Source organism: Tamandua tetradactyla, chromosome 26 (assembly GCF_023851605.1).
Source record: "Tamandua tetradactyla isolate mTamTet1 chromosome 26, mTamTet1.pri, whole genome shotgun sequence".
Classification (NCBI taxonomy): domain Eukaryota; kingdom Metazoa; phylum Chordata; class Mammalia; order Pilosa; family Myrmecophagidae; genus Tamandua; species Tamandua tetradactyla.
Genome location: NC_135352.1, coordinates 29,345,293 through 29,489,471, shown reverse-complemented (window position 1 = coordinate 29,489,471; position 144,179 = coordinate 29,345,293). Strand labels below are relative to the sequence as shown.

At 38.3% G+C, this 144,179-nt stretch overlaps 3 protein-coding genes and 2 pseudogenes across 5 annotated transcripts; 3 read left to right on the top strand and 2 right to left on the bottom strand.

The window, feature by feature from the left end:
• Positions 1-22,601: 22,601 nt before the first annotated feature.
• On the top strand, positions 22,602-23,276 carry LOC143669806 (RWD domain-containing protein 4 pseudogene; annotated as a pseudogene).
• Positions 23,277-26,905: 3,629 nt separating this feature from the next.
• CDKN2AIP (CDKN2A interacting protein) lies at positions 26,906-30,174 on the top strand. 2 transcript variants are annotated; one of them, XM_077144499.1, is made up of 3 exons: positions 26,906-27,350; positions 27,796-27,895; positions 28,353-28,465. In XM_077144499.1, exons 1-3 carry the CDS (start codon positions 27,079-27,081, stop codon positions 28,359-28,361), a joined length of 381 nt encoding a protein of 126 aa, XP_077000614.1. In that variant the 5' UTR covers positions 26,906-27,078; the 3' UTR covers positions 28,362-28,465. The 2 variants fall into 2 exon arrangements, with proteins under 2 accessions (XP_077000614.1, XP_077000613.1); XM_077144498.1 differs by having other exon boundaries at positions 26,912-27,350; positions 27,796-27,926; positions 28,353-30,174.
• A 29,962-nt stretch (positions 30,175-60,136) lies between these two features.
• Positions 60,137-129,745, bottom strand: LOC143669889 (uncharacterized). The gene is made up of 3 exons (XM_077144487.1): positions 129,249-129,745; positions 128,693-129,039; positions 60,137-60,238 (listed from the first exon to the last, which is right to left on the bottom strand). The coding sequence occupies exons 1-2, from the start codon at positions 129,443-129,445 to the stop codon at positions 128,907-128,909; spliced, it is 330 nt and encodes a 109-aa protein (XP_077000602.1). The 5' UTR covers positions 129,446-129,745; the 3' UTR covers positions 60,137-60,238; positions 128,693-128,906.
• On the bottom strand, positions 115,596-118,169 carry LOC143669715 (RING finger protein 145 pseudogene; annotated as a pseudogene).
• ING2 (inhibitor of growth family member 2) lies at positions 129,182-137,331 on the top strand. 2 transcript variants are annotated; one of them, XM_077144486.1, is made up of 2 exons: positions 129,182-129,960; positions 135,376-137,331. In XM_077144486.1, the coding sequence occupies exons 1-2, from the start codon at positions 129,792-129,794 to the stop codon at positions 136,044-136,046; spliced, it is 840 nt and encodes a 279-aa protein (XP_077000601.1). In that variant the 5' UTR covers positions 129,182-129,791; the 3' UTR covers positions 136,047-137,331. The 2 variants fall into 2 exon arrangements, 1 of the variants encoding a protein (XP_077000601.1); XR_013169108.1 differs by lacking the exon at positions 129,182-129,960 and adding an exon at positions 130,804-131,645 and having other exon boundaries at positions 135,376-135,487.
• Positions 137,332-144,179: the final 6,848 nt, after the last annotated feature.

Sequence of the window (144,179 nt, the reverse complement as noted above, 5' to 3'; positions counted from 1 at the left end):
CTGACCCCCTCCTTATACCTATCTGAGGATGGGCTGGGGAAGAAAAAGTTAGAATGAAAATGAAGATTTAATCTAAATAAAAAGACATACCATTTTTCTGAATATGAAGACAATAATGTGAAATGTCAGTTCTTCCTAAATTAATTTCTAAGTTTTGTGAAGTTTTCTCAACACCCCCAGTGAGATGGAGTTGGGAGTGCAGTAGATTATATCATATCCCCACAAAGACATGCTCAAATGATATCTGATCCTATGTGTGTGAGCACTTTGTAAATAGGAGCTTCAAAGGTCCTATTTGAATGAGGCCAAATTGAATCAGGGTGGGCCTTCAATCAACATGGAAAGTCCTTATAAGCAGAAAAAATTTAGATGTAGTCAGTTAGGAGAAGCCAGAGAAGAGGAGAGACATCTCCATGTAACAGAGGCAAAATGCTTCTACAAGCCAAGAGACCCCAAGGATTGTTGGGAAGCCAGCTCCAGAATGCTACAAACGCTAGAAGAATGCATGGCCTGAACTTGATTTTGGACTTCAAGCCTCCAAAATTGTGAGATAGATAAGAATGATGCTTATCTGGTTGAACTAAGGTAAATCAGAACACAGGGCAAAATGTTTCTTGAAGATGATTGTGTAATGACACAGCTTTTGCAATGTGACTTGTGATTGTGAAAACCTTGTGTCTGTTGCTCCTTTTATCTACCTTATCAACAGACAAGTAAAACATATGGATTAAAAATCAATAACTAATAGGGGGAACAAATGTTAAGATAAATTTAGTAGATGGAATGCTGGTGATTGGTGAGGGGGAGGAGATATGTATGAATTTTTTTCTTTTTTCTTTTTATTTCTTTTTCTGGATTGAATCAAATGTTCTGAGAGGTGATCATGGTGATGAATATATGTGACGCTATTGCGAGATATTGTTTATATACCAAGAATGGAATGATTATATGGTAAGAATATTCGTGTTTGTATGCTGTTATGTTTTAAAAAAATTTTTAATTAAAAAAAAAGAATATAGATCAAAAGATGATATTGTCTGTATTTAGAACTTCACCTACTGTATGAGACCAAAGGAAGAGACGTTTATTTTGTCCAAAATCCAAATTTTCTGTAGCACACAATCTAACCTGTCTGGATAGCTCATTTAAACAAACCAAACACATGGAGCCCAGAATGGAAACGAGGGCTTTTAATCCTATATAGCTAAATGTAATACCAGATACAACCCAGAGTATGATGGGTAGATAATTAAAGAGTATTGGCAAAATTTATTGAGGACTGGAGTTAAAAATGAAACTATTAAACTTTCCCACCTGGGAAATCCCTGATAACTCTCTCAAATATTAGGGACTTCTAATTTTATCAGAAATCTTTAATGTTAAACTTTCCCATCTGGGAAATCCCTGATTCCCAAATATTAGGGACTCTCTCTCTCTCAGCCCAACTACGCAAGGAAAATCATTATCCTCCCCACGACAAGGGCCATGATGTCCAGAGGTAAAAGTCCATGCCTCCCGGCAACATGAGAAATAACTTCCAGGGATGAGTCTGGGCCTGGCACCATGGGACCAACAATACCTACCTGACCAAAAGTGGGAAAAGACATGTAAGAAAATAAGGTATCAGTGGCTAAAAGAGTTCAAATAGAGCCCAGAGACTACTCTTACACAAACTTCAGCTAGCCATTGCTATTTACTATGGTTTGCCAAACCCCAACCAACATCTTTCCTGTTAACCCTAAAGAATACTTAAGGCTCTGACTGGAATTCTATAAAAGTTTCATGCACTAAATTTACTTTCCAGAAACCTATAACCTCTAGATGGTTCTTACGCTAGATAAGTTCTGAAACCCAGCGAGGCCAGCCTCTCCAAGAACATCAATCAGTTCCATCCCCCACCCCTTTTTCAACATGAAAAAGTTAGAATGGGCACAGCCTAAATATCTCTTAAGATCGGGAGAAGAATCAAAGGAGAAGGAGGAGTTATAATAGAGAATATAGGATTCAACAAATGAGTATCGTTATACTGATATTTCTTTTAGTTTCCAGTGTCTTGGAGCAGCTAGAAGGAAAAATCTGGAACTGTGGAACTTAACTCATACCAAACTTTGAAATTTGTTCTATAACTATGTGTTAAAAAGTGCTTGGGAAAAAAAATGAGATGACAGATTCCTGTTGTTTAGGCCAATCATTGTGTAGTATTTGTCATAGCAGCCCTGGTCAACCAGGATATGCACTGGGAGAGAAATGATGCTCAAACAGAGAATTCTAAAGTTCACATGGAAGTCATTTTTGAAAAGAGTAGTGAGATGGGACTTACATTACCATATATTAAAAAATATTTTTAAAAACTACAATAGTAGTCATGCATTTTTTGAGCAATAGCAATTACTATTATGAGGTGTAATGCATCTTATTTAATGACAATAATAGTTAATAAAACAGTAGTACTGTTGCAATATCAAGCACACAGACCAATGAAGCAAAATTCATTCATTCAACAAAGATTTATTGAGTACCTGGTATGTGCCAGGCACTGGGTTAGGCACTAAGGAAATGATATACAAGGTTCCAACCCTCGGTGGAGAAGGCTGACATTAAATGATGATGCAAATATATAACTAAATATCTTGGTGATGGGTTGAAAGCTGAAAAACTCAGGACAAACCTTTATTAGTAAGAATTTAACCTGTGATAAAGATGGCCATCCCAATGAGAGAAGAAAGAAGTCATTTGTTTACTCTTCAGGGGAAAGATGGGTCGATTATGAATTTACCATATTCAGGAATAAATTCAAAATGGATTAAAGAGTAAAATAAAAGTAAACCATTAAAATTAGGAAATAATTTCACAAGCATAAGCACAAAACAAGAAAGATTCAAAGATTTTCTTAGAATTTTAAGGGCCAATAAATCAGCCTTGTGTAATTCAGGTCCTCCAAGAGATAGATGTAAGACGGGTTTAAATGTACATGGATTTATTAGGAGAAATGTGTGTGAAAGAAAACAGGAGGTATCTGGGGGAGACTGTGAGAACCATCAGATGTGATGCAAGTCCACTGAAAGAGAGAGGAAGGAAAGTTGAGTCTAGGAAGTATCCTAGATTGCGATGCAATCTAAGAAATATTTGGCAAGACCAGCTGGAAGTCCTTGAGCCAAAGTCCCCCATCTGCTGAGTCCAACGTCTTCCAGGAACAAGAAAGCTTTAGCATCCCTGCCATGCTCAGTCTTTGGCTGGGAGCTGACCACGGAAAGTGTGGTCTCAGTGCAAACACAGCCAAAGATTTCAGAGTTGAGTCGTTGTTCAGGTACGCTCTTCTACTTTCCTTCCCACCAGCTTCTTTACCAAATTAGAAAAATGAAAGTCAGGTAGATAGACTGCAAAATGTCAGCTTTATTACTAGTAGAACTGCTGGAAACCACTGGGCTTCCATACTGCAGCCCCCCTTTAGAAAGTCTTACCTAGCCTGTCATAGGCAGCTGGGAAATGGCAAGCCTCAGCCCCAGCACAGTCTTCACCAACAAGCTTGACTGGTGGAGCGAGCAGACCTGAGCACAGGCTCTCCCAAGGCCTGTGGATTCAGGAACCCAGGTCCTTGTCCTGGCCTCAGTTGGTCACACTCCCCTATGGACAGGATTAAATGAAGGGTCAGAGAAGCCAGGAGTGTTACTCGTTCCATAAGGAAGGAAGCAGTGGAGAGGGGAAGAGTTCATCCGCTAGTGAGTTTGACTACATGAAAATGTTAAACTTCCATGCATCAAAATTCGCCATAAATAAAATATAAAAGCAAACAGGGGTGGGCCACGGTGGCGCAACAGGCAGAGTTCTCGCCTGCCATGCTGGAGACCCGGGATCGATTTCCTGTGCCTGCTCACGTTAAAAATAAAAAATAAAAAAGGCTTAAAAAAAGCAAACGAAAGCTGCGAAAATCATTTGCAGCATATATGATAGATAAGATTAATAATGGGACACACACATTCACGGAAGAGGTGGCCAATTAATATATGGAAAGTAATTCAGCTTCAGCAGGGATCAGAGGCATTCACATTAAAAAATAAATTTAACAAATTCGACCCAGTAAAAGTATTATGAAGTGGGTACGCTTGTTCACTGATGAGAGTAATATGAACCTTTCTGGAAGGATTCTTTATAACATAGGAGAGTCTATTTTAATGTTTTATCCACTGATCCCACATTTAGGAATTGCTCCTAAAATTTTTTTGGGAATGTTTAAATGGCTATTTCTAATTTTGTGACACCAGAATAACTAGAAATAATTCGAATGTCCAGAAGTAGGGATTGGTGAAGTAAATTATGGTGATTACATAAAACGGAACACACAGAAATCTTCGCAGGCCATCAGTTTACAGATAAATAATACAAGGAAACACTCTAGACTTAATATGTGGAAAAAAACAGGAAGCAGAATCTTTATACATTGTTAAATCCAAGCTAATGAAAGAACAAAGGCTGAAGGAATGATACAACATGCTGTACTGGTTATCTATGGATAACAAAACTATTTTTCATTCTCTTAAGTTTCACATTTTCTGTGTGAAATTGATTATTTTATACTCAGTAAAGTTAACTTTTCTTTAAAGTGAGACCACTAATTAGGGACTTGAGTGACACAGAGTTACGTGTCTTGCTATGACACTGCCTTCTCCTTCATAACAAAGGAGAGATGATGGGGGGTGGTCCCCGAGAGCCCCGCTCCAGGTGTGTGCAGATGCCCAGAGGAGCAGCTGGCGGACCCCACCCTGTTCCCGGGTGGCAGTGGACCCGAGGCCGCCGGAGCTGCTGCGGGTGAGAGCCACGGAAAATGATGGCCGGTTCCACCAGAAGGTGCCTGCCCCTGCCCGTTAGAGCCGCCTACAAGGACCTACGCTCCGGGTTGTCCGGCGAGAGCGGCTGCGAGGCCACTTCCCCTCCCCCGCCCTGGGTGCCAGCCTCGCCCCTAGAAGAAATCAGTTCTATTAATAAAAAATGGAACTAGCTAAAAACCCTTGGGCTTGTATTCTGCGTAGACAAAATTTGGAAGCATACATTTTTATAAATGTTTTCCTTGCATAAAACACCCAGAGACGTTCCTGTTGGTGGCTGGGGGGTGGGGGCGAGGGGGTGGCTGGGGGCCAAGCCCCCAAACAGAAGGCACAGCTTTCTGACTCTCCTTAGAGCAGCGCTTCTCAAAGGGTGATAAACTTATCATCTTTAAGGTGTGTTTAAGATGCAGAATCCAGAACCCATCCCCAGATTTACTGAATCAGAACCTGCAGGAGAGAGGCCCAAGATTGTGCATATGGAGAAATTTCCCCATTTTTTGTTCACGTTTAAGTTTGAGAACCATCCTGCATAAGCATACTCATAACATCCCTTCTCAGCTTCGAAACACTTGACCTAGATTATATTCCTCTTACTTCTGACTATCGACTGAGCTTGTGATTCCCCAGGCAGAAAATAGAGAAAATTTTTATCTGCTACTAAGTATTTGTCTAACATTCTTGGAAATCCTCGGATCAGAGTCCAGATAAAGACAGCACTATTATTTATAAACACTTCACTTGCAAAAGGCACCAGCCAGCATTGTCTTTGCAATGTACTAAAGGAGGAAGGACCTGGGCGCCGTGGAGAGTGCCTTTTCCCGCTCACTCCCTGCTTTGGCTTGCTAAAGTTACCAAAATGCAATATACCAGAAATGGACTGGCTTTGAACAATGGGGATTTATTAGCTTACAAGTTTACAGTTCTAAGGCCAAGAAAATGTCCAAATTAAGGCATCAAGAGTACGATACCTTCTCGGAGGACCAGCTGTCTACGGCCCTCAGCTCCCCTTGTCACATGGCCAGGCACATGGCGACATCTGCTAGTTGCTTCCGGGTTTCATTGCTTCCAGCTTCTGGCTTCAGTGGCTTCCTCTCTGTTTTCTGTGTCCTCTCTTTTGGCCTCTGTCTCTTCGCTTCCCTGGGGCCTTTTTCTGTGTCTTCTCTCTCTTTGTTATCCTCTTATAAAGGACTGTAGCAAAAGGATTAAGACCCACCCTGGATGAGCTGTATCACATCTCCATGGAAATAACCTAACCAAAATGTCCTAACCGCCTGTGGAGAAGGGGTATGGTTTGTATGAGTTTTCTTTTTTCTTTCTTTTTCTGCAGTGATGCAAATGTTCTAAAAAATGATCATGGTGATGAATACACAACTATGTGATGATGTTGTGAGCCATTGATTGTACACCATGAATGGAATGTTTGTATGCTAGACTGTTTGTATGTTTATATGTTAAGATTCATCAATAAAAATAAAAATAAAAATAAAAAATTTCCTGCCTACAACAGGTCCACATGCCCAGGAATGGATTAGCTTTACGTACACACTTTTTCTGGGATACATACAGCTTCAAACCATCACACTTCCTATCTGCAGGCAGGTAAAAGTGAAAGTTTTAAGGGGCTTCAGATGCCCCTATTCCCCTTTTCACACTAGTTCAAATCAAAATCTGAAGACCGCCCCGTACCGCCCAGAGTAGCTTGACCATTCAAACCTCCAAAGGTTTCCTGCACCCTCTGGAGCCGGTCAGTTCAGTCAATAGGGAAGGCAGGCCACCCCCGCAGCTGCACAGGGGCCCACAGCTCAAGCCCATCAGCTCTCTTCAGCATAATTTGAGTGCCTGCTCATTAAATTCCTAATAACCTTGTGAGTTGGGCTTCAGTGTTTTTATTTTAGAAATAAGAACAGTGAGATTCAAAGAGATTACATAACTGGCCGAAGGTTGCCCGATGGGTGAGTGGCATTGCTGTGCTTGGACGGCTGGGCTGTAGAATCTTTCCTCTGGTCTCCGAGCCACATTCTGACCCTCGACATTGAGTAACCATGATGCGGAGCCCTACCCCGTGCTCCAGCCACATCACTGAGCTGCTGCTTCACACACAAAGTTGGGTCTTGACCTCAGGTCCGCAATGAGGACTAGCTTGGTTCCGCCTTGTTCCCTTAGACTTGGGGAAGGTGCTTTCCCAACATTTGGTGACTGAATGACACCCCTACCTAGGAGTGGCTGCCCTACCTGAACTTGGGCACAGTCCTCTCCTACAGGCTGCCTGACCCTTGGCTGGACCCCGACACCTTCTGCCCTGGTGGGCTGCTGTGTGCCACACGAGGTGATGGGTGCCATATGTATTGGATTCCCCCTCTTTTTGGCCACCAACTCTTGCCTACTGTGCCAGCTGTTTTCCAGGCATGTTGGCCTCAGGTATGCAGGATGCATTCGGCCTGCCGGACTGAATTTCCTCATGGCCCTGGCAACTTTTCCAGAGTCTGACCTGCCCCAGTATGAAGACTTTGGCGAAGGCTAGATCTGTCCCTCTCTACCCCATGAGACTATGGCCAGCCGCTCTATGCCCAGTTATACTCAGACACAATGACAAGATGTTGGATTATTGATATTTATTCGGGGTCTTACTGCCTAGCTATGAAGCTTTGGAGAATCCCATTAAAATTATTACAAGGAGGGTGCATGGGTGGTTCAGTGGAGAATGCTCACCTTCCATGCTGGAAATCTGGGTTTAATTCCCAGACATGCACCCCCCCAAAAAAATTATTACAAGGATTAAAAAAAAGCGACGAAGTTATAGAAGGTGGAAAGGGTATGAAGCAATGTGGAGAACCCTGCCATCCAGGAGAGACATTTCATGGAGCCACTGACCTGCCTGGAAGAAATCCAGGGAGCTGATGTGCAGCCCACAGGGACAGCAGAGTCAAAGATGAGAAGAGAGTTTGGAGCAATCTTTCTTTTCACAGAACAGTGGGTAGACTGTACTTACACCCTTGATAAAAATAAAGATAGGGCGGGCCGCGGTGGCTCAGCGGGCAAAGTGCTTGCCTGCTATGCCGGAGGACCTCGGTTCGATTCCCGGCCCCAGCCCATGTAACAAAAACGGAGAAACAGAATACAATAAAACAAGAAAATGTTTAAAAGATGTTTCCCTTTCTTCCTTCCTTCCTTCCTTCTATCCTTCCTTCCTTCTCTCTGTCTTTCCTTTAAAAAAAAAAAAAAAAAAAATAAATAAAGATAAAAAAAAAACAGAGGACTCTTCCCTAATGAAACTAACTGAAAAGAGACTGCTGGCACCTCTGTATCAAACTGGCATCTGGTGGGGGGGTCCCCAGATAACAACCAGCCCCTTCCTGTTCAGTGCAGACTTTCCAATGAACATCCCTGTTCTTGTAGGCAGGGCCACCAGTCAGCTTTCTAAGAAAATAGATGCCAACCATTCCTCCCTGGAGACAGTGAGAAAACTTTCATATCAGAAATGGGGCAGCAGGTACTAGCTCTACAACTTGGACCCTGCCTGCTTCCTGCCTGCTCTGGAACCACCTTCCAAACAGGAGCAAAGTTTTGCTCAATTTTTATTAGAGGCAGTGGGTGAAACTTGAATGAGGTCTGTAGGTTGTAGAACACTAACATAATGATGTGAATCTACTGATTTTGCTAATTGGATTGTGGTTATGTAAGAGGATGGCCTTGTTTTTAGGAAACATAAATGGAAATATTTAAAGATAAAAGGGTATTGTGTCTTTAACTTACACTCAAATGGCCTATAAAAATAATTAATAATGCCTGATTTATACAGAACTCAGACTACTAGCAGTATTAGCCATCTGGAAAAGAGTCCTAAGGAATTGAAACAACAGTCTCAAAGTTCTGTTCTTTATCATTCTCTCTCTCTCTCTCTCTCTCACTCTCTATCACACGCACACAGATATAGATGATAAACATATATTTTTACAAGAACAATACATGTACACTGTAAGGATTCAATTAATACAGAACCACCTAAATGAAAAAAAAGTCTTTCTTCTCATCCTTTAAAAGTTGGGATGCATCTCCTTTAGGTAATTGCTGTTAGCCTTTTAAAAAATTGTGGTGTACCCAGAAAAGCCATGTCCTTTAATCCTCATTCAGTATTGTTGTGTGGAGCTTTTTGATTGTTCCCATGGAGATGTTACCCACTCAATTGTGGGTAGTAAATTTCGATTAGGTAGTTTCCATGGAGATGTGTCTCCACCTGTTCAAGGTGTGGTGTTTGCTGGAGTTCTCTAAGAGGGACCATTTTGGAAAAATTTTTAGAGCCCATGACGCCAGAGACCTTTGGAGATGAAGAAGGAAAATGCCCCTGGGGGAGCTTCATGAAGCAAGAAGCCTAGAGAGAAAGCTAGCAGATCTCGCCATGTTCACCATGAGCCTTACCAGTTGAGAGAGAAACCTGAACATCATTGGCCTTCTTGAAACAAAGTATCTTTACCTGGATACCTTAGATTGGACATTTCTATAGCTTTGATTTTATTTGGACATTTTTGCATCCTTCAAACTATAAACTTGCAACTTTTTTAATTCTCCATTTTAAAAGCTGTTTCATTTCTGGTATATCGCACTCTGGCAGCTTGCAAGTTAGAACACTGTCTTGCACAAAAGGGGGGTTCATTAGTTCATTAACCATACTATCTAAATATATATTACATTTTCCACTACACTTTTATTTTGGTTCCTTTCCCTTAATAGAACTTACCACTAATAGATATTATCTATATATCTGTCGGTATATCTATCCATCCATCCATACATACATACATACATACATACATACATACATACATCTTAATGCTTCCCTCACCAGAGTGTCACAAGAATGAGGACTCATTCACTGCTGAGTCCAGAACCTGGTACAGAGCAGGCACTGAGGACCTGCTCTCACTTTCAATATCTGGATTAGATAGCTGCTGGCAACTTCAGGATTACATTCCATTCTCTGCATCCTATGCATCCAATGGATAGCCATGCCCTTTTCCTAGTTGCTCCAGCAAAAGTTTCTCAGTTGGCTCTTGGTCTTTAACCTAGGTCATGTGTCCCCTGGACATGGGGTTTAGGGCCAACCATGTGGACTGTAAGAGGGGAAGGAATAGAATCCCAGGGACTGCTAGCAGTTCTCTGACATTATACAACCATTATATCTGGAGGTAGAAGAGCTTTATAGAGGAAGACACACTGAGAACTCTAAGAATTGACATCTGGCAAGCAGTATGGTGAAACAAATAGGGAAAAAAGCATAATCACTTGAGGCCATATATTTCATCAAGGATTCTTCCCTGCAAGTGTTCTATGTGTTTGCTTCCTTTCTCTCTTAAATTATTCTCTCCTACTTTAGCTCTTGTTAACTAACTCCCACACACAATCTTTAATGCAAAAAAATTATTTATTATTGTGGCCTCTCTCTCAAGCCAACTCCAAAAGGTGAACTCACTGCCCTCCCCTCTACATGGGCCATTACTCCAAGGGGGCAAATCTCCCTGGAAACGAGGGACATGACTCCCAGGAAAGAGCCTGGCCCTGGCATCATGGGATTGAGAAAGACTTCTTGACCAAAAGGTGGAAGAGAAATGAAACAAAATAAAGTTTCAGTGGCTGAGAGTTTTCAAATAGAGTTGAGAGGTCACTCTGAAGGTTATTCTTATGCCCTGTATAGATATCCCTTTTAGGTTTTGGTGTTTTGAAGTAGCTAGAGGGAAACACCTGCAACTGTTGAACTGTAATCCAGTAGCCTTGAAGATTCTTGAAGATGATTGAATAACTATAGAGCTTTCAAGGTGTGACCATGTTTTTGTGAAAATGTTGTGACTGACACTCCCTTTATCCAGCATATGGACAGATAAGTAAGAAAATAAAGACAAAAAAGAAATAAATAATAGGGGGGATGAAGGGGATGAGATGTTTGGGTGTTCTTTTTTACTCTTATTTTTGGAGTAATGAAAATGTTCAAAAATCTATTTTGATGATGAATGTAGAGGTATATGATACTGTGAACCATTGTATACTTTGGATAATTATATGGTATGTGAATATATACCTCAATAAAATTGCATTAAAAAAACAAAAAAAAAGATCTATTATTACTATTAGTTATTATGAAGATTTATGTGGGTTGTCTCATAATAACCTTACATGGCAGTCACTACTATTATATCTTTTTTACAGATGAGGCAAGTAAGGCTCATAAAATCTAAGTAACCGCCCAAGGTCATACAGCTAGAAATGTGGAAGATCCAGTCGTTGCTCCTTTCATATCCCTAGTTACTCCTCTCTCTGGGCCTCTGCTCACTGTGCTACCCAGGCCCTGATCCAAGTTCAACTTTCCTTTGAGATCCAGGTGAAGACTCTGTCTCTAAGATACCCCTATAGTTTCTCTCATCTCTGAACTCCTAAAGCACTTGGAGCGTTCACATGATATCTATGACTATTTGTAAATATTTTTTAAATACATGCCCTGTTTCCACACTGTAATGACAGTTCCTTGAGGGCAGCCCTGTTTGTGGCCCCACCGCTAGGCATGAGGTCTCACCCATCAGGACACTGGGTGGTCGAGCACCTCAGTGGAATCCACCTGTCATGGTCCGGGAAGCAATGACTAATTTTCATGATGGCAATTCAGAGTTTCCAAGAAAGGGGTGAACTGTGTTGATATCTGGGGAAAGTTCTTACTGCATTATTGAAATAAAACCTGGGGCTTGAGGGAACTCATTTCAAGACTTGTGTTAATTTATATGAAAAAATTTTCTCACATTTACACAAGCCTAGTTGCCATCTGATACTTATCTAAGAGCATTCGAAGTACTACCATGCTCTGTGATTAAAATCAATGGAAAACTGCAACAACCCAATCCAGGCAGGACTACCAATGGCTCTGAAATTTCAGGAATGAAGGTTTGGGTCACCCCACCAGACAAAGAACCATGGCCAGCTGAAGTGCTTGCTGAGAGGAAAGGGAACATGGAATGGGTAGTGGAAGAAGGTAGTGATAAATATGAACTATGACTACGTGATCAGTTACAGAAACGAGGACTGCAATGATATGCATATTTCTTCTCTGCTTTGTAATTAATACCTATGTACTTACACATAAATCAAATATCTTTGTTTTCTTCATTTTATCCCTTTATCATACCACATAAGATGTTTTGTTCATGTTATACTATTTAAGTTATAAGATATCAAGTTTAAGATCTTTGTTTTCTTCATTTTATCCCTTTATCATACCACATAAGATGTTTTGTTCATGTTATACTATTTAAGTTATAAGATATCAAGACTTGCACTCTATTCTTGAGAAATTTAATGCATTTCAAGTTGTACGAGGGACAGGTGAGTATTTTTGGGTGAGGAAAAAATGTGTCTGTTATTGTATTCTATTTGAAATTAAGTATAGTTTAAGGTGATATATATAGCTGCCAAGGTGATGGGGATGGAGTGTGTGGTAGTTAGATTAGTTGTCAACTTGGCCAGGTGAAGGCACCTAGTTCTGTTGCTGTGGCCATGAGCCAATGGTAGGTGAATCTCATCTGTTGCTAATTACATCTGCAGTCAGCTAGGAGGCATGTCTGCTGCAATGAGTGACGTTTTTACTTAATTGGCTGGTGTTTAAATGAGAGAACGCAATGTAGCACAGCCTAGCAGTTCAGCATTCCTCATCTCAGCACTAGCAGCTCAGCCCAGGCCTTTGGAGATGCAGAAAGAAGTCACCCCGGGGAAAGTTGTTGGAACCCAGGGGCCTGGAGAGAAGACCAGCAGAGACCATCTTGTGCCTTCCACGTAAGAAAGAACCTCAGTGGAAAGTTAGCTGCCTTTCCTCTGAAGAACCAACAAAATAAATCCCCTTTTATTAAAAGCCAATCTGTCTCAGGTGTGTTGCATTCCGGCAGCTAGCAAACTAGAACAGAGTGTCATGGTCAGGTTCATGTGTCAACTTGACCAGGTAGTGGTACCTGGTTGTCTGGTCAGGCAGGTGCTGGCCTATCTGTTGTTATGAGGACATTTCATGCATTTAAATCATGGTTACATTGGCTGCATCCACAGCTGATTGCAATCAGTTAAGGGGCGTGTCTTCTGCAATGATTGACAATCTAATCACCTGAAGACTTTAAGGAGGATTCTGAAGAGACGATCACTCTTCCTGTTTCAGCCAGCCAGCCTCTCCTGAGAATTTCACTGAGGACCTTCATTGGAGCTGCCAGCTTGTGCCCTGCCCCACATATCTTGGATGCTTATATCCCCACCGTTGCCCAACCAGCTTCTCCTGAGAGTTTGTTGAGGACCTTCATTGGCACTACCCTTTGCAACCTGCCCTACCAACCTTGGACTCTATATTTCCATGGTTATGTGAGATATGTCCATAAATTTTATATTTACAAATATCTCCTACTGATCCTGTTTCTCTAGAGAACCCTAGCTAATGCAGTTGGTACTGGGAGTGACTTTACCATTCCCAAATCGACCTCATCTCCCACTGTATTAGTCAGGGTTCTCCAATTCCAAAAAAACTCAGAAATTCAGAAATCTCATCCTTAAATTTCTGTTTCTCAAGAACCACCCTAGGTATCAAAATCTGTACTAGTCAGGGTTCTCCAGAAAAACATAACTGACAGGAAATACACATCACACACACACACATACGTGGTTAAGCAGATTGAGTAAGAACTAATAAAGAACTAAAGCCTAGAGCTATCAGAAACTTCCGTCTGATTCCTAAGAGTTGGGAAAGTGCAAAGAAAAAATGCGTCTCTTGCTAACCCTGAGGGAAATGGAAACATCCAAGAGGAGATTCTAAAGACAGTAATGTGACAGAGTTAATAGAAAATGTATATTAACATTTAGTTATTGAAACTTGTTCTCAGCTGTATTTGGAGTGATAGCATTACACCTGGAGAAAAATGGCCTAACATGCTTAAAGCTAATGTGTATTCTATCTATTTTGTTCTAGAATAATGTTTTATATTTTTAGACTGATTTTTTTTTAAGGTTTCAGTATATCAGAGCACTTGGCCAACGTTACCTCATTGCTTTACCATGTTTCCTATTTTTAAATTCCCTTGATATATTCAAAACCTTCTTATTGCTTGCAGAAAGATGACAGAATGCCTTGGTATGAGTGAAGCTAGCTTTCTAAATGTAAAAGTCCCCCCCAAGGAAGGAGACTGCAATAGAGTTCCCAAGCAACACTTAACTCGCTGCACTGGGCTCTGGTGGTTCACCATTTTGGGATCTCAGGACAGTGGGTGCTCTCTGCACTTGTCTGCTCTGGCAGGCCTGGAAGGGATCCGCCTCCAGTGGTCACTGCTGTGTGTTCATCAAGGGTCTTTCCCTTGTGGTATGTGCACAGTTGTGTTGTTTTCTCCTTGTCTGTTCAGGAACTGCGAATTCCTAAAACAATTTAACTATAAATCAACTTGTACCCCTGGAAGTGATGGTTTCTCTGTGCCCAACTTCAGGTGGTTAGACACGAACCTCTTCCTTAACCAGGGCTAGTGGAGAGAATGCTGGCCTGGAGACCAAGCACTGGTCCCTGTTCAATGGCTTCTCTGAGCCTGTTTCCTAATCTGTTAAAATGAGGGCACAGTCTCAGTTTATTCCTAGAGAGCCTTCCAGTAATAGAATTCTGTGATTCTATGATATCACAAGGAAGTTGAGATGATAGAGACTCAAAGTGATTGTTTAATATTTTGAATGGGTATTGCATCTCCTCTTTCTGAACCAATAACTTATGATCCTTATCTTGCAAGACAACTCAAAGTGATACTCGCTCCAGAATCCTCTGACCTGGTTTGTCCACCAATGAGCCACTGAGGTAGTGACAGCCCCGCAAGAGCCCCAGCGCCGTCCATGCATGCCGAGCTCCTCCTGTAACTCAAAGCTGACACCTTCAACTACAATGCCTCATTCCAGTAATTTATTTACTGAAAAGGGCAATCTGATTCCGTGGCCCCACCCCACATAATAAGCAAATTAATTGCCATCGAGGTGATGTAACTATGTGGGTTTTTTTCCTTCCTAGTTACTAGTTCTACTTTCAGATGCCACCGATGAAAAGAACATGCTGCTCCTCTTAAGCTCTAGCTTGGAAAAATAAATGTGAATAATTCCTCACTCTTCATTCTGTACCAAAGCCCTGTGGAATCAATTTTATCACACCAAGTCCTACTGAAATCAATGGAGTAAGCTCCTGAATTCATTTCCATGGGACTTGGCATTGTAAAAATAATTGGATTGCACTGCACTCTTACACTTCTTTCAGGAAATAAAGAAAATGTGCCTTTCCTAGTAGGTGGGGGTGAAAGCCAGTGTAAGCATTGGAAGGTTTTACCCTGTGTTTTCTGTATTGTCTTGTCAAGAGGAGCTATTATCAAGTTCCAAATGAGCCTGGCAGTACTACCCTCGATGAGGTGTTTAAAACTGCCTTCCCTGGTGAGAATGAAAACACTTCTTTTGTTTCTATCTTTAAAATTAACTGCGTAGTATTACCACTATCAATGAGGTGTTTAACATCAAAATTGCCTTCCCTGGTGAGAAGAAAAACACTTACTTTGTTTCCTTCCTTAAAATTAATTGAGGTTTTTAAAAACTCATTATTATTCAATCAACAGTTGCATAGAAGGGGAAAAAAGAGGGAGATGGGATTTTTAAATGTTGTCACTGGTAGCCCATCAAAGGTTTTCTTTGTTGTTGTTTTGTTTTTTTTTAAAGCACTTTTGTCCTGTTTAGACCACTAGCTGAACATTTTCTTGTTCCTCTGCTTTATTTTTCCTCCATTATATTTCATAACATTGGCCTCAGCAGTTTGACCCTTACAGCAGAATGTAGAAGACAAAGTGGCAAAGTCTTGGCTTTTAAAAGTTAGAAGTCCAGGTTAAGGCATGATAACAATAGGTTTAGAAAAATAAAGAATTAGGCAACCTCATCCCCAGATAAGAAATTCTTTAAAGAAAAGAAGAACTTTGAAGGTAGGGGTAACCATGAAAACTAGACTGCTATGTTACTCTAAGAAGCCCTATACCCTGCCTCCCCCAGCCTCCCCCAGCCTCCCCCAGCCTCCAAGGATTAACTCCAATAGAAGTGGAGAAGAAAAGGGAAGAGAAGGATGGAAAAGGATTACAAAAATCCCAGTAGGCTGGGGGATCCTTGAGGAAGTTAGTACCCAGGGAAGCGGCATGATCTAGAGGGTCCCCTCCTCCTGACATGACACAGGAGGAGGGGACTAGAAAAGACTGCATGATGCATTTAGTTAAGTGGTCCAGAGTTAGCCTCCCTGACAACCTGCATTTCCCCAGCATGGCACAGCAAACAATGGGATGTTTACCAGTGCCTGAGAGAGAACAGTCTCCTGACCTGCAGGGGTCCCATTGTAGACCTTACTCATGGACCCATCTGACCAAAAACTGATGGGAAAGATGGATAGTTCAAGGGATGCCTGAAAGCTCCTGACCCTGACCCCCACCCTGGCTCCAGTGCCTCAACATTTTTAACCTCTTGGAAACTGATACCCAAACTTGGGGGGAAGAGCAAATTCTGAGTTGACAGAAATTGTTCTCCACCACTTAACATAGAAAATAAATTCCATCATAGAAACATAGTTGCATTTCTTAGCACATATTGAAGTTTATGGACTGAGATTTGTACTTGCTGCCTTTAGAGATCATTTGCAAAGACGTTCTTTGTATAAACTCAAAAGCCAATTATTATAACTGCACTGACATCACCAAATATAAACTCACAACATGTTTCTAAAGCTCATTTATTGAATGTAAGCTGTCTTCCAGGGACTAACCTATGCTCTTTAAATACACGATCTCATTTATTCCTCGCAACTCATAGATACCAGGATTCCCATTGTACGGATAAGGAAGCCAAGGCGCAATGAAGTTAAGTCATTTGCCCAAGGCTGCAACAGTGGTAAACAGTTGAGCTAGAATTCAAACCCAAGAACATCTGAATCCATATTCTCAACCATTAAGTTTAGCTACCCATTAAAGTCTCATTTGACTTCCAGATTTTCTCCAGATGTGTCTCTTCTACTTTGTCCGGCTACCCATATTTTCATGTCATTCATGCATTGGAACCCCTGGGTATAAAGAAGCACAGATTTTTTTTATCCTTCCTGTTCCTAATTCCCAAATGACCCAATAAGTGAGTGGATTCTTGTGGTCATCATCTTAGTGCCTGGACTTAACAAGTCTTACCTCAGTTCCTGTTTCTTTTGCAGTCACACCTTGTGGGTTAATCAAAGCTGCTGACTAAATAAAATTTCCCCAAGGAGTAATCCATGACAGGACAAAGAGTTCCAGACTCGGTTGCTTGTTCTTGCGCCACCATTAACAAGGGCAATCACTGTTTGACCCTGTGCAATCATTAACTTTTACTTCTCATTTTATGCCTTTCTATTCTCTTCAAATGTTTTATTTTTGCTTGCATGTGTAACATAATGTTTTAAAAATTGGCCAGAACTATGTTTGTCTAGAATGCTTACTCTCCTGCTGCCTAAAATGTCTGATTTCAAGCATTCTCCACTTCATCAAATGGATCCATCTCAACTTCCCATTTCCAAATTTAGAAATGTTTTTCCTATCACAATGGAAGAAGCATCCCTTTGCCTACCTGGGGTTGATCTCTTCACCTGTATGTTGCATCCCAGCCCCTCCCACTTGTTCAGAAATCGTTCCCCTCTTTTTCTTCAGTTTCCTCAAATGCGTCCGTCTCCATTGGCTCCTCCCCACCAGCAGATGCACATGCTCAAGCTTCACCCATCTTAAATTTAAAAGCTGCCTGAACCCATGACCCTCGCCAGCTTCTCTCTTCTCCCTACCTCAGCCAAATTTCTCTGTTTCCTGCTCCTGAACTCATTCTGATATTGAGTCTACCCCAACACTCCACCTAAACTTCTTTCACCAAGCTTATCAATGGCTCCCATCTCTAAATCCAACTGCTGCTACAGTTTCCTCTTGATTTTCCAGCAGCTTCGGACACAGGGGCCACTCTCCTCTTGAAACATTCTGTTTCGACTTTTATACCTTATTAGGGTGCCTTGGCTGACTTGTGATCCCATGTGTCATTTTGTGTAAGGTTTTCCCTTCACTGTGGAATGTTTCTCAAGTCAAACAATAACCTCAGTCATGACACTGGGGCATTTGCTCTACACAAACTTCTGCACCCCAGAGGCTTACAGAACTTCATACCAATTGCCTTGTTAATCCTCTGCTCTTCCACAATAACATTCTGGACCCGTGGTGATGCTCTTCAGACTGCTCCATGGGGAAGCCATCTGCACAGAGGCCCACTTACCGCTGGTATTTTTATTGGATTTCTTCAGAGGCACAATGTAGCAATTTCAGTGAACATGCCTCCACTTGTAGCAGGAAACTTAACATTGTGAAAGGAAGAGAACTCAGTCACCTATGGTTTAAAACCCAGTTTGGTGGATATTTCTCAGTTAATTGGGATTTTTCTTCCTTTTCTCCTCTGATCAAGTCTTTAGGAGGGGCATTGGGGTGGGGGAAAGGCATTAGGTGTCATCCTGGCATCATCTCTGTGCTTTCTACCCTGTGGGCTTCATGGGGAGCCTAACTGTCTGATCTTCTAGCACAAGCAATGGGTGCTAATTGTTTCAGTTGAATTTGAACATTCTCTGCTCATTGCCTGTACTTGGATCTCACTGACCTAATGAATTGTTGAGAATTAGCTGCACCCTTTTTTAAAAAAAAAAAACAAGACAACTTTTTTATTGTATAGTATAACATATATTCAAAGTAAAGAAATAAAAAAGCAATAGTTTTCAAAACACTTTTCAACAAGTAGTTACAGGACAGATCCCAGAGTTTGTCATGGGCTACCATACCATCCTCTCAGATTTTTTTCCTTCTAGCTACTCCAGAATATAGGAGGCTAGAAAGCTTAAATATGTATCATCACAATCAATTTTTTCCTTCTGTTTTTTTGTGAAAAATAACATACACAAAAAAGCAATACATTTCAAAGCACAGCACCACAATTAGTTGTAGAACATATTTCAGAGTTTGACATGGGTTACAATTCCACAATTTTAGGTTTTTACTTCTAGCTGCTCTAAGATACTGGAGACTAAATGGGATATCAATTAAATGACTTAGCATTCATATTCATTTGTTAAATTCTATCTTCTCTGTATAACTCCACCATCACCTTTGATCTTTCCATCCCTCTTTAGGGGTGTTTGGGCTATGGTCATTCTAACTTTTTCATATTGGAAGGGTCTGTCACTAATATGGGTAGGGAAATGGAACTATCTGATGTTCTAGAGAGGCTGGGCTTTCTAGGTTTCACGACTTATCTGGACCAGGAACCCATCTGGACGTTGTAGGTTTCTGGCAAGTTACTCTAGTGCATGGAACCCTTGTGGAATTTCGTATATTGCTCTAGGTGTTTTTTAGGATTGGCTGGAATAGTCCTGGTTGGGGTTTGGCAGGTTATGATAAGTAGCAAGTTCTAACTGAAGCTTGTGTAAGAACAACCTCCAGAGTAGCCTCTCGACTCTATCTGAACTCTCTTTGCCACTGATACTTTATTAATTACACTTCTTTCCCCCCTTTTGGTCGGGATGGAATTGTTGATCCCATGGTGCCAGGTCTGGATTCATCCCTGGGAGTCATCTCCCACGTCACCAGAGAGACTTTCACCCGTGGATGTCATGTCCCATGTAGGCAAGAGGGCAATGATTTCACTTGTAGAGTTGGGCTTAGAGTGCGGCCACACCTAACCAACCACACAGGTCCACCAGAAGTAACTCTTAGGTATACCTATAGGTAGCCTAAGCTTCTCCATTACTTACAATAGCTTCACAAGAGTAAGCCTCAGGATCGAGGGCATGGTCTATTGACTTGGGCGTCCCTAGAATTTGACACAGTATCGGGGGATTCCCTGGTGGTAAGGTTTAATAGTTCCATATTCTTTCTCCCATCCCTCAAGGGACTTTGCCAGTACTTTTTGATGATCTGCTTAATATACTCTAGGATGTTTCCAGGCATTACATCAATCTATACAGGATTAAAGGACCTCTTTTTTATTCTGTGCAGCCCTGTGTTTCAATTGTTCAAATGAGCTATACAGATAGGTTAATTTAGATTATAACTGCACCCTTTTCTAAAATTATTTTAAAAATATTTTTATTGAGAAATATCCACACATGTATAGTCCAGCCATATTATACAAACAATGACTCATAATATCATCACAAACTTGTGTATCCTCTACCATGATCATTTTTAGAACATGTGTATAACTCCAGGAAAAGAAATAAAAAGAAAAAAAAAGAACTCATACATCTCATACCCTCTACCTCTCCCTCTCATTGACCGCAGTATTTCAATCTACCCATTTTTTACCCTTTATCACCCCCTGTGCTGGTCTGAAAGGATTATGTACCCTAGAAAAGCCATGTTTTAATCCTCATCCATCTTCTGGAGGCAGCTGTTTCATTTAATCCCTATTCATACATTGTAGGCTCGAAATTTGATTAGATTCTTTCCACAAAGATGTGACTTGCCCAATGGTGGGTATTAACCTTTGATTAGAGGGAGATGTGTCTTTACCCATTCTAGGTGGGTCTTGATTAGTTTACTGGAATCCTTTAAAACAGGAAACATTTTGGAAAAGGCCACAGAGCCCTCAGCCAGAGACCTTTGGAGATGAAGAAGTAAAATGCTCCCAGGGGAGCTTCATGAAAGTAGAAGCCTGGAGAGAAAGCTAGCAGACGTGGCCATGTTCACCATGCGCATTTCCAGTTCAGAAACCCTGAATTTCATTTGCCTTTCTTGAGTGAAGTTAACTTCTTGTTGTTGCTTAATTTGGACATTTTTATAGAACTTGCTTTAATTTGACATTTTCATGGCCTTGGAACTGTAAACTTGCAACTTAATAATTCCCCCCTTTTAAAAGCTGCTCTGTTTCTGGTATATCACATTCCAGCAGTGTGCAAACTAGAACACCCCCTATTATTTATTTTTTATCCTTATTATTATTATTTTTTTATTCATCTGTCCATACCCTGGATAAAAGGAATATCAGACACAAAGTTTTCATAACCACAGAGTCACACTGTAAAAGCTATATAATTATACAGTCTTCTTCAAGAATCAAGGCTACTGAACCAAAGTTCAAGTTTCAGGTACTTCCCTCTAGCCACTCCAATACACCATAAACTAAAAACGAATTTCTTTATAATGTGTAAGAACAACCTCCAGGATAAACTCTTGACTCTGTTTGAAATCTCTTAGCCACTGAGACTTTATTTTGTCTCATTCCTCTCTTCCCCCTTTTGGTCAAGAAGGCTTTCTCATTCCAAAGATGTTGGGTCCTGGCTCATCCCCAGGAGTCCAGTCCCACGTGGCCAGGGAGATTTACACCCCTGGGAGTCATGTCCCACGTAGTGGTAAGGCAGTGAGTTCACCTGCCAAGTTGGCTTAGAGAGGCCACATCTAAGCAACAAAAGAGGCTCTCTGGGGATGACTGTTAGGCATAATTATTGGTAGGCTTAACCCATCCTTTGTAGGAATAAGCTTCATAGGGATGAGCCCTGAGGTTGAAGGCTCAGCCTATTGAATTGGTTGTCCTCACTTCCTGTGAGAATATCAGGAATTCCCAAGATGGGGAGGTTTAATATTTCCTCTTTTCTCCCCTGTACCCCAAGGGGACTTGAGCAGCACCCTTTTTTGTTGACGTGAGTTGTTCACTCCCTGAGCTTCATTGGGTGACATCACCCTGGACAACGGTACCTGGTAGGCATTTCAACAGTCAACTCTTTCTCAGGAACTTATAGGAAGGACCTTGAGAGACGAGACTTGGGGAGAAGTGAGGTTTGGAGGGGGGGTTGGTATAGCTAGATTATCAGAGCCATAAAAAGAGTAATATTTCTATTCTTGTAGCAGACAATCCATGCTAGTTCAGGACACTATTTGGGGCTGTCTTCTCCCAGAAATTCAGGCAAGAGCCAAGTCCTCCTCTTCTTAGACCTCAAAATCTGACTATTTATAACAGTGAACAACACCCTGGCCCTACCTCACCTTGATTTTCCTACATATCACCTATTTTAGACCTATCTTAGATTCTTAGTTTACTAGGGTTGCTGTAACCAGGTACCACAATCTGTGTAGCTTCAAACAATTTCTTCTCTCACAGTTCTGAAAGCTAGAAGTCCGAAATCAAGGTGTTGGTAGGACCATGTTCCCTTGGCCTTTTGGTTTCCATGTCTCTTCTGGTTTCTGATGACCCAGAGTTCCCTGGCTCTAATCTCTACCTCCATCTTCACATGGCCATCATCCCCCTGTGTCTGTGTTTCTGTGTCCAAATTTTCCTCTTCTTATGAGGATACTAGTCACATTAGACTTAAGGCTCACCTAATCCAGGATGACCTCATCTACACTTGATTACATTTCAAACACCCAATCTCCAAAGAAGGTCACATTCCGATATTCCAGGTGGACATGAATTTTGGGAGGCTACTATTCGATCCAGCACATAACCTAAGGTCTCTTCTCACCTTTTCTCTCTGAACATCTGAACAACAACTTCCCCAGGCCAGAAAGGAGTTTGAGTGGTGGGAAGGCCCTTACAAGAATATATATATATATATATATATATATATATGATATTCTTAACTTTGTGATCCATGGTCTATACCTTGAATCTTCTTATGCAATGCAAAAGTTTTAAGGAATCAAAGCAAAACAAAACAAACTCATGTACCCGACTGCCGGTGCGATGGGTGTGCCCGCCATCGAGCCCCTGACCATTGCTTTCCTTTCTCTTCGTTGTCGCAAATGCCCTGAGCTCGGTGCCAGTGGGGACCAGGAGGTGGAACTAGAAGCATTCCGTTTGATTTATGAAGGAGATGAAAGTTTCTGGGAGGTGAAAATGGTGATCCCAAAGCCTTCTTAACAGAGATTTCCTGAACAGAAACATATCCCCAAATACCTCCAATTAAATCTATGAATGCTGTTTAACAACACTATGTGAGTAGTGGTTCATTTTCATTGTTTTCTGCTTTCCCGTCCCTTTTACTTTTCTTCCGTAGTGTGTTTGTTTTCATAGTATATTAGCCCAGCTACAGGAAGCAGTTGAAGTTAATCTTGGAACTGCTATGACGTATATGTTGTTGAATATGCCAAAGACAATAAAGAACAGTTCATGGAGATACACCAACCCACTATGGTTCTGCGACAACCATAAGCAATATCATCTCAGTTGAAACTCCTAATACAGTCCCATCCAGTAAGAAAAGACAAAATAGAACAACTTGAACAACTTTCAAAAGCCCAGAAACACAAGCTGGCAGATAAAACACATCACAAAGGGGAACTTCCTCGAGAATGGAACTGGGTTGATGTGGTTAAGATATATACTATTTGTCTTCCAGTTTTCAAAAAATTGTTATAATCATTGCTATCAAATAATGAAATTTATATCTTCCATCCCACCCCTACCCTGGCCCTGCAACCTTTAGATTTTACTGGAATGTAAATCTTTCCTTTTTTATATTGAGCATTTAAACAAAACTGGTTCTAAAGATGATGAATAATGCTTGGAATTTGAGACAAGGAAAGTGCATCCTTTAAAAAAGGAAATTGGATTCAAAATCTTTGAATACTCTTTTCTGGTATTGAAGTGGCTTTTTATAAGACATTTTTTTTTTAATGTTCCTTGTGTAAAAAGCGTTGTAAGTTAAAAGTTCAGAAAACGATCTGTGTTATTTTCACAAACTTGCCTTAATAAAAGGTGAAAATGGTAGTTTAGTATACTTTATGAAGCCTGTGAAGATCTGTAACTGGACAAATATGGGGAATAATAGATAATAAGTTCTAATTTATATGACCTTATTCTAGAGGATGTGATATAGTTTTAAAGTAGTATGAAACCTTTTATAAACTCTCATCCCAATGGAGCAAAATACTGAGCAAACAGTTATTCAGCACTATGATCCATAGTGATAAGCTTTGCATCTTAAATGAAGTCTTCATCTCTTGTTTCTCTTAATTACTTAAGCATAAATTGCTTCAGAAAAATTTGCATCTCAGTATATGAACTTTATACATAATACTCTTTGAATTTCTTTTTATTTTTCAAGTATGAACTGCCTCCCTTTAGTAAGTGGATATCCGTTTATACATTTCTCTCGGTTTGGGTCAAGATGTTTAATCACGCGCTCTTTCTATCATATATGAAATAGGATAATATAAAAATAAAAAATCTGTTGAATATATTAGGAAGCATTTTGAATAGAAATGATGGTTCTTATTTAAAACATTACTCTTTGCTATATATACTATGATGGAGTAAAAGATGCCTTAATATTTAATTTTTTAGTGTTGGAGACAATGATTCTAATAAATTCCTATTTATCTGCTATTATGTTTTTAGCTGGTAAACTGAAGGCTTCTGAGTGGTTTAACAAAAAACCCACACTTCAAGTCTTGCTGCTTTTCTGAGTCTTTTTTTAACTATACAAATATATTTCTCAACCTGAGCATTTTTGTGATAATGGACATAGAAATCTTTCAAACGTTGAGTTGTAGAACCTGCTTGATTTTTGAGGAAATCATTAATAGAGGAAAATATTGGTGTATTTTTAATCTGTTAGGAAAAGTTATTGATGCTTATGTGTGATTTACAGTGATTCTGTATATGCTTCCCAGCTACAACTACACTAGAACTACTGCCGTGGTATCCAGAGAACAGAAGTGTTAGTTCCTCATGTCATGCCTGTGCAGGTTGAGTCCGAGTTTTTTAAAAAAAAAAGTAACTTATAAAGAGGTTACCTTAGCATAAGAGCAGTTCCTTGAGTTGTAGGCACAGTTTTTACTGGGCTAACATTGACTTCAGTTAAAACTTTTGAATTATAAAGTGAGTATAAATATAACAAAGAAGCTTAACCTCATTTTCAAAAGGTGAATCATAGTTTATTTCTTGAATTAATATGATAGAAACATTAAAATCAGGATCACTGGAATATGCCAACTTTCGTATTCAGTTGTGCTGTATAGGTTTTGTTATATTTAATGGTTTGCTTGCTTTTCAAAGAAACTGTAAAAGCTCACTCTAGTAGTGGAAGGAAATATTGTTTTGCTCCAAAGATTATAAAATTGTTCAGCCTTATTGTGGTTAATAAATGGTCACCAAGAATGCTAGTTAAACGCCAATGAACTGTTTTTACTCTTTTTATATGATATATATAAATTTCTGGGTGTGATGGTGGCAGTGGTGCCTTCCATTACCTTTTGTCAAACACGCATTTTCGCTGATGTTGCCATCATCTTTTTAACACTCCTGGTACAGTTTCTCAATGTCTGTTTACTTAAAATGGTTTGGAATGACAAAATTAACAAGCAATAAAATCTGAATTACCATGAAAAACAAAAAACAAACAAACAAAAAACAGGTACGTTTTCTGTCAAACACCTGGCACTTAGAAGTACTCCAGCTTTTAGACTGTATTTACTGTATTATAACTTTTAAAACTTATTTAGAAATTGCCTTAGAAGCATTTGCTCTTCCTTACAGGTGACAGAACCCCATGAATTTATGGTTAGAAGGTTATAAGGCAACAAGAAAAGAAAAATTGTTGGTTTAAAATGACAAATAGCATCCATCTATATAACCAAAAGTTATTTTACTTGTTGCCTCACCTCACACCTTGCCAAATAACTCATGAAATGAAAAACTATGAAATCCCCCCAACCTTTTACAGAGCCAGGTTTTTGCAATTCTTTCGTCCCTCTAAATTTTTAGCGATTAACAGTGAAAAGAAGGTAAGAATAGCAAAACTAGAAACAAAACCCCAAGCAATCAAAATTTCTTTGTGCCTATGTTTATAGTTTCTTTTAGAATAGCCAGAAAATGAGCAGTAGTGTTATTTCCATACAGTAAATGCATTTTGATTATTTCAGGATGCATTCAAATCACATCTTTTTAAAAAAATTTTACCTACTCTAATCCAAAGTGACCTTTTTTTCCTTGATTATTCTGATCCAGACATTTTTACAGCAAAGCCCCCCAAAAACTATGGAAAGGAAAATTTATTTTATATTCATAATTTTATCATTTATTAGATCGTATTAATTTTAAAGTACGCATATACCTATCATTGGAAACCTAACAATAATCAACTGTAAAGAACGGAGAGGAAAAAAAAATAGATACAAGAAGGGGAAAAGTTTGGGGCGGCAGAAATAAACAAGTCAAATTTCCACGCTGGTTCTTGGCTCTTTGCTCAGTTGGAGGTAACACGACTGTGGGTTTGTGCAGTTTTGTAGCTATTGAGCCAAAAAAAAAAAAAGGAAGCAGGCACTGCTTGGGTTGAGAGACCTAAAAAACTGCGGAAAGCAACCCTAACCCCTGCGGAGAAAAGGACTCCTCGGAGTAAATCGAAGTGGAGTAACATAGGAATTTTGTTACTGTTGCAGCTAATACGCACCCCCCCCATTCCTAACCCCCTCTGAGACGGGCCTCAGAACGCTTCGCTTGTGTACATCCCAAACAGTGCGAGAAGCTGCCTTCAACCATAATCAAAACATGGAGGCTAGGCTTTGTTTATTTGGGAACGGATCAAAAACAAGCGTCTTAGGGCGGAGACCCAGAGACCTCGCTTTCGTACCGCGGCTCAAGGTCGGTCAGGAAATTAAAAGAGCCTCCAGCCACACGAGGACTTCATCCTGCCCGGCCCAGGCTTTTTCGCCTCTGGTTCCGGCGGCGCGCGGGGTGGTGAAGGAAGCCGGCCGGGAGGGAGCGCGGCGTCACAAAGCCAAGCCGGAACGCGGAGGTTTCCGCAAGTGCAGGTCGCCCGGCCGAAAACCCACTCGCAGCCGGGCCTCGACGGGCGGGAGGCGCCCAGCGCCCGCCTCCCCCTGCCCCCTCCCGCCCCCGGCCCGTTGGGGCCGCGGCGTCGCGGGCGCCGCAAAGCGTCCTGGGAGAGCCGGCTCGCGCCGGAAGGACGCGCGGGCGCGCCACAGCGAGGTTATAAAAGGGACGCAGTCGGCGGCAGGCGGAAGTGGGCGGTTCAGCTGCTCCCCGCGCTGTTTTTTTTTTTTTTTTTTTTTTGGTGTTTGGTGTTTGGGCCTCCCCAGGGGCGTTCTTGGGAGGGCCGCCCGTGCAGGCCGCAGTAACAGAGCCGCTCGCCGCCGCGCACCCCGCCTCTCTCTCGGTGCAGCGTCTGCTCGCGGCCTCCGCGACCTGCAGGCCCAACATGGCGCAGGAGGTGTCGGAGTTCCTGAGCCAGAACCCGCGGGTCGCCGCCTGGGTGGAGGCGCTGCGCTGCGACGGCGAGACTGACAAACACTGGCGCCACCGCCGCGAGTTTTTGCTCCGCAACGCCGGGGACCTGGTTCCCACTGGTGGTGTGGACTCCACGAGCACGGATGAAGCTGCGGACGCCGAGAGCGGGACTCGCAATCGGCAGATGCAGCAGCTCATCTCCTTTTCCATGGCCTGGGCAAACCACGTCTTCCTCGGCTGCCGGTGAGTGGGCAAACCGCGCTAACCAGCTCCCCCACCCCACTTTTGTCTTCTATCCCCGGCCTTCAGAGGGGAGGGGAAGCGAGGCGCGAGAATCCGCGAGACCCGGCCGGCCTCGAAGGGTGAGAAGGGCGTTTCTGCGAGAAAGCAGAGGTGATTAATAGTGCATAGGTGCCCCGTCGTGTAGGGGGCTTTTTGTAGAGTTGTTGGGGTTGAGCTGACAGAGGTCTTGTGGGTGGACAATAGATTTAAAGATTTGTAAAGCGGGGCCCCCGCCTCCCGGACCATGGGGCATTTGTTTATGTGCTGTCTTTAAAAGAAACTTTCCGGCGGTTGGTACGCTTGATTGAGGCCAGGAAATGCAGTTCTTGGGGCCTGTTTTTGCACACCGGAAGTAGTAGCTTAGAAAAAAACACTTGTTAAAAGTAAACTTTTCCCTCTTTTTCAGGTACCCTCAAAAAGTTATGGATAAAATACTTAGTATGGCTGAAGGCATTAAAGTGACAGATGCTCCAATCCATACCACAAGAGACGAACTGGTTGCCAAGGTGAAGAAAAGAGGGATATCGAGTAGCAATGGTTAGCAGATCATAGATGTGAACATACATAGGAGTTTGGAACATAAGCTTAATATAATTAGGAATTATGACTTTTCTTTTTTAACAAGCCCTAATTTACATAATGTTATTAATCTTGTTGGAATGTTAAACTTAAAATATATTTGTGTTTGTTTTAGGATCTGAATTTGATAGTTCGATTGTTTTTATTTTGAAATGTCGACTATGTGTCTTATGCTGTTAATATTGAATATTAGAAATTAATAACATGTTATTCAGCACCATTTTAAGATATTAATGAAGTTATTCCACATTTCTTAAAGAAACTATTAATCTGGAAATATTTCCACCTCATACTTTCATTTTAATAAGTATCTGTCTTATAAAATTTAGCTGATATGTGTTTGGTAAAGTTTAAAACAAATCTGTATTTTTTTTTTCTTTTTAGAAGGGATAGAGGAGCCATCCAAAAAGCGAGTCATAGAAGGGAAAACCAGTTCTGCGGTTGAGCAGGATCATACAAAAACTTCTGCCAAAACAGAACATGCATCAGCTAAGCAGGAAAACAGTTCAGCTTGTACGGGGTCCTCCACCAAATCAGAGAGTAGAGGGAACTCAACTCGTGGTCAGAATAGCTCTACAAGTGATGGGGATCGATCTGGTTCCTGCCAAAGCAGCAGCAGCATTTCCTCTCAGGTAACAACAGCAGGATCTGATAAAGTTTCTGAATCAGAAGCTTCAGATAAGCATGGTTCAGCATCACTTGTTTCTTTGTTGAAATCGAATGTGAATAGTCATGTGACCCAGTCCAGTGATTCCATACAACCCAGTGTTTCACCTAAAAAGAGTGCTTTGGAAGGCTCTTCAGTCTCAGTTTCTCAAAGCAGTTCAGAGATTCAGGTACCCTTGTTGGGCTCTTCAGGAAGCTCAGAAATAGAGTTGCCACTGTTGTCTTCTAATCCTAGTTCAGAGACAGCTTCAAGTGGGTTAACTACCAAAACTAGTTCAGAGGCAAGTATTTCATCATCCGTTTCTAAAAACAGCTCCTCATCAGGCACATCCTTAATAACTTCCAAGAACAGCTCCTCAACAAATACATCGCTACTGACTTCTAAAAGCACTTCCCAGGTAGCTGCATCGCTATTAGCTTCCAAGAGCAGCTCCCAGAGCAGTGGATCTCTGGTTTCCAAAAGCACTTCCTTAGCAAGTGTATCCCAGCTGGCTTCTAAGAGTAGTTCTCAAACTAGCACATCCCAGTTGCCTTCTAAAAGTACTTCACAGTCAAGTGAGAGTTCAGTCAAATTCTCTTGTTGCAAGTTAACGAATGAAGATGTAAAACAGAAGCAGCCTTTTTTCAATAGACTGTATAAAACAGTGGCTTGGAAGTTGGTAGCTGTTGGTGGCTTTAGTCCCACTGTGAATCATGGAGAACTCCTAAATGCAGCTATTGAGGCTCTGAAAGCGACACTGGATGTGTTTTTTGTCCCACTAAAAGAACTGGCAGATTTGCCTCAGAATTTGAGTTCTCAAGAAAGTATTGTTTGTGAGTTGAGGTGCAAGTCTGTGTATTTGGGCACTGGCTGTGGAAAAAGCAAAGAAAATGCAAAAGCAGTTGCATCAAGAGAAGCATTGAAGCTATTTCTCAAGAAAAAGGTGGTGGTGAAAATATGTAAAAGAAAATATAGGGGTAGTGAAATAGAAGATTTAGTACTCCTTGATGAAGAATCAAGACCTGTAAACTTACCTCCAGCATTAAAACATCCTCAAGAATTACTATAATGTGTCTAAAAGATCACTGCATAAAATATTTAGTATTTGAAGAGAAAAACTGGCTTACTTTTGTATGATATAAAACAGGCTTTCACAGATTTTGTATTGCTTTTTTCCAGTTTTGCAGAAAATTTACATTCTAATTCTCTTCACACAATAGAAGTTGTAAATAATCTGTGAATGACAGTATACATTAAAAGGTATGCATTAACAGCATACTAGTATGCTGGTTTATTTGCTGAAGAAAATACTGTCTTCTATTTTTAATGATATTAGGTACGATGTGTAGTTCTGTAGCATCTTAAAACTTTTGTACTACTTTCAATTTGGTGAAACTATTAAGTTGTCTACCATGCTTTTTTTTAAACTGAATAAACCTTCACATTAAAGAAAAGGGGACCACAGTATTTGAATCTCTGAAAGTCTGTGAAACTTAAAAGTTTTTAGAATGTTGCATATATGTTGAACATGTCTGTTAAAGAATAAAAGAAAAAATAGTTGCCTCAGACTATTTTTGTGAGAAGTTGTAAGCATTTTTAGATATAAAGCAGTATAAAGTACTTGGATGTTATTTTATTCTAAAGTAGTTAAAAATTCACCATAATTTTGACTGCTGCAAATTCTTTAAGCAGGTTAATTTATGTTTTGAGGTAAAATACAATTTACACTTTTTCCTGAAGACATAAATGTGGGTTTCTATATTAAGCATATTTTGTGACTACTATAACTGATTTGTTTAGATATTAAATGCTTTAAGCTATTATTATCTTTTCACGAAGTTGTGTTTTTTTCCCCTAACTCAGATCTAATCCCTGTAAGTAATTTTCTGTTACTGGTCTTTGCAAAGTACATCAGATAATTTTTCATAGCTGAAACAGAACTTTTTTTAGTAGGGAAGTTAGAATTTTCAAATCTGAAACTAGATGATTTTTGTGTTTACAAATCTCAGGAAAATACTGGGAAAAATGAAGAGCCATGTTGAGCTCTTTAATGAGCCTGTTCAATTGAATTACATTTGTTAGAAATGAAATGGAATCCTGTTTCTGTGTTTTAGGTGTTTCTGACTATAATCTGTGTGTATTCTTTAATTTTTCTTCAAACTCTGGCCCAAGATATTTTGTTTTTCTATGTGGCTTTTTTTCTGGCTTTCTAGAAATGTTTTAAAATAGGGCACATTGAGCAGTAATAGTGATGATAAATGAAGGGGGAAAAAATCAAGAAATAATCTTTTAATTGCCAGTTGTATTTGAATAGGAAAGTTGAACATAAGCAGCACCAAGTGTGGAATACTAGATAAGGATACTATAGTTTCCTGTACTTAAACTGAAATAATCAGGAATGTTTTTATTATACCAGACAACCTTTAAAAATGATTCATTTGGGCGGATGTTTAATGGGATACCAAAGAGAAAAAATCCACATTCTGTAAGTTGGTTGCCTGTATATTGTGGGCAGCAATAACATGAATATATTTTGAAAGTATTTTAATTATGTAATTATTTTACTTTCCTCCGTCTTGAAATTCATAGTTTGTGGGACAGTAATTACCAGAAAATTGAGCTAAAAATTAGAACAGTAAATTTTTGTAGTAGTAGGTAGGTGGTTTGGTAATTTCCTAAATTGGCTTGTTTCAAGTTAACATAAAGATCATTGAAAATATTTTTAATTTTAATAATCTCTTGATGTAGAATCTGAAGAAGCTATGTAGTATAAAAACAAGCATTGTTTAATTTATGAACACTTGCAATGGAGTCTTAAAACTTGCCAAATAAAATAATATTTTAGTTACAATCAAAATTTAAAGACCCTGCTTTAAGAGAAATGTACATTTTATTAAACTTCAAGATACTTTGGTGCAGAAGAAAACAAACTTTGGGATCTCTTGTTCTTGAGATAAAATCTTGGCTCTGCCTTTTCCTAGACATGCAACTCGGAATTTAAACTTTTTACTTCTGAAGAATAGGTCTAGTAGTATCCTAGATTAAGTGAAATAATTTGTTTGCAAAGCCTAGCACAGTACATTTAAACTAAATTTCATAAATTACGTTGTGAGCATTCTCGTTTAACCCACAAAACCTTAGGAGAAGCTGTTCTCATTTGGTTTGTTTTTTCAGATAAGGAAACTGAAACACAGATAAAGTAATTTGGTCAAAGAAAGACTTGATTCAAGCACATACCTAATTCCAAAGCCCAAATTCTTAACTATATTGTGTTGCTTATTATCTTTTTCACTTCTCTAAATGCTAAAATTGTTTAAAATCCTCAGAATGTGTTTGCCAGTTTTATCCAGTGACCAAAACATCTTTCAGAAGGCTCATCTTGAAACAAGTTACTGTGGGAGCTCTACTGTTTGTTTCATGTTTTTCCTTAGTACTTGCATATATCAATGATCTCAGAAGTCAGATGGGTGGAGTTGAAGTTTGTTTAAAAAAAAACAAAAGCCTAAAAAATTGCAGTCAAAAAAATTTGCAACCTAATTGTTAGGTTATCAAACTAGGAAATAGTGATTTTTGTAACTGATGAGGTAAACAGTAATAGCTTGAGTGATTTTTCTGATTCCTGCTAAAGTCAGGATTTTTAAAATTTTAAATAGTAAAGTTTGTTGACTTGGAAGGATAGAATCGCCATTAGTTGTTTTTTGTTGTTGCACTGGCAGGCACCGTGAATCAAACCCAGGTCTCCAACATGGCAGCTGAGAATTCTACCACTGAGCCACTGTTGCACTGCCGTGCCATTAGTTTTTGACCCAAATTTTGGGACATGCCACTGCTGCCGTTGTCCGAGAATAATAGAAGGGTATGATATGTTTATCAAAAGCCTCTAATTTAAATTATGTATGAAAGGACCATCATTTTTCTTGCCACGTGTAGCATTTTCTAGGTACAAAGTTCTTGCTGTTTGGATTCCTTAGTAAAGGCAGTGAAAAGACAACCAAAGCAAGCAGCAACTGGGAACCCAGTTAATCCTACAGAAATTGGATTATTATGTAGTTTAAGGAGAATTTGTGGGTCTTTTCCTCAAAAGTTAGGCTGAGGTCTTATATTGACTCACATTCTAGACACTGGCACATCTATGGTTATCGATTTGAATGTGATTAAAAAAATTTTTTTCTGTGGTTGATAAATAATATAAAGATTGCTTTGTGCCTTTCTGCCATTTAAATGAAAATAGAACATTGCAGGGGGTTGAAACTTTATTTTTCCACTACCCCTGAAGAAAAATACTTTTACATGTAAAACTTGGCTTCCCTGAACATAGTTTATCTGCTATCTAGCTAGCATCATTCCTTTTCTACTTTATTCCCTTGTTACCAGTTACAATCTCCACTTTTGTTTTCTTCCTTTAAAAACTTGAAAAGGAAGATAATTAGCTGAAAATATAATTTGTCAAGTTCACTTTTTTGATTCATTTGCTACTTATCTAGAAAGAAAAATAGTATAGGTAGTATACAAGGCTGCAAACCAAATTGACTTTAATTTTGAGAAAAAAAAGTTAAACATGACATTCTTTTTGGTAAAAAGTATATAGATGTCACATCCCAGTATTTTACAGGAAGCAGTCATACTCCGATTGTGAAACTACTGGGTAGACTGTCTCCTTGGAAGTTAACAGGAAGCAACCAACTAATAAACAGTAGAAACACTGGATTATAAAACTATTACATTGAAGTAAAACCATTATATGTTACATTGAGAAGAAATTCGAAGACAAATCCACAAAGAGCTGGATTTGAAGGGTACAATTCCCCTAATTTCTCCTTATGGCTTATTTCGTGAAATCAGTTTGTCAGGGCTTCGGCACGTCTCTGACATGATTAAACCAGAGTTCTGAATGGGCATTGATTTTCAAGTTTTATTTTAGCCACATTTCTCCAAAGAAAAGCAGGCATTGTATGTGTAAAGCAAGCGAGAGCAAAACTGCTTTGGTTTTGAGGGCAGCTAAATCCCACCTCTGAGTTCTGCCTGTCCTCGAATCCTGAGGCATCTCATTGGACTATGAACAGAAAGTAAACAGCAATGAAGTGTGGAGTAGAGAGCCAGCTTCCGTCTGCAAAAGATAATAGAACGGATGTAGGTAGAAAAGCCACCAGCTTACACAAATGGAAGCAGTATTTTTAAGTAATATACCATCTTAAGAGTTTAAGGTTAGCAGACACTCATGTCAGGTTTAAAGGGCTGTTTCTTAACACTAAAAACAGCTACCTTTTATCTTTTTTTAATTGTGAAATACGATGGCCAAAGTCCATAAAGTGTGTGTGTATGTGTGTATGTCTCCCAATATTAAGTGAACGCCCGTTTAGTAATTTCCAAGGTCAAGAATAAAACTGTATCGGCACTGCAGGAGCCCACCACATGAATAGCTGCTATTTATTGGGTATCTACGATGTCTTAGTGCTTTACATAAGTCTCATTTAAGCTTTTCCACACCCCCTGATGGTATTGTTAATCCTGTGTTAGAAATGAGGTAACTGATAATGATTTTGTATTGCTTCCCTCAAATCAGAGCTAGTAAATGTTGATGTAGGTCAGTATTCTTTCAGAAAAATTAAACAGTGATTTGATTCTAATTTGGGGGCACTGAATATGAATGCCAATGGAGACATGCTGTCCCATGATATTTATATTTTTCAGAAAATGGTGTAATCACATTTCCAAGAAAATTTGGGAAATGTTATTTTTAAAAAATAACATTTTAAACTACGGAGCATCTAAAAAAAAGGAAACTTAAAAAATATATCTGATATAATAATGGGAAGACTATTAGACATTCTATTTTAGAATTCAAAGGGACAACTTAGGGCAATGATATAATCAATAATCAGTGGTTGAAACATTTTATATCTTATGATTCTTACCTTTATGGTTTGCATATTATTAAATATTTTTCTACAATAGGTAAGGAAAAAGTGATTCTCTTGAAATAAAAACTGAGGGCCAGAGAACCATTTGAGAGTGGATTATACTTCATGAAGGAGTTACCACACATCAACAACCTGCGGTTTGGAAACAAACGTGGGTAGGAGTATACTCACCTTTCTACCCTCTTTTTTATTTCAAAATATCGAAAGCAATTAGAGAAGTATGATATTTATAGCTAAAAGAACAATATTTGAAAATATTGCTCCACATGTCACATCCTCCAGCAGTCATTGTGTCATTATGGCTCTGTAGGGAAGGAGGATGATGTGACCTGAGGGAAGTCCACATCAGGGAGAGGAAGAATGTAAAAGTCCACCCATTCCAGCTCTGGTAGATTTGTAAGAGAAGTATGAAGAGGGGAAGCAGGCGTTTTGGAGGGACATGAACTTCACCTGTGTCAGTATTGCAGCGGTGGGAGTAACAATTTTAGTGCTGCTGCCTCCTTTATCCCTTAAGTATAATCAAAGCATGCATCATACCTTACGAGGGTCCTGGAGAGCAAAGCAAAAGGCTTGAGCAAGAAATACTGAACATGTCAGAACCTTAAATGCAGAGCCCCAGTGTTGCACAGCACCAGAGGGTGCAATTCACACAGAATAACCATGGGTGCTATCTAATACAGCCAGTGGTGTCGAGTGGAACAAGGTGGCCCTCTTTGCTGCCCTTGAGATTGTTGTATAAGTAAGCTTACTAAAAGAATCTTAATTAAGAAAGTATTTAATTTGAAAAACTATATAATGTTTCTATGAAGTGTAGATAGCATATAAATTTTAACAAACTTCTTAGAGGTAGCACATGCTAAAGTAATTTGATGATGCTGGGGGCACTATTTATACTTGGTTTTGAATACCTAATAACATTCTACTACAGAAAGAATTATTTCACAGTAATAGCCTAAAGCAGTATCAGGTTAAAAAAATAAAAGGTTGCTCAGGTTATACAAACTTTGAGGGAATTTCAGGTGAAGAATTATGTCAGCTCAGGTATGGAATAAAACTAACTGTGTTTTCTCTGACAGGTGATGTCCCTGAACTTACTACATCAGTTTGCTTTTGTACATTGCATGTAAGCCCATGATCCCTTGCTCAGTTTCTCTTTCTTCACACATCTCTTTCTTCACACATTACCTCTCTTGGCTGTTGCACCAATGTGAACTGATGTACATGAGCAAAGATTATAGGATTTATCCTTCCTGAAGCCATTTATACTTCCTGAAACTATATTTCAGATATTGCGCCCTATAATTTTCATTCTGATGATGATTCTGGAAGAATGGTGTGGCGAATTACTGAGCTCTTTCTGTCAGCCTGAAACACGAGGAAGGAAAGAGTGGTATGTGGTAAATAATACATGGTCGGCACAACTCAGTTCCCATGAGACAGATCTGTGAACTGTTTTGTTTATAGACTTTGGTGTTCTAGAATTTAAAATTCTATCCCCTCTGATTATAAGGAAATTCGTGCCACCATACATCAAACCAGGTTAGAATCTTGACCTACAATAGACAAACCAAAATGTCGTTAACAGATTGTATTGCTTTTCTAACTGCTGCTGTAACAAATTACTACAAGTTTGGTGACTTAAACCATACAAATTAGCAGGTTAGACATCTAACATGGGTCTCACTGGGCTCAAAATGAGTTATCAGCAAATCTGTGTTCCCATCTGGAGGCTGTAAGGGAGAATATGTTTCCATGCCTTTTCCACCTTCTAGAGGCTATTCACATTTCTTGGCTTATGGTCTGTTTCTCTCATCTTTAAAGCTAGCAATGGTGGGTTGAGTCCTCCTCCCATCTGACCTTGCTTCTGTCATTGTGTCTCTCTCTCTGACCATGACTTCTCTGCCTTTCTTTTCCACTCTAAGGACCCTTCTGATTATATTGGTCCAGCATAATCTCCCTATTTTCAGATCAGCTGATTAGCAACGTGTCCTTCACCGTGTAACATACTGATGGGTTCTAGGGATTAGCATGTGGATCTCAAGAGGATAGACTTTCTAATTTCGGAAATGACAGGTATTGACTGCCTTGGTGTGTAGCAAGAATAGAGTATTGCAAGCAGTACCGCTTAAAAATGAGTTCTGAAATGCTGGCTCAATTGCTGTAGGATGTGTATAATTAAACATCTGATCACAGTTTCTCCTCCATTTAATCCTGAAAATCTAATAAGGGGAACTTTTATACTCAAGGTACCTTTAAATAAGAAAGACTTTCCACTAAGGGCCAAGTAATAGAAGTGAAATAAAGGTCTGCAGCAATGGGGAACAAGTTGACAGTTGAATTTCAAGACTTCTTTTGGAGCATAGTAGACAGTAGAATTGCAGCTTTGCTATAATGAGGCTAGAAGGTGTGGTATTAGCTATAAAACTAAGTGCTCTACAGTCAACCTCATTTATTGCCTTACTCTGACTTCATAAATGTTAAATGTCAACTTGCTGCTGAGCAAAATATATCTTAAATTTATAGCTTTCAGAAATAGCTGAACAAGTAGCAAAGGGCACATAAAATTGTTGAAATATTTGTTGGACATTTTTTGTAGGTAAGTTAGTTAAATCCATCCTAGGCATTTTCAAAATAGCATTGTCTTTACATGGGCAGGCACCGGGAACCGAACCCAGGTCCTCTGGCGCGGCAGGCAAGCATTCTTGCCTGCTGAGCCACCGTGGCCCGCCCAGCATTGTCTTTAAATATCAAAAATCTCATTGTGAGTATCTTAAGGAAGTAACAAGGAGGTGTTAAAGATGACAGAACATGTTTCACTCCAGATAATATGTATAATTCTTAAGTTGTGGATTTTTGTATTGTTTTAAAATACAAATTTTACAAATCCCAATATTGTGTATCTTAAAGAGTTCTCCTTGAGAAAAAAACAATATTTATTTTATTATGCTAACATTCTCAAAACATTTTAGAACACCTGTTTTGGAATTTTCTTTTGTTCCAGAATCATATTCTTTGGAATTGCCTTAATGACTTTGTGATAGAAAGTATTTGTATTTTGTGAATTGATTTACAAAATCAATTTTGTAAATTTTTAGTTGAGTTTAGGGTATAAAGTATACTAATCAGATGGGGCTTTGAAATTCCTTATCAGTTTTAATGAGTCACAAGTCCCCACTGAAGGGCTCATGTGGCCTTTGGCAACTAGTTTCACACAATGATTTGTCCTTGTCCAATCTTCCCATTCCTTGAGTGCCTCTATCAGTTAAGGTTCTTTGATTACATGATGCAGAAATTGACTCAAAGCAAACGAAAAAATGATAGTAAGGATACTGGGTTGCTCACTGAATCAAAGGATTAGTTGAATAATTAGGTCTAAGAATTTAAATAGCAGAGACACACAATTTCATCAAGGCCTGCCACCAAAACAATTCAGTTCCAACCATTTTATATCCTGTAAATTAAATCGAGTTTCAGATTATCAGGAAAAGAGCTCAAGTGGCCAGGCTTAGAATACATGTCTATCTATGTGTGAGGGAGAGTTGGGTGCAGGACCAATTTATTTTTCACAAATGTCAACAGTATGATTGACTCGATGAAAGGACCAGACAGACAACACCTGGGTAAATCAAACCAAGTTTATTTCTTTAAAGGATATAAAACGAAGAGAGATGAGCAATATTCTCCAAAGACAAGCAGATATTTAAACTTCTGGACCTAGATCCTCAATGGATAGTGTCTGAGTTAGTGAGTTAGAGTCACATGAGACCTTCCAAAAGTTGCATCCCTCAGGCCCACGCTTATATAGCAGAGGCAAAAAGTCTGAGATACAGACTTTTCTAGTTCTGTGTCGGAGGTCACTCACTGTACCCAGGCCAACTGCACCCCATATCAGTAATACTCTCCATGCCATGATTGCTAGGGTTCAACATAGAGTACTTTTAGGCCTGGACATGCTTTTCCTCTATTGATTTTAGCTTTTCCAAGCTAATATGGCTTCAGCCAAGAACATATTTGAATTCAAAGCTGTGGGACCAAAATGAAGGCCAGTTACTTATCTGTCCCTTGGAGTTGGGTCAGAGGTCCTTGACACAGCTAATGAGCCTATTCTCAGCTAATTGCCACTACCCCCTTCCACCCCCCCCCCACCCTTGAGATGGCCAGGTGTGAGGAGGACAGTGGTGTTGGTGTGGCTAGTTCTCCTAAGGGGAAGTGTGTGTGTGTCGGGGGGATGTTTTCACCACAAGAAAGGAAAGATGTGCAGGGAAGGCCAAAATAACAATGTCTTGTACAGTGAGCTAGTGTGAATAACTAGTTGCTGGGACTGCCACAAGTTCTTCTGCACAGGCCTGTGCTATGAGAGGAGAATTACTAAGGCCATCAGTGCCCTGGTCCTAGAACATTCTCTCTTGTTGGAGTCCGTCTTTTCCCCAACAAGTGCTCCCAACAATTATGCCCCAGATAGAAAAATGGGCAAGATTGCCTCAGAAACTCCTTCAGATGACAAATAAAAATAGGGTGGGGCTTGTGCCTTTCCATAATTCCCAAGGACTTACCTCATCCCAGCAGTGGTGGTTTCTTTTCTACTGGATTTTAGCCTGCTATCTCCAGCTGAAGCAGCTCTTTGCTGCCAAAGCTGCCCCTATGGACACCTTCACCAGGCATCTACTGATTAACTTCATGGGTAAGTGGCTGCTGAAACATGTCAACAATCTTACTGAACAGTAATTGGTCTCCCTTAGTTCCTTGCCCTAATTTTTTGGTCATCACTGGCTTCCTGGGGAAGCTGTTCCCCCTATGATAATCTTTAATGTTTGTTCCATTCCAAGAGTTAAGAGATGGCATTCACAAACACAGTTCATACCCTTAAGTCTGGTATAATCTATAAAAACAATAAATCATTTGATCTCACCTATTTTTTTTTTATCATTACTAAAAATCACTTGTGATATAACTCACAATCGATGGGTGTTGCCTGTTTAGGAGAGGAGAGAGCCAGCCTCAGGATTCTGCTTATAGGCAAAGCCCAACTCAGAGAGTCTCATACCAGCTCTACTGTTTAGTTTTCTTCCGTCCTTCATGATAAATACTTAATATTCTAGGCAACATCCAGTATAAAAATTCTGTCTTCAGGAACTGGTTGGAATCCTTAACAGGCAGAAAACTGGCATTTACAGAATGCTATCAGGGGACCTGACATGCTAGTATGTCCTAACTTGTTTCTTAAGCATTCACCCTGACATCAGGTAAGTTCACCCTTGTCCCCCCACATACTTACTGTGCCACGAAAGGAATCATTGTCCCCAACACCTGGCAGCCTGAGGAGCCCTAAGGTATATAGCAGTAGAAATAGTTTCTTATACACTATGGGTCACATACGGGCCAACAAAAGACACTCTGAGACACCTTTGTGAATAAGGAAAGAAATCCAGCATAATACTATTAAAGATTTAAAAATGGAATTGCTGAGTCCATCAGCCGATGCATGGATAAACAAAATGTGGTCTGTCCATACAATTGAATATTATTCAGTCTTAAGAAGGAATGGATTTCTGATACATGCAAAAATATGGATGAATCTTGAAGACATATTAAATGAAATAAGCCAGAAACAAAAGGACAAATGTTTTGTGGTTTCACTTACATGAAATATTTAGAATAAGGAAATTCATATAGTCAGAATTATATAATCAGGTTACCAGGGGCCAGATAGGGGTGGGGAATGGGGAGTTAATGATTAATTGCTATGCAGTTTCTGTTTGAGATGATGGAAAATATTTGGTAATGGATGGTGGTGGTGATGGCACACATTGTGAATGTAATTAATAGCATTTAATTGTATATTTAAAAATGAATAAAATGAGAAATTTTGGGCTGTGTATATGTTAGTAGAATAAAAATTTTAAAACAACAAAGAAAACTTAGAACTGTATAACACAAGAAGTATGTTTATGATAATTTTTTTTCATCAGTTGTAACAATGATAACACACTAATGCCAAGTGTTAAAAACAGGGAAAACCGTGTGTGAGGATAGATGGTCTATGGGAACTCTGAACGCACCCAAAAAAATCATGTGTCACCTGGTAGAATCCAAAGATAAGATTGCAGTCGCTTCTGTGACATTCCTACTAATTCAATCTATCTTTTCCTCATCATAAAAAACATACCTGACAACAGGACTAGATACAAAAACCCAAAAATGGACAGCACAATACTACCTAATTGTAATGTAATTATGTTAAAACACTGAATGAAGCTGCATCTGAGCTATAGTTTTTTTTTTGTTTGTTTGTGTTTTTTGTTTTTCTTTTCTTTTTCCTTTTTTTATATATATATTTTTTATTTATTATTATATTTTTATTCTTTTCTCTATATTATCATTCTATATCTTTTTCTGTTGTTTTGCTAGTTCTTTTCCTAAATCGATGCAAATGTACTAAGAAATGATGATCTTACATCTATGTGATGATATTAAGAATTACTGATTGCATATGTAGAATGGAATGATTTCTAAATGTTGTGTTAATTTTTTTTTATTAATAAAAAAAGGAAATAAATGAAGACTGCCCTTCATCAAAAAAAAAGAAAAAAAAACACACCTGACAAACACAGAATGGAGGATATTTTTTTCAGGGGTTGGGGTCGGGGGGAAGTACACAGTCTGGGAATCAAACCCGGGTCTCCTATATGGCAGGCAAGAATTCTACCATTAAGCTACCCTTGCACGGTTGGAAGATAATTTACACAACAAAGCAAAACAAAAAGTACTGTCTTGTAAATCTTCAACAATGTCAATGTCATGGAAGTCAAGGAAAGACTGAGAAACAGTCTAAGGAGACAGGATGACTAAATGCTACTCGTGATTCTGAACATTTCCTATTTTTAAAAATAAAATAGTTAGAAAGTGATGAGAAAAAAATCATTGTAAAATTGTGAATTTTAAAATTGGAAAAACATTTGCAAATAGGTATGGCCCAGTGGCAACATGGATGGAATAATTATAGAGCCTCCCAAGATAAAGACTTAGATGGAGTTGGCATTTACATGAATGTATATAATTAGGAACAATTATGAATTATACACCATATATTTTAAAGATTTTATTATAACAGACCAATTTCCAGAGTTTGAAGTTGGTCATGTAAAGTTGGCATATCCTTCCTGTCTCCCAGGAAATTATCTAAAGCATTTAAGTAAATGAGAAATAAAATTAAAAAACTTTTGTGTGTGTATGAAATTAGGTGACAAATAAAATGCCAGGTAACAAAATAGTGGAAGGGCTATGACAAGAGGTGGGGATCAATCAAGGATGAGCATGGAAGGATGTGGGAACCCCCCTAGCACAACTATAATCTCATAAAGCCAGCAAAATTTCACTTATCAGAGTGATGGATGCTCCATGAAGTGCAAAACTTAAATTTCTTGTTTGCACTGAAACTCTCACAGAGAAGAGCAGTCTGTTTCTGAGAACATGTTCTTGGGGGGGTGGGGTGGGGAGGGTGCATGACCCTGGAATTGAACCTGGGTCTCCCTTAGCAGGTGAACATTCTACCACTGAACCACTAGTAGTTGCTCCTTTCTGTAGCAAGAGGAGGGAAAAGAGATGTGGGGAAAAAACCTCACAGCTGTTTTTTCTTACTGGCTCAAGAAAATTTAAAGTTAAATGAAGACCCTACAAACAAAATTTAGGGATGAGAAAAATTACAGCCGGACAGGAACATGGATTTGGTTCTCCCCAGCATAACCATTTACAAATTGTCCAGGAATAATCAGTTTCAAAGATGAGTAAGCAAGAGGAACCATAGAGATCTATGCAAACACACTTGAAGGAAAAAAAAAAAACGGAGGAGAATAAGAGGAAAAAAAAGAAAGCAAATGGTAACCAAGTCACAAAATAAAAATATTTCCTCAGAATGGATGAAAGTTGTGACCAAACATTACTCCATGAATTAAAAGCAACAACTTAAAGAAGCAATCACTCTTCTCCCCAGGAAGGGGAAGAAGCTGGCTTTATTGGGCGCAGAATGAATTCTAAGATGCAGGACTATCTCGGTTCTGATGCGCTCGCACCGCACGGGCAGTGAGTGCCTCCGTGTAACTTGGAAGCAACAACGACCCGCGGCGGGCCACCGTGGCTCAGGGGCGGAGTTCTCGCCTATCAGGCGGGAAACCCGGGTGCCTGCCCATGCAGCAAGGACAACAACAACAACAACAACGACTGGATCTTGGAAGTAGGAGGAATCCCATATTCTGTCCTTGAACCGGTTCTAGAGAGGTGTACGCCTGATCAGCTATATAGCATTGAGGAATACAATCACGTATTAATCGAAGAAAGATCAATGGAAAATCCATTGTCACCGAACTTTAAGGAGGAAAGGCCAGAAGAGTCCGAGTCGTGGCGGGAGATGTACCGGCGGCCGCAGGCGGCTGGGGAACAGCGGCCCGGGCTGCAGACACGATATCTGACCGCACGCGCCGGTAAACCCAAAGGCGGACACATGAAGGTGGGTCTCATCAAAGAGAGAGCCAAGCCATCCTGCGATGTTCGAGGAAGGCAGGAGGAGTCTGGAACAGGAGGAGTAGCTGTCCCCGAAAAAAGTCACCCTTTGTGATCCCGGCACTCCACAGGACGCAGCCACGCTGCCCCCAGCAGAGGCAGCAGCCCGGCCGTCCAGCGCAGCCCGCAGCAGCCCCGGAAGGCCAGGCTCCAGCCGCGCTGCTTCCTCCCGGACCAGGAGACCAGCCGCAAAGAGAATTGTCCCAATGCTGGCCAAGACAGAGCTCGGCCCGACGGCCCACTTAAGTCTTGCCTCGCGGAGGTGGCATTTGAGGGTGAGGGTGAGGGTGAGGCTGAGGGTGGGGGTGGGGTGGGGGTGGGGGTGGGGGTGGGGCGGGATATCGGGGCAATGAAGGGTTGGGAGTGGACTTCAAAGGAGACCAGAATCTCTGCTGTGTGGAACCCTTTGGTCTCGGAATCCTGCAGTTGCATAGCCACTACCTCGCCGCCTAGAGAACGCTTCACAATTCTAAAGACGAAAAGCCTCACTGAGGATTTTGAGGTCGATGATACTTTTGTTGCTAACTAGCCTGTTTGTAAACTATAAGACAGTTTTAATGAATAAATATTGTCCTCAGATTGTATTTATAGTACCTCCCAGTGTTATTTTATTATTATGATGTTTGTTTTGGTCCTCCACCACACACTCAGCCTTTTGTTTTCAGTCCCTTATTACACTTGGGACAAAAGCCTAGTAAAAGCCATTCCCCAGTCCCATTTCAGTTCTCCTGAGTAGACCCTGCTCCAGAGAGGGGCTTGGTGTCCCCAAAGCCTGTGTGGTACCAGCTGCACCCAGAGCAAGGATTTGAGTCCAGGGGTGCAGGGCGGACTGTTCAGGTCGGACTTTGTACTCTTAAGACCCTTCTCAGTGTTGCTTTAAGTTCCTATGCAGGTGCTTCTCTTTCTTACTCTTCAAAATAGTCTTTGATATTAAGGGAGATTGCTTGTAAAGGGCTAAAGTCTTCCTACCACCCTTTTTGCAAATCCCCACATGTTTTTTTTCTTTCTCTCTCTCTCTTTTTTTTGAGGTTTAGTGGAGGGCAGAACCGAAAGATTGATTTGCACAGAACCCAGCATTTTTATAATTTCCAATTGCTGCCTCAAATTTTTTAACAATATTTTTTTGTCAATCTTTAACAAACACAAGTATTCTTCTTTTCTCTTTTATTACATGGGCAGCCACCGGGAAACGAACCCTGGCCTCCGGCATGGCAGGTGAGAACTCTGCCACTGAGCCACTGTTGGCCCGCAAGTATTCTTGACATACAAACATTCTATACTTGTGTACCATCAGTGGCTCACGATACCATCACATAGTTGTGTATTCATTACCATGATCATTTTTTTGAACATTTGCATTTCTCCAGCAAGAGAAATAAAAAAGAAAAAACTCATACATCCCATACCCCTTACCCCTCCCTCTCATTGACCACTAGTATTTCAATCTACTCAATTTACTTTAACCTTTGTTTCCCATCATTTATTTTTTTATCCATATTTTTTACTCATCTGTCCATACCCTAGACAAAAGGAGCATCAGACGCAAGGTTTTCACAATCATCCAGTCACATTATAAAAGCTATATCATGATACCATCATCTTCAAGAAACATGGCTACTGGAACACAGTGTCTGGTACTTCCCCCCAGCCACTCCAATACTCCATAAACTAAAAAGGGGATATCTATATAATGCATAAGAATAACCTCCAGGATAAACTCTCAACTCTGAAACCTCTCAGCCACTGACACTTTGTCTTACTTCTCTCTCCCCAATCTTGGTCAAGAAGGTTTTCTCAATCCCTTGATGCTGAGTCCCAGCTTATCCCAGGATTTCTGTCCCATGTTGCTACGGAGGTTTATACCCCTGGGAGTCATGTCCCACACAGATGGGGAGGACAGCAAGTTCACTTGCCATGTTGGCTCCCTCAAAATTTGAGTTGTGTTATTCCTCCCCTATTGTTCCTTCACACCAATAACAGGGGGAAAATAAGACACATGACAGAGCCTACTTAGCTCCCAATAAGCCAGCACTTTAAACTCTTGTTCCCTGTGAATTGCTATCAGCAGCAAATGGTTTTAGAAGGTGTAATGCTGTACTGGAAATTGGTTTTGTTTTTGCCTTTTTTAAAAGGTAAAACCATGTGAATGGAAGAGCACAACAGTTTGCTATATATCTATATTTTAGTTTGCTATATTTTGTAGACAACTTTGTCGCTGAAGCTCTTTTGAGTGTTAAGCTGAAATTTGGAAAGAAGGGCCAACTTGAGCAAAGTAAGTTTTAGTGTTAGGGTGGGTGAGAACTGCAAGGCATCAAGTTTGGGAAGGCAGGATCTCACTTTCCAATTGACCTAGGAGCAAGAACAGAAATCGGAGGGCTGTTGAACACTGATCTAGTAGGAATCCACTGGTTGTGACCAGGCAGAAGTAAATGCTATGGCTTTGAGATACCCACCATTAAAATATCTGAAAAGCAGACTAGGGATGGTTAGTGTGGAGGAGGTTGGCAGGCAGTCCCTTGGACAAGATCTCTCAGTCCACAGCATGGGACCCACTGTTTTTAAACATCCTGGAGGCTTCAGGCTAATTTGCAGATTCAAGCGCATCACTGGGAATTTGGGCAGCATGTTTCTTAAGGCTGCAAAAGCTCTGCATTGTTCAGTGGTGCGCTGTAAAAGGTGCCTGTTGCAATGGGACACACATATTATTGTTTTCATTTGCTGTACTTTTGAATTGAGTAAAGTATTTCTCTTGATTGTTTGTATTACCATTCCACCTCTTTCCCCCAACCTGCTCCCCCAAATCCAATGTTAGGAAGCCTCTTGCCTGAAACCAAATGTAGATTTGGGTCAGGTGCCAGACATCTGTTGCCTAGAATAGCTTCCTCCATGTGTCTGCCAACCTGAATTTGTCTCCTAGCTGTGTGTTTTCAAGCCTTTGTCTTTGAAACCAGTTTTCCATATTTCTAATTCAGTTGTGGGTCATTTAAATTTCTTTATTAGGAGTTTTTAGGTAGGGAGGGGAGAAAGAATACACTTATGTCAAATTTATTAATCCCAACATTATTATCCATTTTTGGCATAAAGAGTTTTTATCACTCCTGCATGCATAAAGCTATATCTTTTCTCATTTAACTTCTCATCTGCCTTCAAGTGTGTCTGTAACAGGGATGTGACTTGGTGAGAAAAGTAAGGATGGAAGAGGAAAAATCTAACTTTTAAATGACCTCCTCCTGGGTTATGGAAATGGCTGTAGAGCAGACACAGCTTAATGTTGAAACTTTGGTCTCATTTGAGGAAATTTGGGCAGTTTTTTTTTCTGTGCTATACACTACATACAAATCACCAAGTTACAAAGTAATCCTTTGTGATCTTTCGTGTAATGAACAGCTTCTTTGGGACTTTCTCTTTCTTTTTGGGAAATGGGAAGGAAAGAAACAAGGTGTCATCCTGCTTTTCACTTGCATTTTAATCCCAAAACATATATATAATTTTCTATGTTACTTTTTTGTACAGACTACCGAGATGAATGTTTTTATTAGAGCTATATGAAAAGGAAGGAAAATTCCATATCGAAAGAAAAAACAAACAAGAAAATCAATCAGTTCTAAAAAGAAAAAGCTCAAAGCACAGATGAAATAACTTGGGAAAAACAGTGAGCACAGGAACTCATAAAACATAAGCTGGAAGAACTCAGGAAACAAGTGAAAGAAAAAGGCAAAACCATAATGGCAGAGAAAACAAAATTGGAAGAAGCACAAGGATACTGCTGATGAAACAGGGGCAAAGAGAGTAGAAAGGATAAGAGTAAGCAAAATAAAAGGTAACAAAAATGAGCAAAATAAAGGTAAATAAAAAGTTAAAAGAGATTACAGAAAAATGAGACAGAGGGAAAATAAGCAAAGGAGATTCGACATAAGCATAATCGGAGTGTCCAAAATAAAAACTACCCCAAAAAGAAAGCAGGAGCTAAGATCTTATTATCAGACAAAATTGAATTGAGGTTAAAAAGTAATAAACAAAACAAAGGATGGCAATTTATGAAGAAAAGGGGCATACTTCATAACACAGATCTAATAGTTTTAAATAGCTATGTACCAAAGAGTAGAGCATTGACATACAACATTATAGGAGATACAAGAGAAAAAGACATAAGTGAATTGGTGAATTTCAGTCACCTCTCAGTTCATGACAAATCAAGTGGACAAAAGATAAGCCTTCAGAGGAGATAAATAATATAATTAATAAAATCAAATTTATGTATTTCAAATATATATCACATCATAATTCCTCAAAAAGGCAATAATCTTTTAAAATGATCATGGAACATTCATAAAAATGGCATATAATTGTACAGAGAGTCTGTGATCACGATGCAAAAACACCTGCCAATAAGGATTTTTTTATTGTAGTAATGTATATATTTAGTGACATTAATTATATCTACAATGTTGTGCTATAACACCATAATCCATTACCAAAATTTTGTCATTGCCCAAAACAGAAACTCTGTACCCATCTCCCCACATTAAGTAATAAATCCCCATTTTTTCTGCCTTCAACCCCTGTTAACCTTTACTCTACTTTCTGACTATGAATTTGTTTATTCTAGATATTTCATATAAATGGTATCAGACAACATGTCCTTTTGTATCAGGCTTATTTCACGTAGCATACTATTTTTAAGGCTCAATCATATTGTAGCATGTATCAATACTTCATTCCTTTTTATGGCTGAACAATATTCCATTTTATGCTTATGCCACTTTTTGTTTATCCATTTGTCTACTGTTGGACCCTTGGGCTGTTTCCATCTTTTGGCTGTTGTGAATAACGCTGCTATGAACATCAATGAGCAAGTATCTCAGTACCTGATTTAAAAAAAAAATTCTTTGGGGTATATAACAGGAAATGGAATTACTGGGTCATACAATAAATCTAGGTTTAATTCTTTGAGAAACTGCAAACTATTTTTCACAGCAGCTGCACCATTTTTCACTTCCATCAACAATGCATGAGTGTTCTAATTTCTCCATATACTTGGCAACACATACTTCCTTTTTTTTATATATATATAGTAATCTTGTCGTGGGTGTGAAATGGTATCTCATTGTGGTTTTGATTTGCATTCCCCTAAGGGCTAATGATGTTGAGGTTCTTTCTATATGCTTATTGGCCATTTGCAAAGTATCTTTGGAGAAATGTCTATTCAAGTCTTTTGTACATTCTTTTCTTTGTGTTTTTGAGATGTATATATTTTGAATTTTATATATTCTGGATATTAAGTCTTTATTAACTATGTGATTTGTAAATATTTTCTCCCATTCTGTAGGCTGCCATTCACTTGCTTGATAATGTCCTTTGATGAAAAAAACCTTTAGTTTCGATGAAATCCAATTTCCCTATTTTTCCTTTTGTTGCTTGCTCTTTTGGTATAAATACAAGGTCCTGGAGATTTCTCCTGTGTATTTTCTTCTTAAAGTTTTCCGATTTTTAGCTCTCATATTTAGGGTATTTATCCATTTTGAATTAATTTGTGTATATGATATGAGGTAAGGGCCCAATTTCATTCTTTTGCATGTGGAAATCCAGTTTTCCCAGCATTTGTTGAGGACACTATTCATTTTCATTGAGTGGACTTGGGGCCCTTGCTGAAAATCAATTGGCCATATATGTGAAGGTTTATCTTTGGTCATGCAAACATTTAAAACTCTTTCTTAACTCAAGTTAAAGATAAAATCAAAGTAGAAAATGCAAAATACTTAACAAATAACAGTGATGTAAATTTTGATGCATTAGAACATATAGGAAATAGTTAAAGCAATGCTTTCTTGAGATTTCAAAATAAGTAACAAGGAAAAATAAATTAGAAGAAAAAATAAACCCAAGGAAAGCAGAAGAAAGGAATTCATAATGATAAAATCATAGTTAATGAAATGGAATTTTTAAAAAACGGCAGAACCAAAATAGGAATCCAAAATATATTTTAAGCAACATAGAGAAACTGTTACTTAACTTAATCAAGAATAGAAAGGAGAATGCATAAGTGCATAAAATAAGAATTTGTTCTTAAAGAGAAAATAACAACAAATACAGAGGAAATCCCATGTAAAACCATGAGTAAAATGGATAGTTTTCTAGAAAAGTGTAATTTACCAAAATTAATTCAAACAAGGGAAAACCTAAATAGACCAATTACCATAAAATAAATATAAAGCAAAGAAAAATAAAGGATCCCTAAAAATGCAAGACATCCAGGTAGATTCACAGAGCAATTCTATAAAACCTTTAAGAAAAGATAATTTCAATATCTTATTACACTATTCCACCAGGATGTCACATCTCTATGGAGATAATCTAATGAAGTTTCCAATCTACAGTACTGAATAGGGATTAAAAGAAACTGTTGCCTTTGCAAAATTGGATTAATATTAAGCCATGGCTTTTCTGGATACATAAATCCTTTCAAACCAGCACAGCTTCATACCACTTTATGCTGGTGGGGAGCTGTGCACTGACAAACACCATCTGCTTGGCAGGATAAGAAAAGCACAGCATCTAGAGTCTCCACAGGAAGGTCAGACAACCTGCTGCTGGGTATCATCCACAGGGAAACTTGATAATGATTACATCTTCTTGAGACCTGGACCTGCCTTGTCTGGGAAAATCTGATTGGGGTTGAGTGTATCTGGAGAGTTCCTCCTCAAAAAGAGGTTCCATATAGGTTTCCATAAGAACCAGAAAACCAAGAGCTCAACAGTTCTGAACAGTTGAATAGAAGCTATGCTAGAGATCTAGAATAAATTGAACTGAATGACAAAAAAACAGATAGGAAACAAAGCTAACCAACAGGAAAACCTTGGTTAAAGAAGGAAAATGACCTCCAGAGTAAACTAATCAAGGAAATCGGATGCTGAGATACCAACAAAAAATTATGAGTCATACTAGGAAAAATTAAGATATGGCCAGTCAAAGGAACAAAGTAACACTTTTCAAATGAGATACTGGAGTTGAAACAACTAATTAATGTTCAATCAAACATGCTTAATCAAGTGAAAGAATCAGTGAGTTGAGGAAAGATAGGGCACAATAAATGAAGGTTATAAAGAAGATATTGGGCAACCATAAAGAAGAACTTGAAAGCTTGAAAAAACTTGTGGGGATGAAAGACCCAATAGAAGAGATGAAAACCACAATGGAGACTTACAACAACAGATTTGAAAAGGCAGAAGAAAGGATTAGTGAACTAGAATATAGGACATCTGAAATCCTACACACAAAAGGAAAGAAAGGAAAAATATGAGCAGGAACTCAGGGACTTAAATGACAACATATACATGTTATGGGTGTACCAGAAGGAGAAGAGAGGGGAAAAGGAGCAGAAAAAATAATAGAGGAAATTATCACTGAAAATGTCACATCTCTTATGAAATAAAATAACAGATCCAAGAATCTCAGTATACCCCAAACAGAATAGATCCACATAGACCTACTCCAAGACATTTACTCATCAGATTGTCAAATGTCAAAGACAGAAGCATGCAACTAAGTGAATGAAACTTAAGGATTGTATGTTAAATGAAATGTCAGGAACAAAAAGACAAATATTATCATGCCTTAATCATATGGACTAACTATAATATAAAAACTCAGTGAACTAAAGTCGAGAGCATGGGTTATCAGCTTGGGGCCTATAGTAAAGAGAACCTCTTTTGTCACTCAGATGTGGCCCTCTCTTCACGCCAACTCAGCAGGTGAACTCACTGTCCTTCCTCCTATGTGGGTGATGACTCCCAGGGTTGTAACTCTCCCTGGTAATGTAGGTCAGAAATCCTGGGATGAGCCAGGACCTAGCATCAAGGGACTGGGAAAGCTTTCTTGACCAAAATGGGGAAGAGATAAATGAGACAAAATAAGGTTTCAGTGGCTGAAAGATTTCATACAGAGTTGAGAAGTTATACTGGAGGTTATTCTTAAGCATTATGTAGATATCCCTTTTTAGTTTATGGTGTATTGGAGGGAAGTACCTGAAACTGTTGAGCTGTGTTCCAGTAGCCTTGATTCTTGAAGATAATTGTATAAAGATATAATATTTACAAGGTGGCTGTGTGATTGTGAAAATCTTGTGTCTGATACTCCTTTTGTCTAGGATGTGGACAGATGAGTAAAAAAATATGAATAAAAATAAATAATACATAGGGGGGACAAAGGGTAAAATGAATTGGGCAGATGGAAATACTAGTGGTCAATGAGAGGGAGGGGTAAGATGCATGGTATGTATAAGTGTTTTTGTTTATCTTTTTGTGTTTTTGGAGTGATGCAAATGTCCTAAAAAATTATCCTGGTGAGATACGCTCATGAAAAAAAAAGGTTCCTGGTGATGAATACACAACTATTCAATGATACACAACTAATCAGAATAAGCTACTGATTGTACATCATGTATGGAATGTATGTGTATGAAGATTTCTCAATTAAAATATGGAAAAAAAGTCAAAGACAAAGAGAAAATTCTGAAAGCTGCAGGAGAAAAATGATCCATTACATATGAAGGAAGCGTGATAAGACTATGTGCAGATTTTTCGGCAGAAACCATGGAGGTGAGAAGGCAGTGACATGATATATTTAAAATGCTGCAAGAGGAAAAAATGCTGACCAATAATTCTACATTTGGCAAAACAAAGATTAGAGCAGAAATAAATGAAATTGAGAACATGAAAGCAATAGAGACAATGAACAAAACCAGAAGTTAGTTATTTGAGAAAATCAATAAAATCAATGGATCCTTAGCTAGGCTGGCAAGAGAGAACAAGAGACAGAAAGAGGGAATGAGGGAAGGTGAGAGGGAGGCGGAGAGAGAGAGAGAGATTGCAAATAAAATTTAAAAAATGGGAGAGGGGATGCAACTACGGACTGAAGAAATAAAGGAGATAATGAGAGGATACTATGAACAACTATTTCCTAATAAACTAGACAATGGAGACAAAATGGACAACTTCCTAGAAAAGTATGAACAACCAACATTGACTCCTGAAGAAATAGACAACTTCAACAAAACAATCACAAGTAAAGAGATTGAATCAGTCATTGAGAAGCTCCCCCAAAAGAAAAGCCCAGGACCAGATGGCTTCATATGTGAATTCTATCAAGCATTCAAGAAAAAATTACTATGAATCCTGATCAAACGCTTCAGAAAAAATTGAAGATGAGGGAAAGCTACATATCTCATTCTATGAAGCCAATATCACTCTCATACAAAACCAGACAAAGATACTACAAGAAAAGAAAATTACAGACCAATCTCTTTAATGAGTATAGATGCAAAAATCCTCAATAAAATACCCACACATTGAATCTAGCAGCACATTAAAAGAATTATACAATATGACTATGCAGGATATATTCTAGGTGTGCAAGGCTGGTTCAACACAAGAAAATAAATTCATGTAATACAGCACATCAATAAACCAAAGCAGAAAAATCACAGGATCATCTTGATTGATGCAGAAAAGGCATTTAACAAAATTCAACATCCTTTCTTGATGAAAATACTTCAAAGAATAGGAAAAGGAGGGAACTTCCTCAACATAATAAAAGGAATATATGAAAAACCAACAGCTAACATCATACTGAAAGTAGAAAGACTGAAAGCTTTCCCTCTAAGATCAGGAATGAGACAAGGATACCCACTGTCACCATGTTATTCAACATTGTACTGGAAGTTCTAGCTAGATCAATTAGACAAGAAAAGTATAAAAGACATTTAAATTATAAAGGAAAAAGTAAAACTTTCACTGTTTGCAGATGATATATGTCAAAAATCCTAAAAATATCAACAGCAAAAGTACTAGAGCTAATAAATGAGTACAGCAAAGTGACAGGGTAAAAGATCAATATCCAAAATCAGTAGTATTTCTAATACTAGTAATGAGAAATCTGAGGAGGAAATAAAGAAAAAAATTCTATTTACAATAGCAGCCAAAGGAATAAAATATTTAGGAATAAATTTAACCAAGGCCACAAAAGACCTATACACAGAAACTACAAGAAATTGCTAAAAGAAATCAAAGAAGGCCTAAATAAATGGAAAGACATACCATATTCATGGATGGGAAGACTAACTATAGTTAAGATGTTGATTCTACGCAGATTGATTTATAGGTTCAATGCAATACCAATTAAAATCCTAGTAACTTTTTACTTTGCAGAAATATAAATGCCAGTAACCAAACTTATTTGGAAGAGCAGGGTGACTCAAATAGCTACAAATATGTTGAGAAAGAGGAATGAAGAGGGTAGTCTCACACTACCTGACTTTAAAGCATATTACAAAGCTACAGTGGTCAAAACATCATGGAACTGAAATAAAGAGAGATATACTGACTAATGGAATTGAATTGTGTGTTCAGAAATAGACCCTCTAATCTACAGATAGCTGATCTTTGATAAGGCAGTTAAGCCAACTCAACCAGGACAGAGCAGCCTCTTGAATAATAATGTTTGGAGAACAGGATGTCCATATCCAAAAGAAAGAAAGAAGACCTCTATCTTACACCTTATACAAAAATTAACTCAAAATATATCAAAGACCTAAACATTAGAGCTTAGACCATAAAATTTAGAAGAAAGTGCAGGGAATCATCTTATATATCTTGTTATAGGAGGTGGTTTCCTAGACCTTACACTCAAAGCAGAGTACTGAAAAAAGAAATAGATAAATGGAATCTCCCTAAATTAAATACTTTTGTGCATCAAAGTACTTTGTCAGGAAAGTTAAAAGGCAGCCTATGCAATGGGAGACATTATTTGGAAACCACTTATTAGATAAAGGTTTAATATCCAGAATATATAAAGCAGTTCTAGAACTCAACAATAAAAACAAATAAACCAATTAAAAATGGGCAAAACTCTGCAAGGAAAATCATTACCCTTCCATCTACATGGAAGACATGACATTCAGGGGTGAAAGCCTCCCTGACAGTGTGGGGTGTGGTTCCCAGGGATGAGTCAGGTTCTTTAACCTTGGGATTGACAATGCCTTCCTGACCAAAATGGGGAAGAGAAGTGTAATAAAATAAGACACCAGTGACTAAGAGAGATCAAATAGAGGCAAGAGGCTATTTTGGAGGCTACTCTTATGCAAGCTTGAGTTAGACAGTGCTAATTGCCATCACACCTGTTAACTCTTAAGAACACCTAGGTCTTGAACTGAGATTCTATAAAAGTTCCACGCACTAAGTTTGCTTTCCTGGAACCTATAATTTCCAGAAGGTTCCTAAGCCAGATAAATTCTGATATCCAGAAGGATTAGCCTCTCCATGATAATTAACTAATTACATCCCTCTTTCCTTTAGTGTCAACACCCCTTCTCAACATCAAAAAGTGAGAACAGGCATTGCCTAAAGATCCCTAAAAATTGGAAGAAGGAGGAAAGGAGAAGGAGAAGTTATAACAGAGAAAATAGGATTTAACAAATGAGTATGACTACTGAATTACTATATCGACATTTCTTTCAGCTTCAACATTTTGGAGCAGCTAGAAGGACAATTCTGAAATAGTGTAATGGTAACACCTAACACACTCTGAAATCTATTCTGTAATTACTTGTTGAAGTGTGCTTTGAAAATTGTTGCTTTTTTCCTTTTTTTTTTGTATATATGTTACATTTCACAATAAAAGACATTTTAAAAATGGACAAAAGATCAGATGTGGCCTCTCTCTCCAGCCAACACAACAAGCAATCTCACCACCCTCCCCCTGTCTACGTGGGACATGACTCCCAGGGGTGTGGACCTTCCTGGCAATGTGGGACAGAAATCCTAGAATGAGCTGAGACTCAGCATCAAGAGATTGAGAAAAACCCTAGAATGAACTGAGACCCAGCATCAAGAGATTGAGAAAGTCTTCTCGATCAAAAGGGGGTAGAGTGAAATGAGACAAAGTGTCAATGGCTGAGAGATTCCAAACAGAGTCGAGAGGTTATCCTGGAGGTTATTCTTACACATTAAGTAGATATCACATCTTTACCCAAGATGTAATAGAAAGGCTGGAGGGAACTGCCTGAAAATGTAGAGGTGTGCTCCCGTAGCCATGTTTCTTGATGATGATTGAATAATAATATAGGTTTCACAATGTGACTGTGTGATTGTGAAAACCTTGTGTCTGACGCTCCTTTTATCTACCTTGTCAACAGACGAGTAGAACATATGGAATAAAAATAAATAATAGGGGGAATAAATATTAAAATTTAGTTTGAAATGTTAGTGATCAATGAAAGGGAAGGGTGAGGGGTATGGTACGTATAATTTTTTTTCCTGTTTTTGTTTTATTTTTCTGTTGTCTTTTTATTTCTTTTTCTGAATTGATGCAAATGTTCTAAGAAATGATGAATATGCAACTAAGTGATGATATTGTGAATTACTGATTATATATGTTGATGTTTTATTTGGTTTCTTAATTTTTTAAATTAAATAAATTTTAAAAAATGGGCAAAAGACATTGACAGACATTTTTCAGAACAGGAAATACAAATGGCTCAAAAACATATGAAAAGATGCTCAACCTCACAGGCAATTAGGGAAATGCAAATAAAAACCACAATGACATATCATCTCACACCCACTAGAATGGCCATTATGAAAAAAACAAACCCAAACCACCCCCCCCCCCAAAAAAAACAGGAAACTACAAGTGCTGGAGAGGATGTAGAGTAAGAAGCACACCTACTTACTGTCGGTGGGAATGTAGCATGGTGCAAATGCTCTGAAAGGCAGTTTGGCAGTTCTTCAGGAAGCTAAGGATATAATTACCATATGATCCAGCAATCTCATTACTAGGTATATATTTAGAGGAACTGAAGGCAAGGACACAAATGGATATTTGTATACCAATGTTTATAGCAGCAATATTTACAATGGCCAAGAGATGGAAACAGCCCAAATATCCATCGCTGGATGAATGGCTAAATAAGCTGTGGTATATACATATGATGTACAGAATAAAGTCATGAAGCATGTAACAAAATGGATGAATCTTGAGGATATTATGTTGAGTGAAATTAGCCAGAAGCAAAGGAACAAAAACTGTATGTTCTCACTAAGATGAACTAACATTAATGAGTGAACTTTGAGAGTGAAAGTTAACAACACAGGTTATCAGGAGACAGAAAGGGGTAGTATTGGTCATTTGATGCTGAAGGAGTACAGAATGTGCAACAGGACTGATTATAAAGATCCAGAAAAGGATAACACAACACTATCTGATGGTAGCACAATATGGTAAGTATGCTGAGCGAAGCTGAGTGTGAGTATAGTTGAGGAAGGAGGGCTGGGGGAATGTATGACACCAGAAGGAAAGACAGAGAATAAGCATTAGGATGGTACTGCTTAGCAATGCCTAGAGTGGACAACGATGATGACTAAATGTACAAATATAGGAATGTTTTTGCATGAGGGATAACATATGAATGTCAGCATTGCAAGGTGTTGAGAATGGGATGGTATATGGGAAAATACAATAATGCAAACTAGGGTCTATAGTTAACAATAACATTGTAATATGCTCCCATTAAATGTAAGGAAGGTAATATGCCAAAACTAAATCAATAAGCTGGGAGTATGTGGGAGGGGTATGGGATTCTTTGTTGAAGAAATGGAAATGTCTTCATGTAGACTGTGGTGGTTTACTTAGGCTGGACTATGTGCTGTATGTACCAGTTTGAAACTGTTGAGTACACCATAAAAGCCATATTCTTCAGTCCTCATTCAATACTGCTGGGTGGGATCTTTTTTATTGTTTCCATGGAGATGTGATCCACCCAATTGCAGGTGGTACCTTTTGATTAAGTACCTTTTGATCTTTCCATGGAGATGTGTCTCCACCCATTCAAGGAGGGGTCCCTTACTGGAGCCCTTTAAGAGGGAAGCATTTGGAAAAAGTTACAGAGCCAACAGAGCCCACACGGCCAGAGACTTTTGGAGATACAGAAGGAAAACACCACTAGGGAATCCTTATAAAATGGGAAACCAGGAGAAAAAGCTAGCAGATGTTGCCATGTGCCTTCCTAGCTGACAGAAGTGGCCAGAAGCCAAAGACCCCAGCAAACACCAGGCACGTGCCTTCCCAGCTGACAGAGGTAGTCTGGACAACATCAGCCTTTCTTGAGTGATGGTAACTTCTTGTTGGTGCCTTAATTTGAACACTTTCATAGCCTTTTAGAAATGCAAACTTCTAACTTAATAAATCCCCTTTATAAAAGCCATTCCATTTCTGGTATATTGCATTCTGGCAGCTTTAGCAAACTAAAAAATACTTTGTACTAGAGAAGTGGGGTGCTGCAGTTTGCAAATATCAAATATTTTGGAATGGCTTTTTAAATGGATAAGGAGAAGAGTCTAGAAGAGTTGTAAGGAGCTTAATAGGAAAGGCCTAGAATGCTTTGAAGAGATAGTTGGTAGAAATGTGGACCCCAAAGATATCTCTGATGAGGTTTCAGACAGAAATGATGAACGTGTCATTGCAAACCAGAAGAAAGGCATTCTTTGTGGATGGAAGGCAGAATTTAAGAGTGATGAACTTGGATAGTTAGCAGGAGAAATTTTCAAACTAAATGTGGAAAATGCTATCTGACTCCTCCTTGAAGTTTACAGTAAAATGTGAGAGGAAAGAGATAAGATGAGAACTCAAGTCTTAGGCAAAAAGAAAACAGAAATTGATGGTCTGGAAAAGTCTGAGCTTCCAGAAAGTGAGACACCAGTGAATAGGGCCCCATGAGAGGATTTACACAAACATGGAAGCAGCCAGCCATTTCAGAAAAAGGCAGGAATGGAGATCAAGTTATATAGAAGGGATTTGTGGAAAGTCCTATTGTCTGATGGCTATGAGTCCTGCATACTTCATAGAAACCCAAGAAAAGTGTTGCAGAACCATGGCCAGTCTGGACTAAATGGTACAGAAAAGGGACAGATTGAAGGAAAAATGGCTTCAGAGGCAGAACCATGGATGCTAAGGTCTGGAATCAGGAAACCTTGGACCAGGAGAGCAGACTCATCCATACATATGGAGAGGGTAAGTTTGCCCCTGAAGCTGAGGGTGGGCCTTCCACTTCATTGCTCAGGTAGAGTTTGCTGACTAAGGCCTTGGAGGGGGTGGAGTGCAGAAACCAGGGATTAGGGCGTGCCTGGATGTTACACACTGTTCTGCAGGTGTTGAGCATGCAATCTGGAGATGGCAGAGATCTCAGGTGCTGCCCCAATGTATGGAGAGGGTGGAGCTGAGAAAAAGGTGGTCCCCCCAATGAACCCCAGTATTGCAGCTCACCCCAGCATTTGGAGAGAGAGCAAGGCCGCTGCATAGGCCTTTGAGAAGGGAGGGATTCCTGGTTTCTAAAGCCCTGAGGATAAATGACTGTTGGACTTTGAAATCTAATGGAGTTTGTCCTGCTGGTTTTAGAAACTGTTTGGGATCTTTGACCCCTGTGTTCTTTCCTAGTTATCCCTTTAGAAATGGGAATATGAATCCTACAACTGTCCCTCCTTTGTATGTTGGCAGCAGATAACTTGTTCTGAGTTTTTATGGGTCTAGAGTCAGAGAGAATTTTTGCCTTAGGAGAGAACATGCCTGTAGCTGACTTTGATAAGATTTTGTACTAGTTTTGATTTTGTTTTGTATTTGTATTGTTAATGAAATGGTTTAAGGCTTTGTGATATTGTGATAGAAAGAATATATTTTGCATTTGGAAAGAACATGTCTTTTTTGGGGTCCAAAGTGTTGATGTGCCAATTTGAAACTGTTTTGTACTCCAGAAAAGCCATGTTCTTTAATTCTCATTCAATATTGCTGGGTGGAGAGTTGAGGGGATATCCTGGAGGTTATTATTACAGATTATATAGATATCTCCTTTTTAGTTTATGGTGTATTGCAGTGGCTGGAGGGAAGTACCAGTCACTATGGAGCTGTGTCCCAGTAGCCATGTTTCTTGAAGATGAATGTATAATGATATAGCTTTCACAATGTGATTGTATGATTGTGAAAGCCTTGTGTCTGATGCTCCTTATATCTATGGTATGGACAGATGAGTAAAACATATGGATTAAAAGTAAGTAAATAATAGGGGGAACAAATGTTAAAATAAATTGAGTAGATTGAAATACTAGTAATCAATGAAAGGGAGTAGCAAAGGATATAGAAAAAAATCGGGGGGACAAAGGTTAAAATATATTGGGTAGATGGAAATATTAATGGTCAATGAGAGGGAGGGGTAAAGGGTATGGTATGTATGAGTTTTTTCTTTTTCCTTTTTATTTCTTTTTCTGGAGTGATGCAAATGTTCTGAGAAATGATCGTGGTGATGAATATACAACTATGTCATGATATTGTGAGTCACTGATTATATATCAAGAATGGAATGTTCATAGGGTAAGAATGTTTGCGTTTGTATGTTGTTATACTTTGTCAATAAAGATAAAAAATATATATTGCTGGGAGGGATATTTTTCATTGTTTCCATGGAGTTGTGAGCCACCTAATTGTGGGGGGTAACTTTTGATTAGGTGGTTTCAATGGAGATGTGTCTTCACCCATTCAAGTTGGGGTCATTTACTGGAGCCCTTTAAGAGGGAAACATATTGGAAAAAGCTTCAGAACCAACAGAGGCCACACAGCCAGGGACCTTTGGAGATGCAGAAGGAAAACACACCCGGGGAATCCTTATGAAACAAGAAGCCAGGAGAGAAAGCTAGCAGATGTTGCCATGTGCCTTCCCAGCTGACAGAGATGTTCCAGAGAGCATCAGCCTTTCTTGAGTGAAGGTAACCTCTTGTTGGTGCCTTAATTTGGACGTTTTCATGGCCTTAAAAATGTAAACTTGCAACTTAATAAATCTCTTTTATAAAAGCCATTCCATTACCAGTGTATTGCTTTCTGGCAGCTTTAGCAAACTAAAACAACGTGTGAATAAGATAGTTTAAACATGAACAGAGAGAAATAAGTGTTAGAGAAAATGTGGTGAAAGAGACATACCTATTCACTGCTGGTAGGGAAGCTGAGCGGTGGAGTCCTTCTGGAGGGCAGTGTGGTGGTTCCACAGGGGGCTAAGTGTGGGGTTGCCATATTATCCTGCAACTCCATTGCTAGGCATATACCTGGAGGAACTGAGAGTGGGGACACGAATGAACATTTGCACACTGGTGTTTATGGAGGCAGTATTCATGATTTGCAATGGATGGAGGTGGCCTAAGGGTACAACAACTGAGGGAATGAAGAAGGAACTGCAGTGTATACATACAATGGACTACTGAGTGGCAGCAAGAAGGAATGAAGTTGTGAGCCATGCAACTAGGTGAATGAACATTGAGGACAGTATGCTGAATGAAATGGCAGGAACAAAAAGACAAATATTATCATGCCTTAATCATATGGACTAACTATAATGTACAAACTTGGAGAATTGAAGTTGAGAACATAGGTTATCAGATTGGGGGCTATTGTAAAGGGTCCTAGATTATAAGCTCTTATAGCAGTCACATATATTCAGGAGTTGTAACTGATATTTCTAAATTCTGAGCTACTGAGCTATTTGAGCATAACCTGATTGTTCCCTGAAACTTTGGATATTTATGTGACAGCTGAAATTCTAAGTTAGAGCACTGAAGTTATGAAAGTCAGCATTATGCCATACAGCAACTGTTTAAAAAGTTGAAAAAGTGATCAGACATCAACTAGAGATATGAATGAAGTTGATTTGGATAGGATCAAGGTAAATCAGAATATAGTGTAAAGGATTATATGGTCCATATTTTAAAACTTCAACTTCTATGTGAGGTCAAAGGAAGGGAAGTTCATTTGGTGCGATAAATATATTTTGGGTAGCACATTCTCTAACTTAACTTGTATGATCAGTTCACTTGAGCATAATAATTATGTGGAATCTTGAATACAGCTTATCCTGTTAGTTTGTAAAGTTTAGTGTGACGCTGTGATATATCCCAGAGTAATTTGGGCAGAGGATAAAAAAGTATTTGCAAAAAAAAAAAAAAAAAGTTGAATCTTTCGGTGATCATCTTCAATAGTCAAGTCTTAGGGAACAGGGCTCAACAGTTTCAGGTAATTCCCTGCAGCCACTCCACTCCACCATAAATGAAAACTGGATGTCTATAGAATGCCTATGAATCAGGCATGATAACAACAGGACTGCTTGAAATCTCTTGGATACTGAATCCTTCTTTTGTCTCATTTCTCTCTTCCCCTTTGGATCAAGCAGGCTTTCTCATTCTCTTGATGCTGGGTAGCGGCTTGTCCAATGAGTTCTGTCCCATGTTTCCAGGGAGATTCGCACCCCTGGGGGCGGGTCCTGCATGGTGTGAAGGGGAGCAGTGAGTTCACCTGTTGAGTTGGCTGAGAGAGGGGAGGCCCCTGTGAGCAACAAAAGACGATGACTGGCAAGATGTAATGGAGAGGCTGGAGGGAAGGGCCTGAAAATGTACAGCTGTGTTCCAGTAGCCATGTTTCTTGAAGATGATTGTATAAGGATATAGCATTCGCAATGTGACTGTGTGATTGTGATATCCTTTCGTCTGATGTGCCTTTTATCTACCTTATCAACAGACAACTAGAACATATGGAATAAGAATAAATAATAGGGGGAACAAATGTTAAAATAAATTTACTTGGAAATGCTAGTGATCAATGAAAGGGAGGGGTAAGGGGTAAGGTATGTATACATTTTTTCTGTTTTCTTTTTATTTCATTTTCTGAATAGATGCAAATGTTCCAAGAAGTGATCATGATGATGAATATGCAACTATGTGATGATATTGTGAATTACTCATTATATACGTATATATGATGAAAATAGGAACGTGTGAATTTGTTTGTTTGGTTTTTTTTGTATTTAAAAAGAGAAAAGAAAACAAGAAAAAAAAAAAGAAAAAATCACAGGGTCAAAACCCCTGCGTCACAAAGGTCTGTTGCAGTCAGTTGGGGTGAGGGGATGCGCACTGCGTATCCCCTGGCGAATGCAACGGTGGCAGCAACTCCAGGTCAGGGAACCCCAGTGAGGATCTGGTGCCCCACCGCACCAACGGGCCGAGGCTTCTGGCAGATGCATACGAATCCTTGTGTCTGATGCTCCTTTTATCTACTTTGTCACCAGACAGGGAGAACATATGGAATAAAAATGAATAATAGGGGGAAAAATGTTAAAATCAGTTTAGTTGGAAATGCTTGTGATCAAAGTAAGGGAGGTGTAAGGGTTATGGTAGGTATACGTTTTTTTTCAGTTTACTTTTTATTTCTCGTTCTGAATAGATGCAAAAGTTCCAAGGAATGATCATGAAGATTAATATGCAACTATGTGATGAAATTGTGAATTACTCATTATATACGCAGAACGGAATGATCAAAACAGTAATGTTTGCATTTGTGTGATGTCTTCTGTTCTTTAAATAAAGAAAATAAAACAAGCAAAAAACAAGAAAAAAAAAGTATTTGCAAAGTCCCTGTTCTAGTTTGCTAGCTGCTGGAATGCAATATACCAGAAATGGAATGGCTTTTAAAAGAGAGAATTTAATAAGTTGCTAGTTTACAGTTAGGCCAAGAAAATGTCCCGATTAAAACAAGTCTATAGAAATGTCCAATCAAAGACATCCATCCAGGGAAAGATACCTTGGTTCAAGTAGGCCGATGAAGTTCTGGGTTTCTCTCTCAAGTGAGAAGGCACATGGCAAACACCGTCAGGGCTTCTCTCTCATCTAGAAGGGCACATGGTGAACACAGTATCATCTGCTAGCTTTCTCTCCTGGCTTCCGGTTTTATGAAGCTCCCCAGGAGGCATTTTCCTTCTTCATCGCCAAAGGTCACTGGCTCATAGATTCTCTGCTTCGTGGTGCTGCAGCATTCTTTGCTTTCTCTGAATTCCTCATTCTCCAAAATGTTTCCTCTTTTATAGGACTCCAGAAACTTCTCAAGACCCACCCGAATGGGTGGAGACATGTCGTCACCTAATCCAGCTTAACAACCACTCTTGACTAAATCACATCATCCAGGGAAATGATCTGATTACAGTTTCAAACATATAGTATTGAATAGGGATTGTTTTGCCATTTTACAAAATAGGATTTTGATTAAAACATGGCTTTTCTAGGGGACATACATCCTTTCAAACCATCACAGTCCCTTTGGGGTCTGGGGAGAAAGGAGGAAATATTCAACTTCCCCATCTGGGGAATTCCTGCTATCTTGCAAGCAGCAGTGACAACCAATTCAATACGCTGATATTGGGGCTTGCACCTATGAAGCTCATACCTCCAAAGAAGAAGCTAAGCCTACTTATAATTATACCTAACATTCACCCCCAGAGAAACTTTTGTTACTCAGATATGGCCTCTCTCTCTAAGCCAACTTGGCAGGTAAACTCACAGCCCTCCCCCCTACATAGGACATGACTCTCAGTGTGGGACAGGACTCCTGGGATGAGCTGGGACCCAGCATCATGGGATTTAGAAAGACTTCTGGACCAAAAAGGGGAAGAGAATAAACAAAATAAAGTTTCAATGACAGATTTCAAATAGGGTAGAGAGGCTTCCTAGAAGTTGTTCTTATGCATTATATAGATATTCCTTTTTAGTTTATGCTATATTGGAGTGGTTGGAGGAAAGTATCTGAAACTGTTGAGCCGTCTTCCAGTAGCCATGATTCTTTCTTATTTTATTTTATTTTTTTATTGTGAAAAAATATAAATACAAAAAAGCAATAAACTTCAATACATGTCACAACAATTAGTTATAGAGCAGATTTCAAGTTTGATATGGGTTACAGTTCCACAAGTTTAAGTTCTTCCTTCTATCTGCTCCAAGATACTGGAGACTAAAAGAAATATCAATATAATGATTCAAAAGTCATATGCATTTGTTAAGTCCTATCTTCTCTTTTAAACTCCACCTTCTCCATTGATCTTTTCTTTAATTATCCATTCTTACTGATATATATTATATATTCACATACCATGTAATTATCCAAAATGTGCAATCAATTGTTCACCATATCATCATATAGCTGTGCATTTATCAGCACAATTGATATTTTTCTTTTTTGTGAAAAATAACATACATACAAAAAGAGCAATAAATTTCAAAGTACATTGCAACAATTAGTTGTAGAACATATTTCAGAGTTTGCTATGGGTTACAGTTCCACAATTTTGGGTTTTTACTTCTAGCTGCCATAAGATCTGGAGACTAAAAGAAATATCAATATACTGATTCAGCAATCATACTTATTTGTTAAACCCTACCTTCTCTGTATAACTCCACCATCGCCTTTGATCTTTCTCCCACTCTTTTTTTTTTTTTAATTTTTTTATTAACGGAAAGAAAAAAAAAAGAAATTAACACAACATTTAGAAATCATACCATTCTACATATGCACTCAGTAATTCTTAACATCATCACATAGATGCATGATCATTGTTTCTTAGTACATTTGCATCGGTTTAGAGGAACTAGCAACACAACAGAAAAAGATATAAAATGTTAATATAAAGAAAAGAAATAAAAGTAGTAGTAATAGTAAAAAACAACAACAACAAACAAACCAACAAGCAAACAAAAACAAAAAAAACCCTATAGCTCAGATGCAGCTTCATTCAGTATTTTAACATGATTACTTTACAATTAGGTATTATTGTGCTGTCCATTTTTGAGTTTTTGTATCTAGCCCTGTTGCACAGTCTGTATCCCTTCAGCTTCAATTACCCATTGTCTTACCATGTTTCTAACTCCTGCTGAACTCTGTTACCAATGACATATTTCAAGTTTATTCTCGAATGTCCGTTCACATCAGTGGGACCATACAGTATTTGTCCTTTAGTTTTTGGCTGGATTCACTCAGCATAATATTCTCTAGGTCCATCCATGTTATTACATGGTTCATAAGTTTATCTTGTCTTAAAGCTGCATAATATTCCATCGTATGTATATACCACAGTTTGTTTAGCCACTCTTCTGTTGATGGAGATTTTGGCTGTTTCCATCTCTTTGCAATTGTAAATAACGCTGCTATAAACATTGGTGTGCAAATGTCCGTTTGTGTCTTTGCCCTTAAGTCCTTTGAGTAGATACCTAGCAATGGTATTGCTGGGTCGTATGGCAATTCTATATTCAGCTTTTTGAGGAACCGCCAAACTGCCTTCCACAGTGGTTGCACCCTTTGACATTCCCACCAACAGTGGATAAGTGTGCCTCTTTCTCCGCATCCTCTCCAGCACTTGTCATTTTCTGTTTTGTTGATAATGGCCATTCTGGTGGGTGTGAGATGATATCTCATTGTGGTTTTGATTTGCATTTCTCTAATGGCCAGGGACATTGAGCATCTCTTCATGTGCCTCTTGGCCATCCGTATTTCTTCTTCTGGTAGGTGTCTGTTTAAGTCTTTTTCCCATTTTGTAATTGGGTTGGCTGTCTTTTTGTTGTTGAGTTGAATAATCTCTTTATAAATTCTGGATACTAGACCTTTATCTGATATGTCGTTTCCAAATATTGTCTCCCATTGTGTAGGCTGTCTTTCTACTTTCTTGATGAAGTTCTCTGATGCACAAAAGTGTTTAATTTTGAGGAGCTCCCATTTATTTATTTTCTTCTTCAGTGTTCTTGCTTTAGGTTTAAGGTCCATAAAACCCCCTCCAGTTGTAAGATCCATAAGATATCTCCCAACATTTTCCTCTAACTGTTTTATGGTCTTAGACCTAATGTTTAGATCTTTGATCCATTTTGAGTTAACTTTTGTATAGGGTGTGAGAGATGAGTCTTCTTTCATTCTTTTGCATATGGATATCCAGTTCTCTAGGCACCATTTATTGAAGAGACTGCTCTGTCCCAGGTGAGTTGGCTTGACTGCCTTATCAAAGATCAAATGTCCATAGATGAGAGGGTCTATATCTGAGCACTCTATTCGATTCCATTGGTCGATATATCTATCTTTATGCCAATACCATGCTGTTTTGACCACTGTGGCTTCATAATATGCCTTAAAGTCAGGCAGCGCGAGACCTCCAGCTTCGTTTTTTTTTCCTCAAGATGTTTTTAGCAATTCGGGGTACCCTGCCCTTCCAGATAAATTTGCTTATTGGTTTTTCTATTTCTGAAAAATAAGTTGTTGGGATTTTGATTGGTATTGCATTGAATCTGTAAATCAATTTAGGTAGGATTGACATCTTAACTATATTTAGTCTTCCAATCCATGAACACAGTATGCCCTTCCATCTATTTAGGTCTTCTGTGATTTCTTTTAACAGTTTTTTGTAGTTTTCTTTATATAGGTTTTTTGTCTCTTTGGTTAAATTTATTCCTAGGTATTTTATTCTTTTAGTTGTGATTGTAAATGGGATTCGTTTCTTGATTTCCGCCTCAGCTTGTTCATTACTAGTGTATAGAAAAGCTACAGATTTTTGAATGTTGATCTTGTAGCCTGCTACTTTGCTGTACTCATTTATTAGCTCTAGTAATTTTGTTGTGGATTTTTCTGGGTTTTCTACATATAGTATCATATCGTCTGCAAACAGTGATAGTTTTACTTCTTCCTTTCCAATTTTGATGCCTTGTATTTCTTTTTCTTGCCTAATTGCTCTGGCAAGAACTTCCAACACAATGTTGAATAATAGTGGTGATAGTGGACATCCTTGTCTTGTTCCTGATCTTAGGGGGAAAGTTTTCAATTTTTCCCCATTGAGGATGATATTAGCTGTGGGTTTTTCATATATTCCCTCTATCATTTTAAGGAAGTTCCCTTGTATTCCTATCTTTTGAAGTGTTTTCAGCAGGAAAGGATGTTGAATCTTGTCAAATGCCTTCTCTGCATCAATTGAGATGATCACGTGATTTTTCTGCTTTGATTTGTTGATATGGTGTATTACATTAATTGATTTTCTTATGTTGAACCATCCTTGCATACCTGGGATGAATCCTACTTGGTCATGATGTATAATTCTTTTAATGTGTTGTTGGATACGATTTGCTAGAATTTTATTGAGGATTTTTGCATCTGTATTCATTAGAGAGATTGGTCTGTAGTTTTCTTTTTTTGTAATATCTTTGCCTGGTTTTGGTATGAGGGTGATGTTGGCTTCATAGAATGAATTAGGTAGTTTTCCCTCCACTTCGATTATGTTGAAGAGTTTGAGGAGAGTAGGTACTAATTCTTTCTGGAACGTTTGGTAGAATTCACATGTGAAGCCATCTGGTCCTGGACTTTTCTTTTTAGGGAGCTTTTGAATAACTAATTCAATCTCTTTACTTGTGATTGGTTTGTTGAGGTCGTCTATTTCTTCTTGAGTCAAAGTTGGTTGTTCATGTCTTTCCAGGAACCTGTCCATTTCTTCTAAATTATTGTATTTATTAGCGTAAAGTTGTTCATAGTATCCTGTTATTACCTCCTTTATTTCTGTGAGGTCAGTAGTTATGTCTCCTCTTTCATTTCTAATCTTATTTATTTGCATCCTCTCTCTTCTTCTTTTTGTCAATCTTGCTAAGGGCCCATCAATCTTGTTGATTTTCTCATAGAACCAACTTCTGGTCTTATTGATTTTCTCTATTGTTTTCATGTTTTCAATTTCATTTATTTCTGCTCTAATCTTTGTTATTTCTTTCCTTTTGCTTGCTTTGGGATTAGTTTGCTGTTCTTTCTCCAGTTCTTCCAAGTGGACAGTTAATTCCTGCATTTTTGCCTTTTCTTCTTTTCTGATAAAGGCATTTAGGGCAATAAATTTCCCTCTTAGCACTGCGTTTGCTGCGTCCCATAAGTTTTGATATGTTGTGTCTTCATTTTCATTTGCCTCTAGGTATTTACTAATTTCTCTTGCAATTTCTTCTTTGACCCACTTGTTGTTTAAGAGTGTGTTGTTGAGCCTCCATGTATTTATGAATTTTCTGGCACTCTGCCTATTATTGATTTCCAACTTCATTCCTTTATGATCCGAGAAAGTGTTGTGTATGATTTCAATATTTTTAAATTTGTTAAGACTTGCTTTGTGACCCAGCATATGGTCTATCTTTGAGAATGATCCATGAGCACTTGAAAAAAAGGTGTATCCTGCTGTTGTGGGATGTAATGTCCTATAAATGTCTGTTAAGTCAAGTTCATTTATAGTAATATTCAGGTTCTCTATTTCTTTATTGATCCTCTGTGTAGATGTTCTGTCCATTGATGAGAGTGGTGAATTGAAGTCTCCAACTATTATGGTAGATGTGTCTATTTCCCTCTTCAGTGTTTGCAGTGTATTCCTCACGTATTTTGGGGCATTCTGGTTCGGTGCGTAAATATTTATGATTGTTATGTCTTCTTGCTTAATTGTTCCTTTTAATAGTATATAGTGTCCTTCTTTGTCTCTTTTAACTGTTTTACATTTGAAGTCTAATTTGTTAGATATTAGTATAGCCACTCCTGCTCTTTTCTGGTTGTTGTTTGCATGAAATATCTTTTCCCAACCTTTCACTTTCAACCTATATTTATCTTTGGGTCTAAGATGTGTTTCCTGTAGACAGCATATAGAAGGATCCTGTTTTTTAATCCATTCTGCCAGTCTATGTCTTTTAATTGGGGAATTCAGTCCATTGACATTTAGAGTTATTACTGTTTGGATAATATTTTCCTCTACCATTTTGCCTTTTGTATTATATATATCATATTTGACTTTCCTTCTTTTTTTTTTTTTTTTTTTTCATATATGTATATGAACATATATACTATTTTATTTTCAAATATTTTATTTTATTTTATTTATTTATTTTTTTTTTTTATTAACGGAAAGAAAAAAAGAAATTAACATAACATTTAGAAATCATACCATTCTACATATGCACTCAGTAATTCTTAACATCATCACATAGATGCATGATCATTGTTTCTTAGTACATTTGCATCAGTTTAGAGGAACTAGCAACACAACAGAAAAAGCTATAAAATGTTAATATAAAGAAAAGAAATAAAAGTAGTAGTAATAGTAAAAAACAACAACAACAAACAAACCAACAAGCAAACAACAACAACAAAAAAACCCTATAGCTCAGATGCAGCTTCATTCAGTATTTTAACATGATTACTTTACAATTAGGTATTATTGTGCTGTCCATTTTTGAGTTTTTGTATCTAGTCCTGTTGCACAATCTGTATCCCTTCAGCTTCAATTACCCATTGTCTTACCCTGTTTCTAACTCCTGCTGAACTCTGTTACCAATGACATATTTCAAGTTTATTCTCGAATGTCCGTTCACAACAGTGGGACCATACAGTATTTGTCCTTTAGTTTTTGGCTGGATTCACTCAGCATAATATTCTCTAGGTCCATCCATGTTATTACATGGTTCATAAGTTTATCTTGTCTTAAAGCTGCATAATATTCCATCGTATGTATATACCACAGTTTGTTTAGCCACTCTTCTGTTGATGGAGATTTTGGCTGTTTCCATCTCTTTGCAATTGTAAATAACGCTGCTATAAACATTGGTGTGCAAATGTCCGTTTGTGTCTTTGCCCTTAAGTCCTTTGAGTAGATACCTAGCAATGGTATTGCTGGGTCGTATGGCAATTCTATATTCAGCTTTTTGAGGAACCGCCAAACTGCCTTCCACAGTGGTTGCACCCTTTGACATTCCCACCAACAGTGGATAAGTGTGCCTCTTTCTCCGCATCCTCTCCAGCACTTGTCATTTTCTGTTTTGTTGATAATGGCCATTCTGGTGGGTGTGAGATGATATCTCATTGTGGTTTTGATTTGCATTTCTCTAATGGCCAGGGACATTGAGCATCTCTTCATGTGCCTCTTGGCCATCCGTATTTCTTCTTCTGGTAGGTGTCTGTTTAAGTCTTTTTCCCATTTTGTAATTGGGTTGGCTGTCTTTTTGTTGTTGAGTTGAATAATCTCTTTATAAATTCTGGATACTAGACCTTTATCTGATATGTCGTTTCCAAATATTGTCTCCCATTGTGTAGGCTGTCTTTCTACTTTCTTGATGAAGTTCTCTGATGCACAAAAGTGTTTAATTTTGAGGAGCTCCCATTTATTTATTTTCTTCTTCAGTGTTCTTGCTTTAGGTTTAAGGTCCATAAAACCCCCTCCAGTTGTAAGATCCATAAGATATCTCCCAACATTTTCCTCTAACTGTTTTATGGTCTTAGACCTAATGTTTAGATCTTTGATCCATTTTGAGTTAACTTTTGTATAGGGTGTGAGAGATGAGTCTTCTTTCATTCTTTTGCATATGGATATCCAGTTCTCTAGGCACCATTTATTGAAGAGACTGCTCTGTCCCAGGTGAGTTGGCTTGACTGCCTTATCAAAAGATCAAATGTCCATAGATGAGAGGGTCTATATCTGAGCACTCTATTCGATTCCATTGGTCGATATATCTATCTTTATGCCAATACCATGCTGTTTTGACCACTGTGGCTTCATAATATGCCTTAAAGTCAGGCAGCGCGAGACCTCCAGCTTCGTTTTTTTTCCTCAAGATGTTTTTAGCAATTCGGGGTACCCTGCCCTTCCAGATAAATTTGCTTATTGGTTTTTCTATTTCTGAAAAATAAGTTGTTGGGATTTTGATTGGTATTGCATTGAATCTGTAAATCAATTTAGGTAGGATTGACATCTTAACTATATTTAGTCTTCCAATCCATGAACACAGTATGCCCTTCCATCTATTTAGGTCTTCTGTGATTTCTTTTAACAGTTTTTTGTAGTTTTCTTTATATAGGTTTTTTGTCTCTTTGGTTAAATTTATTCCTAGGTATTTTATTCTTTTAGTTGTGATTGTAAATGGGATTCGTTTCTTGATTTCCGCCTCAGCTTGTTCATTACTAGTGTATAGAAAAGCTACAGATTTTTGAATGTTGATCTTGTAGCCTGCTACTTTGCTGTACTCATTTATTAGCTCTAGTAATTTTGTTGTGGATTTTTCTGGGTTTTCTACATATAGTATCATATCGTCTGCAAACAGTGATAGTTTTACTTCTTCCTTTCCAATTTTGATGCCTTGTATTTCTTTTTCTTGCCTAATTGCTCTGGCAAGAACTTCCAACACAATGTTGAATAATAGTGGTGATAGTGGACATCCTTGTCTTGTTCCTGATCTTAGGGGGAAAGTTTTCAATTTTTCCCCATTGAGGATGATATTAGCTGTGGGTTTTTCATATATTCCCTCTATCATTTTAAGGAAGTTCCCTTGTATTCCTATCTTTTGAAGTGTTTTCAGCAGGAAAGGATGTTGAATCTTGTCAAATGCCTTCTCTGCATCAATTGAGATGATCACGTGATTTTTCTGCTTTGATTTCTTGATATGGTGTATTACATTAATTGATTTTCTTATGTTGAACCATCCTTGCATACCTGGGATGAATCCTACTTGGTCATGATGTATAATTCTTTTAATGTGTTGTTGGATACGATTTGCTAGAATTTTATTGAGGATTTTTGCATCTGTATTCATTAGAGAGATTGGTCTGTAGTTTTCTTTTTTTGTAATATCTTTGCCTGGTTTTGGTATGAGGGTGATGTTGGCTTCATAGAATGAATTAGGTAGTTTTCCCTCCACTTCGATTATGTTGAAGAGTTTGAGGAGAGTAGGTACTAATTCTTTCTGGAACGTTTGGTAGAATTCACATGTGAAGCCATCTGGTCCTGGACTTTTCTTTTTAGGGAGCTTTTGAATAACTAATTCAATCTCTTTACTTGTGATTGGTTTGTTGAGGTCGTCTATTTCTTCTTGAGTCAAAGTTGGTTGTTCATGTCTTTCCAGGAACCTGTCCATTTCTTCTAAATTATTGTATTTATTAGCGTAAAGTTGTTCATAGTATCCTGTTATTACCTCCTTTATTTCTGTGAGGTCAGTAGTTATGTCTCCTCTTTCATTTCTAATCTTATTTATTTGCATCCTCTCTCTTCTTCTTTTTGTCAATCTTGCTAAGGGCCCATCAATCTTGTTGATTTTCTCATAGAACCAACTTCTGGTCTTATTGATTTTCTCTATTGTTTTCATGTTTTCAATTTCATTTATTTCTGCTCTAATCTTTGTTATTTCTTTCCTTTTGCTTGCTTTGGGATTAGTTTGCTGTTCTTTCTCCAGTTCTTCCAAGTGGACAGTTAATTCCTGCATTTTTGCCTTTTCTTCTTTTCTGATAAAGGCATTTAGGGCAATAAATTTCCCTCTTAGCACTGCGTTTGCTGCGTCCCATAAGTTTTGATATGTTGTGTCTTCATTTTCATTTGCCTCTAGGTATTTACTAATTTCTCTTGCAATTTCTTCTTTGACCCACTTGTTGTTTAAGAGTGTGTTGTTGAGCCTCCATGTATTTATGAATTTTCTGGCACTCTGCCTATTATTGATTTCCAACTTCATTCCTTTATGATCCGAGAAAGTGTTGTGTATGATTTCAATATTTTTAAATTTGTTAAGACTTGCTTTGTGACCCAGCATATGGTCTATCTTTGAGAATGATCCATGAGCACTTGAAAAAAAGGTGTATCCTGCTGTTGTGGGATGTAATGTCCTATAAATGTCTGTTAAGTCAAGTTCATTTATAGTAATATTCAGGTTCTCTATTTCTTTATTGATCCTCTGTGTAGATGTTCTGTCCATTGATGAGAGTGGTGAATTGAAGTCTCCAACTATTATGGTAGATGTGTCTATTTCCCTCTTCAGTGTTTGCAGTGTATTCCTCACGTATTTTGGGGCATTCTGGTTCGGTGCGTAAATATTTATGATTGTTATGTCTTCTTGCTTAATTGTTCCTTTTAATAGTATATAGTGTCCTTCTTTGTCTCTTTTAACTGTTTTACATTTGAAGTCTAATTTGTTAGATATTAGTATAGCCACTCCTGCTCTTTTCTGGTTGTTGTTTGCATGAAATATCTTTTCCCAACCTTTCACTTTCAACCTATATTTATCTTTGGGTCTAAGATGTGTTTCCTGTAGACAGCATATAGAAGGATCCTGTTTTTTAATCCATTCTGCCAGTCTATGTCTTTTAATTGGGGAATTCAGTCCATTGACATTTAGAGTTATTACTGTTTGGATAATATTTTCCTCTACCATTTTGCCTTTTGTATTATATATATCATATTTGACTTTCCTTCTTTTTTTTTTTTTTTTTTTCATATATGTATATGAACATATATACTATTTTATTTTCAAATATTTTATTTTATTTTATTTATTTATTTATTTTTTTTTATTAACGGAAAGAAAAAAAGAAATTAACATAACATTTAGAAATCATACCATTCTACATATGCACTCAGTAATTCTTAACATCATCACATAGATGCATGATCATTGTTTCTTAGTACATTTGCATCAGTTTAGAGGAACTAGCAACACAACAGAAAAAGCTATAAAATGTTAATATAAAGAAAAGAAATAAAAGTAGTAGTAATAGTAAAAAACAACAACAACAAACAAACCAACAAGCAAACAACAACAACAAAAAAACCCTATAGCTCAGATGCAGCTTCATTCAGTATTTTAACATGATTACTTTACAATTAGGTATTATTGTGCTGTCCATTTTTGAGTTTTTGTATCTAGTCCTGTTGCACAATCTGTATCCCTTCAGCTTCAATTACCCATTGTCTTACCCTGTTTCTAACTCCTGCTGAACTCTGTTACCAATGACATATTTCAAGTTTATTCTCGAATGTCCGTTCACAACAGTGGGACCATACAGTATTTGTCCTTTAGTTTTTGGCTGGATTCACTCAGCATAATATTCTCTAGGTCCATCCATGTTATTACATGGTTCATAAGTTTATCTTGTCTTAAAGCTGCATAATATTCCATCGTATGTATATACCACAGTTTGTTTAGCCACTCTTCTGTTGATGGAGATTTTGGCTGTTTCCATCTCTTTGCAATTGTAAATAACGCTGCTATAAACATTGGTGTGCAAATGTCCGTTTGTGTCTTTGCCCTTAAGTCCTTTGAGTAGATACCTAGCAATGGTATTGCTGGGTCGTATGGCAATTCTATATTCAGCTTTTTGAGGAACCGCCAAACTGCCTTCCACAGTGGTTGCACCCTTTGACATTCCCACCAACAGTGGATAAGTGTGCCTCTTTCTCCGCATCCTCTCCAGCACTTGTCATTTTCTGTTTTGTTGATAATGGCCATTCTGGTGGGTGTGAGATGATATCTCATTGTGGTTTTGATTTGCATTTCTCTAATGGCCAGGGACATTGAGCATCTCTTCATGTGCCTCTTGGCCATCCGTATTTCTTCTTCTGGTAGGTGTCTGTTTAAGTCTTTTTCCCATTTTGTAATTGGGTTGGCTGTCTTTTTGTTGTTGAGTTGAATAATCTCTTTATAAATTCTGGATACTAGACCTTTATCTGATATGTCGTTTCCAAATATTGTCTCCCATTGTGTAGGCTGTCTTTCTACTTTCTTGATGAAGTTCTCTGATGCACAAAAGTGTTTAATTTTGAGGAGCTCCCATTTATTTATTTTCTTCTTCAGTGTTCTTGCTTTAGGTTTAAGGTCCATAAAACCCCCTCCAGTTGTAAGATCCATAAGATATCTCCCAACATTTTCCTCTAACTGTTTTATGGTCTTAGACCTAATGTTTAGATCTTTGATCCATTTTGAGTTAACTTTTGTATAGGGTGTGAGAGATGAGTCTTCTTTCATTCTTTTGCATATGGATATCCAGTTCTCTAGGCACCATTTATTGAAGAGACTGCTCTGTCCCAGGTGAGTTGGCTTGACTGCCTTATCAAAGATCAAATGTCCATAGATGAGAGGGTCTATATCTGAGCACTCTATTCGATTCCATTGGTCGATATATCTATCTTTATGCCAATACCATGCTGTTTTGACCACTGTGGCTTCATAATATGCCTTAAAGTCAGGCAGCGCGAGACCTCCAGCTTCGTTTTTTTTTCCTCAAGATGTTTTTAGCAATTCGGGGTACCCTGCCCTTCCAGATAAATTTGCTTATTGGTTTTTCTATTTCTGAAAAATAAGTTGTTGGGATTTTGATTGGTATTGCATTGAATCTGTAAATCAATTTAGGTAGGATTGACATCTTAACTATATTTAGTCTTCCAATCCATGAACACAGTATGCCCTTCCATCTATTTAGGTCTTCTGTGATTTCTTTTAACAGTTTTTTGTAGTTTTCTTTATATAGGTTTTTTGTCTCTTTGGTTAAATTTATTCCTAGGTATTTTATTCTTTTAGTTGTGATTGTAAATGGGATTCGTTTCTTGATTTCCGCCTCAGCTTGTTCATTACTAGTGTATAGAAAAGCTACAGATTTTTGAATGTTGATCTTGTAGCCTGCTACTTTGCTGTACTCATTTATTAGCTCTAGTAATTTTGTTGTGGATTTTTCTGGGTTTTCTACATATAGTATCATATCGTCTGCAAACAGTGATAGTTTTACTTCTTCCTTTCCAATTTTGATGCCTTGTATTTCTTTTTCTTGCCTAATTGCTCTGGCAAGAACTTCCAACACAATGTTGAATAATAGTGGTGATAGTGGACATCCTTGTCTTGTTCCTGATCTTAGGGGGAAAGTTTTCAATTTTTCCCCATTGAGGATGATATTAGCTGTGGGTTTTTCATATATTCCCTCTATCATTTTAAGGAAGTTCCCTTGTATTCCTATCTTTTGAAGTGTTTTCAGCAGGAAAGGATGTTGAATCTTGTCAAATGCCTTCTCTGCATCAATTGAGATGATCACGTGATTTTTCTGCTTTGATTTGTTGATATGGTGTATTACATTAATTGATTTTCTTATGTTGAACCATCCTTGCATACCTGGGATGAATCCTACTTGGTCATGATGTATAATTCTTTTAATGTGTTGTTGGATACGATTTGCTAGAATTTTATTGAGGATTTTTGCATCTGTATTCATTAGAGAGATTGGTCTGTAGTTTTCTTTTTTTGTAATATCTTTGCCTGGTTTTGGTATGAGGGTGATGTTGGCTTCATAGAATGAATTAGGTAGTTTTCCCTCCACTTCGATTATGTTGAAGAGTTTGAGGAGAGTAGGTACTAATTCTTTCTGGAACGTTTGGTAGAATTCACATGTGAAGCCATCTGGTCCTGGACTTTTCTTTTTAGGGAGCTTTTGAATAACTAATTCAATCTCTTTACTTGTGATTGGTTTGTTGAGGTCGTCTATTTCTTCTTGAGTCAAAGTTGGTTGTTCATGTCTTTCCAGGAACCTGTCCATTTCTTCTAAATTATTGTATTTATTAGCGTAAAGTTGTTCATAGTATCCTGTTATTACCTCCTTTATTTCTGTGAGGTCAGTAGTTATGTCTCCTCTTTCATTTCTAATCTTATTTATTTGCATCCTCTCTCTTCTTCTTTTTGTCAATCTTGCTAAGGGCCCATCAATCTTGTTGATTTTCTCATAGAACCAACTTCTGGTCTTATTGATTTTCTCTATTGTTTTCATGTTTTCAATTTCATTTATTTCTGCTCTAATCTTTGTTATTTCTTTCCTTTTGCTTGCTTTGGGATTAGTTTGCTGTTCTTTCTCCAGTTCTTCCAAGTGGACAGTTAATTCCTGCATTTTTGCCTTTTCTTCTTTTCTGATAAAGGCATTTAGGGCAATAAATTTCCCTCTTAGCACTGCGTTTGCTGCGTCCCATAAGTTTTGATATGTTGTGTCTTCATTTTCATTTGCCTCTAGGTATTTACTAATTTCTCTTGCAATTTCTTCTTTGACCCACTTGTTGTTTAAGAGTGTGTTGTTGAGCCTCCATGTATTTATGAATTTTCTGGCACTCTGCCTATTATTGATTTCCAACTTCATTCCTTTATGATCCGAGAAAGTGTTGTGTATGATTTCAATATTTTTAAATTTGTTAAGACTTGCTTTGTGACCCAGCATATGGTCTATCTTTGAGAATGATCCATGAGCACTTGAAAAAAAGGTGTATCCTGCTGTTGTGGGATGTAATGTCCTATAAATGTCTGTTAAGTCAAGTTCATTTATAGTAATATTCAGGTTCTCTATTTCTTTATTGATCCTCTGTGTAGATGTTCTGTCCATTGATGAGAGTGGTGAATTGAAGTCTCCAACTATTATGGTAGATGTGTCTATTTCCCTCTTCAGTGTTTGCAGTGTATTCCTCACGTATTTTGGGGCATTCTGGTTCGGTGCGTAAATATTTATGATTGTTATGTCTTCTTGCTTAATTGTTCCTTTTAATAGTATATAGTGTCCTTCTTTGTCTCTTTTAACTGTTTTACATTTGAAGTCTAATTTGTTAGATATTAGTATAGCCACTCCTGCTCTTTTCTGGTTGTTGTTTGCATGAAATATCTTTTCCCAACCTTTCACTTTCAACCTATATTTATCTTTGGGTCTAAGATGTGTTTCCTGTAGACAGCATATAGAAGGATCCTGTTTTTTAATCCATTCTGCCAGTCTATGTCTTTTAATTGGGGAATTCAGTCCATTGACATTTAGAGTTATTACTGTTTGGATAATATTTTCCTCTACCATTTTGCCTTTTGTATTATATATATCATATTTGACTTTCCTTCTTTTTTTTTTTTTTTTTTTTTTTTTTTTTTCATATATGTATATGAACATATATACTATTTTATTTTCAAATATTTTATTTTATTTTTTTTTTTCATATATGTATATGAACATATATACTATTTTATTTTCAAATATTTTATTTTTTTTTTTTTTTTCATATATGTATATGAACATATATACTATTTTATTTTCAAATATTTTTTTTTTTTTTTTTTTTTTTTTTTTTTTTATTAACGGAAAGAAAAAAAAGAAATTAACATAACATTTAGAAATCATACCATTCTACATATGCACTCAGTAATTCTTAACATCATCACATAGATGCATGATCATTGTTTCTTAGTACATTTGCATCAGTTTAGAGGAACTAGCAACACAACAGAAAAAGCTATAAAATGTTAATATAAAGAAAAGAAATAAAAGTAGTAGTAATAGTAAAAAACAACAACAACAAACAAACCAACAAGCAAACAACAACAACAAAAAAACCCTATAGCTCAGATGCAGCTTCATTCAGTATTTTAACATGATTACTTTACAATTAGGTATTATTGTGCTGTCCATTTTTGAGTTTTTGTATCTAGTCCTGTTGCACAATCTGTATCCCTTCAGCTTCAATTACCCATTGTCTTACCCTGTTTCTAACTCCTGCTGAACTCTGTTACCAATGACATATTTCAAGTTTATTCTCGAATGTCCGTTCACAACAGTGGGACCATACAGTATTTGTCCTTTAGTTTTTGGCTGGATTCACTCAGCATAATATTCTCTAGGTCCATCCATGTTATTACATGGTTCACAAGTTTATCTTGTCTTAAAGCTGCATAATATTCCATCGTATGTATATACCACAGTTTGTTTAGCCACTCTTCTGTTGATGGAGATTTTGGCTGTTTCCATCTCTTTGCAATTGTAAATAACGCTGCTATAAACATTGGTGTGCAAATGTCCGTTTGTGTCTTTGCCCTTAAGTCCTTTGAGTAGATACCTAGCAATGGTATTGCTGGGTCGTATGGCAATTCTATATTCAGCTTTTTGAGGAACCGCCAAACTGCCTTCCACAGTGGTTGCACCCTTTGACATTCCCACCAACAGTGAATAAGTGTGCCTCTTTCTCCGCATCCTCTCCAGCACTTGTCATTTTCTGTTTTGTTGATAATGGCCATTCTGGTGGGTGTGAGATGATATCTCATTGTGGTTTTGATTTGCATTTCTCTAATGGCCAGGGACATTGAGCATCTCTTCATGTGCCTCTTGGCCATCCGTATTTCTTCTTCTGGTAGGTGTCTATTTAAGTCTTTTTCCCATTTTGTAATTGGGTTGGCTGTCTTTTTGTTGTTGAGTTGAATAATCTCTTTATAAATTCTGGATACTAGACCCTTATCTGATATGTCATTTCCAAATATTGTCTCCCATTGTGTAGGCTGTCTTTCTACTTTCTTGATGAAGTTCTCTGATGCACAAAAGTGTTTAATTTTGAGAAGCTCCCATTTATTTATTTCCTTCTTCAGTGTTCTTGCTTTAGGTTTAAGGTCCATAAAACCACCTCCAGTTGTAAGATCCATAAGATATCTCCCAACATTTTCCTCTAACTGTTTTATGGTCTTAGACCTAATGTTTAGATCTTTGATCCATTTTGAGTTAACTTTTGTATAGGGTGTGAGAGATGGGTCTTCTTTCATTCTTTTGCATATGGATATCCAGTTCTCTAGGCACCATTTATTGAAGAGACTGTTCTGTCCCAGGTGAGTTGGCTTGACTGCCTTATCAAAGATCAAATGTCCATAGATGAGAGGGTCTATATCTGAGCACTCTATTCGATTCCATTGGTCAATATATCTATCTTTATGCCAATACCATGCTGTTTTGACCACTGTGGCTTCATAATATGCCTTAAAGTCAGGCAGCGCGAGACCTCCAGCTTCGTTTTTTTTCCTCAAGATGTTTTTAGCAATTCGGGGTACCCTGCCCTTCCAGATAAATTTGCTTATTGGTTTTTCTATTTCTGAAAAATATGTTGTTGGGATTTTGATTGGTATTGCATTGAATCTGTAAATCAATTTAGGTAGGATTGACATCTTAACTATATTTAGTCTTCCAATCCATGAACACGGTACGCCCTTCCATCTATTTAGGTCTTCTGTGATTTCTTTTAACAGTTTTTTGTAGTTTTCTTTATATAGGTTTTTTGTCTCTTTGGTTAAATTTATTCCTAGGTATTTTATTCTTTTAGTTGCGATTGTAAATGGGATTCGTTTCTTGATTTCTACCTCAGCTTGTTCATTACTAGTGTATAGAAAAGCTACAGATTTTTGAATGTTGATCTTGTAGCCTGCTACTTTGCTGTACTCATTTATTAGCTCTAGTAATTTTGTTGTGGATTTTTCTGGGTTTTCTACATATAGTATCATATCGTCTGCAAACAGTGATAGTTTTACTTCTTCCTTTCCAATTTTGATGCCTTGTATTTCTTTTTCTTGCCTAATTGCTCTGGCTAGAACTTCCAACACAATGTTGAATAATAGTGGTGATAGTGGACATCCTTGTCTTGTTCCTGATCTTAGGGGGAAAGTTTTCAATTTTTCCCCATTGAGGATGATATTAGCTGTGGGTTTTTCATATATTCCCTCTATCATTTTAAGGAAGTTCCCTTGTATTCCTATCTTTTGAAGTGTTTTCAGCAGGAAAGGATGTTGAATCTTGTCAAATGCCTTCTCTGCATCAATTGAGATGATCATGTGATTTTTCTGCTTTGATTTGTTGATATGGTGTATTACATTAATTGATTTTCTTATGTTGAACCATCCTTGCATACCTGGGATGAATCCTACTTGGTCATGATGTATAATTCTTTTAATGTGTTGTTGGATACGATTTGCTAGAATTTTATTGAGGATTTTTGCATCTGTATTCATTAGAGAGATTGGTCTGTAGTTTTCTTTTTTTGTAATATCTTTGCCTGGTTTTGGTATGAGGGTGATGTTGGCTTCATAGAATGAATTAGGTAGTTTTCCCTCCACTTCGATTATGTTGAAGAGTTTGAGGAGCGTAGGTACTAATTCTTTCTGGAATGTTTGATAGAATTCACATGTGAAGCCGTCTGGTCCTGGACTTTTCTTTTTAGGGAGGTTTTGAATAACTAATTCAATCTCTTTACTTGTGATTGGTTTGTTGAGGTCGTCTATTTCTTCTTGAGTCAAAGTTGGTTGTTCCTGTCTTTCCAGGAACCTGTCCATTTCTTCTAAATTGTTGTATTTATTAGCGTAAAGTTGTTCATAGTATCCTGTTATTACCTCCTTTATTTCTGTGAGGTCAGTAGTTATGTCTCCTCTTTCATTTCTAATCTTATTTATTTGCATCCTCTCTCTTCTTCTTTTTGTCAATCTTGCTAAGGGCCCATCAATCTTGTTGATTTTCTCATAGAACCAACTTCTGGTCTTATTGATTTTCTCTATTGTTTTCATGTTTTCAATTTCATTTATTTCTGCTCTAATCTTTGTTATTTCTTTCCTTTTGCTTGCTTTGGGATTAGTTTGCTGTTCTTTCTCCAGTTCTTCCAAGTGGACAGTTAATTCCTGCATTTTTGCCTTTTCTTCTTTTCTGATAAAGGCATTTAGGGCAATAAATTTCCCTCTTAGCACTGCGTTTGCTGCGTCCCATAAGTTTTGATATGTTGTGTCTTCATTTTCATTTGCCTCTAGGTATTTACTAATTTCTCTTGCAATTTCTTCTTTGACCCACTTGTTGTTTAAGAGTGTGTTGTTGAGCCTCCATGTATTTATGAATTTTCTGGCACTCTGCCTATTATTGATTTCCAACTTCATTCCTTTATGATCCGAGAAAGTGTTGTGTATGATTTCAATATTTTTAAATTTGTTAAGACTTGCTTTGTGACCCAGCATATGGTCTATCTTTGAGAATGATCCATGAGCACTTGAAAAAAAGGTGTATCCTGCTGTTGTGGGATGTAATGTCCTATAAATGTCTGTTAAGTCAAGTTCATTTATAGTAATATTCAGGTTCTCTATTTCTTTATTGATCCTCTGTGTAGATGTTCTGTCCATTGATGAGAGTGGTGAATTGAAGTCTCCAACTATTATGGTAGATGTGTCTATTTCCCTCTTCAGTGTTTGCAGTGTATTCCTCACGTATTTTGGGGCATTCTGGTTCGGTGCGTAAATATTTATGATTGTTATGTCTTCTTGCTTAATTGTTCCTTTTAATAGTATATAGTGTCCTTCTTTGTCTCTTTTAACTGTTTTACATTTGAAGTCTAATTTGTTAGATATTAGTATAGCCACTCCTGCTCTTTTCTGGTTGTTGTTTGCATGAAATATCTTTTCCCAACCTTTCACTTTCAACCTATATTTATCTTTGGGTCTAAGATGTGTTTCCTGTAGACAGCATATAGAAGGATCCTGTTTTTTAATCCATTCTGCCAGTCTATGTCTTTTAATTGGGGAATTCAGTCCATTGACATTTAGAGTTATTACTGTTTGGATAATATTTTCCTCTACCATTTTGCCTTTTGTATTATATATATCATATTTGACTTTCCTTCTTTCTACACTTTTCTCCATGTCTCTCTCTTCTGTCTTTTTGTATCTGACTCTAGTGTTTCCTTTAGTATTTCTTGTAGAGCTGGTCTCTTGGTCACAAATTCTCTTAGTGACTTTTTGTCTGAGAATGTTTTAATTTCTCCCTCATTTTTGAAGGACAATTTTGCTGGATATAGGAGTCTTGGCTGGCAGTTTTTCTCTTTTAGTAACTTAAATATATCATCCCACTGTCTTCTAGCTTCCATGGTTTCTGCTGAGAAATCTACACATAGTCTTATTGGGTTTCCCTTGTATGTGACGGATTGTTTTTCTCTCGCTGCCTTCAAGATCCTCTCTTTCTCTTTGACCTCTGACATTCTAACTAGTAAGTGTCTTGGGGAACGCCTATTTGTGTCTAATCTCTTTGGGGTGCGCTGCACTTCTTGGATCTGTAATTTTAGGTCTTTCATAAGAGTTGGGAAATTTTCAGTGATAATTTCTTCCATTAGTTTTTCTCCTCCTTTTCCCTTCTCTTCTCCTTCTGGGATACCCACTACACGTATATTTGTACGGTTCACATTGTCCTTGAGTTCCCTGATACCTTGTTCAAATTTTTCCATTCTTTTCCGGATAGTTTCTGTTTCTTTTTGGAATTCAAATGTTTCATCCTCCAAATCACTAATTCTATCTTCTGTTTCTTTAAATCTGTCGTTGTAGGTATCCATTGTTTTTTCCATCTTTTCTACTTTATCTTTCACTTCCATAAGTTCTGTGATTTGTTTTTTCAGCTTTTCTATTTCTTCTTTATGTTCAGCCCATGTCTTCTTCATGTCCTCCCTCAATTTATCGATTTCGTTTTTGAAGAGGTTTTCCATTTCTGTTCGTATATTCAGCATTAGTTGTTTCAGCTCCTGTATCTCATTTGAACTATTGGTTTCTTCGTTTGACTGGGCCATGTGTTCAATTTTCTGAGCGTGATCCGTTATCTTCTGCTGGCGTCTGGGCATTTAGTCAGATTTCCCCGGGTGTTCGACCCCACAGGTTGAAAGATTTTTCTGTGCAATCTCTGGGTTCTGTTCTTCCTATCCTGCCCAGTAGGTGGCGCTCGTGGCACACGCCTGTCTGTGGGTTCCACCAGCGAAAGTTGCTGTGGGTCCCTCAGCTCTGGAAAACTCTCGCCGTAGGGGAGGTTCGGCAGCCGAAGCGTCTTGGAAGAATGCCAGCCGGCCCGGGGTTCCAAACGCGGGGAGGGTCGCCGGCCGTTGCAGCACAGGAGAGCGTCCGGCCAAATTAGCCAGTTGGCCCGGGGCACCAAGCGTGGCGGGAGGGCGCCAGCTGTCGCAGCCCGGGAGAGTGCACTGTTCCCAGCCGACGGGGGAGTCACCTGTTTGGAAGGGATCCCCCGGTCACTGTTCTCCACAGTCTGGGGATTTCTGACCCAACTATCTCAGTTGTTCCGGGGGGCCTCGTGTGGTGGGGGCACCAGCTGCCGCGGCCTAAGGGGACCGCCTGTCCAATTCTACCAGCTGGCCCGGGAAGGTGGAAGGGAGGGACTCCAGTCGCTTGCCGTCCCACCCAGGAAAGCCCGTGCCCCTTGGTGATCTCACCGGAGCTGGTTCTCCCAGATAGTCAGCCGTTCCAGGATGGGGTACGCTGTCCCTTTGATCACCCTCGTGGCTCCGGGAGCTGCTCTGTATTATCTCCACTCCCCCAGTAGCTGTTCTGGAGGAGGAAAGGTGAGGGCGGCAAGGCTGTCGAGGCTGGTGGCGGAGGAGCACAGTGAAGGTGGGGGAAGAGGGCACCGTGGTGGTTGGAGAGCAGCCGGAGCAGGAGGGGGAGGAGGGGGGAGAAGGAGGGCGGGCGGCTCGGCTGCTGCGGGGCCTGGGCGCCGCGCGGCGGGCCGGCGGAGAAAGAGAGGGGAGAAGGAGGGCGGGCGGCTCGGCTGCTGCGGGGCCTGGGCGCCGCGTGGCGGGCCGGCGGAGAAAGAGAGCGGAGAAGGAGGGCGGGCCGGCGGAGAAAAACTTTCTCCCACTCTTTAGGGGTATTTGGGCTATGGCCATCCTAACTTTTTCATGTTAGAAGGGGCTGTTGATAATATGGGATGGGTGATAGAACTAGATGTTCTGGAGAGGCTGGCCCTTCTGCATTTCAGGACTTATCTGGTCTGAGGACCCATCTGGAGGTTATAGGTTTCTGCAAAGTTACCCTAGTGCATGGAAGCTCTGTAGCATCTTATATAATGCCCTAGGTGTTCTTTAGGATTGGCACAAATGGTTTTGGTTGGGGTTTGGCAAACCATGGTAGGAAACAATGTCTAACTGAAGTGTGCATGAGATTACACATGCACAGAGTAGCCTCTTGACTCTATTTGAACTCTCTCAGCCACTGATACCTTATTTGTTACATTTATTTTCCCTCTTCTGGTCAGGATGGCATTGTTGATCCCACAGTACCAGGGCTAGGCTCATCCCTGGGAGTCATCTCTCATGCCTCCAGGGAGACTTTCACTTCTGGATGTCATGTCCCATGTAGTGGGGGAGGGCAATGGTTTTATTTGCAGAGTTGGGCTTAGAGAGAGAGAGAGGCCACATCTGAGCAACCAAGGAGGTCCTCCAGAAGTAATTCTTAGGCCTAAGAATTCAGTCTACAGCTAGACTAAGTTTCTCTGCTACATACATAAGCTTCACAAGAGCAAGCCTCAAGATCAAAGCCTTGGCCTATTGATTTGGGAGTCCCTAATGTTTGACCCAGTATTAGGGGTTTCCTGGTAGTGAAGTTTAATAGGTCCATATTTTTCTCCCATTCCTCCGAGGACTTTGCCAATAGTTTTTGATTATCTGCTTAATATACTTTGGGGTGTATCCATGTATTACATTAAGCCATACAGGATTAAAGGTCTTCATTTTTATTCTGGGCTCCCTGTGTTTGGATTGTTTAAATGATCTAACCAGACAGGTTGAGTTAGATTATGTGCTACAGAAAATTAAGGTTCTGAACAAAATAAACCATACTCCTGTTTTCCTTACCCCTGTATTCTGAATTTCCTTAAACCTGACCTAACCAGCTTCATGCTTATCTCTAAATACCAGGTAATACATATATAAAACAGCCTCTCGAAACTCAGATATAAGAATTACCACTGTGGAGTAAATGTGACTACTAAAAGAGCTTACAATTTAGGCCCCAGTTTTCTTATAAGTATTTTCTGAATGAGACCATACAATAATTGCTCTTTTGTTTCTGGCTATTTTGCCTCATCACATGTCCCATAGGTTCATTCACAAAGTTGCATGCCTCATAACTTCTTGTAGCAGCACACTCTTCAATTATCATTCGTCAATCTACTTTCAGTCAGTGCATCCTTCAGCCACCTCCATTCATTGGGCATCATGTATAATGTCCAAAGTCAACAGTCCATCAACACTTTCAATTTTAGATATCATTGTTCCCAAGAGAAAGATAATCAATAAACACACCCTCAACAAACAGAAAATCTAAAACTCCCCTTAACTCTTGTCTTTCTCCACATCATTTACCCCTAGTTTTCTAAGGTACTTTTGATGTTTTGCTGTTAAACATAGCTCATAGCATGCAACAGCAGTTTTCCCCCGTACCCTGAACTTATACACTCTTTGTAAAAGATTCATACTTTGCAGTAGTTCATGCAAGAACTTATTTATATTTGTAGTGTTAATCAGTGGGACACATGGGTCTATACAACCCCTTTCAATACCCTTGAGGGATTGGGGAAAAAAAGTGGAAATATTAAACTTCCCCACCTGGAGAAGAGCTGGTATTCCTGCAAGCACTGGGGACTGCCAATTTGACGGGCCAGGCCCTTGATCTTGGGGCTTGCCCTTCTGAAACATATTCATGCACAGGAGAAGCTATGCTTTCGCACAATCATGGCATAACTGTCCCCCCCCCCCCCCCCGGAGAACCTCTTTTGGTGCTTTGATTTGGCCTCTCTAAGCCAGCTTCACAGATGAACTCACTGCCCTCCCTAAATCATAGGACATGACTCCTAGGAGTGTAAAACTCCCTGGCAATGTGGGACATGACTCCTGGGGATGCACCTGGCCCTGGCGTTGTGGAAGTGAGAAAGCCTTCTTAGCCAAAAGGGGGAAGAGAAATGAAACAAAATAATGCTTCCGGGGCTGTGAAGCTTCAAGTAGAGTGCAGAGGTCAATCTGGAAGTTACTCTTATACAATACACGGATATCCCGCTTCAATTTTTGGGGTATTGGAGTAGATAGAGGAAACTACTTGAAACTGTTGTACTGTAATTCAATAGTCTTTATTCTTGAAGATGATTGAATAATTATATAGCTTTAAAGATGCGTCTATTTGATTGTGAAAACCTTGTGACTGTCACTCCCTTTATCTAGTGTATGGACAGATGAGTAAGAAAAAAGACAAAAGCAAAGCAAAACTAAACAAAACAATAGGGGGTTATGCAGGATATGGGATTTTTATGTGTTCCTTTTTACTTTATTTTTATTCTTGTGTTTATTATTTTATTTGGGGGGAGTAATAAAATGTTCAAAAGAATATTGTGATGATGAATGCAAAGCTATATGATGATACTCTGAGCCACTGATTGTACACATTGGATAATTATATGGTATGTGAATATATAATATAATCTCAATAAAAGAAAAAAAAGTAGGAAAACTTCATGGCACTATTTCTGGTCTTCTCTTAACTCCTTTTCAGGCTTAGTGTGGAGCCAGTCTGTGATCCCATTGTGGGTCTCTGGGCCTGGTTGCAGTGGGAGCAGAGGAACTCTTATGCATATACTACAGTGGATATATATGCATAATAATCTGTCAGGTGACAGCCTGAGGGATTGAGACAGCACACTTATTGCAGGCTTGATACCCCAAAACTTCATTAGCACATAGAAGCAGCCCACAGAGCAGTATAAACACTGTAAGAAAGCAATTAAATTGCAGCTTCCAAGGGCAGAGCATTACTGGCTTTAAGAGATACAATATGGCACCAAGGACTGGGATGAAAGATTATTTTCTAGAGGAAAATAAGACATACAGATAAGTGTACCAGATGAATTTCTAAGCTCATGCATGCATGTGTAGGACAAGAAAATGCTCATAAAAGACCAGGAGAACACTTCACTTTTGTTTTTGCCAGTCCTTTAGAACAATTGTTAAGATGGTTAAGCTCTGAAGGATAACATTCACACAGATCAATCTGAAGGGAGTGGAAAATGTATTTTGTTTTCTTCTATTATTTTCTTTTTCTTTCATTAACTTCTGGCATCCAAGGAAATCTCAGTCATAATTCTAGATAGATACAAGCTTAAGGAACAGACACCTTAGTGACTAAATTCCAGAGATAATACATTAAGATATTAAAATGACCAATGTGTAACAAAATATCTTACAAAAGAAACAGGAATGCTGGGCCATGCAAAGGTGCAAGATAAAGCATTAGAAACCATCAACAAGGAAGACCAGAATTTGGATTACCAGACAAGAACTTTTTAAAGTGTCTTAATTATGCTCAAAGAACTAAAAGAAAGCATGGACAAAGAACCAAAGGAAATCAAGAAAGTGATAGATGAAAAATAAAGGTAATTTCAATAAAGAGACTGAAATCATAAAAAAGGAACCAAATAGAAAAAATACTTGCATGGAAGACCACAGTAACAAATTAAAAATTCCCTAGAGGGATTCAACAGCAGATAGGAGTTGGCAGAAGAAAACATCAGGAAACAAAGATAAAACAATTGAAATTAGTTAGTCTGAGAAACAGTAAGAAAAAAGAACACGGAAATATGAACAGAACCTAAGAAACCCTTGGGACACCATCAATCATATCAATATATGCATTAGGGGAGTACCAGAAAGAGAATTATAGAGAGGAGAAGAAAGGATGTTTGAAGAAATAACAGCTGAAAACTTCACAGATTTAATGAAAAATATGAATATACACATCTGAAAAGCTCAACAAGCTCCAAACAGGATAAACTCAAAAAGACAAATCAAGACACATTACAACAAAACTGGCAAATGCCAAAGAAAAAGGGATAATCTTGAAAGCCACAAGAGAAAAGCAAGACATTATGTACGATGGACCCAAATAAGGTTAGGCACCTATTTCTCATAAAAAAAACATGGAAGCAAGAAGGCTGTAGGATGACTTAAAGGACTGAAAGAAAAAAACAATTATTCTTCAAAATTTTTTTAATTGTATAGTATAACATATACATAATGCAAAGAAATAAAAAAAGCAATAGTTTTCAAAGCACTCTTCAAAAAGGTGGTTACAGGATAGATCCCACAGTTCGTCATGGGCTACGATATGATCCTCTCATATTTTTCCTTCTAGCTGCTCCAGAACATAGGAGGCTAGAGGGCTTAAATACTTTTTTATCAGCACAATTGATTTTTTTCTTTTTGTGTGTGTGAAAAATAACATATACACAAAAAAGCTATAAGTTTCAAAGCATAGCACCACGATTAGTTCTAGAACATATTTCAGAGTTTGACATGGGTTACAATTTCACAACTTTAGGTTTTTACTTCTAGCTGCTCTAAGATACTGGAGACTAAAAGAGATATCAATTTAATGATTCAGCATTCATATTCATTTGTTAAGTCCTATCTTTTATGTATAATTCCAACACCACCTTTGATCTTTCCATACCTCTCATTGGGGTTGTTTGGACTATGGCAATTCTAAATTTTTGATATTGGAAGGGTCTGTCACTAATACGGGGTAGGGAGATGAAACTATCTGATGTTCTGGAGAGTCTGGGCTAGGTTTCATGACTTATCTGGACCAGGGACACATCTGGAGGTTGTAGGTTTATAGAAAGTTACTCTAGTGCCTGGAACCCTTGTGGAATCTTATAAATTTCCCTAGGTATTCTTTAGGATTGGCTGCAATGGTCCTGGTTTGGGGTTGGCAGGTAGCAAGGTCTACCTGAAGCTTGTGTAAGAGCAACCTCCAGAGTAGACTTTTGGCTCTGTTTGAACTCTCTCTGCCACTGATACTTTATTAATTACACTTCTTTCCCCCCATTCAACCAATTATTCTTTATCACACAAAATAATCTTTCAAAAATGAGAGATTGAGATATTCCCAGATAAACAAAAGTTGAGGGAATTCATTACCACCAGACCAACCCTGCAAGGAATACTAAAGGGAGTTCTTCAGGTTGAAAGGACACTATATAGCAGAATTAAGGCATATGAAGAAATAAATATCCCTAATAAAGATAAATGTATGGGTAAAAATAAATGCCAGTGTTATTGTATTTTTGTTCTGTAAATCCAGTTTTTAACTTCCTACAGAATTTACAGTGCAAACACATAAAAAGCAATGATAAGTTTTGGTTTGGGACATACAATGTACAAAGATGTAATCTGTGACATGACTATATAAAAGTAGTGGGACAGAAGACTAAAGAACCTCAGTTTGTGTATGCTATTGAAGTTAAGCTGTTATCAAATCAAACATGATTGACTTAGGATGTTACATTTAAGCCCTATGTTAAGCACACAAAAAAAAAAATCTGAAAAATACATACCAAAAGAAATGAGAAGGGATTGTAAAAGATATACTAAATACAAAAGAAGCCAGTAAAGGAAGAGCTAAGAGATATAAGACTTAAAAAAAGTAAATGGCAAATGGCAGAAATAAGTGCTGCATTATCTAAGCATTAGTTTCTATTGGGGGTGACCTGCTTTTGTACATCACCAAACCTTGCCTTCCAAAGAGGAGACAATGAATGTGTAATGTTCCTGTGGGAACAGGGGAAAGAATACAGGTGTACCCAAGAATGGCTCAGCCCAAAAGGAAAGACTTTTTTTTAATGTTACCACTTATTTATTTAAAAGCAGTTTTATTCACACACAATACAATCCATCCAAACTACAGTCAATGGCTCTCAGCATAATCAGAGAATTGTGTGTTCATCACCACAATCAATTTTAGGAATTTTCATTTGGTTTTAATATACAAAATATATAAAGAAATCCTATAACTCAACAATATAAGAAAACAACCGTCCCCCACTTAAAAATGGACAACAGGTATAAACATTTTTCCAAAGAGGAAGTAGAAATGGCTAAAACACATGATAAGATGCTCAACATCATTGTCTTTTAGGGAAATGCAAATCAAAACCACAGTGAGGTATCATTTCACAGATGAACAAGAAATAAATGTAGCCTTTATATCCCCTATTATTGACACTTAGCACTGGTATGCCTTTGTTACAATTGATGAAAGAATATTAAAATATTACGGTTAACTATAGCCCACAGTTTGCATTAGGTTATTTCCCCCCCATGTATCACCCTATTAACACCTTGTAATAGCAATGCACATTTGTTCTAGTTCATGGACAGATATTCTTATATGTGTTACTATTAACCACTTTCATCGTCCACAGCAGGGTTTACTATGTTATACAGTCCCATGTTTCATCCTCTAGCTTTCCTTCTAGTGACATACATGACCTTAAACTTTCTTGACCAAAAGGGGGGAAAGAAATATAGCAAAATAAGGTTATAGTGGCTAAGCGATTTCAAATAGAGTCGAGAGGAAAAAAAAAATAATAACTTTCAAAAAAAATAATAACTTTCAACAGTTATTCTTTGATGGTTCTTACTAGGGATAACAAAACATGAACTGTACTCTCTTTTTTTTTCTTATACTGCACATAGGACATGTTCATGATCTATTGGCAATTCTGTAGCACTTCTACATCCACATGCAGACTGATCATGGCTTTTGGCTTGACTACTACATTGCTATGTAGTTTTGAATTCAATGCCACACTTAAATATTTTCTATTACCACAAAACAATGAAGGGAAGGAATAAAAACAAACTTCAAAATTAACTACCCTGATTGAGCAAAGATTTGGTGGCTCATATCCTTCAGGTCTCAATTAGAAGGCACCTCCACAGAGACGCTTTCCTTAACTATATCATGATGCTAAAGAAGAATTTTAATGCACTGTGATGCCGTTGCTGACACCTGTTGTTTGGCTGTTGTAAATGTTGCAAAACATGGATTGTAGAGTAGGAGTCAACTGCATTTTTTTTTTCATACTTACATTTAGATTTCTTTATTTCTTTCCTTTATTTTTTTTTGTAATTATTTGCACTTTTCTTATTTAATTATTTATTACACCCTTCTGAATTATGTTTATTAACGTTTGATTTTACAAAAAAAGGCTGATTTCTTTTCTTTTTAAGAAAAGATCAGATTACTGTTCCCACAATGTGGGACATGACATTCAGGGGTGAAAATCTCCCTGGCAGTGTGGGATATGGATCCCTGGGATGAGCCTGGCCCTGGCACTCAGGGATTGACAATGCCTGCCTGGATGAAAGGGGGAAAAGAATTGTAACAAAACAATGTATTAGAGGTTGAGAGAGTTCAAAAAGAGTTGAGCTTTGGCTAGATGTCACTATTTACCAGTGTTGGCCAAACCCCAACCAAAGCCATTCCTGCCAACTCTAAAGAACACCTAGGGCTTTATCTGAGATTCTACAAAAGTTTCATGCACTATGATTACTTTCTGGAAACCTACAACCTCCAGATGGATTCCCAAGCCAGATAAGTCCTGAAACACAGAGGGGCCAGCCTCTCCAGAACATAAACTAGTTCTATCCCCTTATCCCATGCTGTCGACAGCACTTTCCAACATGAAAAAGTTAGAATCGGCATGGTCCAAATACCCCTAAAGATTGGGAGAAGATCAAGGGAGAAGGAGGTATAATAGAGAAGACAGGGTTTAACAAATAGTATGGCTGCTGAATCATCATATTGGTATTTCTTTTAGTTTCCAATGTCTTTGAGCAGCTAGAAGGAAAAACCTACAATTGTGGAATTACAACCATACCAAACTCTGAAATCTGTTCTATAATTACTTGTTACAATGTACTTTGAAATTTATTGCTTTTTTGTATATATGTTATATTCCACAATTTAAAAAAATGTAAAAAAAAAAAGAGATCAGAGATGAAAAAGGAACATTCTGAGTCTATATCTAGGAACAATTCTGATTAAGTATAGTTAGAACCTTCTAAGTCATTCACTGCACTAATACAGTGAAGGATACACACAAAAAGGAACACTGAAAGGTACTTATCAATGGATTTTAGATAAATTGGCCTATTTCATTGTGCCATCTAACAATGAAAAAAATGTAACAGGAACTCTAAAAAGTTTCGAAAGAACTTAATTGCAAACGACAGCCATCTGACAAGTAAAGGTGCTCCTTCTTTTAAATAGCTATTGGAAAATCAAAACAAACAAGAAAAGCTCTTCTTTTTTTTTTTAAGTTGCATTCCATGGAAAGACTCAAGAAGCAATTTTATTTAGTAGCCAAACTTATTGTTCAGAAAAGGAAATCACCATTGGTATGAACTTGATAAGACCAGTGTGTAAAATTATAGTAAATAAAATGCTAGAAGAAGATACTGTATGAGAAATTGAAAAGATTTCACTTAACATTGATGCAGTGATAAGTCACATGTTGCTGAAGAATCTTCTGTAAAGAACTGAAAAACTAAAACAAACAGATTCTCATTCAAGCTTGATGAATCAACTTATAAAGCAGTAACATGGGTAAGATTTGTAAATGATGATGAATCTTAAGAAAACTTTGTCTTGCTGTAAATATCCACCCCGAATAAGCAAATGGAAAGATATAGTTAATATTCTGTCTTTCTCTCTGAAAGTTCTGTCTTATAGGAAATGTGTTAAATCTATACTGATGGTGTTCAATGAATGGATGGCTCCTAAAGAACTTTCAACCCTCTTGTAAAAGAAGAAAATTCTGGCAATATCACAACATACTGATTTCTTCTCAGAGAGGTGCTGAAGTAAAAACTCTTGGAGATGAAATGACAAAAGTTCTGGGTGATTCTACAAAAATGATTAACAGAGTAAACAAGTCTAGTTCATTTTAAAATGTTTTAAAAACTGAAAGCCTGGGCAAAGGCACATAAATCTTCGGACACATAAAAAAGTTAAAGGCTTAGCAGAGGAAGAGTTCTCAATCAGGGTGTGAGCAGAAAGGTGATGTGCAGTAGTACCTTCAAGAAAATAGCCAGATTGTTTGGGGTGCTCTGAAGATAAAGAATGTCAGCATAAACTAGTCTATTTAGAAGACACTTACCATCACATGAACTAGTTAAACAAGTATCTACAATGCCCTAAAGAAAATATTTTTACTTCAAGTAACAGGATTCTTGGATTTAATAGGAAACGGTATTTTTTGGAAAAATCATTTTGAAAAAGGAAATCTTGAAATGTTTCCACTGCCATTTAGGACTAAAAGCAAGGAAAGATATTAGCAAGTCTCAAGCTTATTGTAAACCATTTGCAAGAACCTGAGACAAAAAATCAAAGTGTTTTCCCTCCCTTTCAGTACCACTGAATTACTGGGTAAGGAACTTTTTCTCTCAATCTCTTGCTAGGCTTGAGAAGCTGACTTTGAGAGAAAAGGAAGAACTTAATAAACTACAGTTTGATAGTTCATTTAAGATAAGATTTACTGACCTGCCCTTAGACAAGTTCTGGGTTTCTGTGAAAGAAGAGTATCCTGTATTCATAGAGAAGCAATGAACATTTCACTGCAATGTTCAACTTCTTACCTATATGAGCAAGCTTTTTCTTGTTTAACAAGCATCAAGGGCAGAAATTATCTTGTTTCAATTGGACATGAAATCTGTGGGTGCTTATTTCAAATACAACCCAGACTATGTAGCCAAAAGCAAGCACAGGTTTCTTATGAAAAAGGTAAATTCTATTCTTTATTTTAGTTTCAAAAAAATTTTATGCATAGATACATCTACAAAAGAGATCAAGAAACCGACATATCTACCATAATTTTGAAACTTTTGGGCTTATACATGTATCTGATCATTTCATCCCACAAGAAAAATACATAAAATCTTATATACAATTATGTCTTACAGTCTATTTTTATTAATATTGCTTTGATGTATGGTTTCAATAGCTTTAACATTGTTAATAAATTTTCATGCTGTAAATAGCATTAATTAAAATCTATCTACAATCTAATTTAAATTCAATCTTCTGAGACTACCTTTCAAAAATTAAATTCCAATTTTGGCTTAAGCCAATTGTTTATGTTATGTTATATTTATGTTATGTTTGCCTTTATGGAAAGGAAAGAACGATTAATGTCAAACCAACAAAGTTAAATTTAACTGCCCTTGTATAAACAGAGAAAAAAAAAAAGGAAAGTAAAGCTTGGCTAAACAGTTATCTTTAGTTTTAAATTGGGAGGTGGGGGTGGGGAGCCTATATTATGCGGCATATACCAGAAATCTGACTTTTAGGCCAAAACTCTTCAAGAAAATAAAAGGTTAAAAAATCATATATCAAACTTAAAAGAAGGAAAAACTGATTTCTACCTACACAATTGATATCCTTTATGTCCTTCATATGTTTTGTGAGGAAGGAGAACCACGCATTCCCACAATAAGAACATAGTTTTCCAGCGTTTTCTGGGCGGGCTTGGGCTTAGGTGGAGTGTCTAATGAAAGGGTGCTTGAACCACCAGGGGGCGGCATTAGGGCATTGATTTCTTAGGGAATAAACTTCAGAAAGAAGGAAAAAGCAGGTAAACATCTTACCCAACAAATATATACTGGGCACCTTCAGTGTGTCAGGGACTTAAGGAGTTACACTTACTAGAAGACAGGTGAGAGCAGGTATCAAAAGCAAAGCTGCCAACTTCCACTTTTGCCTATGGTTTAGCTCATTAACACGATCTCTTCCAAACACCCATATCAGCCTTTTAAAATCGTATTTTTCTCTTCTTGCTCACTTCAGGCCCCTCTTCCTGTTATGGATCTCACATTTGATGGATTATAGTTCAGGTGAGACTCTGATCATTTCCTAAGTGTAACAAAGCAACTGTCACTATTGCTATTCCTTTCTCATAATTAATTATAGAGGGGATCATGTCAGACTTTTCCATTACCAATGCCATTGTGGAAATGTCCTAGTATTAAAAAAATGATCAGGTCAATAGTGAACATTCCTTGAATCTTTTAAAGGCTATTTGATTTAACAGAGCTTTACATTTATAATTTACAATCAATGTACATTTAGTATACACTTAGTCTTATATTTAAATGCCCACTAGCCAAACAAAGAAACAATCTATAACAAACACCAGGGATTTAATAAGGCAGTCACATAAACCATCAGGGTAAGAAGTGTTTTTTTCCTTCACTTTTTTCTACGGAGTATGTCAAATATATACAAAAGTAGACAAAATACTATAATGAATCTCCATATAATCATCACTCAGCTTAACAACTACTAATTCATTGCTAATTTTTTTATCTATAACTTCACCCAGTTCCCTACCTATTAATACTATTGTGAAGCAAATCACATTATTTTGTCCCTGAATATTTCAAATGTCTTCCTATAAGATAAAGACTTTTTAAAATGGTTTCAATTTCTCAATGTTTTATTAGGAAAATATTTTTTAGCTGTATTTGTTTATGGTAACATCACATACATAACTAACTTTGCCTTATAATTTGATAGAAAGCATTTCATTAGTAAAACATTTTAAATAGAGTATTTTAGAAGGATTTTCCAATGTGTGATTATTTTAAGAATGCAAACCCTAAAGGAAAAATTACCAACATTTAGCCATAAACAAAAATTTAAATTGTTGGATTACAAGGTGACCATATTTTAAGTAAGTGGCACCTCAGCAGGGAATTAAAGGCCAAGTCCATGGTTGTCCACTCAGTGAGTGAAAGAATCAAGAGCAGCTTCCTCAATAAACAGATTCCAGGGCCCCACTTCTATAGATTTCTGTTTTATCAGGTCTGGGCTGCTGCCCAGAAACACACATTTCTATAAACTGCTGCAGGCGTGTGATGAGGCAGCACAAGACCCCATCTGGGGAAATACAGACCAAAAGCTCTATTTGTAACTTTGGTCTGATTTATGCCATGGCTTTGGGCATTTAAATTTTGTTTCTTTCAATATTCTTTTTGGTGAAATTTTTCATGTACTGGCCAAATAAATAAATATATTATAATCCAGCGCTGCTCCCTTTTTAATTCTCCACCTTGAATGATGTACGTTTTTTTCCACAAGTTTACATGATAATATTGCTTTATTGCCTCCTAGTGAGTGTGATTAAATTGGTTATGGCATTCTATAGAATCGATTAAAAGAAAATCCAGTCACTTCAGTTTTCAGATTTTTAGATGGTAAGATGGAAATTTCATTATGCAAACTAAATAGCCTGAGATCTATGTTTCCTGCAGTGTGCGAAGGCCTCCCCAGGGTCCACATGGAGATAGACTGCAGAGGGCCTGCAAATGAGTCAACATCCCTTGAATAGCACATATTGTTTCACTGAAATGAGCCCCCAAAGTCCTCAGATAAAGCTTCAGAATTTTGTACCTTAAAGCATGGAACAGAGAACCCTGGCTTGGACCCTGGGGGCTAGAGTTACCAATACTCCATCATTTTATAAAAAGACATTGATATGACTATTCAAGAATGTTTGATTTTGAACAGGACTATGTTCATATAGTTGACCCTTAGAGATCTGATAACCAAATCAGAATACTTCATTCCCTGGATCTGGCAAGGTTTAAAACTGTTTCTATAGAGGTGCTTTTGTCCTTCAGAGGCCTCCACTAGGAATATATGACTGCACTTTCCATGACTCAGAAAATGTATTTTCCTCCTGCTGGCGCTGGCATTTCCACAGTTACTGAGATTTATCATGGTTCCCTCTACAGGGACTTTTTCTTTTGGAGTTCCATTGTTCCTCTAGGTCAGGATTTAAAGTGGCTCCAGGTTCTGTGGCCCTTTTTTGGTCCACTGGAAATACTCAAGCAACCTTAGGGCAATCTCAGAAATGGCAGGCTGATCTCAAAGTATCCACAACTCCCTCTTCACTTCTATCTTCTGGGGAGTTAGCCATCCCTTCTCTGTCTTTACATTTTCTAGGTGAGACTCAGTTAAAGGTCTGAGTCTCTTTAATCACAGGTAAATGTATCAGGCTCTCTGAGTGGTCCCACTGAAACCCCTTTCTTGACCTGAAATATTCCCCGTCCCTTATCTCCACAGTGCAGCATTTGCCAAAGCAATCCTCTTCACACATTTTTCTTACCCTTTATATACTTAATGGGGACGAGGGGATCAAAAGTCATGCATCTCATCTTCTGCTCCTCTTCTCTAGGATAACTTTTAAAACAATATATTCTCAGCATAACAGGCATGGCTTTGACTGGTAGAAAGCATCATGTAATATGTTCAATAAAAAAATAATCAAATAAAAAATTCAGGAATTGTAATAAGGTGGGTAAATGTGTGGCAGGGGAGTTTTCTCTTGGAAGAAATTCAATTAATGCACTACTCCAGTGCCTCATTTTGAAAACCAAAGTCTGGTTTTAACAGCACTGGTTATACTTATTGGATGGCTTATTGAATGAGACAGTGAGTAGGTGGGTAGGGGTGGGTGAGTGAATGAGTGAAGAGGCTCCTATATGTCCTGTCCCTAGAATCCTTCCTTGGTGACTGTGGTAGTTAGGTTCAGGTGCCAGCTTAGCCAGGTGAAGGTGTCTAGATCTATTGCTGTGGACATGAGCCAATGGCTGTGAACCTCATCTGTTCCTGATTACATCCGCAGTTGGCTAGGAGGCGTGCCTGCTGCAATGAATGACGTTTGATTTAATTGGCTGGTGCTTAAATGAGAGAGCACAGCCCAAGCAGTTCAGTATACCTCAGCACTCGCAGCTCAGCCCAGACCTTTGGAGATGCAGAAAGGAATTACCCCTGGGAAAGTTGTTGGAACCCAGATGCCTGGAGAGAAGGCTGGCAGGGATCACTCTGTGCCTTTCCACGTAAGAAAGAAACTCAGTTGAAAGTTAGCTGCCTTTCCTCTGAAGAACTATATGTTAACTAAACAAATCCCCTTTCACTGAAAGCCAATCCATCTCTGGTGTGTTGCATTCTGGCAGCTAGCAAACTAGAACAGTGAATACACAGGTGCTTAGGAGCCATGTTTTGGTGTTGAGGTCCCCAACTGGGATCAAATTTACAGATGCTTTGCATATTGTATAACCTTGTTATTTCAATGTAAGCAGTTGTTCACTGACAGTCACTGAGTTTGGAATGATTAGTAATCATATGAATAAACATTGAGAACAGTTGTTTAAAAAGTCATGCATCAATGCTTAAATTTTTGCATGGTGGCCTGTTTGGAACATAATATATAAAGATTTCTTGCTCTGCTAAAATTGTGACAGGAAGACTCTTATTTAAATGCTTTCATATACATATTTTTTCTCTGCATATGCAAGCATTTATATGCCTGCATATGCATAGAAGATCTTAGGAAAGACTAATAATAAACTAGTTTTCTCTGGAAGGGGAGTTGGAGGATAGGAGTCAGGGGTGGAAGGATACTTACTTCCACTATATTCCTTTTTACAGTTTGAATTTACGATGTACATATATATTTTAAAATATATATACAAATAAAGAGAAAAATATAGAAATAAGTTGAATAGAAGATAAGAAATCCTACTTAAATGGATATTTACACTACGTTCTTGGTTGGGACAATTCATCATTATAAAATTGCTCTGTGATCCCAAATTAATCTATAAATTAGTACAAGCCAATAAAAATTAGATTAGAATGTTTTGCAGAAATTTGACAAATGCTAAAATATATATGAATAAACCTCCACAAATTAGCTAAGATAACTTGAAAAAGAGCAAAGAGGAGGGATTTACCTACCAAATAATATGAAGCCTATGAAATTTAAAACTATGTATTTGAGTAAGGACAGAGAAAAAGACCAAGGGAACAGAAGAGAGGCTCAAGAAAGAGCCAAGAATGGTACATGATGGAATGTACATGATGATTGGATCACAAAGACATATCACAGGGGAAATGAAAGATCATTTAGTGAAAGATGGGGGAAAATGCTTGCTTCATTCAAAAACTAAAATTATATTCCTACTTATACCATAAGCAAAAATAAACATGCTGGGTTAAAAGTGTGGAAAAAATATTAACAAGTAAAATTTTTTTTTTAAATTCCAGGGTGGGAAAAAATTTCTTAAACAAGGTCACAACTCACAAATGAATTTGAGTACACTAAAAGTAAGCTTTTTTTTTTCCCAAAGAAGGCTATATTAGGCAATGTTAACATATAGGTGACAGACTGTGAATAGATAATCACAATATATAAGACCAATAAAGGTATAAATAGCTACAAAGAATTTCTATAAATCATTAAGACAGAAACAGGAAACCCAAAAGGAAAATGGTCTAAGGCTATGCGTAAGAATTTTTACAAAGAGATTTCCTAACCCCACTAGTAATCCAATCCAAATTAAAACATATTTTTTTTTACCCAGCAAATTGGACAAGATTAGAAAGTTGGATAGTACCAAATGATGGTGAGCATGTAAGGAAGTAAAAATCTGGATATTTAATTGGTGCAGACATTTCGGTATTTAGTGAAACTGATGAAGTACATGTGCTATGATCTAACAATTCCATTCCTGGAATACTCCAGAGAAAAGCTTGCATGCTACACAAGGAGATACATTTGTAAGTGTTCAATGTAGTGGCAAAGTTGGAGGCAACTACTACTACCCAATAATGAGGAATACTAGACATTTCTCTTCTGTTATAAAAATATTAATTCACTGAAATAGTTATTGAAAAGCAAAGAGGTGTTACTGTATTTTTTTCTTAAAAACTCTTTATTGTGTAACATACACAATTCAAAATTTCCCATTTTAATCACTAGCAAGCGTACAAATCAGTAGTATTAGTTACATTTATAATATTTGTTGCCATCGCTGATATGCTGTAAAGATTTTGAGACTTTTGATCCCCAACTTCTGCCGCTCATGACTCCTGGAATGCTTCTGTGTGTGCTGCTCATGCAATTGCTGGGGAGAGGAAGTGGTGTGCCTAAGCCCCAATGCCATACTTCCAAGGGGAACAAGAGAAGAGCAGAGAAACACCCAGAGTTTCGGTTGGGGGAAGCAACAGAGTTGGTGGCCTGACCCAACAAAATCGTGCATGTCTAGTTCTCCCATATCACACACTAAGGGGTACGTGGCCATGTCCTCTAAAAGTGCAAATGAGTTCTAGGCAGGACACACAGGAGCCCAATTCCCATGCTGCAAGCCTCTCTCCAATGACCCCCTGTCCCTGCCCCCTGGCAGACTCAAATATGTGCTTCCCCTCCTGCACCCAGTGCTCACTGTGAGAGGATACCATCCTCTGTTATGGGGTGACTCTCTCCCACGGCCATCAGTTTTTGCACAGAACTTCCCTCACATTTCTGAGCCCATTCATACCCCAGATCTTGCATCACAACTTTGAATCCCCTCACTTCAGGGTCCACCTGGTAGTAGAATCTAAAGATTCTCCCTTCTGTACTCATTATCTATCCTGTACAGTGGCCCATGCCACAAGCATACTGTTCCTTAGACATGTCCAGGGCAGTCCCATGGTTGGCACCACACCTGTGTGTACCCTGTAGCCCATATGGAAACGACACTTCTAAAAATATCTAAATTTACACAGCAAAGTAAAGCGAATATTTCTATTATTAAAAGATTCTTTTAATTTATATCAGGATAACGGAAAGACTTTAATTAGAAATCTGAAGACCTAACTCCACTACTCTATAGCTATTGGATCTCAGGCTAGAATCTAGCCTAGGTCTTGAACCTCTTTAAACCTATTACTTCATCTGTGAAATGTTATCTATGAAGAATAAATATGAAAATACTTCATGAAATATAAAATATTACCTCCAAATTCTAAGGATTTATTAAAGCTATTCTTTTGTAGAAGCAGCAGCTCCTCTGATAAATTTTTTAAATAGGTTTATAAAATTTGAATTTACATTTAGCTTTAAAAGGGAAATATGCTACATAAAGGGAAAAAATCCATTTTTGGGTCAGTAACTTTCAAGCAAAGAGGGAGTTAGGATATGAATAATAAAAGATTCTGGAGAACTGAAAAATAGCTCAGAATGATAATTGGCTATGAACAGCCCCTATTTGATCTTTAGAATAAACTCATCACTTCCCTCAGGAGGAAAATGTTCATAGTTTCAGGATAAGTGCTATTTATCACAGTACAGAGTAGGTGAAATTAGGACAATGTAAAAATGTATTTTAAGTTAATTAGCCAACAGAAGGAAGGTAAATTAAACTCTGCAAACAAAAAATATGATTCAATGGTCATAGGGAAGGGTATCTGTTCTAGTTTGCTAGCTGCGGGAATGTGATATACTAGAAATGTAATAGCTTTTAAAAAGGGGCATTAAGTTGCAAATTTACAGTTCTAAGGCTGTGAAATTGTGCAATTTAAAGCAAGTCTATAGAAATGTCCAATCTAAGGCTTCCAGGGAAAGCTCCCTTGGTTCAAAAAGGCTGATGACATTCAGGGTTTTTCTCTCAGCTGGAAGGGCACCATGGTGAAGTCTGCTAGCTTCCTCTTCCAGCTTCTTGTTTCATAAAGCTCCCCCGGGGAGGCATTTTTCTTCTTCATCTCCAAAGGTCTCTGGCTACTCAGGCTCTGTGGCTCTTTCCAAAATGGTTCCCTCTTAAAGGGCTCCAGTAAGCAACCCCACCTTGAATGGGTAGAGATACATCTCCACGGAAACCATCTAATCAAAATTTACCACCCACAATTGGGTGGGTCGCATCTCCATGGATAATCAAAAACTTTCCACCCAGCAATACTGAATGAGGATTAAAGGACATTGCTTTTCTGGGGTCCACAAATTCAAACCAGCACAGTATCCATTTCCAGAATGCACCAAAAAATTTTCATAGATCATTCTTCTGCAGTTAGTAGGTACAGTTAGGTCAGTTAGGTCAAGATGGTTGATGGTATTGTTCAGATCCTACATGCCTTTACCGATTTTTTTCTAACATGCTCTATCAATTAATTCCTGAGGAACAGATGTTAAAATTACCAAATATGACTATGCAGTTGTTCATTTCTTCCTTTAGTTCTGTCCATTTTTGTTCCATGTATTTTGAAGCTCTGATATTAAGCATACACACTCTTATAATTGTCTTCCTGATGTATTGACCCTTTTATCATGACAAAATGTCCCTCTGCATCTCTAATTCTCTTTGCCTAGAAGTTAATTTTACATCAAATGTCACACTAGCCTTCTTATGCTTATACTTTGTGTATATCTTTTTCTATCCATTTTCCTTCAATCCATTTGTGCTTTTACATTTAAATGATATTTATATATCATTGGTGGACAGCATGTAATTAAGTCTTACTTTTTAATCCATACTGGCAATCCTTGCCTTTTAATTGAAGCTTTCAATTTATTTATATTAATGTAATTATTGCTATGGTTAGATCTAAGTGTATGATTTTACAATTAGTTTTGTTTGTTCAATCTGTTTTTTGCTTACATGTTCCTACACTTTTTCTTAATGTTCTTTTTTAAAAAACATTTTTATTGACAAAACATATAAACATACAAACATTCCATACCTGGTGTACAATCAATGGCTCACAGTATCAGCACATAGTTGTATATTCATCACTATGATAATTTTTTAGAACATTTTCATCATTCCAGAAAAAAGAAAAAAAAGAAAAACTCATACATACCATACTCCTTATACCTCCCTCTCATTGACCACCAGTATTTCTATCTACCTAATATACATACCTAATATACATACATATATATATATATATATATATATATATATATATATATATTTTTTTTTTTTTTTTTGGCATGGGCAGGCTTCAGGAATTGAACTTGGTTTCCAGCATGGCAGATGAGAATTCTACCACTGAACCACCATTGCCTGCCCCCCAATGTATTTGTTCTCCCTATTATTATTTTATTTTAAATCCATATTTTTTAACTCATCTGTCCATACCCTAGATAAAGGGAACATCAGACACAAGGATTTCACAATCACACAGTCACATTGTAAAGGTTATATTTTCATACAATCAATGGAAATTGAAAAGCAATTTAAAAATTCAAACGAAAACATTCCCCGAGGCTGAGGATCTGAGTAGGTGAGGAAGCTGGAACCCCTGGAAGAAGGCAAGATCTGGTCCCTGTGGGGCTGACAGCTCTTCTGATGTTCAGCCAGACATGCTGCATCCAGGAGGTGATGCTCAGATGCCTGAAGGCGCCTAAGTCCATGTCTGGGGCCCACCTCGGACCAGGCCGGCTCAGGATGGCCCCCCAGAAGCACCAGGAGAACTCCACCTCTGCAGACATCCCACTGCACTTGGGATGTCCTGGTTTACCAAGAAAGAAATGGCATTTGGTGATGTGATGTCTGGAATTTTCTTCAAAATGATGAGGGGGAGGGAAGGGGGGCCAGGCAGGAAAATGACCAGCCCAAACCAGGGTTTGGTGAGGGATGTGGCAGGTGCCACATGGCTTGCTCCAGCTTTGTATTTATTTGATGTTTTCTATAATAAAATGTTTTTTAAAATCCTGAAAAAAACAAACAAAAATACCAAAAATATTTTCATACAATCATCTTTCAGAAACAAGGTTACTGGAGCATAGCTCTATAGTTTCAGGCACTTCCCTTTAGCCACTCAAATACACCATAAACTGAAAAGGGATATCTATATAATGCATAAGAATAACATCCAGGATAATCTCTTGACTCTGAAATCTCTCAGTCATTGACACTTTATCTTTTCTTACTTCTCTCATCCCCCTTTTGATCAAGAAGGTTTTCTCAATCCCTTGATGCTGGATGCCAACTCATCCTGGGATTTCTGCCCCACGTTGCCAGGGAGATTCACACCCTTGGGAGTCATGTGCCCCATAGGAGGGGGAGGGCTGTGGGTTCCCTTGCCATGTAAGCTGAGAGAGGGAGGCCACATCTGAGCAACAAAAGAGTTCTACGGGGGTGACTCTTAGACCTAATTTTAAGTAGGCTTAGACTATCCTTTGCAAGAATAAGTTTCTTAGGGGTAAACCCCAAGTTTAGGGGCTCGGCCTATTGATTTGGCTGTCTCCACTGCTTGCACAAGAGTATCAGAAATTCTCCAAATAGGGAAAGTTGAATCTTTCCCCATTTCTCCCCATTCCCCTAAGGGGAACCTGCAAATACTTATTAATTCACTGTCCAAATCACTCTGAGATTTATTGGGGTATCACACTAACCTAGATAAACCAACAAAATCTCATGCCCTACTCAAGATCTCCTGTACTTATGGTGTTCAACTAAATTGACCATACAAGTTAAATTAGGAAATGCACTACCCAAAATATAAATTCTGCACCAAATAAACATCTCTCTTAGTCTCACACAGAAGTTGAAGTTTTAAGATATGGATGATATCAACCTTTACCCAGTCTTCTGATAGACCTTAGTTCTATCCAGATTAGCTTCATTCATATCTCTACTCGATGCCTGATCACTTTTTCAACTTTTTAAACCATTCCTGTATGGGGTACTGCTGACTTTCATAGTTTCTGAGCTCTGACTCTGAGTCTCAAGTATCACATAAATACCCAAAGTTTCTGGGAAAGACCAGTTTATATACAAACAGCTCAGTATCTCAGAATTTAGAATGAACAATCACACCTCCTGAATATATGTGACTGCTGTAATTTACAATCTAGGACTGCTTACAATAAGCCCCAACCTGATAACCCATGCTTTTCACTTTAGTTCAGTGAGTTTTAATGTTATAATTAGTCCATATAATTGAGGCATGATAATATTTGTCTTTTTGTTCCTGACATTTCATTCAACAAACAGTTCTTAAGGTTCATTCATTTAGTTGCACGCCTCACAACTTCATTCCTTCTTACAGTGGCAGCACAGTAGTTCATTGTATGTATACACCATAGTTACCCCTTACTCCATTCTTATCTTCTTTTGAAGTAACTGAATAATTTTCAGAATTCCATTTTAATGTATTAACTTTAGCAAAACCTCTGTGCTATTTTTTGTAGTGGTTGCCCTAGGGCTTACAATATACATCCTTTAACTTTCCACAGTATTTTTAACGTTAATATTGTACTGCTCACATAAAATGCAAAACTTTGCACCCCACCTATTCCTTTATGCTATAATTTTTATATGTACTACTCTACATAAGTCCCATTATAGAATGTTATAATTTTCCCTTTAATCGGCCATCTATTTTAGTAAATTATGAGTGAAAAAAGTCTTTTTTATGTACCCACATATTTATCTTTCTGATGTTCTTCATTCCTTCCTGAACATTCCAACTTTCAATCTGGTATTATTTCTTTAATGCCAAAAGAACTTCCTTTAGCATTTCTCATAGTATATGTCTGCTGATGACAAATTCTTTATATTTTTTTAAGTGAAGATGCCTTTATTTGCCTACATTCCCGAAGGATATTTTCATTTCATCTCATCTTGAAGAATAGTTCCACAGGTAGAGAAATCTGGGTTGACACTTTTTTCTTTCATCACTTTAAACATGTCATTTCATTTGATTCTGATAAGTCAATGGTATTTCAAATCTTTGTTTTCCTCAAAAAAATTCATTTTTTCCCCTGGCTACTTTCAAATTTTTCTCTTTACTTTTGGCTTTCAACTTTAACCTGTTGCACCTAGATATGCTTTTCATTAATTTATCCTGCTTGGTCTTCACTGAACTTGTTGAATCTGATAATTTATGTTTTTCACCAAAATTTGGGTAAATTCAGCCATTATTTCTTCAAGTACATGTATATTTTTGCCCTATTCTTTTTCTTCAGGAATCATATACATATGAACTTTTGTATGATCCCATAGGACCCTGAGGTTTTGTTCATTATTGTTTTATTTTTGAGTTTTTTCCCCTCTCTAATCTTCAGATTGGATGATTTCTATTGATCTACCTTTAAGTTCACAAACTTTCAAGTATTATTTCCATTCTGCTCTTAAGGCTGTCCAGTGAAATTTTTACTTCAGCTATTCTAATTTTCTGTTCTTTTTGTTCTTTGTTATGCTTTCTTTATTTGCTTCTGAGATTTCTTATCTTTTCATTCATTAAAAGTATATTTTCCTTTAAATTCTTGAGCAGTCATAATAGCTGCTTTAAAATTGTTGCCTCTATCTCAGACATCAGGTTCATTTTGGAGCCAGTCTCCACTGATTGACTTTTGGGCCACATTTTCCTATTTCTTCACAGGACAAATAATTTTAGACTTATCATTGATTCACTGAATTATATACTGTACAGTTACTTGATTCTGTTAAGTTCCTCTGAAAAGTGTTAATGTTTCTTTAAGCAGGCAACTAGCTGGCTGAACCCAAACTCCAATTCAGTTTAGCACTAAAATAATTAACTGCTTGGAGTCTGCCCTGCACATGTGGAATTTAGGGGTTAGACAAAAATTTGGGCAGTTTTTATATAGATTTTAAGGTTCCCGCTCTGTGGTTCTCTCCTTTCTTGAATTTCTCCCCCATTTTCCATTGCTGTGGTTACTCCAAACACCATCCTCTTGCTCTTCTATCCAGTAAGTTGGTAGTTTCTACCTAGGTTTTAGTCACCCAACATAGTGCTGACTGGGACCTCCCTTTAGGCTCAAAGCCATGACAATAGGAAACTCAAAGTGGCATTTATTTCTTCCAAGTGGTGACCTCCCTCCAGTATTTGTCTCATTTTGTTTGCTCTACAATGTCTTTTTGTAGTTTTTTAAAAATATTTTGTCCAGAACTTATAGTTGTTATTTGTGGGAGGGTAGATTCAAAAAGAGCTGCTTGGCCATCAGAAGAAGCAAAACCTTCCAAGTTCATTCTTAATTTTTGGGTAAGAGAAGTTTTAGTAACTAAGTAACTGAAAAAATTATTAGATATGATTTACGGAATTGGTATGGAGCCTTTGAAATAATTAATACATAAGAATACCAAACCACAGCTGAAATTCATAACTGGAAGGGTCAAAATAGTTTCATAAAGTACTTATATTTCATCTTATGTAAAACACTTATAAATGTTTTTTTATCTGCAAATTTAAATGTATTGAAACATTCAGCTATATCTGTCAGTCTACATCCAAATTGGCTATTAAAAATACCAAGTCTGAAAAATACTTTTTGAGCCAATCCTATTGTATAAATAAAAGGCTAGTTTCTTTTCTAATCAAAATTCCTATAAAAATTATATTACCCCCTCCCTGGTCCTACCTGTAGCCATGATGAATGGAAAAGTTTAAATATGACACCTTCTTATCAAAGAAAAGGTGCCAAGTTTATTAACAGCTTTAAAAGTGGGAACTGCAAAGACTATGATCAAATATACTCATTTCAAAAGTGTAAATATTGCCATAATATAACAATGGGTTTGATTCAGTTGCAAGAATTAAACGTTACACAGGATTGAGAAGTATACCTAACTTTTGTTCCCCCTAGTATTTATTTATTTTTTATTTTTAATCCATATGTTTTACTTGTCCATCGATAAGGTAGACAAAAGGAGTATCAGACACAAGGCTCTCATAACCACACAGTCACACTGCAACAGCCATATCATCATACAATTATCTTCAAAAAACATGGCCACCGGAGCACAGCTCCACATTTTCAGGCTGTTCCCTCCAGCCTCTCCATTACACCTTAACTAAACAGGTGATATCTATTTAATGCATAAGCAGTCTTTCTAAATGCCTTAAAGCCCTTTCCACTTTAGTCTCCCACACTAAAATGGACCCCAAATTGTTTGTTAGAGTTTTAGTTTACTTCACACACCCAATAAATTCCACAGCTTGTATTAGCTAGAGTTCTCTAGAGAAACAGAATCAGCAGGAAATATCCGTAGGTATAAAATTTTGAAAAATGTCTATGCTGGTTTGAAAAGATTTATGTACCCTAGAAAAGTCATGTTTTAATCCTAATCCCATTTTATAAAGGCAGCTATTTTTCTAATCCCTATTCAGTACTGTATGTTGGAGACTTTAATTACTTTATCTCCATAGACATGTGACTCAATCAGTGTGGCTATTAAACCTGATTAGGTGGAGACATGTCTCCACCCATTCTAGGTAGGTTTGATTACTTTAGTCAAATCCTATAAGACAGGAAACATTTTGGAGAAAGGAGGAGATTCTGAGAGAGCAGACCAATGTAGCCATGAGAAGCAGAGAGTCAGTCAGCGACCTTTGGAGATGAAGAAGAAAAATGCCTCTGGGGGAGCTTCATGAAACAGGAAGTCAGGAGAGAAAGGTAGCAGATGACACCATGTTAACCACATGCATTTCCAGAGGAGAGAGAAAACCTGAACTTCATCGGCCTTCTTGAACCAAGGTATCTTTCCCTGGATGCCTTAGATTGGACATTTCTATAGACTTGTTTAACTGGGACATATTCTCGCTTTAGAACTGCAAACTAGCAACTTATTAAATTCCCCTTTTTAAAAGCCATTCTTTTTCTGTTATATTGCATTCTGGCAGCTAGCAAACTAGAACAGTGTCTCACGTAACTTTTGAGGAACACAGAGTCCAAAATTCTTAGGGCAGGCTGTGAAGGAAATGACTCTGGTCTGGATAAATGCCACAGGAGAGGCTCGCTGCTGAACCAGGAAAAAAAATACTGTCTCTTCTGAATCTTCCTTAAAAGCTTCCAGTGATTAAATACCACTCATTGCAGAACACACTCCCCTTAGCTGACTACAAATGCAATCAGCTATGGATGCAGCTGACGTGATCATGATTTAATTCTATGAAATGTCCTCATGGTAATAGACAGACTAGCATTTGCCCAACCAGAAAAACAAGCACCACATGGCCAAGTTGACATATGAATCTGACCATGACAGTCCAACCTCGTTAACTTGGAAGTTATACACACCACCTTTAACCATACTTGATCTCTAAATAGAAAACAATAAAAAATACATTTTCCCCCCTCACCTAATAATACTCAATTGTCCACGTACAACTGGAAATGCATTAAATATCCCAAGAATAGGGTGCACATCCTTGGGTAATATTCATTCTTAAACTTGATATCTTACAACTTAAATACTACAACATGAACAAAAAAGTATTACAGTCCTCATTTCTGTAACTGATCACGTGGTCATAGTTCATCTTGATCACTAACTTCTTCTGCTACCCATTCCATGTTCCCTTTACCCTCAGCAAGCACTTCAGCTGGCTGTGGTTCTTTGCCTGATGGGGTGACCCAAACCTTCATTCCTGAAATTTCAGAGCCATTGGTAGTCTGCCTGGATTGGGTTGTTGCAGTTTTCCATTGATTTTAATCATAGGGCATGGTAGTACTAAAAGATGCCCTAGGGGATCTCCTGTATTCCAGGAAAACTCTTCTTTACCTCCACTGTGTAGCTGCAGTCCTATTTCCTCCTGATAGTCCGGGTCAATCACCCCAGCCAGTAAAGTAATCCTCTTCTTGGCTTGCTGAGCCAGGGGCATGAGCAGCTCAAAATGACCAGGTGGCAGCTTTAGACTCCAGTTCAATGGAATCATTGTTGTTTCTCCTGGTGGAAGCACTCCCCCTTCTGGAACTAAAACCTGTAGATCAGCAGAGCTCAACATTGCAGAGACAAGAAGCAAAAATTTTCCTAGTGGATCACTAGGGGTAATAGTGAGTGGTGCCACTCTCATTTCTACCTCTTGGTTCCTGGACTCATGGATCCTGGTTATGGGAGAAACAGCACCATACAGTGGATGCTGATTCAGAGCATATACAGCTCCCTGGAGAGCATTACCCCAACTTTGCAAGGTATTGCCACCTAATTGGCACCATAATTGAGTTTCAAAAGGCCATTCCACCATTCTATCAATCAAGCTGATTCTCAATGATTGGGAACATGGTAAGACCAGAGAATTCCATGAGCATGTGCCCATTCCAGCACTTCATTTGCTGTGAAGTGTGTTCCTTGATCAGAAGCAATGCTGTGTGGAATACCATGATGATGAATAAAGAATTCTGTAAACCCATGAATGGTAGTTTTGGCAGAAGCATTGCATGCAGGGAAAGGAAACCCATATCCAGAGTATGTATCTATCGCAGTTAGAACAAATCACTACCCCTTCCATGAAGGGAGTGGTCCAATGTAATCAACCTGCCACCGTGTAGCCAGCTGGTCATCTCAGGGAATGGTACCATATCAGAGGCTAAGTGTGGGTCTCTGCTGCTGGCAGATTAGGCACTCAGCAGTGGCTGTAGCCAGGTCAGTCTTGGTGAGTGGAAGTTCATGTTGCTGAGCCCAGGTATAACCTCCATCCCTACCACCACAACTACTTTGTTCATGAGTCCATTGGGCAATGACAGGAGTTACTGGGGAAAGAGACTGACTGGTATCCACAGAACGGGTCATCTTATCCACTTGATTATTAAAACCTTCCTCTGCTAAAGTCAACCTCTGGTGTGCATTCACATGGGACACAAATATCTTCATGGTTTTAGCCCACTCAGAAAGGTCTATCCACATACCTCTTCCCCAGAGGTATGTCATCAATTTTCCAATTATGGTCTTTCCAAGTCCCTGACCATACAGTCAAACCATTAGCAACAGCCCATGAGTCAGTATACAAACGCACCTCTGGCCAGTTTTCCTTCCAAGCAAAATGAACAACCAGGTGCACTGCTCAAAGTTCTGCCCACTGGGAGGATTTTCCCTCACCACTGTCCTTCAAGGACTCCCCAGAAAGGGGTTGTAGTTGCTGCAGCTGTCCACTTTTGGGTGGTACCTGCATATCGTGCCGAACCATCTGTAAATCAGGCCCGTGTTTTCTCTTCCTCAGTCAATTCACGGTAAGGAACTTCCCAAGAGGCCATAGCTCTGGTCTGGGAAAGAGAATGTAATGTGGCAGGAGTGGAGACCATGGGCATTTGGGCCACTTCCTCATGTAACTTATTTGTGCCTCCAGGACCTGCTCTGGCCCTATCTCATATATACCATTTCCATTTTATGATGGCGTGCTGCTGTGCATGCCCAACATTATGGCTTGGTGGGTCAGACAATACCCAGCTCATGACAGGTCTCATGGTAACTTGGTGGTTCATGGTTAAGCGTTTAGTCTCTACTAAGGCCCAGTAGCAGGCTAAAAGCTGTTTCTCAAAATGAGAATAGTTATCTGCAGCAGATGGTAAGGATTTGCTCCAAAATCCTAAGGGTCTGCACTGCGATTCTCCTATAGAGGCCTCCCAACGGCTCCATAAAGTGTCTCTATTTGCCACTGACACTTCCAGCACCATTGGATCCACAGGATCATATGGTCCAAGTAGCAGAGCAGCTTGTACTGCAGCCTGGACCTGTTGTAGAGCTTGCTCTTGTTCAGATCCCACTCAAAATTAGCAGCTTTTCTGGTCACTTGATAAATTGGCCAGAGTAGCACACCCAAATGAGGAATATATTGTTGCCAAAATCCAAAGAGACCAACTAGGCATTGTGCTTCTTTTTTGGTCATAGGAGGGGCCAAATGCAGCAACTTATCCTTCACCTTAGAAGGGATATCTTGACATGCCCCATACCACTGGACACCTAGAAATTTTACTAAGGTGGTAGGCCCCTGTATTTTTCTTGGATTTATCTTCCATCCTCTGACATGCAAATGCCTTGCCAATAAGTCTAGAGTAGTTGCTACTTCTTGCTCACTAGGTCAAATCAACATGATATCAACGTAATGGACCAGTGTGATGTCTTGTGGGAGGGAGAAACGATCAAGGTCCCTGCAGACAAGACTATGACATAGGGCTGGAGAGTGCAGGATAGTGAAAGTATATCACTGACCTTGCCAGCTGAAAACAAACTGTTTCTGGTGGTCCCTATTGAGAATAAAGCATTTGCCAGATCAACAGCTGCATACTAGGTACCAGGGGACGTATTGATTTGCTCAAGCAATGATACCACATCTGGAACAGCAGCTGCAATTGGAGTTACCACCTGGTTGAATTTATGATAATCCACTGTCATTCTCCAAGACCCATCTGTTTTCTGCACCAGCCAAACAGGAGAGTTGAATGAGGATGTTGTGAGAATCACCACCTGTCATGGTTAGGGACAGGTGTCAACTTGGCCAAGTTATGGTACCTGTTCATCTGATTGGGCAAGCGCTGGCCTGTCTGTTGCAATGAGGACATTTCATAGGATTAGGTCATGATCACGTCAGCTACATCCACAGCTGATTCCATTTGTAATCAGCCAAAGGGGAGTGTCTTCTGCAATTAGTGATGCTAAATCCAATCATGGGAAGCCTTTTAAGGAGGACTCAGAGGAGACAGGTTGCATTCCTGCTTGGGCTGGTGAGCCTCTCCTGTGGAGTTCATCCAGGCCATCCATTGGAGTCATCGGCTTCGGAGCCTGCCCTGTGGATTTTGGACTCTGCGTTTCTACGGTCACGTGAGACACTTTCATAAATTTTATATTTGCAAGTGTTCCCTGTTGATTCTGTTTCTCTAGAGAACCCTAACTAATACACCACCTCTGCATCCTTCAAGTCCTTAACAGTGGGAGTAATCTCTGAAATCCCTCTAGGAATCCGGCATTGCTTCTGATTTACTATTTTGCTAGGTAGGGGCAGTTCTAGTGGCTTCCACTTAGCCCTTCCTACCATAATAGCCCTTACTCCATGAGTGAGAGAGCGAACTGGGGATTCTACCAGTTTCTAAGGATGTCTATTTCAATTATACATTTTGGAACTGGGGAAATAACAACAGAATGGGTCTGGAGGCCCACTGGACCCACTGTGAGACAGAACTGAGCTAAAACTCTATCGATCACCTGACCTCCATAAGCCCCCACTCTGACTGGTGGACCAGAGTGACATTTTGGGTCCCCTGGAAATAATGTCACTTCTGAACCAGTGTATAATAATCCCTGAAATATCTGATCATTTCCTTTTCTCCAATGCACAGTTACCCTGTTGGTCTCCTTAGGGAAGGCTTGGAGGAAGATTAACAGTATAAATTTGTGGCAGAGTAACAGGGTCCTTCCCCAAAGGGACCTGGCCTCCCCCTCATTCACGGCTCTGGGTCTCTAAACTGTCTCAAGTCTGGAAATTGATTAAGGGGCCATGACTCTGTGTTTTTGTAATTTAAATTAGACTTCTGTTCATTTGACCTAGAACTCTTTTGTTTATACAGCTCAAACAAGAATTTAGTAGACTACCCATCTATTGTACTTTTAAGTACCCCATGATCTACTAGCCAATGCCATAAATCTCTGTGAGTCAGACATTTGATTCCTGCTTTGTGTCTGCTGTCTTTTATGATAGCCACCTCCACCTTGTCTTTGGTGATTAAGTGCTGCCACCTGGCTTCTGCCAACTCGGGATCCAGTCATCCCCATTGTGTTTAAGCATACCAGTTCAGTGACAGCAGTTCTCACAGTAATATCTGACCGACAGAGAAGTGTAACTACAGAGCTCTTCAGGGATGATGGTGCTAGTCTCACAAATTTATTTTTCATAGTTCTGGTAAAAGGTGCATCCTCCAGACATTCCTGGGGTATAAGAGCACAAAGTCTGCTCATGATAAATCCACTCTAACATTCCAATTTCTTTAAGCCTCTGGATCCCCTCATCTACATTATACCAGGGTAGTTTTGGCATTCAACCTCAGGTAATCCCAGCCACCTTTTGATCCATATTTCAGCCAACCATCAAAACAAACTCTTAATTCCTTTTCTAACCCCTCGAACTCTTAACATTGAATAAAGAATCTGTTAGTGGGCCCAAAAAATAAATTCAGCCTGATCCAGCTTTATATTTCTCCCACCATTATCCCACACCCTTAAAATCCATTGCCACACATATTCTCCTGATTTGTCTATATAAATTGTAAGACTCACACTGTTCTTTTGGAGTATAACTTACCTCCTCATGGGTGATACTTTGTACCTCACTTTTAGGGGCCTTTTGGGACTTTAGTTATAGGTCTGGAAGAAATGAGGGGGGGGGGTGGGTCATGAAAGGAATTAGAAGTATCTTCCAAGCCATTTGCTTCAGGGCATTCATTTGCAGTTTCATCTGGTTAAACAGGATTAATCACTCTAAGGCTAATCCGTTCAGGTGGAGGTTGGGTGGCCAACTCCGCAGGGCAGGCTGGAGGTGGGGTGGCTATGTCATCAGGGCAGACTATTACAGAGTTATCTAGAGAAGACTCAGCATGACCTAGAGTTTCAACCTCTCCACCAATATCACTTTCAATCCATATGTCAGCATCCCATTTTTCAGGGTTCATTCTTTTCCAATCAACACCCTCATGGCAGACACCTTGAAGATTCAGATTCCAGTTTATGTTGTAAAGTTGCTCCTCTAACAATAAGATTCTGAGTCTGATTTTCAGAGATCTCAAGTCTACATCTACACGAAATAAGGTTTTCCTTCAGGACACTCACAGAAAGGTTTACATTTGTCAGACGGCACATGAACTTCTCATTTGAAGCCTTAAGAAAATCCCTTTCACTCATTAATTTATGCAGTGTATTTAACAACAACCAGCCAACATCTCCATACCTCCTACTTCCACAAAACTCCGTAAAGGTGTCAAAAACATTATCCCCCCGAGCCTGGCTTCATATGAGTGAAGCTTTACAAGAATCGAATGGTGATATTTTGACTATCTCTTTTGCCAACTCACCCCAATGGACTGGCAGTATCATTTTGATTACAGGAATCAGAGTCCTTAGTGCTTTTGAGTCTAGTCAGAGTAGAAAGCCAATCACAAAAACCCATTTTTAAGATTCTGTTTCTTAAGAACCACCTCACTCTCAGCACCAAGCTGTATTAGCTAGGGGTTCTCTAGAGAAACAGAATCAGCAGAAATATCCATAGATATAAAATTTATAAAAGTGTGTTGCATAACTTTTGAGAAACTTATAGTCCAAAATCCGTAGGGCAGGCTGTGAAACTGACGACTCCAATGAAAGGTCTGGATGAACTCCAAAGGAGAGGCTTGCTGCCAAAGCAAGAAGAGACTGTCTCTTCTGAATTCTCCTTAAAAGCTTTCAGAGATTAGATTAAACATCATTCATTGCAGAAGACACTCCCCTTGGCTAAATACAAATGCAATTAGCTGTGGATGCAGCCAAAGTGATCATGATTTAATTCTATGAAATGTCCTCATACTAGCAGACAGGGAAGCATTTGCCCTACCAGACAAACAGGCACCACCTGGCTAAGCTGACACATGAACCCGACCATAACACAGCACATTAACAAGTTTCATATACAACAAAATATTGAAGACTACATAAAATTCATGAACTTTAAATTACATGAATGCATACACAAGGCCCAAGTGCCCACCCTCCCCTCCCCTAAAGCACAAATGAAGTATAAGTCTGCTTCAATCTTTGTACACAATCAAGGCTTTTATATCTTTGATTTCCCTTCAGTGTTGTACAAAACTCAATAATCACCTGAATGAGATCCAATTAACTGAGAGAAAAGGGGAGGGAGGAGAGGGCTGTTAACTACTCATACTTTGTAATAAAAATGATCCTGTCCCAAAAAAGTGAAATGTCTGTTCCACTTCTGACTGCTTCTTCCCATGCAGTCCTTATGCTCTTTATTCTACTTTCCTCAGTCCCAAACACACAAATCTGATTTTATTTATCCCTTACAATCAAGAGCAGTTTCTGAGATTGAGGTTGAACTTTCTTGGCAAACCTCTACAAAATATCAGCACAGAATATATAAATACATTTTGATTACCATACATTGCAAAATTTCTCCCAAATGTCAAGGGGGATGAGAGCAGGTAGTCATCATTGAGTACTTCCTGGGTTAGATCCTTGGAATGTCAGTTTCTGAGCTAATGTGTCACCCAGAATATCAGTGTTATTCCTGCTTCTTTTCTTGTAGGCTGAACTCAACAGAACATGCTTCATGTTTTGCATTGCAAGGATATTCCCTGGTATCACAAGTCCCTTCCTGGCTATCTGATCTTTTGGCAATGTATTTATTACTGTCACTAGGACTTTCTTGTATCCTAGTTCCTCTAGGATTTCTTGATTTGGGGGTTTAATACCTACCCCCAAATGCACAATGTTATGCTCAGCTCTAGCATCAGGTGTGGAACTGACTCAGTTTCCAATCTTGGAAATTGCAAGGAGTTTTAAAGGTGACAGAGGCATAGAAGGTAGGTCACTTGAACATATAGCCATTTCTCAAGATAGCCTGCATGGAAGAAATGAATATAAGGTGTGATCAGAAAAGATTTCATGTCCTGATAACAGATGGCACAAATTTAATTGTTTCTCAAGCTATTTTTTCAGAATAATGCGTAATGATTTAATTTTATTCACAGCATCCCTGCGGGGAAGAAAACTTTCAATCCCAGATGGGCCCAAAGCCACAGATTACAGTAGGAATGGATGAAGATAACCATTGAGCCCATCACTGTCCATTCCCCAAATTGGTCCTATGGACTCCAGAGGACACACACAGAAGGCCACAAGAAACTCCGACAGGTGTTAAGTGCCATTCACAAAGTAAATATCGCCCATTTTTAACACTGGCTCTTTTCTGAATTTCTCAACCATAAATAAGAATAAATAAAAAGCGTTCCTAGAATCTGAAAAGAGGTGAGGATGCCACTGGAGATAATAAGAAACCAAAATCCATGTAGAAAAATTGGCAAATCATATAAGCCATATAAGCAAGGAATATCAGTAAAAACAGACGAAGGCTTACAACACAGAATTGTCTTAAAATACCCTTATCCTTAGATGCTCCAGTGCCAAAGCAGTAGGATCTGTAGTATTTAACAGACTATAGGACAGAAGCTACCACAATGAAAAGGATAATTGAGCAAGAATGCTTGGAAAATAACGTGTAGTTCTTTTTGACCAATCTGCACTCCTAGGATTAACAGTGTTACTTCTGTCATGCCTTGATTCATGGCAGATCATTCATGCAAATAAAACTTGCAATGCCAGAACACTCAAGGCAACAAAAGAAACCACAAAGTCCAAACCCAAAAGGGAATAATGAATGCTGCAACATACCTGACAGAAAAAGAAAAAGAAGCCTCTCACGAGATGCAGGCTTATCTCCAGTACTGAATAGGAATAAACCTGAAGAGAAAACAAGACACATCCAAAAACCAGGAAAAGAACAGGGACTACCAGTTGATTCAGCAGGACCATTTCCAAGACTAGAAGGCCATGCCTCTACTACTTGAACCAATGCTCTGTATGCAGACTTAGCAAGTTTATAAGGTACTAAAAGACTAGATCCAAGAAAAGAGCATCTAATGCAGTAAAAACCATAGCAAATTTGTTGATGATAACAATAGTCTCCAAAGAACAAGGCAGAGTCTTGCTAGCAGAGGAAGCATGTGAGTGGTAGAGTCAAACCTTGTTTTGTCACAGAAGCAAAGAGTACACACCACCAACAGACCTATTAAGGCTGTGGTAAACTGATTCATGGAGAAAGGTTTTAAATACGTAGGTATAACACAGGCACATACCAGCTCACTGCTAAAATAGTCCCTGGAGAATTGATGTCCAGCATGCAGGAGTAGAGCAATCAAAATATATTTTTAAAAAGCTGAAACATATGCTGCTGAGTCAAGGTTATGAGCAAAATATTTAAGATATAACCTACAGAAAACAAATTAAGAACCAAATCTTATACTAGAAAAGAGGGATGTTACTAAGGTCATTTCTTAGATCTGCTGGAAAAAAGAGTTGACTCCCATCTCTACAGGCCATCCAATTACTTGATGCTTGGCACCTCTGGATCACGTTTAACACTGCCTCCAGTTTCTCCATTTTAGCCATATTCTTTTTTATTTGCCTTTCAGCAGGCCAAGGGCTCCGCCTCTCTTCCTGTGTGGTAGCAGGTGGGCTCCTTGACTTCCTGGCTCTCTCACTTGCTTTCCTGTTCTCCTTGGGGACAGCAGGGGATAAGGGAGACAGTGTGGCTTACAGCACTGGCTCTTCTGTGGGGCCGTGGTTGCAGCATCTTGAGAGGTGGTGACTGCAGCGGCTCCAGTGGCCTGACCCAGGCAGTTACCTCAGCAGCCAGCTGCAGAGACCTGCCCAGTTTAGTACAAATTTTGATTCCATACAAGTGATTTAGTCAAACTTGAGCTGGATTCAGAATATATCGGATGAAATTCAGAAAAAAAAAATGTGTTTTTTTGTCTTGTATTTTATACATACTGCCAACGTACATATGGGAAGAAAAACCCAAAGCTAGTATTTAATTGGTCCTGTATCTCTTCTTAAATACATACCATCTTCCATAAACTCTTATTGACCCTTATCAAGTTCAATCTTCTTAATTCTGCTTCCTTTCCTCATTTGTTGCTAATTTGTTTTTATACTTACTCTTGTAAGCAGTTCCCCAGTATGTGTTGTATATTTCTACAGAGACTATAAATGTCTCCTGGACGTGGACAGCTTTGATTAGTTAAATTCAGACACAGCAGATACTTACAAGTATCGACTATTTTTTTTTCAGTAAATCCTATCAAGATTCAGATAGATGGATTGAGTTTTAAATTTCTTTAGTACTTCCGTATATGGTTGCTTCTCTTGGAGATTTGCCAGGACTCACAAGACTGATGGCTAAGATTTATCATAGCAAATTAAAAGCAATAGCAGCAAATAAAAAGACAGACATTGGCAGAGTCCAAAGAAGTTCACCACAGGCTTCCATCCAGCACTTAGGAGCGTTCTCTCTCTAACTGCAAATTATAGGTATATGTGGAATGTCTCTGCCCGTCAAAGTCCACTTGAATCTTAGGATCTAAGCCCTTTATGGGGGACTGTTCACATAAGCATTTACTGCTATGCATTCAGCCATTATAAATGAAACTCAGGAACCCAACAATGAAACCAGGGCACATCATCAATCTTGATGTTTGTGCAAAGCAACCTGACAAGCCAGTGATGTAGTCTATCGGTGTAGGTGTATATAACAAAATCATCATTACTAACAGAAAGAACACTCCAAGGACCATATTCCCAGAATTTGGCTATGGGTCAGTCTTATTTCTCATGGGAACATGCAAGTGTGTGGCTTAGGCAACCTGACCTGCTATGTTAACTCTTTCCTCACATGCTCTGTATATCCTTGCTGTCACTGATTACTAATTCCTGGCTTACAAACAGGAATAATACAAAGATAATTAAGTTCTGGCATTTTTTCTAGTCTCTCTGCTTTTTCCAACATATTACAATTTCTAACCGGCTGTTCTTTACAAACAAGTAGGTTACATATAGGAAGCAGTAGTTTATATTCTGCAGAAGAGGAGGCATAAAATGGACAGAGCCCAAATATGTTAAAATTACAGAGTTTATGATTCTGTATGATTTAAACTTTCACTACAAACATGTTTTGCCTCCTGGATGTTATATTTCACATAGCCTTGCTATAATATACTGAAGTCTAAGCCAAAAACTTAGATGACATCTCTTCTCCATCCCCTAAATACAATCAGTCCCAAAACCTAAGTTGATATTATCTCCTAAAAATTTCCTGAATCCATTTCCTTCTTTCCATATGATCTCATTTTCTTGCTAATTGCTCCTATCTTTTGTTTCCTTCCCTCTTCCCCAGGCCATTATTCATTACAGTACAGTTATCATTCTCATCTTTTCCTGGAAAGCAACACATCACACACTGAAGAATAATTTTCTGAATAAGATCTCATATGATGAGGTACTGTAATGACTCAGGTCATTATTTTCTAGGGAAAGAAATTAAAAAGAATTTTCCAGTGAGATGGAATTAATTTATTTGAGTTCAACAGAAATAGCAACAGAAATAATAAGAGTTGCTTCCTAAGCCACATCTTTTTCCTTTCTCAACTGCTAGTTTCAGATTGCTCATTAGAGTTCTGTTAAATTTCATATCTACAGAAAAGAGCACAAGCTTAATAACAGATTACAGGAAGACCTCTTTGTGTAGTCATATTTCATAGGTCCTTTTTGAGATCATAGGCAGAACTTACAGATGACATTAATATATTTAACATCAATCTATGTATGGGTGTTTAAACATCTGATTCATAAAAATGAGAAAAAATATTCACCTTTAAGTTAAAGAACACAACAGAGATCCTGAAAAAAAATTAAGAAAGATTTTAATATGTTGAGGGCTATAAACTGAATGAGAAAAAGGCTGCATAGAATGTACTAGTAAGGGTTATCCAAAGAAACAGAACCACAGGATATATATACAAAAATAGAAAAAGATTTATTATAGGAATTGGCTCACATGACTGTGGGGATTGGCAAGTCCAAATTCCCTAAGGCGTGTTCCAAGTTGGAAGCTGTGATGAAGATGATGTTGAATTCCTCCTGAGAAGCAGACTGGCTGAAGCAGAGATAGAAATTTTTTCTTCTGAGTCCTGAAATCTTCAGTTCTCCCTTGAAGGCCTCAATTGGATGAGGAGGCTCCTCTGACTACTGAAGGCTATCTCCTTTGTTGATTGTAGATTTAATTAGCTACAGACACAATCAACTGACAGATACTTTAAATCCCTCTACAGAAAACCCTCACAGTAACACTCATGACAGTGATTACTTGACCAAACAAATGAACACCATAACCGAGCCAAACTGACACAAGACATTAACCATCACAATAGGACCTCTTCTAAACTGCTAAAAATCCTTCATCAAAAAATGTATTTCTGAACCCAAATGGCCTAGATGAATTCCTAAAGTGGGAAGTCTTTGAAAGCAATTCACCAATTGTGGTGCTTTTTGGTTTTAACTTTGTACAATAATATATATGTAATTACACTGCTGGTGTGCCACAAAGAAATAACAGCGGAAAAATTCTAACAGTGAAGTAAATCTCAATCTATGATAATTTATTTATATGCCTCTTTCCTAGTAGGTAGTACATATATGTGATTTGTTATTCTAGAAAGTACAGAAAGATTTTTGCTTTTTTTAGATTTAATATAAATAAGATTAAATTTTGTTCAAGTAATATATGTATCAAAAAATGGAATGTGTGAGAACTATTGTCTCCCTCCAACCCCACAGACCCCGGCCCAAAAGCAGAGGCAACTACTATCAACAATATTCTCCCATAGACATTTTAACTAAATACAAAGACTTAGGGATATCCTAAAGACAACATCATGCAAGGAAGTCACCAAGCTTTTTTGAAATGGCGTTTTCAACGACTGGGTTAGATGGGCTAATTTGTAATACAGAGAATTAGTCCCAAAATTACTAGTGTATTTTTTGTTAGACATAAAATGATTGCAAGTAGTTTTTCATAGATAAAATTTACATATCACTGCCTCTAATTTTAATTGTAATATTGCACCATTACCATTAAGAGCTCAAATAATCATTCCTTTTGCTGATTCTTCTATTCCCCCATAATCTAAAGCTTTTTGGCTTCTAGTACTTTATGTAAAAATATTTACCTATTTTTCCTTCATCTTATTGTGTTTGCTTTTTATTTTTCTAATTTTAGTACTTACTTTCGCCAGATACCAGAAGAAAATATTTCTGCTGTTACTTCAGGTACTACTTCAACATCCTCTCCCTAAAGATGTCATTTCTGAGACTAGAGGATATAGCACTAAAGTATCTGAAATGTACACCACAGTTAAAACAGGCAGAAGAAATTACACCTAGAACGTAGTTAGATAATGAAGAACAATGAACAAGTAAAATAAAACAAATTTTAAGGGTAACTAGAAAAAGAAAATCAGTCAAATTACTTTCATTAAAAGAATATTTTCATTTTCAAAATTTGGGTCCTTTATTTTACTGAGCTTATACATTTAAAGTTTACATGTAGGTTTTCATAAAAATACATATATTGTCTAAAACAAGATATACAGGTTTCCATGTATAATAATCACAGTACTGAACCTCAATTTATGGGAATAAATTAGATAAGTAATTTTAAAATTTTTACCCATGAAAGATAAATCAATATTCACCAACATTCTGGATTAAACTAACTGTGCCAGAAGCAATTAATGTTACAATATCTCTAATAAAACTTCATTAAGTAATCAATTAGCATCATTTAAAAGGAATAAAAGATTTAGCAAAAAGCACCTGGCCAATAGCATTAGTTTTATTTTTAAAAGACCATGCTTGGTTCAGCTAGAACTGAAGCCATAAGGACTTTGCCCTGGAAAACAACATGGTTTCTAGCAGTTTTGATTTTGTGATTATTTTGAACATTATGGTTCAGAAAACTATAATTTTCCTTTAGAAGTGATTTATTTTAAAATTTTATTTATTTATTTATTTTTGGGTGCATCGTCCAGGAATCGAACCCGGGTCTCCCTCATGGAAGGCAAGCATCCGACCACTGAACCACCAGAAGTAATTTTTTAAAAATTTGCTACAAGACTTCACAGAAAAGTCATTTTATAAGTTCTTGATTTTTTTCCTATGGGATTTTTTCTCCTCTTCATGATTACCAGCCAGAAAATAAGATTAGTATTTGTTCTACTCAAAGTTTTAGGTATACACTTATATTGAAAAGTGCTGTGTGAACTTGGGCAAGTTACTTAATTTCTCTGGGTCCCCATATATATCATTGTAAAATAATCTAGTCTACAAGTTATCTACAATATGATCCTCAACCTCTTCCCATTCCTACATGTCTGATGGTTATGATAAAGTCTGCTGTCTCCTCTACTTTCCTTTGGGTAAATCATTGATTTGAAATTTCAGCTATAAAGTCTATGAATCTATAGTGACTATGAGACGAAAACAACCACCTAAAATCATGCAACCTTTGGGTGCATTTTTTTCTTCCTTTTCTTCATCTAATCTCTATTTATTGAACATTGTGTAGGAGGGTTCTAATATAGCATGTATGGTTCCTGAATAAAGTGAGGTGATCAGTAAAAATCAAAACAAAACAAAAAATACCATACAGTTTGAATAAAGATGAAATCCATGCTACCATGGTTTTCAGACATTCCTTCCCTATCACTTCTCTATTCCAGTTGGTGAAATTAATAAGAAAATCACTGAACAATGTAACAGTAGCATCTGACAAGCATTCAAGCCCTTATCTCAGAGCTTCCCTTAGGGTAAGTGTTAGAAGCTTCAGTTTACACATGGTTTGCCTACTCCCAGATTCATGTTAGGTTACTGCCAAGTTTACTAATTATCTGCAAAGACATTTTAAGGTAAGAGAGCCCACTAAGATAAAGAGATATTTACAAGGAACGAACATGTTGGCATCCATCTCTTTTTATCACACTTTCAGATCTAACCATTACATCATTTGTATAGATTGAATTAATTTTGGACAAATTTTTCGGTTTTACCCGCAAAATTAGACCAAATTTCAATTTTTAATATATAGTAGAAATTTTTCCTCCCTAAATTTTAAACCTTTCCCCTGCTTTTAGGAAACATAATTGCATAATTCAAGTTCCTTCAATACTGTGACCTAGTTTTCCCCATGATGTTATAAACGGCTCATGTAACTATAGTAACCAACTATGGAAAAGTGAATGTTTTTCTGGTCAGCAGTATGCAAAGTATTCCATATGTGTTATTTTTCTCTCTGGGATAATCAAAGTGGGTATGTGCTTACTTTTCTTCCTGGGTTATGGAGTTATGCTATTTTATTATACAGAACATCCTCTTCAGTTCCAGTCATTCAAAATCCCTTTGTTAAAATGTTCTAGGACCATCTTTTTTTCAATTAAAAAAAAATTAAAAAAATTTTTTAAATACCAAAAAACACCAAGCAAATACAAACATTCCTATTTTGATCATTCTGTTCTATATATATCATCAGTAATTCACAATATCATCACATGTTGCATATTCATTATCATGATCATTTCTTGGAATATTTGCACTTATTCAGAAAAAGAAATAAAACGAAAACAGAAAAAAAATTGATGCATACCATACCCCTTACCCCTCCCTTTCACCGATCACTAGCATTTCAAACTAAATTTATTTTAACATTTGTTCCCCCTATTACTTATTTTTATTCCATATGTTCTACTTGTCTGTTGACAAGGTAGATAAAAGGAGCATCAGACAAGGTTTTCACAATCAGAGTCACATTGTGAAAGATGATTCATTATACAATCATCTTCAAGAAACATGGCTACCAGAACACAGCTCTACATTTTCAGGCAGTTCCCTCCAGCCTCTCCATTACATCTTGAATAACAAGGTGATATTTACTTAATGTGTAAGAATAACCTCCAGGATAACCTCTCAACTCTGTTTGGAATCTCTCAGCCATTGACACTTTGTCTCATTTCACTCTTCCCCCTTTTGGTCGAGAAGGTTTTCTCAATCCCTTGATGCTGAGTTTCAGCTCACTCTAGGATTTCTGTCCCACGTTGCCAGGAAGGTCCACACCCCTGGGAGTCATGTCCCATGTTGACAGGAGGAGGGTGGTGAGTTTGCTTGTTGTGTTGGCTGGAGAGGCCACATCTGAGCAAGGAAAGAGGTTCTCCCTAGGGGTGACTCTTAGGCCTAATTTTAAGTAGGCTTGACTTATCCTTTGTGGGGTTAAGTTTCATATGAACAAACCCCAAGACTGGGGCCTCAGCCTATAGCTTTGGTTATCCACACTGCTTGTGAGAATATCAAGAATTCAACTTAGGGAAGTTGAATTTTCCCCCTTTCTCACCATTCCCCGAAGGGGACTTAGCAAATACTTTTTTATTCACTGTTCAAATCACTCTGGGATTTATTGGGGCATTACTGGACAAACCAACAAAATCTCATGTCCTATTCAAGGTTCCATGTACTTGTGGTGTTAATTAAGCTATCTACATAAATTATATTAGGAAATGCACTAGTCAAAATATAAATTTTGTACCAAATACACATTTTTTTTTGCTTTAGTCTCACACATAAGTTGAAGTTTTAAAATACTAATTACCGTCTATTTTCAGTACCCTGCAGTAATGACATTCCTTTGTTCTTCCTCATGCAAAACATTTTTAAAATTTGTACATTTAGTCACTATCATTATACACTCTAGGCATTCCTACATTATACCATCTCAATCTTTATCGTCTATCTTTCTTTCTAATTTCATTTGTGCCCCCAGCCCTCCTCCCTTTATCATTCTCACATTCAGCTTCATTCAGTGTTTTAACATAATTATATTCCAGTTAGGTAGTATTGTGCTGTCCATTTCTGCGTTTTTACATTCAGTCCTGTTGCACAATCTGTATCTCTTCAGTTCCAATTACCCAATATCTTATCCTATTTCTATCTCCTGATAGTAGGACCATCTTTTGATGCTAGTAGTCATCCTGTAACCTGAAGTAGCAGAATTGACTGAATTGGCTGTATTCACCAACTTTTGTGTTCTCTACCATATAAACTACAAGTATAGGCTGAAATTGCTCAGATTTATACTATCTAGAGAATCTAGCATTTTCTTAACACTGTCCTTTGGTCTTAAATGATTCCTGGAAAGCAAAATAATTGCTAAAACAGATATTAATCTAATTGTAAATTAGATTAGTAGTAAACTGAGAGGCTGAGAAGAGTTTCTCCAGCTTATAGAGATTTTTATATTTTTAAATTTTATTTCTTTTTTCTACAATTTTTTCTACAATTCCTGTGTTGGACTTATGCAATAAAGCAGGTGAGAGAGAAACTCTGACTGTGTTCGCCATTTGCCCTTCCACCTGAGAGAGACACCCTGAACTTCATTGGCCTTCTTGAACCAAGGAATCTTCCTGGATGGCTTAGATTGAACATTTCTATAGACTTGTTTTAATTGGGACATTTTCTCAGCCTTAGAACCGTAAACTAACACCTTATTAAATCCCCCTTTTAGAAGCCATTCCGTTTCTGGTATATAGCATTCTGGCAGCTAGCAAACTAGAATAGAAGGGCACTGCTATCTGCTTCTCTGAATCACATAGTGAATTAACTACCTCTAATTGGTTTAAAAAAAAAACTTCATTAATCAAATGCAACGTGTAGAACTTACTTGAGTCCTGTTCAACGAACTAAGTACAAGAAAATGGGGAACTCTGAATTATCTGAATACTGATACTAAGAAATTGTTTTAGTTGGCATAACGGTATTGTGATATAGTTTTTAAAATCTCATCTCTGTTTATATTTAAAGCATTTAAAGATAATTCTGGCCATATGTTGGTCACTGTTCAAGCTGGATGCCTAGTATATCAGGATTTACTGTACTAATATTTCTACTTTGATGTTTCGAATTTTCCATAATGAAGAGCTTAATAATATTAAAAGGAGAAAAAAAAGAAAAGGATTTCAAATTTAATTGACCTGACTCAAACAAAAGTTGAATTTTCTCAGAACACATCACAGTAAACATTTGGGGAATCTTTCAGAATTACTTGTTAGTTGTTTTCAGTCAGAGTGTGAAGTTGTTGCTCAGGCCTCTCACAGCATAAATAAGAGCTATATTAGATAGCTTTGGAGGCACACTTTCTACCAGGGACAAACATCTCAAAGGTTAGAGTCTTGGAGGCCAAAGGCTGATTTAAGACTGATTCAGAAATTAAAGTTAATCCCCATACACTTCTACTAACCTGGAAGCATTAGATACTTGTCTTTTTAGAGTTGTTTGTGGGGGAAAATACAATGAAGAGTAAGTTGCCTCTTTGCTTTATTCATAGACTATCTTCTATATTGGAGAATTAGGGATTTTTAAATCTTACATTTAGCAGAGGATAAGGAGACCCATTCTAAAAAGACCCCAAATTTCCAGTTAAGTGACTACAAAGCAGAAAAGAGACATTCATAATTAACCAAAGTGAAGTATGGAATTTGGGGAGTATGGTGATTTTTTTATTCTGTGTAACTACTCTCCCACAAAGGCTCCTTTCAAAAGTACAGCAGGAATAAGCTTTTGATTAACCTTTATAAATATAGCAACAAAGGTACATAACTGAAATAACTCATGCACACAAATATACATATATATTACCATACTAGAGTGTGCCTTAGGTTTAGACCAAAACAATTTGAAAAATAATTAATTTTTGCTTCTTATCAAACTGTACAAATGAATTATGAAAGGAGAAAATAATGCCATAAAAGTTCTCCCAATCCATTCTCAACCTTTCCTCTCAATTTGCTCTAGGTTCCTGGAGGGGTTTCCTGCATTATTGCCTTTTCTCATTTCTAGTTTCTAATAACCCTTTGCCACATCTTCCTGTGACCACCTGCCAGAATGAATAAAATCTCATAGATAAATCTGGTATCTAACTAATAAATAACATGGCATCATGCATTATTTGGGAGCCTTCAAGAAATACTAGCTGATGCAAACTTGTGAACAAATAAAAATATTAGGTGAAGGTAAAAAACGGTAAAATTCAATTCCTACCAACAACTGTGTTTTGGCAAGAGGTGGCTGCTTAATTTGAAAGATTAAAGATGACAACAATAAAATCCCAAGACTGTTTCCAGTCACAGTGGAATGCCTGGATGAAAATTGTGGTAATATTCAAGAGGTCAAAACTTCAAAGTATCACAGGATAATAACATAGAACAATCCCTGGGTCCTTTGCAATATTTCAGTTGTTCCCAAAACGTCAAATTCCCTGGCGTGCTCTGTTCTGGTTTGAAATGTAAGTTTTTCTCTAGACTTCTCTTTGCATTTAGGGACTCTAGCATTTCACGGTTACTTAGTATTAATAGCTGTTTCAAAAGTGCTCGAAAGAAGGGAAGACTTCTCACTGGCTGCATATTTACAAATTTTCATATTCAAACTATGTGAACGTAATTCTTATTCTTGGCACTCAATTCAAACTTTAATCTTAGGACTATGTTGTTTGGAACTGAAAGAAAATAATAATAATAATAATAATAAAGTCCTCTAAATAGGTCATAATACAGTTGTACCACTGGCTGCAAACAAACTGGATATAAGATAATCCAAACTTACCACGCACTAATATTTCCTCAAAGGTACTACTCACAATACGGTTTATTTACATAGGCATTCCATTAAAATTCTCCGTGTATTCGTTCTATTTACACCCATTTCTTTAAAAAAAACACGTTGTTATATACACTGAGAGGACATTCGTACTTAAAATTAGCTCTCTTGCTTGGCACTTTACGCAACAGACACTATACAGAAATTAAACCCGAGTATACCTCCTACATAAGGCTGTGAGCATGATTCCGGAATAATGCTTTCATTCCCATCTCCGTCCCCCCCCCCCCCGCCGTGTTTGTTAGTTCTAGGGTAAAAAGAGACGGGAAGGTGGCGGTGTCCCCTCCCACTCCGCCAGTTTGCCCACGCCGACGTTCAAGGCTTAAACATTCTGAACCCGAAAATGGTTTCTTTTTATTTGTTCTCAAAGGTTGTCTGTTAGACAAAAACTTTTCCAGGGCAGACTCAGTCCAGCATCCCTTCCCCCCAAATTTAAATAGTGGGTTTCTGGAAAAGGGAAGGGACAAAACCTGCAAGGCACCTCGAAGCCGGGAAACCTCTAGCGTCTGAGGAAGGGCGGAAGCACGCCCTCTAAGGGAGATTTAAAAATCGCGCGGACGTAAAGAAAACGCAGGGGGCCGAGGGGGGCACCGCCTACCTCCCTGCTAGCCCGGGTTGCTCCTTGAGCCCGAGGGCCACGGAGGGAGGAAGAGGGAACCGTGAGGTAACCGCTGAGGCAACCGCTGAGGCGGCAGCACCGCGACTGGCAACCGAGCGGCGGGCTACGGCGACGGCGGCGGCTGAGGCACAGCCACAGCGCATGCCGGGAGCCGCACCCCGCTGCACGCTGGGTCGCGTAGTTCCCACAGGCCTCACTCCAGGGCGTAGCGAAAAGCGACCGCCTGCTGTTCCTTATAAGGCTCCAGAGGGGCAGCGCTAGATCCACCTAATGGCAAGAAAGTCGGTAGCACCGAGTCGAATGAGTTGGGCCAAGTTTCCCTCTTCCTGTGGGAAGGACAGAAGAAAGAAGTCAGCCACTTTCCCTTTCAGGTTCCATTCAGACATTGGGCGAAGAGCCGGGCTTGACAGTGCTTCCCCTTTAAGAGGGGGCGGGGCGCAGCTTGCCGTTTGGCCGTCCTCCGCACCCTCCCCCCAAGCCTAGAGTTGACAGACCAATCGCCCGAGTGGCGGAGGGAAGGCGGGAGAATGCGAACCCTTCGGTAGGGCGGTAGGGGCGGACCCCGGCCTTATTAGGAGTGAGTCCTGCGCAGGCGCAGAGGCGGCCGCAGGAGGAGGGGCGGGAGCAGTCCAGTGAGAGACTCTCCGACAGGCACGGAGGGTGATTGGGAGAAAAGGGGGCAGCGAGAGGCTTGTCATGGGGATCCGAGCTACGAGGCGGCATCGGTAGCATCTGGAGACTCGGAGGGAAACAGGAAGTGTCAACGCCTGGGACCCCGGCGCCAGCTCCGCTGGGGGGATCCCCGCTGCTCCAGTCCTGGGGAGGGAGGGGTGAAAGGAGGAGGCACTGACCTCGCCCCGCCCCTGGATTTGTTACCGCGGGGGCGGGGAGTGAGGGCTTCTCTTTGGGGGAGTGAAGATCGGGGGACTCGGCTGTGCCCTCCTGAGTGGCTGCCGGTGTCCCCGCGGTGCCGGGCTGCTGAGCACAGGAGCCGCGGCGTCCGTGGCTGTTGCAAGTGTGGTTGCTGGATGCGGAGGCGGCGGCGGCGGCGGCGGCGAGGAGCAGCAGCGGCGGCAGGATGTTAGGGCAGCAGCAGCAACTGTACTCGTCCGCCGCGCTTCTGACCGGGGAGCGGAGCCGGCTCCTCACCTGCTACGTGCAGGACTACCTCGAGTGTGTGGAGTCGCTGCCTCACGACATGCAGAGGAACGTGTCTGTTCTGCGAGAGCTGGATAACAAATATCAAGGTAGGGAATCACGGGGCTGCTCGTGGGGGTCCTCCCCCGCCAACCGGGATCCGCTGGCCTCCGCGAGCGAGCTCTTGGAGGCTGCCCACTTTTCCCTTCTCTTGTGACAGTCTCCTCGAGTGCACAGATGGAGTCTGGTGTATGGGACGGGGGAGAGGGACTGGAGACCGTGTTCGTGGCCCTCCCTTCCCCCGCTGCGATCGGCAAGGTCTTCTGTGGGGTCTCTAGGCGGGGGGCTGCCGCTTGTCAGCACCCACTGCACACCCAGCGGCTGCAGCTGCTGTGGAAGGGAATCAGCCATTTTAAGCAGCAAGCATTTGTCCTGACGCTTGTTCGCCCCGTGCCGCAGACCCGCCTGCCCCGCGAGGGAGTCTAGGCAGAGGCGGCCAGTCGCCGCCGGGCTCCCGCTGGTCTCCGGGGCCTGGCTTTCCCCACCCTCCTCGGGCCCCCACCCCCTGAGAGCAGATGCATTGGAACGTGCGGGGGGGGAGGGGGCGAGAGAGGGCCGTGAAGGCGGACTCCAGTGAGGTCCCTCCCGCCGCTCTTTGGCTCCCGGCTCCGGGTTTGAGGAGTCGCTCCCTTCTCCCCGTCCCTGAGAAAGTTCCGGGCCGCAGCCTTTTCCTAGCTCCTACGGACGAGTGGTTAAAAGGGGAGGGGTCCCCCGTGGGGAAAGGAAGAGGGGTGTGTGTGTGTGGCGAGGAGGGCCCCCAGTCCCTGGAGGCGGGGCTTGGGCGTGACGTAGGTGTGGGAGGGGCGCGGACGCGCGCGTTCCCGCCGGCCTCGAAAATGGCTGGTTGTGGGAGGGTTGGGAGAGAGCTGCTGTTAGGGAGGGGGTCGGGGCAATGTGGGACATTAGTTCAGCCCTAGCAGTCAATGTTGGTGTTATTTTTCGATTCTTCTTTCCAACTACTGAATCACAGCGGGGGCACAATCAACTGCTGCGACCGTAGCTAGCCCTGGCCACCGCGTTGATTCTGGGCCTTGCGTCACTTCCGGGCCCAGGAGGAAGCGGGTTGGTTGACTGGGCAACCGCCTGGCGTCCCTTCACCCCTGGGTGTCTCCTGCGCTAAGTTTATGGGATGAGACGAAAACCGCCCTTTGTGGTCGACACAAGAAGCTAGGACCAGAGAATTAGACTTTCTCACTCAGAGTATCGTTTTTTCTTCCACTATTGGTTGATATTTTTGCCTGCTCCTAGGAGGGAAGCAGTTTAAAAGGGGAGTCGTTATGCACTTAATTTAACCCTGAATCAAGTAACAGGCAGTGGACATTATGTGGAAACAGCCATAACGACTTTCAGCATAACGTATTGCATGCTTTCTGTGTTTTTCTAGACACATCACTAATCCTATGATTTAGTCTCTAAGCGTCACGCCTCTACGGTGACATTTCCTGGCTTGTGGCATGTTAGAACATTCAGGTGTCTCCATGTTTTATTTCTGCCTTCTGAGCCCATGTTGTCGCTAGGACTAGTCTTTGTTAGTGGGGAAAGGAATTAATACTGACCGTTTAAAATCTGCCAGTCACCGCCCCAAGTCCAGAACATCTCATTTATCGTTGCAATGACTCTATGAAGAAAAATGGAAGTTTTCTCGTTTTACATTTGATAAAACTAACAAGATGTTTAAGTAACCTGCCCAGGTAATTAGGTGGGGAATATTTGACCCCAGAACCTGCTCCTTCAGGTGTGTCTTTGTTTTTTAAGCTATTTAAACTTTTTTTCACTCTTTATATAAAAGCATTCGAAGGGCTACAAGCATGGAACATATACAGGATTGGTAGCCTGAAAATAGTAGCTTAAAAACATATGTATTTAAGAATTGTGTATTGAACATTTTTAGTTTTTCCAATAATAATAAGCCTGTAGTTTGTTAAGCTTGCAGATTTTTACATTTCTTTAAAGGTACATGTTTGTCTTCATAAAAGTTGTTTTCTGTTCATTTGAAGTTGGGAAGGATACTATAATTCACTAACACGAAATGGGCATTCTTGACCATCTAAAATTATCATATGTATCTCTGGTAACATAAAAAATTGTAGTAGACCTTGCAAGATTGACAGATTATAATAATCGTCAACTCCGTTGAAATTGTTCATGCAAGTGACTAATTTCAAGATTAATGTAAAAACAACAATCCAATTTTTACTCCATGTACATGCTTACTAAGCTCATCTTTCACAGTTTTGTTTACTAAAGTTGTGTACTTTTGTGCTCTTTGTTCATATTACAAATGTTTTTTTTTTCTTCATTGGCTCTTAAATATAACTAAATATATGTAAGTCCATATAAATTATATATGTATAAAATAATATGTATATATAAGTCCATATTAATTGTATATGTGTAAATATATGTAAATCCATATAAATTATATAGGCAAAGAAAAAAATTATATAGGCAAAGAAATTTCTCCCCCATGTATTTGAATTACTTTCAGAAATTATTGAAGAAACTTTAAAATAGAGAGAAATAGAGGAAAGCAATTTCATAAATAAATGAAGTAGTTTTTAAAATTTTTATTAATAAAACCAATCAACATACAATATGAACATTTTTTATCACATAGTTGTATATTCATCATCATGATCATTTCTTAGAACATTTACATCAATTCAGAAAAAGAAATAAAAGGAAAACAGAAGACAAATTCATACATACCATACCCTTTATCCCTCCCTTTCATTGATCACTAGCATTTCAATCTACTAAATTTATTTTAACATTTGTTCCCCCATTATTTATTTGTTTTTAATCCATATGGTTTACACATCTGTCCATAAGGTAGATAAAAGAAGCATCAGACACAAGGTTTTCACAATCACACTGTCAAAATGAAGTATTTTTAATGGGATATAGCTTTTAAAGAACCTTAATTTTTGTTTCAGTATTTTCATTCATAATTTCATAAGTAAATAACTTTAGGACTAAAATTTAGTCCTTCAGTGTGCCTTTAATGTGGCTTAGTAGAAAGTGCATACTCTTTGGGGTCTACACAGACCTGGCTGAGATCAAAGTTGGGGTATTACCTCTTGAGCTTCAGTTTCTTCCTTCACATGTGGAAGTGATAGCTTCCTCATGGGGTTTCTGTGAAGGTTAGATGAGAAAATCTATTCCACATAGAAGGGGCTCAGTAAATGTCATAGTCTTTCTTTCTACAACATAGTTAAAACTTAAAAATGTGAATTTTTATTTCATGTGCTGGTATGATATATAATGTAGTTAGCTTTCCACCTCCTGTTATTAGATGAATTTTCTAAATGAGGTTGACTTTTTAAAAATTCTCAAATGTCAGGAGAGAAGATATCTTAATTTCCTTATTTTACCTGAAGGAAAATTAGGTTCTTAAAAAACCCACTTAGATGCCGAGGTGGGCACCTGAGACTTAAAGGAACTTTGTTCAAAAATAAGAAATTCACTGGCAGCTTTAGCAAACAAAAGCAAGAGGCAAGGAAGGAACAGATATTAGTTTCCCTAGCTTGTAACTGAAAGTAGATGTAGAACTTGAGGGGTTTGGCCACAGGGTTTTAGCCATAGGTTGGTTAAAATAAGGCAACTTGGCAAATGCTGAAGCAGAAAACTCTAGACAGTTTGCACAGGGTCTTTGTTCCCCTCCGAGTACCAAGTAGTAGTGGGTCCCTTGGGATGCAGGATGTGGATCAAGTGGGGTTCAAGTCGTCTTGGGGGGCAGCTAATGGGATGATTCAGCTCAGCCCAGGAAAGACAGGTTGAACCATCCCCAGAGGGGTTTTGAGTTCAGGTTGCAACCAAGAATTGAACGACAAGATTTCTTCCTATCCTTTCCACAAAACAGCTATGCCAGGAAAAATTGTCAAAGATTGGGAAATGGGCAGAAAGATTATAAGTGTCTTTTCAGTGGAAAGCTGTTATTATCTAGCGACACTTTGGGGTTGCCAGATCCTATTGGGGTATATGTGCATCTTTGATTTTCATTAATTGGGCTATTTCACAACTCTCTAGTAATAGAAGTAAATTTATAAAAAATCAGTAGGCAAATATTTCCTGTCCATAGCACTGTAGATGATTTCTACTCATGGTAATGCAAAAAAATTTTGTCCAGTACAGAATATAAAAATCTCTGTAAGTCAAAATCTCATCTGACTTGATTTTTAACACCTCATTGGTTCTCTCATTAATTAACGAATTAAGTAAAATCTTTTATATTAAAAAGAAAAAAAATTCAGATCTGTGGCGGCGGCACATTGTCATGTATCCCAGGTTAAATAGTTGTCCATCAGGTGTGTGTCCTTGTAATTTCCAGGGAGGAACTACTTATAAGAGTTGTGTTGACTATTTGTCTCACTTGCAGACAGCCCCAGTGTATATATTTTACTTGTCTAACATTTCTGCTCTCATCTTTAGAGTAATAATATTGGAATATAAAACAGTAAATTTAGCCATTTGATGTGATAAATTAGAGATAATTTTTGTTTCTCCAATTTTTAATGAGACAGAACTCTTAGATGGCATTATAACTCATAAGGATGAGAAATAGAACAAACTTGAATTAAACAAATCTTAAGTAAATTTTTGGTCTCATTTGAAACTATTTCCAGATTTTTGTATACCTTCTGCTGCTCTTTATATATCTTCTAGTAACTTGGCTGTTTTTAAATGTGTCCCACAAGTTATATAACACCTAATTCAGCAATTCAAACAGCTTAGAATGAACTGCTGATTTATTCATAAAGGTAGAGTGATCCAGTACTGATTTTACTGTAATTTTGTTAGTGGCCTGGTCAGTTGATGCCAGAACCTAAACCTACTCTGGTTGTAGCTTGGTTTTCAGAATATCCCATGCCATGCTAAAATAAAAGAGTCATTAGAACTAATATGACAGGAAGCAAAAAGTTGCTCGTCTGCTTTGTTTAATAATGTCCAGGCATATGATATGAAAGTAAAGACATAGTATCTTTCTGGAGTCATGTAAGCAAGCCATTGTTTGAACTAGAAACGCAATTGGACAGTAATCTGTAGCTAAGTCCTGGAACCTCTTCAAGTTTTACAGCTGGTGTTCTGCATGGAAATTTTATATATAGGATTGTTTTGAGTTTCAAACGAAGTATAGATGATATAACACTGAGTAAGGGCCATACCATGTTCCTGCCCATGTGAAATATTTTGGTTATTAATTAAACATATATCTCTTAGCCTTTTAAATATAGATTAATTGGTATTACAGTTTTATGTTCTTTGTTTTCAATTGTCTATTTGTAAATATATTTCCATATAGTGTAATGTGGTTTTTGTATAGGAAATAATGTTTTTGATATACACATACTATAGAGGAGTGTGGTTTTATGGGTTAAGTTCTAAGTTCAATTCTGTAAAAAATGACTTGAAAATGATATAGGTGCTAGCTCAATTGCATTCTGATTTTTCTTTTCCTTTTTTAGAAACATTAAAGGAAATTGATGATGTCTATGAAAAATATAAGAAAGAGGATGATTCAAACCAGAAAAAACGCCTACAGCAGCATCTCCAGAGAGCATTAATCAACAGTCAAGAACTGGGAGATGAAAAAATTCAGATTGTCACACAAATGCTCGAATTGGTCGAAAATCGGGCAAGACAAATGGAGTTACATTCACAGTGTTTCCAAGATTCTGCCGAAAGTGAAAGAGCTTCAGATAAAGCAAAGATAGATTCCTGCCAACCAGAAAGATCTTCAAGAAGACCCCGCAGACAGCGAACCAGTGAAAGTCGTGATTTATGTCACATGACAAATGGGATTGAAGACTGTGATGATCAGCCACCTAAAGAAAAGAAATCTAAATCAGCCAAGAAAAAGAAACGCTCCAAGGCCAAACAAGAAAGGGAAGCTTCACCTGTTGAATTTGCAATAGATCCCAATGAACCTACATACTGTTTATGTAACCAAGTGTCTTATGGGGAAATGATAGGATGTGACAATGAACAGTGTCCGATTGAGTGGTTTCACTTCTCATGTGTTTCACTAACCTATAAACCAAAGGGGAAATGGTATTGCCCAAAGTGCAGGGGAGATAATGAGAAAACAATGGACAAAAGTACTGAAAAAACAAAAAAGGATAGACGATCGAGGTAGTAAAGGCCATCCGCATTTTAAAGGGTTATTTGTCTTTTATATAATTCGTTTACTTTCAGACAATGTTTTAGGGTAAATGCATAAGACTATGCAATAATTTTTAATCATTAGTATTAATGGTGTATTAAAAGTTGTTGTTCTTTGTCTGTGACCTTAATTTTCTGCACTGAATTACCAAATATTTTAAACCAGGTAGACTTCAGATCACCTGAGGAAAAGAACAGGGAATAGGGAGAGGGTGGTGTGAACATTATAGTAACTTCACAAACCATGCCTATTTCATTTTCATTTAAAACTGCAATGTTATTTTTGGATAAACACCAAAGTTTTGCTAGCATTTTAGTTCTACATGCTTAAAAAAAACTTAGATATCGTTGGCTTTCTCTATAAGTATCAAATTATCTTGGGTAATTTAAAATATGAACACTATACCATTTAGAGTTTCTTTCTCCCTAGTCCCATTTATATATACACTTGTTCATCTCTAGTCTTCCAGGAATTTAAAGAACTAGAGATAAGAATAATTTGGGATTCCATGTGGAATAATGTGCTCTATTAGAGTATTTGCTGCTGTATTTTCCTTAGTAGCATTTTGATACACTGTCAGTAGCCCATTTGTAAATGCCTTGCTGCTGCTTCATAGATACATTTAATTTAGTGCTTAAAAAGGGAGGATTTTTGTTTGTTTCGTTTTGTTTTAATTGAGACAGGTAAGAGTAGTTAGAACACCAAAAATGCTGCCACTGGCTTATATTGGCAATATTTGGAGTATGCAGTATCATAGTTCAAGGTTGAATAATTTTAAAATGCATCTTACTTAATATTTTCCATGTGACCCACTGCTGGGATACCTAACAACATGCCTGTAGGTGGGAAAAGGGCATATATACTAGTCTTTAAATACTGCCTTTATGTCAACAATTATTTTAAATAGTTTTGCTTATGGTGATAGTTCATTTCTGTCCCGATCAGTGACTATACATTATTTTAAATAATAGTGTATTTACCTTAACTTTCTGGTATTGGTGCTGTTTGATGTTTTCACCTTGAATGAACTAATTTCATTATAACAATGCACTTAATAATGTATTTGTAAATTGAATTTTCCAAGATTCTAATATTTTAAGGGTAAGCATCTTGATAGATATATGTCCATATGTTTAGAGAATTTTTTGCTTTTGATGGGGGGGGTGGGGGCAGCAGATTGGCCAGTCCTTTAAATCTATGTGTAAACTATGTTTTATTTCTTATTTCTTCCTAATCTGATGATCTTGATTCTTTTTGATTAACTTGTGAAAATCTTGTCTCTGTGTTTGAAAAAAAAGATTGTTTTTTTCTCTTCGTGCACTCCTGTGTGACTTTTAGGCATGTAATTTCAGCTCCTCTGGGTATCAGATCACTCACCTGTAAAATGAGGTTGGCTTAATTATCTCCAAGGTTCTTTTCAAACCCATAGTTTTTAAACTGTAGTGAGAATTGTAGGAGGTTAATAATGAAATGACTTGTTTTTTTCTTTCTTTAATTTTGTCCTTCATTCTGAGATATGAAGACAGAAGTTTAAAGGTGACTGCAGGGAAGGAGTAAATGCATGATATTTGATTAGCTTCTGTCCTGAGGATATTTTCATTGATAACAGGAACCAGTTGATTTATTAAACAGCATAATTAAGATTCAGGGTTTATTTTATTATAGCTTAGTTGACTATAAAGAAATCCTTTTACTGTCTTCTATAAAGCATTTTGTTTTAGCTTTTACAGTGTTATTACCCAGAATAGAGCTATTGACTTGACTCCATTAAAAATAATCAGTACGTCCAAACCCTTAAAAGCTTTCAGTTGTGATGTGAGAGATGAACACTCTTCACACCTAAATTTGCCTCCACTTAACAGAAAAATATATTTATTTCCAAAGAGAGTACCCAAGTTTGGATTAGACTTGATAGGAAAACAAACCTGGAATATCCTGGAAGATGACCTACTGTTTGAAGCAGTATTATTTTTGCAAATTTCTTTTGTTTTATGTACTTCATAGGAGATAGAAGGCTTATATGTGTATAACATTATTATGATTAAGATTTTTTTTTAAGAATTATAGATCTCAAATGTATCATGATTACCAACTCATACTATATTACCAGTGGTTTCCAAACTTACCTCATGTTGAAATTGGGAGCTTCCAAAAAATAACTGATATCTGTACCCTACTCCCAGAAATTGGGATCTAACTTATTTGGAATGCAGGCTAAGCTTTAGAATTTTTAAGATTCCGAGGTGATTCTATGGTAGAAAAGGTTTAGAAACACTGTCATATTTTGAAAATTTGATCCTATTGAGAACTGCTGGTAGTTTCTCCACATTCAGATTTGTGTGACTCTAAAGCCCATATACTGTGTATATACAGATAAACGGATGAGAGTTTACCTCCTGCTCCTTACAGTTTCACCATCGTGTAGCTGTGTTCACTTATTCAACAAATACAGGGTTTCTTATATGCCAGGCACTATTGTAAGCAGTGGGTGGTATAAAAAGAAAAAGTGTCCCTTGTTCATTGACTACTTTCTAATGGGAGAGTCAGATGTATACAATATCAGATATGATAAGTGCTAAAAGGGAAATAAAGCAGAGTTAAGGATAAAAAAGAATGGAAAGGAGGATGTCTTTTAATTATGGTAATTAAAGAAAGTCTTTTGGAAGAAGTGATCTTTTGAGTGGATCCCCAAAAGAAAGCTGGAAGTGAGAAAGGCAAAGATTTGTGGGATGGGGAAGTAAAACAAGCTTGTTTTTGGCTAAAGCTGAGCATTTTAACTGAGTAGAAGGGGCTGGAAAACACAGGCTTTCGGAAGCTCTGGTAGAAAATTTGGGAAGCCATTGAAGGGTTTTGAGCCATGGTCTGATTTATATCCTCAGATGAACACTTGGAATTACAGGGAGAACTTATTGTAGGGAGCCTAGTGAAAACAGGAAAGTTTAGGAAACTCAGAAGTCACAACACTAAAAGTGTTGGTGGCTTAGACCAGGGTGGAAACAGTGGAAATGGTAGTACTCTGCCTAAAATTTGAAGGTAGAGCCAAGAGGTTTTTGGCTCAGGGATTTGAAGGCAAGAGAAAAGACAAGATGAGGCTGAGGTTTTTGACTTGAGGGAAAAATTGGTTTTGCACTTAGGTTTGAAATACCTAATAGCTTTCTAGTGGAATCCTTTATAGAGTCTTGCTTGAGACTGAAATTGGAGGAGAGGATGGGAAATAAACCTTTGGGAGTCAGCCTATGAATGGAGTTAAAAGTCACATGGCTGAAACCATTCAGATAGTTAGATCAAGTTCTTAACCAAGTTTTCATATGCATTGAGTCACCTGGTGGTTTTATTAAATTGCAAATTATGATTCAGTGGGTCTGGGGTGGGGCCTGAGATTGTGCAGTGTTGCCGCTGGTTAGGGGACCTGCCTTTTGTGTAGCAACCATGTGTATCCAAAAGCTGGAGACTTGGGTACTGAAATTTAAAAGGGGGAGGAGCCAGCAAAGACTTGAGCTCTCTCTAAGAAACAGAAAATAGTGATACTTCAAAGTGAAAAAGTGTAACGAGGATACTGATCAACTGAACTGCTGTTCAATTAAGATGATTAGTCACTAGATTCAGGGGTTGTTGAGTTCGATAAGCACTGGTTTGGGGGACTGGTTGGAATGTATTGTGAGCAGAAAAGGATTCAAGTAGAGACAGCAACTATAGACAACACATGTTTTGATGTAAAAAGGAACCAAAATTTTTTGAGCACATATTATTTGAAAGGCACTGTTTCAGGTACTGGGGTATGGCAGTGACCAAAACCAGACATAAATCTGTAACCTCGTGGTACTTAGGTTTTGGTATTAGAGAAAATGAGAGAGTTTCTTTCCTAATAGCTTCCACTTCCCCAGAGGAGAGCTGAGACGGCAGAAGGGATGTTGGAAGTTTAGAGGAACTGGTGAGAAGTGTCTGTGAAATGTCACCTATGAGAATACGAAAGTGAGGGCTCTTACTGTGCTGCTTACCTGCCTCCCTGAAACTCAGAAAAGCAAGTCTTAAAGGAACAGTTGTTACAGATAAGCTAGCCAGCTCTTGTGCACTTCCTGAATCAAGTCCTTATAGTTTGAAGTCATTGAAAATATATTTAAGTTAAAATTATTTTGGAATTATCTTTACTATGATTGTCTAAACTCTATACATCAATTAGAGAACCAAAGCCTCTTTTTTATAATCTATTTCAGAATGTGAAAAGTGTTCTGACCAGGAGTGCAGACCTCAGGTCACTTCTTGGCCTGCAATTTGTTCATCTGTAAAATGAGTGATTTAAGATACAGCTATGCTAATAGTGTTTTACTATTCATGCCCCTTAACGTTAGTCTTAGGAAGGAGTTTCTCATGGTCACAAACTTAATAATTGGACAGTTCATAAAATAGCAGCTTTTAATTCATATATGTGATAACTAGACTTTAAAGCAGGGTTTTTTGTCAACTTCAGACACTATAAAACTATCTTGATGGATTTTGCCATGTCTACATATTTTACTTTAACTTTTGTACTTAAAAGTATTATTTTCTTAATACTCTTTAAATCGATTCACTTTTTGTTGTCAATTTATTTTAGAAAGGGAGCTTATCACTTTGGTAAATAGAAAATTAGTATCACTTTCTGCAAATAGAAAACTACTTAAAAATATAATGAAAACATGACAGTGTTACTACATTCTAGCTAAGTAGTATTACCTGTGAAAATCCTGAGTCCAAAGCCTACCTTCCCTTTATTAAAAGGTGATTAGTAAGTAATATTAAACAAGGTAAAAGACAAGTAAGTACCAAAGTGAGTCTTTTTGCATGATGTAATCAAAAGGATTGGAAGAAAATTTGCCTGTGTACTAAAACCATCTCAATCTGGAAAAATGTTAAGCAAAGAAGGTTATCCATTGGAGTTTCTATTGGTATCAAACGGAAATATTAACATTTCTTAATTAGAAGGCATTAATTTAGCAATAAATGATGGATGTTGGCTCTTAAAAAAGGTTTCCGTAAACCTCCTAAGTTACTGACCAGCATTTTCTACATTAGTATTAGAGTGGCTGACATTATCCTGTCCCCACAGGAGTTTCTAGTCTTGTCTGTTTTCTGTCTAAGAATGAGTGAACTTTAGCTCCTCCAGTGCCTCCCTTGGGGAGTTGAGAGGTTTCTTGGGCCAGCCTTGTCATACCACTGCTTTTGAGTCCAGAGTTGCAGACCTGGAAAAAAATCTTCAGGATTATCCAAAGATGTGGATTCTTAATTTAGTCGTCTCCATTATAAGAAAAACAAATTTTCACTCCAATTTTTAAATAAGTTTGATAACAGCAGCATGTCCAAGTCATAAACACTGAAGAAATAAGACTTTTACTATAGCAATATATTTTGATATTTGGATAGCTGGGCGCCTATATGCGCCAAAGTCATTTTTCAAATTTTAATTGTACCATATAAAAATTTTCCAGCCTTCTTAAATTAGTCCTTAAGTTCTTGGCATATAGTAGGACATAAACCTTTAATGTTTTCATCCTTTGGCTCAGCACCATGTTATTATATAGTGATATCCCTAAATCTTAGACCAATATGGAGAACTATTTGCCTCTGTACTTGTTTCAGAATGATTTTTAAAATAAATTAGGCTGCTTCTAAAGTTTTTCATTCCCTCTTGCCTCTGAAACTGTCTGCCTAGTAGGTTGTATCCCTCTTAATTCATTGTGTGTTGAAAAGCATTTGGTCAAATTTGTGTCAAGATTAAGAATAAATAGATTCTAAGAGAGGACCTAGTACTTGAGCTTTGATGTACGGTTTTGATTTTTTAATGTGTGGATTTCTTTTGTTACTCTTGTGCCTTTCTAAGATGTGATAACATCCCTCAAGTATTAGAAATGTTCTTTTACGATCTTTACCGCACATTTTGCTTTTTAGTTGCAATCTTTCATTTCCTGTCAATTTGAAAAAAGTAAAATTCTTACAGTTTAAGTAATTATAAAGCACTGAGCCAAATAGTGATGGATTCTAGCAGACATCGCCATGTGCCTTCCCAACTGACAGAGGTGTCCAGAAGCCAAAGACCCCAGCAGACACCAGCCATGTGCCATCCCAGCTGACAGAGGTGTTCTGAATGGCATCAGCCTTTCTTGGGTGAAAGTAACATCTTGGTGCCTTAATTTGGACATTTTCATGGCCTTAGAACTGTAACTTGCAACTTATTAAATTCCCTTTTAAAAAGCCGTTCCATTTCTGGTATATTGCATTCTGGCAGCTTTAATAAACTAAAACAGACAGTAACACTCAATTGAGCAGAGAAAGTATATGTGTTTAAAACCTTCCTTGATGCAACTAATAGCAATGAGCTCTATTTCAAATATTGATGGAGTTATGTAGCTTTTTGGCTGAACTTTGAAAATAATTTAACTTGCTGAGTTTCTTTGTTGGTATAATTGGCCTAGATTTCATGGGCACATATAGTATATGACTTTCATATTTGATCAGAGAAACTTCAGAAGAGACCACTGTTAATAATTTTGTGTCTGTTTCTGGGAAAGCATAGACTACAAAAAGCAAGTGATAATGAGGATCTAAATTCAAGTTACATTTTATTATTACCACATGGGTAAAATAGATGTTGCAAGAAATGACCGTTAGTCAACAATCTTGTGCACCTGGTGGCCTCTGAGAGTTATTAGGACTTAAAGCCATGATGCGTCTTTGGCTCTAGAAACTGTAAAGCTCAACAGAACTGTTTTCCTTAGAGATTCTTGTCATTTCAACATAACTTATATAATTTGTTTCAATAAAATGCATTTACTGAAAAGTCAAAATTGCCTACCCATCCAATAGTAAAAAATTTCTATGAAAGAGTTGGGAAATACCATCCATGGATAGAACTGAAACCTGTATCATATATTAGGTACAGGACCTCTAGAGAAAAGGAGAAGCTGATTGCCTTGAATATTTTCCAACCAAGATAACTCCAGAGGGGCTATAACACTGACAGAGTTCACAATTTGCTACTTCTAGCACAGCTTAAGTGAAAGAATAGGAAATTTGTCTTTTAGTTTGTTCCACCTCTTAATTATTTGGGATCTTCAGAAAGATTAATTGATCTGTGTTTTTATTTTCCATGGCTATGAGGAATACAATAATTAAATAATTCCCAGTACCAGAAAATTAAATTAAAGCAGTAGTTGATGCCTCTGTGTGTGTATATACTGAGAGGTAACAAGCTCCCTGCCAGTCTCCATGAATCCAATTGGTCTGTAAAACTACTTTGAGAATAGTTTATAGTTGTTTTCTGAAGATAGGAAGGATTATCATTACTCAAGCAATGATACCACATCCAGAACAGCAGCTGCAATTGGAGTTACCACCTGGTTGAGTTTATAATAATCCACTGTCATCCTTCAAAACCCATCTGTTTTCTGCACAGGCCAAATACGAGAGTTGAATGGGGATGTGGTAGGAATCGCCACCTGTGCATCCTTCAAGTCCTTAAGAGTGGGAGTAATCTCTGCAATCCCTGCAGAAATCCGGTATTGCTTCTGATTTACTATTTTGCTAGGTAGGAGCAGTTCTAGTGGCTTCCACTTGGCCTTTCCCACCATAATAGCCCTCACTGCATGGGTTAGAGAGCCAATGTGGGGATTATGCCAGTTGCTCAGTATGTCTATTACAATTACATCTTCTGGAACTGGGGGAATAACTACAGAATGGGTCTGGGGGCCCACTGGACCTACTGTGAGATGGGCCTGAGCTAAAACTCCATTGATGACCTGGCCTCCATAAGCTCCCACTCTGACTGGTGGACCAGAGTGACATTTTGGGTCTCCTGGAATTAATATCACTTCTGAACCAGTGTCAAATAATCCCTGAAATATCTGATTATTTCCTTTTCCCCAATGCACAGTTATCCTGGTAAAAGGCCGTCAGTCTCCTAGGGGAAGGCTTGGAGGAAGATTGACAGTATAAATTTGTGGCAGTGTAACAGGATTCTCCCCCAAAGGGACCTGGTTTCCCCTTCATTCAAGGGGCTCTCGGTCTGTTAACTGCCTCAAGTCTGGAAATTGATTAAGGGGCTGTGACTCTGTGTTTTTGTAATCCAAGTTA

Coding starts and splice junctions, on each gene's coding strand:
- CDKN2AIP (XM_077144498.1), top strand. CDS start 27,079: ATGGCGCAGGAGGTGTCGGAGTTCCTGAGCCAGAACCCGCGGGTCGCC. Junction 27,351..27,795: donor CACGTCTTCCTCGGCTGCCG/GTGAGTGGGCAA, acceptor CCTCTTTTTCAG/GTACCCTCAAAAAGTTATGG. Junction 27,927..28,352: donor AGGGATATCGAGTAGCAATG/GTTAGCAGATCA, acceptor TTTTCTTTTTAG/AAGGGATAGAGGAGCCATCC.
- LOC143669889 (XM_077144487.1), bottom strand. CDS start 129,445: ATGCTACCGATGCCGCCTCGTAGCTCGGATCCCCATGACAAGCCTCTC. Junction 129,040..129,248: donor CCCTACCGCCCTACCGAAGG/GTTCGCATTCTC, acceptor TCCTTCCCACAG/GAAGAGGGAAACTTGGCCCA.
- ING2 (XM_077144486.1), top strand. CDS start 129,792: ATGTTAGGGCAGCAGCAGCAACTGTACTCGTCCGCCGCGCTTCTGACC. Junction 129,961..135,375: donor GCTGGATAACAAATATCAAG/GTAGGGAATCAC, acceptor TTCCTTTTTTAG/AAACATTAAAGGAAATTGAT.